The sequence below is a fragment of the Phaethon aethereus genome, assembly GCF_964289735.1.
Source record: "Phaethon aethereus genome assembly, chromosome: 5".
Taxonomy (NCBI): Eukaryota; Metazoa; Chordata; class Aves; order Phaethontiformes; family Phaethontidae; genus Phaethon; species Phaethon aethereus.
In genome coordinates, this window is record NC_138579.1 from 17,471,603 (window position 1) to 17,615,781 (window position 144,179).

Genomic DNA, 144,179 nt, shown 5'->3' on the forward strand with positions numbered 1-144,179 from the left:
TCCCAAGCAAAAACATCAGGTCATTTTATCAGAGAGTAGCTTTTTGCACGCATGAGATCTGCTTTTCTTTGTCTTCCTAAAGCCTAAGATTTCTCGGGTTTTTGAACCACTTCCATTCCACCTGCCGCCTGCCACAAAGGTGCAGTTGTGCTGCCACGCAAAACGGAGATGGCTGCAGAAAAGCATCCAGACTGCCTCAACAAAAGGCCCTAAACGTGAGGGAAACGTTAAAAAAAAAAAAAAAAAAAGCAGGAGATGTAGCTCAGCCAATGCAAACATGTAAGAAACTGTGCAAAAGGGCTCAGAAGAGAAACCAGATTGCTGTTGAAATAGCTGGTTAACATTTTGTCTGGAAGCACAGCTTCAATAAAATAGGTAAGGAAACCAGCTAAGGACCCCCAATGGCAAACATATTTATTGAGAATCCAATAAAAGTTTCAGAACAAATAGCCTGAAGGACCTGTAGACACAGTCTCTGCTGTAATAAAAATGCAATACAAGGCATCAGGGAAATGGTGAGGGAAAAGGGCTGCTCCATGAGAAAACCAAACAAGAATCCCAGAGCACGAGGCCTGGAGACACAGGCTGGGATGTAATAAAATAGCTGCCATTGGGGAAAAAGAAAGAAAAACAAAACATCTCACAAAGGCACAAAGAAGCCCCAGATACCACAGCTAGTCTAGAAAATCAGCACAAGTTGCCGTAAAAACACATGGGAAAATAGGAAAAGAATAATGGCTGCAAAGTGATCGACTCCTGCAGGTACCTAAAGGCAGTGTGTAGGCGAAAGTCCACAGGAAGCCATGTCAGCTGCAGTAAACTCTGAGGGTGCCTAGGAGACAAACCTGTAAAAGGTGACAAAACAGCAGCCTCGGAGGGGTTGTTCCATTATTGAATATAAATCTCTGGATTGGAGAGAGATTTATATTAAATGCAAACCCCCACATCGCATGGCGCTGCAATTTTTGTTTTATTTATCTTGGTCAGCAAAACCTTTCAGTAGGTACAAAAAGATGCTGGAGAACTTCCATTACAAGTGCACAGGAAAAGTTGGCTTCAGGGACATCTGTTGGCTCAGAGGATTCAGTCTGTACCTGCTTATTATGAATTTTCACGTGCCATAAAAGCGGCCAGCAAAATGGGCAATTATCGCCAAAGTCATTGTCAAGTACTGTTAATGAAAATGACATAAAATAAGGGTGTGTAGGAATAAGCAAGATTTTTTTCATTAAGGCAAATGAGTAAATTGAGAAAGAAGGTGATTTTCATTTCCTGGCTTCAGTCGCATGCTGCAGGTCATGGCCATGACAGAGCGGTCGCCTGTCGCAGGGCAAGGACCCGCGCTCTGGGGCTGCGCGGCTCCCTGGACCCCCGCCCCGCTAACAGAAAGCACGTCTGGGCCGGACGGGGCTGGGCTGGCACCGCAGCAGCACATCCTCCCGGCTGGTGACGACGTCGCGCGCCTTGCTGCGGAGAGACGTTCCCAGGTGGGTGGGTCTGCCACGGAGGTTTCTCGGCGTTGCCCCTGGTTTTGCCACCAGCGAGCGAGGGCAGCGTGTGGCAGTTCTGCCCGGGTTTGGGCGAGGATGCCCTCAGGACACCCCAAGGTGCAGGCGTCACCTGATTTTCTCCAGATAAATGCCAGCCTTGGCACACATTCCTGCTACGAATAACACAGCTCTGCAGTTGGGATCTTTGAGTCTCTTAAAAAATTCATTCACCCCATGTCCTGGGGTGAATGAATGAACTACACAAAGCTTTGGCTTTTTTTTTTTTAAAGATCTATACTTCTCCTGGAACAACTGCAGAATTAATTTGCTGAGAAATGTGTTAGAATTTGGCAGTTACAAAGTATTTTTTTGTTTACAGGAACTAGGAAACCTAACACTGACAGTGCTAAGTTAGACCCATGAATCCACTTGTCAAGTTTTACTTTATATTGCTGGCAGAGAAGTACGTTCTTCTTCAGCAACTCTTCTTCCACCTGTTTGCTAGCTCTGTTCCTTGCATCAGTCCCTCTAAATCGCCTACACTCCCGAAACTGTCCTTCCTGAACTGGGTTGCAGCGGTCCCAGCGTTTGCTGGGAGCATGGTTTAATGGTAGAGGGTGGCATTTTTAAGACTTAAGAATGACTCTGCAGCCAAGCAGGTAGCAGGCTATTCCTCATAGCCTAGATCTCTCCAGCTCCCATTGATACCTTGGGGTGGATTTTGCCCTCCTCGGGTTATTCGCAATGTCACTCCCTGACAAGGAGACTTCAAGTCATAGCTACTTCTTCCAGTTGTCAGGCCACCTGATGTGGATTAATCCATCGCTACCCAAGTAATTTCCATCTGCTGCTATGCCACGAAGTGCTCCGAGGACACGGCGGTGTCTGCAGTTTGCAAAGCCACACGTGCAGGAGTGTTCTCATCACACACAGGTCTGGAAGGAAGAAAACCCAAAAAGACCAGTTACAGCAAAAAGGTTAAACTGTTATGTCTGTGGTCCAAAAGAGTGGTGAGCTGAGCTCATTCCACCAAGTCTCTTGCTAATCTGGTGCTCTCATGGGTGTGAAATATTATCAGCTGTTAGAGTTATTAACCAGTGTTAACCAGGTAGTGCGTGCACTGAGCTATGTTTAAGGTTAACTGTGCCATTAAGGGCTTACAAACTCAATTAAAGATTTTAGTGCTCAACAGTTAATGGTTAATTTCTGCAGATGTCCTGCTTCCAATTACTATTCATATATAATGTAAGCAGCATGGCATCACACTTCAACTCAGACAGACGGATTTTTCTTTTTAATACATTTTATACCAGCAGAAGGTTTCACTTAATTGCATAATGCCCAATACTTAGTATTCCTGGAGTATCTTTGAAATCCCTCTTAAATCCCGAGCGTTTTCACCTTTCTTTTTCTATTATTATCACCGCTCCCCGCCTCACTTGTGCTCATCTGACCCACCAAGGGTATGGAGGTGTTCCTCGCGTTGTGCCGCGACCCTGCTGCCCAACAGGGAGGAAGGCATGCCGAGAATCGGGGCCTTCCTGGTCCCCGCAGCCACAGGCGGAGGCTCGGAGATTTTCTTTTTTCTCTCTCATTGGAAATGACATGGGAAGCTCCCAGCCCCCAAAGTGTATTGAGGAGCTCAAATGCAGATTTAAAAGCTTACATTTGAGCCCAGTGAATTTGGAAACTTTTAAGCAACAAAATCCCTCTTGTAAGACTAACTCTGATAAGGGAGAGTTTGACTAAACCTGCAGATGGAGTTAACTGGAAAGTTCTCAGTCCTGGAGTTACACCCAGGAGGAAGGAAATCTGCTACTGTCAATAAAGAGAAAGAGTGAATAAATCAGCTCTCCACTAATGAGACAAATAAATTCATAACTGGAAGCTGCATTCTCACCAACTCACCCATTAGGAAAAATCAATTCCTTTCTATACATGCAATTGTGCTATTCCTCCTGAGAAATACCCTCAGTTCAGCGAAGAACATGAACACATACCTAACTCTGCACTATGCTTATCATTAAATTTAATTTAAGAATATAATTAAATTGAAATTAAATATTAAATGCCTTGGGAATTACTCATGAGCTTGAAATTCAGTCATTTAAATGTAATGTTGAACTGGGGCCTCTGGGAGAAAAGGACCCAGGGAGATGCACATGGTGCTAGGCTTGCAAAACCCTCTGAGATGGTTCCATAAGCACTTTCAGCCACCTGATGATTGCTCTGTTATTAAAAAGGCATGTCCCACCTCTTCCCCTGCCATGCTTCCCCAGTACAGCAATGGTCCAGGTTGTTTGGCCAACTGAATCAGCAAATAGATCTGGACAAAAAACAATCCTACAAACACCCCAACCATTTTCAGATGGGTGGATTCTCTGATTGATCTAACTGCGTGGCCACGCAACTGCAGGTGCTGGCTCATGAGACAGAGGAGTGAGGGAGCAGGGATGATCCCACCTCTTGTGGTGGTTGCAGAGTCTTCAGCTGGTCAAGCTGATAAGGAAATCTCATGTGCTCTTGAGGGCCTGTTACAAAGTTCATGTCATTTGGAAAGCCTTCGCAGTCACTTCTTATCTGTTCCATAGCGTGTGACATCATGGCTCTTTGAGTCATTCTTTCAGGTAGAGGAACTTTGTGGAGCACATCTAAGGAGATAGTGTTCTTTGAGATGCACAGAGGTGCAGCACCAGTGCCTCCTATGGCAATATAGGCTATAGTTAGTCTCTGCAGAAAGGATGTGACCCACCCAATGGTAGAGATCTATTTTTTTCTAAAAGAAACATCAAGAGGAGTCATTAACCCCAGTGGTGTAAGTTCATGTGATGGCATATCTAAAATTTATCATGGATGGAGATAACAGATGGTTGGGGCCCAGAATTTGTCTAGGAGTCTCCAGAGTTTTGGGGTGAGATCCATTCTGCTCAGGTGTACAGAGGTTTTATGGTGCAGGTAGAGCTGCTCTCGGCAGAAGTCTCCACTGGGGTGGTTGTTCAGAAGCTGTGGGGGAAACTCCAGCAAGATGTAAGGCCCATCCTAACCCTCAGCACTTCTTGCTCCAAATGCTAGGAGCACTTTTTAACTTTGTTGTCTCCCACAGAAATACAGATGATTGGGCACTTCTAAATGGTCCTCACTGAGTCCCCATACAGGAGAGAGTAGCCCACAAAACCCTGTCAACAGAGAGCAGGTGAGAGGAGGAATGAACAGACAGACAGCCACCATGTCCTTCATGGCATCACTGGATGAGGTTCACACGGGCCGTGCGAGTTACGAGCAGTGTAGAAGAGATCTGAAAACGTAGGCTTTACCTATCAAAAGACAATGTGTGGCTGACTTTTTCCTCCATTTAAGCTGGTGAAAATGAAGGAACAGACAATCCTGCTTAAGGACCTGTTTCCACTTAGTGCTGAGCACCTCACCGAAGACATCTATTTTTATTAGGCTTTTATTTTACTATCGCGGTGGCACCTCTAACCAAGACCAGGCCACCAGAGTAGAGAATAACCCCAGCTCCCTACAAAGAGACGAAATCAACTGACAAGTTGAAAGGGTTTCTCAGCTCTCATAGGATTTTTCTTTGCTTTTTGTTTCCTCGGTGGAAATTCAGAAAAGCACTCAAGTGGATGGCAAAGTGTCTCAAAAATACCTTGTATAATTTGGCAACCACCACGTTCCACATCTAATTTCATTACAGCACATTGAATGTTTTGGGGTTTTTTTACAATGGTTTTTGCACCTTTAACAACATGTTGATTATTGTATTTTGAAATAACTCACTTCTTTAAGAATAACTTAAGTGAAAATTTCATTTAGAATTGCAACACCTGGAGAAAATCAACATCATGTGACTCGTAGGCACTTCTAAACAGGAAATACTCCATTTATTTTTTTAGCTGTGTTTGTGTAATAAAGTCTAGCATCCAAGTGTGAGCAACACATTTTCTTGTTTTATTAAACAGCATGAAAGGATTTATTACTTCTCCACTGAATGCACTTCTGGCACCAAATGGAGCTGGACAATAATTGTCAGGCACTGAGTTTAACATTATAAGAAAACACCTTTGGTGGAGTTCAGAGTTTATTGTGTAATGAAAAATACACCTAGATGGTGAGGCTTCCTTTGAGAATTTGCTTGGTGAGTGTAATCTCAGGTACTGCTGCTTAATAAATTGGATTCTTTGAAATAGAAATTAAAGTACTGAAATAATATCTAAGAAGGTTGTTTTTCTTTTCTTCCTCCAGCTATGTGAAGTTCCTTGAGAAGGAAAATAAAAATGGAGGGAACTGAGAACATTTATTTTACCACTCAACAGGTTAGGGCTGTGAGATGCTCTCAAAGAGCAGCGTGCCGGGCTCGGGACTTTTCTCCCCCTCTCCTCTGATCTGTCTCACCGGCACTGGCTGCTCCGGTTCCTGTAGTCCCATTCCAGGCCGGAGGAGCCGGGTGTGAAGGACTTTCCTCTCTCTCTCTGTTTTATTCCTTGCATTGCAATGGAAAGGTGCACGAGGCAGGGCAGGAGCCTTGAAGATGGGCTTGGCTGGAGAGAAGTGGCTGAGCGCTTTGCAGGTGTGCGGTGTTCTTGCACTCTCAGGAGTTCCCCAGAAACGGAGAGTGATGAGAAAAGGGAGAGATGTGGTTAAAAGTGAAGTCCTGCGCTCCAGAGAACGAGCCGAGGGGACCAACCTGCCGCACTCTGCCAGCCACCGGCACCTCGTGCGGGCGACCGCGCCCGTGCAAAGCGGCTGGAAAATGTGGGCGGCAGAGCTGTACGGCCTCCTGACGCTGTCACAAATGACTGCTCAAGGTCAAAATGAGAAAAAGACCCTGTCTGCCTCTATGGTCCTGGACTGACAAATTCTTCCCAAGGTCTCAGTGGAGCATTGCAACACTCAACATACGATTCGTTTTCCACTGAGACAGGCAGCGCATGTGTTAGAGGTTTCGGGTTAACTACAGGAATGGGAAAATGCTTTACACAATCCCCAAATTAGGGGTTCTGACTAATGAAAAAGCTCTCCCATTACCCGCCTTCCTCGGAGCGGGACAGCAGGCTCCGGGCGCCGCGGCACGTCCTGCCCGGCTGCCCCCGGGGGGAAGGCAGGAAGGTGGGGAGGGGAGCATGGGTGGGCCCCGGCCGCCTAATGCCGGGAAACACTGAAAAGCTTCTTTATGAGGGTTGCCACAGTCTTTGTCTTTAACACACACCCCCACACACCCCCAGAGGCACACCCCCAGGCACACCCCCAGGCACACACACGCGCACCCCCTTTAGCCACCTGTAAATGAGCAGGTTGCGTTGTAACCAGGAAACACCACCGCCTGCCGCATCGCGTACCCCTGCGGTGCGGCCTGAACAACCCCGCCGCCGAGCCCCCGCCCGCCCCGCACGGCTGCGCAGGCCGCCCGCCGCCGCGGCCGAGATGCTCGCGGGCGCCAGGAGAGGGCAGCGGTGCCCAGGGCTGGGCCGCTGCCCGCGGCCGCGCGCTGCCCGCCGGCGCGGGGGGGCGGGCCGCTCCCTCTGCCGAGCTGCGCACCCACCCCCACAGCTCCCCAAACCAGGGAGGGTGCGCGCACGCCGGCGGTTTTCGGCATCAACCACAGGGACTACAAATCTGCTCCCTGGCTGAGGTTCCCTCCCTCCTCGGGCGGTCAGAGAGTGCGTCGTCCGTCATCGGACGTATAGAAATTCATCCTGCAACCGCCCGGCTGTGGAACAGGCAATTTCTTAGGGAGCTGCAAGGTTATAAGGCCAGAAGGGACCTTTAGAGTGAGGCAGTCCGAGGTCTTGTCTGAAATGGGCCTTGCATCACAATCCCTGCAAAGAGCGCAGATCCCTGCGGAGACCTCTCCTGCGTGCTTGTAACGCGGAGCATGGTGGATGTGTGGTGGGAAAGAGGGGTCACAGAATCACAGAATCATTAAGGTTGGAAAAGGCCTCTAAGATCATCAAGTCCAACCACCAACCCAACACCCCCATGCCCACTAAACCATGTCCCAAAATGCCAGGTCCACACATTTTTTGAACACTTCCAGTGATGGTGACTCCACCACCTCCCTGGGCAGCCTGTTCCAATGCTTGACCACTCTCTCTGTAAAGACATTTTTCCTAATATCCGATCTAAACCTCCCCTGGTGCAACTTGAAGCCATTTCCTCTCATCTTATCGCTAGTTACTTGGGAGAAGAGGCCAACACCCACCTCACCACAACCCCCTTCCAGGTAGTTGCAGAGAGCGATAAGGTCTCCCCTCAGTCTCCTCTTCTCCAGACTGAACAACCCCAGTTCCCTCAGCCGCTCCTCATAAGACTTGTGCTCCAGACCCCTCACCAGCTTCGTTGCCCTTCTCTGGACACACTCCAGCACTTCAACGTCCTTCTTGTAGTGAGGGGCCCAAAACTGAACACAGGATTCAAGCTGCAGCCTCACCAGTGCTGAGTACAGGGGCACCATCACTTCCCTACTCCTGCTGGCCAGGTCCTCCTCTGCTGGCCTCTCCTCTGGTCCCCATAGGGCTCCCACTGGCTTGGCCTGGGCCTTCCTACCCTGGGGATGCATGTGCATGCATAGAGCAGGGAAAGGAGCACGAGAGGAAGGAAGAAAAAGTGGCCCTTAGCCAGCACGGAGACCACCCTCCCAGAAAAGCTACCGGGCTGATTGCCAAAGGGTTACGGGGTGGACACGACAAAGACATGTACAGATCAGGACCATTGCCTGAAAAGTGAAGGTGGTGAAATCAAATCAGTCATTCCTCTTCACACAGGCAAGCAGCAAAAAAGCTGCTCCTTGGACAAACTCAAAAGTTCTCCATTGCCCAATTTAAGCTGTTATGAGATCTGTGCATAGGTAACACTAATACCCAGAATTGCATCAGCTAGCATTGACCCCCCAAAAAATCAGAAGCAGCATTAAACATAACGTGTCAGCTTTTATACCAATCTCTGTTTAAGGAACCAGGAAGGCTTCCAGCACAGGGGACAGACTAACTCACGCCTGCTTAGCAAGAGGTTCTTGCGTCTTTTGATTCTCGCAGTGCCAGTCATGGTTCCAGGGAGGACACCGGACAAGACGCCTGTCCTGCCTGACCCCGTCTGAGCGACCCTGTGCTCCTGTTTTCCATAGTGAAGAAGAGCTGCAATGTATGTTTTCTTTAAATAGTGTTTATTGGCTACTTTCAGTTGCTTCTTGTGAACTTAAGTGATCTTTTTCATTTGGGTGTACTGCGGAGTTCACTGCAATGCATGAGAACCACACCTTGTGAAGCAAACTGGAAACAAAAGAAAAACCTGTCTATGAGTCTATGCTTCCTGTGCTCACTGAAGGAAATACACAAAATCAGAGCCAGTAATTATAGTTAAAAGTAAGAGAAATCTCCAAAATTGCTTATGCTTTTACACACTAATGTCTTGATCCAGAAAACAGTTACGCGTATAATTAATGTTACAGCAATGATAATCCCATCACGGCACATTTGCTGTAGGTATTTACATTTTTATAGAAGCAGAAACTATGATAACATCTTTCAGTTCTACCTCAGTCAAGTTGCAGGTTACTACATCCTTATGAACATGTGGATAAAAGATATTTTGAGGAAAATTATAATAATTAATAGATATTATAGGATCGAGACCTGATTATAAATAACAAGGTCATTCCTAAAATGGAGATACTTTCCCACCAGTTTTAAATTTTGTCTGGCAAAAATAGGTCAGGCCACTCTAAGTGGTGTTTGCACTATGGTTCCAGGCAGTTCTGAAATCAGTTTGGAGGAACTGATTTAAAACTGATATGAGATGTATTGTGTAAATTACAACCTCAGGGAACATGAGGGAACTCGGGTCATATTTATGTGATTCTGCTCTGAGCATGAAACTTTGGTTTCAAAAAACAGAATAATACCTGAACCTAAGAAATCAAAGGGGAGAGAGGTGGTCCAGATACGGCCTGAAAATGGCCTTTCTCTTGTATTATAGGTATGTATGGGAAATAAATGGCAAACTTTCAATGCAGTTCTTAGGAACAATTCTCATTACCGTCATAATCCTGACTCCTCACAGATCATAGATGTCTCCTTGCAATCAGACCCTGGGGTCACTGATCCAGGGCATCAAGCCTTCATTTGGCTAGGAAACGACTCCTCCTGAGTATTGCAGTTGCACACACAAAGGTACACACTGTATGAAGGCCTGTTCCTATGGAAAAATGCATCTGGGATTCGAGCCATTGCTTATATTTATACTTGGTCTGTTTTTTCATAAGAGGTCTATCCTGTGTGATAACGATGATAATACTTGGGTGACTAGACAGGCCCATGCCTGGAGACTGTTTCCACAGACAGGAAAACCTAGCCTGATAACTCATCTTGGTGAAACTCAAGTCTGGTAGGAGTAAAAATAATTACAAGTATTTTTTAAAATGTGTCTAGTTCCAAGTTTCTACACAAAAATCTAGACCTGACAGCCTTATCTCATGTTAACAGATGGGACATTGTTCCTGTCTGACGATTCAGCAAGGCAGCTAAGCATGTGCTTAGACATGAATGACAGCCGGGATGGAGAGAGGGAGGGAGGAAAACATGATCAAAGGTAGCAGTTCTTCCTAAGTGGGCCTGGACCCTGGAGGTACCTTGGGAACATTAGAAATCAGGTACTAACAACAGGGTTAGCCAGAAAAGATTACCACTCAAGAGGAAAGGGAATCAGGAAAACCCACATGGCGTCGGCAAAACGTATGACAATCTAAAACCAAGCCAATAAATACGTAGCCAGCCTCCAGGTCAAGTCCTCTCCAGCATCATCCCCATAAAACTCACGCACATGGTAATAAATCCATCACCGCAGTGTCTGGGATCTGTGCAAGAAGAGGTTAATTCCCTCTCAGCCTTTATGGCACAAAGTAAAAGCTTTTGTTATTTTTGTTTTGGTTTTGGTTTTGGGTTTTTTGGTTTTTTTTTTAATTGTGTGGAGAAAGAGGCAGGCTTTAAATATTTTTGTAGGCTGCTTGGCAACAAATTGCATGTGATCTTTATAAAAACAATGAGTTCTCATAGAATTTAAATTGTGTTTGAACTGGGTGCTGATGGGGTCCCCGATCAGTGCTCAATGGCTGGTTTGTGGGAAGAAACAGAGAGTGTTGTATTGTGCATTGTCTGCTGCTCCTCCAGCTCTCTGAGAAAAACGGAGCTGTCAGAAGTTAAGGGCCAGGGCGGGAATAAAGCTGTGGCTTTTACAGGACATAAAATGCATTAGGTGAGACTTGAGACGGGTTGTGGTTGTGCACTTAAGGCCACTGCTGTGGGTGTAATCCGCACACACGACACGGTGCTCCCCAGTATAACTGATAGCTGCAGGCCTGTCTCCCTTGGTCTCAGGAAATTAGCTGCCTACCCAATACTTTTCCTTCAGAAATGATGTTTACTTGTCTGCGGTAAAAAGGAGCTATTAAACAGATTGTAATCCTTTCCCTATCAGCTGAGAACTGATTTAAAACTGATCTATCAGCCATGCAGGAAAGGCAGAGCATACCTGCGCTTGCAGCTACTTAAAGATCATGAGATTTCTCAAAACAATAAGCACTACTTGCTTTTTTCTTTTTCTTCTTTGTTTTTGTTTTTATTTTTCCCCCTCCATTTTGGCCCTTTCACCTTTAGGCTACAACTGAAGCATGTTTTCTTATGTTTCTTCCACTACTGATGAAGCCAAAAACGTACTTCATCCCTGCCACAAATTCTCTTCCTGGTAGGAAAATGGACTTTTAAGCAAATATCATTTGCAACAGCAGTGAGAAGAAAACAGTGAGGATTTCTGGTACTGGGTTTGCAACCCCTCCCATAACCTGGGGAGGTTACACCACTTACCTGGACTGATGGCCTTAGGTTATGATCTTTTGAACCATTCCGTGAGGGTAGAGGGGTTAAGCACATGCAGTACCAACTGGGTTGCTCTAAAGAGAATATAAAAGAGAGTTGAACATGGGTATATCTGATACGCTACCTTAAAATGTGCATGAACAAAAACTCTGATTGCTGTTGCTTCACTTTTACCAGTTAACATACAGCCCCTGCTTTCTGTTTACACGGGTAATAATGAAACCACACGGCCTTCCTTAAACTTCCTCCACGTGAAGACATGGGAGTGTAGCAGCTCCCAAGAGCTGGGAGAAGTAGAGCATGGTAAGCAAACAGCATCCAGTCCCGTAAATAAGATAAGATAATATGAAATCTGAGAAGTTAAGCAACTTAACATATATATGATCATGTATGCCCTAAGCCAGAGCCAAAGCCAAACTGATGTCCAGATTTTCCAAATTCAGGTGCTCTGAATTCAGTAAATGATTATGATAACTTCCTGTAGGTGTGTAGCTATTTGCATTTTAACTCTCAGAACATACCTAAATGGGGAAAGGAGCTCTCAAAAAGGGTCACCCAGTAGCAGGGCCTCCACTGACTGTCTGAGGCTTTTCTGCAGATATCACGTGAATGTTATGAGTCTTCGTGAAGTTGCATGAGAGGAGCATAAGGCAGTGACTCCTTGTGCACAGATGTGTACGACTGGTAGAGATGCTGCTGAACGAACTCAGACATGTTCACATGTTCACGTTCCGCCAACAACACTCTTCTCTTTACTCCCATATTCATTAATTTCATATATATGTATATGTATATGTACAGACATAGATAATTTTATACAGACCCATGGCAGAGAGGACATACAGGCTACATACATACATAGGTGTGAACTCTGCTATAACAAATATCTAGCAACATGTGTTTTCAAACGTGGCAATGGTTTTGTCTATAAATGCAGGAAAACCTTGCAAAAAATGGACTGTGTCTTTCTGGGGCTGTCTTGCTGAATTGATAGCAGAGGATTAAATTATGACTATCAAACCATTCACCTTTGTCAATGGATCTAATCGCAACCTGTTTCATAGTGACAAAACAAATGCCATCTGATGGCAGCTTTGTAGCTTTGTGAATGAGTCAATTATTTCCCACTGGCTGAGCACTAACTGCAAACTGTTATCACTTCGCAGTTGCTGCTACTACTTTTGCTTTACTCAATGGCTTTGTTTTCCAAGGTAGAAATCTGCAAGGAATGGACTTAAAACTCTTTGACCTAGTCTGTGTAAGAGCTGAAAAAATGAAAAGAACAACAATACCCTTTTAAGATAAACCTCAGAAAACTAAAGGCAAAGGACCGTTAGACAGATCCTCTGATCTGGCTTTTATATTACAGGCCATTACATGTCGCACAATTAACCCACTTTTGAATAAACTGTACTGTGTTTGAGTATGGCACATCTTCTAGAAAGGCATGCTCTCTCTCTGAAGACACTAGGAGTTGGCAGATCTTCATTCCTCTGGATGACTGACTCACTATTAAAATCTTCTCATTTGGATTCGTCCTGGCTTCAGCTTCTGGCCATTGGTTTTTTTCTTTCTTGTCCCCAATGCATTAAAAAACCCCTTGATGCCCAGTGTTTTCTTCTCAAGAAGAAAATTAACTCTGTGTCTGAAGACCCCTTAACACTTTTGCCTTTCCATGAAACACTTCAATGGTATTTCAGCAATCATCATAAGAAAGATCTCCTGGACAGATACATATCTTTTTAATCAATATTGCAAACAAAATGCAATAAGATGTGTAATGGCAGGTAAAAATCACTGAATACAAAAGGCAGAACTCTCCAGCATGATGGCATGTGGTCACGCTTTTACCTGATCCTGGATTCTCAAAGAGGTCCCATAGAAAGCTTGTTTGAATTAAATGGGATGTCATTGACTTGTACAAAAACACATGAGATCTATAAAAAAAAAAAATCCTTGATTGTTCAAGCTCTGGGCAATCGGGCAGCCTTACCACATCTTACCAAACCTAGGAGTTTTGGCATTTTTACATTGGCAGTTATAAAGTCTTGGAAACAGTTATTGCTGTTGGGAGTTTTAGTCAAACCCATCACCCACTACTGTGTTGGTTTTGGCAGGTAGGAGATTGCACCATATGTCTTTTTTTTTTTTACCAATTCTTCTAAGGGGAGAATTACAGAGTGTTTTCCACCCCCAAATTTTCTTTTCAAATTATACCAGTTGCATTTTGTACTATGATATCACCTGCCAATTCCTGAGCCTTTCTCAGAAGCTGCCTTAAGAATATTTGCCAAGTGGGGATGCCTCATACTCTTGTCTTCCTCTCTAACTGCTGTTCATTTTTGCAAATAAGTAATTAAACCATGGAAAACAATGCACAAATACATACAAATCCATCGGTTTCTTAGCTCCTCAACACTCATCTCTGCGATCCAGGTGTGACTGGGCGATGCAGGGGGAGGTTGGACATGCGTACAGGCAACTTTAATGAACCATTGGCAAGTTATCACTTCAGCCTGTGTTTCTCTGCTCATGCACACACAAATACCTACAAACTGAGCTCTGGAAGTTTCTTTTGGTGCCCCACACCCTGCAAATATTACTGTTTGTTTTCTCTACAGTTTTTTGTTTAAAGGATGTGTTTGAAGGCCAGAGCTTGATTGTCATCTACTCTCGTGCCCCTTCACCAAATGCACTGATAGGCAGCAGGCAGCCACCTCTCACTAGAAACACTTTCTTGGGCTGCTGCTCTCCAACCCAACACCGAGGGCCCTGCTGACCCCAGCAGAGCAGGGACATCAAAATTTGCAAAGGCTCCACTGTGTGCTGTCTAACATGAGTTCTAAAGTGATTAGTCTTTAATGTCTTATTGGTTTGAGGTTGATAAACCCTGATAGGTGCTTGTAGTTGACTGTGGTCAGGTCAAGTATCACCAACTGCGACTTCTAAACTGCCATCTACAGCAACCACAAGGTCATCTCTGACATTGGTTGCACTCCTCAAGGTCACACTTTGAAACATGGTAAAGAGAAACTTTTGAAATCATCAACCTCTTTCTGCTAAAGGGTCACTGCCAGGTTTTAATTCTCCCTATTTTCAGAGGCTTCTGGCAGAACTGTGACATTAAATATTCAGTGAAATACAAGTAAGGTTTGAAAATGCCTGTTCTGAAAGAGCTTGGAACCATTAGTGCATCTCATACTGCAAAAGTCTCTGCCTGGCAGGTTATGCATCAGAATCATCCACTTTTTACCTCAAAAAATGATCAGCTTATTTACCATCTACCGGGAACTGCCCCTGCATTTGAAACATTTCTATATTTCTGTTACATGCAAAGCTAATGTTATTCAGGAAGACCAGGGAAGAAATCTCTTCCCACATCTCTTCACAGTCAAACTGACTTGACATTGGATGTAAAATTGAAACCACTTCTTCAAACAGAAATAAACAAACAGGAGAAAGGTTGTATTACTTCTGAAGGGAGCTGCATCGACAAGCGGTTTAGCTGAATGTTGCATTTGTAGAGTATTTGACATCTCCAGCACTTTGAAAGAGGTCGGCAGTTCAAAAGGAGCCTTCTTGCTTGCTTGCTTGCTTCTAAGAAACTAATTCATTTTGTTATTATGATGAAGTACACAGCATAGATCACACATAATTCATTCTTCCACAAACATTTTATTGCAAAAATATGCAGGTTGTTTTCTATAATATAAAATATTATTTCAAGGCTTGTAGGTTTTGTTTCAGGCAGGTTAAGCCAGGAAATTACAGAAAATTGCAATATACAAGAGATTTGAGACCTGCAGAGGGAAAGCTGCCTATAAAAGCCAGCAATGTTATCATTATTTTTATAGCACTGCAACTGCAGTGCTTAAACACTGTAATAACTACCTGCTGCCCTGCGTCCAGTCCTTTCATTTTTACCCTTTCATGGGGTAAAGAATAGACCATGCAATCTCCATTTTCTCCTTGAAGCATTCCCTTCTGTTTGGTATCAAAGACAGTTGATTTGCAGTTATGTCCAGAAATAGTCTTTCCCAGTGAATATTATTGCAGAGGCCTTGACTAGTATCTGTTGTGTATACAGTGAAAGTACTCCAAGTTTCTCTAATCAGGGTAATTCAGGCAGAAGAAGGTAACCTGGCTAGCTATGGTCACCTAAAGCTGAACATTGTGGAGCAGAGTGAGCTGGCCTGCCCTGAGCAGGAGCTGTGGCTGGGTTGCTTCTTCCTGCACAACTGCACCAGCTTATGTAGCTCTACAGGATCTTACCATCAGGCATCATCATCTATGGAAGTACCCACCATACCAAATCATGGTTCTGTTGTCCTTCTCTCCTTCCATGAAGTAAGCCCTTACATGGCATAGGCTCCTCCAGTTCTTCAGTCATTATTTAAGCTGCTGCTTGCACCAGGCTGGCATCTCTTCCCTTTGCACTGAGATCAGATAGGATGGAACAGTGAAACTCATGGAAGCAGGTTGTGGAAGAGTTTGAAACTCCTAGGAGACACTCAGATGCTCTCAGGATGAAAGCCTTACTTCATGGGTCTTTTTGCTTGCCTTTAGTGTGCTATACAACATCTATAACTGGAAAAATGGTCCCCTTACTACTACACATTGCAACCTTTATTCAGCATCTACTGGGGCAACAAACCTTCATAGTGTGCTGGAGTGTACAGAAGGGAATCAGAAGGTCCTGAATTTGGTTGGCCACACACAACTGAGAGCAAGTCATGCTCAAAGGGGAAGAACTACACAATACTGTCATATGCATGAGACCAACTGCATCCTGCATCCATCAGACATAGAGGAAAAATAGAGAGGGGAAAAATAATGAACAATTTTCCAAAAACTAGATTCTCTGAATCAAGGAATGGGTTTGCCCTAGTAAAGGAGGAGATTTTGAATGAAAGGCCCATGGCAACAGAAACAAATCAGCTCCACAAGTACATAATATTCAAATGAGTTTTACATAACTACCCTCCTTTTCTTCCAACTTTCAGACTGCATGAAAGAATGGCAGAAAACCAAACTGAATGTAAGAAAACCAGCCTACAGGCTAGGGAAGGATCTTTCCTCCTGCCTCTGTCATATAAAGTGTGCATGTTCTCAATAAAATATACCTTAAAATAAACCACGCTCACCAAAGCAAATGAAAAAACAGCAGAGGAAGGACTGGGAGTGACCCACACAACCCTGCTCCTACCTCACCAGCTGCCCCGGTGCCCTTACCTGCACAGCTCTCACACATGGAAGCTGTCCCTGATGCGACACCATCACCCTGGAAGACCCAACCGTGAAAAAAACATACCGTGGGGGATTCAGGCTGGAGCAGTTGGTGAAGAACTGCAGCCCGTGGGAAGGACTCACGCTGGAGAAGTCCATGGAGGCCTGTCTCCCGTGGGAGGGACCCCAGGCTGGAGCAGGGCAGAGTGTGAGGAGTCCTGCCCTGAGGGAGAAGGAGCGGCAGAGACAGCGTGTGATGAACTGACCACAACCCCCATTCCCCGTCCCCTTGCGCTGCTGGGGGAGAGGAGGGAGAGAAAATTGGGAGTAAAGGTGATCCTGGGAAGAAGAGAGGGGTGAGGGGAAGGCATTTTAAGATTTGCTTTTAGTTCTCATTACTCTATGCTGATTTTGATTGGTAATAAATTAAATTAATTTCCCCAAGTTGAGTCTGTTTTGCCCATGATGGTAATTGGTGACTGATCTCTCCCTGTCCTTATCTCGACCCACGAGCTTCTTGTTATACTTTCTCTCCCCTGCCCAGCTGAGGAGGGGAGTGACAGGGTGGCCTTGGTGGGCACCTGGCATCCAGCCAGGGTCAACCCACCACAAACACATAGAGAACTTCAATCAAGTCCCATAGTCAACTTACTGCCATTATGTGGCAACAGTTGTCATGAATCAGTGTGGCTCTTAAGTATGGCCTAAGTGGTGGACTTCTGGGAGTCAGTGAAGGAGGAGACACAACAGTGGAAGAAGGGAGTTGGGTCAACATCCAGAGTTTGTACATAAGCTCAGCACTACATTGAGGCAGGGTCAACAGTCACCACACCTCTTCCTCTGTTAACATCTGAAGGGGACCAAGATGAGGACTGGCTTAGTAGGACACAGCGCTTCTGTTTCTAAGTTGGTATTTGTTTTACTGATTGCATCATTTTATCAATTAATTCTTTGCTTGTTATCGAACATGTTAGTGTACTATCCCTTGCCTTTAAAGAAAAAGTCATAAAACAATTATATTTTATAGCTTATTTATTTTTTGCACATGATCTCACTTCCTCCAGTTGCTTAATTCTTTTATTACAATATCTCTCATACCTTTTGCACCTTTTCCTGAGTGTCTCCTGTTTACTTGATTGAATTAGACTGTCTTTTTTCTCCTGACTTTTCCAGTATTTTGCTTTGAAAGTCTTATTTTACATGGTACCCCTCCCATTGTTTACATGTGTGTGGGCAGAGGAGCCAGACTAAGGGGTGGCTGCTGTTGGACAGGGTAATAGAAATTAAATCTTTGCTTAGCTATTCATCTGGCACAGCTAATGAGCCTCTTCTCATGGTTGGCACTCCTTAGTGTTTCAGATATGGGCTAAACAAGGAAAACGAAGTGCTGATGAGACCTGTGGTGGCATGATTATGGCCTTCAAATGGAGGCACCATTCAGCTCAGGTTGTACTGTGTCTGTAAAATATGAGTTAAATAAGAATCTGGATTACTTTCCTGTGTTACAGACTTCAACTTTTGTCCCTTTTCCTCATTCAGCTATCGGGTAGGAAAGCCTCCATTTTCAGTCCTCTTCCAGGAACACTTCACAAAAACTAAAGAGATGAAAAATCGAGTGAGAGCCTCACCTTCTCTGTAGCCCCTTCTTAAGGGGCCAGAAGAGTGTGCAAAGACTTGAGGGCTACGCTAGCAGTGTAGGGGCAGGACCCAAATGCCCACCGCCTTTCCAGAAACACTATTTGTCATGGGCAGAGGAGAACCTTGCAGGCCTGTGGCATGCAACAAGGACATTTTGGGAGCGTGGGCAGGAGGAGATCTAGCAAGGATCAATGTGGAGTTATTTTTGTAGCTCTTTCACCAGTGCAGCCAGGGACGGCTAAGGCGTGTCTGCATAAGAAGTTACGTTTCTGTGAGATTTGGGGTGAATATACACAATGGGACGTACCTATTGCAAGACAGACAACATCTTTTTCTGGTTACCGTTAGTCTGGAACTGGTTTAAACAAAGACAGAAAATAACCCATTCCTTGGGTTATTGCTCATATGGGGAACTCTGTTTATAAAGCCAAAGCAATTTAGCTACAATGGCATAAATATCTTCCTTAATTCCATAAATAGCTTCCTTTGTGTCAGACACCTTCCCTTGCTGTTTTAGCAGGATCCACAAGGCACCCTCCATCTGGACAGGCACAAAGCCTAGCTGTAGCATTTGAGGGGTTTGTTGCTACCATCAGACAACCTTCAAGTATAAATTTTCTTCTCAAACTGAGAATTCAACTCATTAAATCAGTCATAGGTAAGATATGCAAAGGATGGTAAACTAAAAGGTTTTTAACTTCTTTATTCTGCATACACTAAAAAGAAAAAAGATGCAGGTAATGTAGAACAGTGGTAAGTTCCCCATGAACTTCCTATTAGACTCCCTGCCTTCTCATATGTGACCAAAATCTTTTTTTAATAAACATGTTATTATAGTTCAGAGTCTCTGCCAAGCGTTTACAGTGTTGCCCTGAGTAACAAGTCTGAGCCAAGGGACTTAATTAAATGTAACCTGCTTTTTCAGTTATAGAATTGTCCTTAAACATCAAAAGGCAAGTGAACTTTAATAATAAGATCTGAAATCACTTTTTGTTCAAGAGAAGTTCTTTACTCCTCACTGTGTATAATCAGTTACTTCTTAGAAGGCATATAGTATTTTCACAGATAATTTTCCACAAGCATTTACAGATTTTATGACAAGTAACATAAAATCTGAGTTTGGAGCTCAGGCTTTATGTGAGAATCTCAGATTTCAGACTTTTTTCTCGAGCTGATTCATGATCTCAGACCACACGGTTGCTGGGAAGAACATAAAAACTTAAAGAAAAATATTTATAAAGGATGCCCCTTTTGATCTCACAATATTTTAGTGTCCTTACAACTTCAGAAGGTTAACTTTTCATTTTGGAGCGCTTAGTTCTGCATACATTGCAATTTTTTTTACAATCACCTCAGAGGAGGTTCTACCCATGAGGGCTTCTGCTAACTGCGAAGTCAGTTTGGGGAAGGTGCTGAAGAGCTCCCTGAAAGTCTGGGACGGACAAACACAGGCGACAGGGCTGCTGCCTCCCTGGACAGAGCTGCACACCTGCTAAGTGAAACCCGACCAGAGTTTTCACTCACAGTAGCTCACGGCCCAGCGTGTTAGTGTAAGAGGAAGTCGATGCAGCTTAGGTTGATGTGCCGGGCTAGAACCAGAGTGGCCAAACTTGCCAGATAGCCCTGGACCCCAGGCCAAGGTCGAGGTCCCGCCTGACTCACCGGCAGGAGCAGGGCAGGCTGCAATGTTGATGCTCTTGCCTCCCATCGGTGCAGGAAGAGCGGGCAGTCCCAGCCTGTGCTGCCTGCTGGACCACACCAGCCAGTGCCATTTTGCTGGGCTGCTCTCCTTCAGAAGATGGGGGTGCACAGAGCAGATGCTTTCCCACGTGGAAGTTTTCATTTCCCTGTGCACAGGATGTTAATCATTTACAACATCTTAAACCCTACATGACCCTGAGACCCAGACTGTGCAGGTCAAATGCAGCTACCCAGCAGGCCTGGAGATGTGAGAGGCACCGTGGCTGCACCCTCAGCCACCCTGATAGTGGAGCTGGGCAGGGAGCAGGGTGAAGGCAGTAATTAGCCCTGGAAAAATGTACAGAGAGCAATGAATCACAGCTGTAACAGCACACGTCAGGTGGGGCTGGCAGCGAGGAGTTACTGGATTGCTTCCTCCGACCTTTGCTCCTGCTGCACCTCGGTGTGCACCTTCTGCTGCTGAAGGTTGTGGACTGTTCCGTTTCTCCTCCTTCATTTACCTGCGTCTCATACCAACCCCCTTTCCCCAGCTGGCTTGAGGACCGTAGCAAGCGGTCACTGGGTGGTCTCACAGGCGGGCTAGTGCAGGCTAGGACAGGCTATCTAGAGAGCTCACGAAACCCCAGCTCCTGGGGGGTCCCCACAGGTGATGATACAAAGCCTCAGCTGTCCCTATCTGTTGTTGGCAGTAGTCCTGCTTCGAGCAGCAGTGAGGACTAGGGACCTCCGGCCATCCCTCTGGACAGTATTTCACCAATGTTATGAAGTCATTCACCTGCTTTTCCCACAGCCACACCGTCTCAGTTTCCAGCTCCAGCACTAAATGCAGTACTGATGCACTCAGCCCCCTTAGATACCTCCTGGGAAAAACAGGTCCTCCCAGCGCAAAATGAAGTCAAAGCCTGACATTGCAATTTGTGCAAATCTGTCTGATTTCAGCTGCATTTTCCTTTTCACAAGCTGTTTCTTCTGCTCCTCAAATTCAGGCTTGTAAACTCTTCAGCATGGCATTCATCTGTAGTGTTTATATTTGTGCAAAACTTTTAAGCCTTGACACATGAACAGCAATAACGCTGAAGATCGCCCCAGACTCTTGGAGACTGGCTTGTGGGGTAGTTGACTGGTGCATGCTATAGCGGTGATGAACAGTTCACCTGTCAGATGCTTTATGGATGACTTTTCCTTCTCACCATCTCCATCCCATTTTGAGTCGTAATAGAGAAATCTCCGGAGTGGGCTGTGGGAAGAGCGCCGCATTCCTGAGCTGGGTGAAACAACTGGTTGTGTGGAGTGAGCATTTACTTGGGATCACATAAACACTTCCAACTTGAAAAGAGCCACAATCTCTAGATCCCAGTTTGTTTATACTTAACTTTGTAGATCTGGGCTTGTGTGTTTTGTTAGTCTAACTAATGAGGCTATACTAGTCTGACTGGATCGTGTCAAAATTTGCTGTTTACATTATACAGTCTTCATGGTTTAAAAACATGCACAGAAGTACAAATAATGGTATATTGTAATGAAATGCCTTGGACGTAAAGGAAATGCTCATGCTGTTCACCAAGTTTGTAGAGCACAGATCTTAGTGATACTGAAGAGCCTTGCTAACAATTACTGCCCGATTTTGATGAAAAATGGTGTAAAAGAAGATACTCCATGTGGAAATTCACCACCAGGGAATTTGACAAGCAAGAGCAACATAAATAAGTATGCAAACGGCATATTAGCACTTTTAATTTATAGTGGCGCTTATTTCATCTCCACGAGGAAAACCCCTCTGCCATTCATACTTTCTTCTTCCATTGCTGCTGTGGGTGCGTGACACTTGCCCTGCGGGCGGGCAGTTCTCCCGCCCCCGGGCACAGCAACGGGAAAGCGGGCAGGAGCTGGCAGCAGGGGGGGCTGCAAAGAATACCCCCCACGCCGCATGAAAAACGTATTTATTCAGGGTACCAACAGGCCGCTCCCGCACGGGCCGAGGCGAAGGCCGCCGGCGCAGCCGCTCCCGCCGAGGGCAGCTCGCCGGCGGGCCGGGGGCCGCGGGGGGCTCCGCAGCGCCGGGGCCGGACCCGCCTGCGCCCGCGGGGGCGGTCGGGCCGGGGGCCGCGCTGCCGCCCACGCTGCTCCCCGGGGAGGCGGTGCGGGAGCCCCGCCGCCGCTGGGGCGGGGCGAAAGGGGGCGGCAGGCGGGCAGCTGCCCGCGGCGGCGGCGGCAGCAGCGACGGCGGGGGGGGGAAGAAGTACGACCGGACCCGCAACCCGCTCCGCCCCGCTGCGCGCCGGCGCTCCGCCGCCCCCGGCCGGGCGGCGGGAGGCGGGCGGGAGGGGAGGGCCGCGGGGCGCGGCGTGGAGAGGGGCCGCCCCCCCGCCCCGCTCCGCGCCCGCCGTCGGTGCCGGTGCAGGCGGCGGTGGCGGTGCCGCCGGCTCCCGCCGCCCCCCTCCACGCCGCCGCCTCGACCGCGGAGCGGGCGGCCCCGCGGCCCCATGGCCGGGCAGGAGTGGGACTGGTTCCAGCGCGAGGAGCTGATCGGGCACATCAGCGACATCCGCGTGCAGAACCTCCAAGGTAAACCGCCGCCCCCGGGACACCCGTCCTCCGCCGCCGCGCCGCCCCGCTCCCCCTCCGCACCTTCCCCCGGTGCCGAGCGGGGGGCCGGCGGGGCCAGAGTTTCCTCCGCGAGCGGCGCCGGGCCGACGGAGAGCCCCTCGCGGGGACCGGGGCTCCGCGGGCGCGGTGGGGGCGGCACAGCCGGTGTCCCCGCCCGGGGGACGCTGCCGCCCACAGCCCCCTCCCGAGGGCCGGCATGGGGCTCCGGCGCGCCTCGCTCCCCACGGCGGGACCTCCCCGGCTGGGCGGCGCCGGGGCCGGCCGCGGGTAACGGGAGCTTTGCTTGCTGCTCCCCGCGGAGCCTGGCACCGGCGCCCCACAAGCTGCGGGGCAGAGCCCGCCCTGCCACTCCGCCTTGCCGGGATGGAGGTGCTCGGCCGCGGTCGGGATACGGCTCTCGGCCCGTATCGGCGCGATCTGAAGGGAAGCTGGTGGCTCTGCGAGTACTCGGTTCACCTTCTCGCCAGCTTCTGTTGAATAAGCACGGGCAGAGGTTTTGGATAAGTCATCCGCGATGCTCTCCTGTTGTGCCACAGGCACTGCTGGCGGAAAGGGTGCCAGTACCGCGGGTTGAGTGTAGTTCGCTATCGGTGGAGTAGTTCCTCCAAAGTTACGTTTGCTCCTCACCAGCTAACTCCTCGTCGTTGGCAAGGGCAGCAAGAGTCGATGAAAGAAGAGAAAGCAGCAGTGCTTCATGGGAGAACAATTCGTTTAATGTAACATACCAGTCTTAATCAACAGCTCGCATCATCCTGCAATGTATCTTCACGTTCCATAAAAATAATAGACTTGAATTATAGGTCATTATCTCTTCTGTTTATGCATAATGACGTTCAGGCACAGTCTACTGGCAGAGGCAGTGCAGTTGCTGGAAATTAGTTTTGGTTTGGCTTGATTGTAGAAGATGTATAATTTATCAGAAAAGAGACCCAAATTAGCCATTCTTTCAGCCCTGATGTTCTATTAATGCAGTTAACTGCTGATGGGGTCACTCCACAACATTTTGACCTGCATCATCATAACCTCTGAAATTCAGTTTTTGAGTACAGCCAGGGCTGTTGATTCCAGGTTGAACTCCCTTGGGTTTTGACAGTCTCTCATTACAGTATAATTCTACATTTCTGACTCCCGACTGTCTCTTTTGATTCTGTGTGTCAGCATGGATGGCCCGCATCTGAAATCTTGTTGCTCAAAACTGTAGAGATTAAACCAGGTTTAATAGTTAATTCATGGGCATTTTTTGAGAAGGAATAGAAAAAAAATCTGTTCTTAAACAGAGCAACACGTTTTTGACTTTGCCTGTCAGACATTTGTGTAAGAAGGAGTTAAACTCATTTCCCTTTCTGGAACTTAAAATGCATTTATACAGATGCATACAGCCTTCTCTAAAATTCCTATAGTCCTGTAGGAGAATGTCATACTACAGGGCAAATTCCTTTGAATAACAAACCTCCTATTCCCTTCTTACCATACAAGAGGAAATTTGAGAGATACATTGTCACCTTCCTTGCACTACTAAATAGGGTTTTAAGAAGTTTTATGCCCCATGTGGGCTATTGTAGGGGAGAAGAGGCATTTCTTCTGTGTGCTGCTCCAAAGCAAGTGATAATATTCATCCCTTACAGTAGCTATGATTTGTAACACATAGTTCTCAGATTATCTTCTAGAGATGAAAAACATTTTACAGATGGTGAGTCTGATACTCGGGAGAGTGTGATTTTTGTCACTGAGGAGCTCAGTGGCAAAGCATGGTGCTTCTTTCTCTTCAGTATCATTTCTTGTAAAATGGCAGCATATGCTCTATGTTCGTATGTAGTAATTCAGCTTGCTCCTGCTTTATAATTCAAAATTCTCTCAAAACAATACGATCTGAATCACCGCTAGTATCATTGTCTGTCAGATGCAGAATCAGTAGCACTTTTGGTGGGCTAGAAAGTCATGAGTCTAGGATGAAAACTAGCTGAGGATGGTGCACAGCATCAGCAGAGCTCCTGCAGGGCCCTGCTGCTCAGGGCCACATGAAGGGTGGCGGGTGGTGAGGGTCCCCATCTGCTGCTGCATCTCCTGCTCCTGCAGTGCTCTCTTGCAAGACCAGCCGTGTTTAGTGTAGGTGCTATGAAGTTGATGATTTGCCTTATTCCAGAATGCTTCCTTTCACTGGGAAATACTATATATGTGAGGGTGCTTCCCTGTCTCTGGGGACCCCATGATACGGATTTAAACCCGAGTGGTATCTGCGATGCACAGGGAGTATGTTTTAAGGAGAGGATGGGAGGCAGCAGCTAAATATTTGCAGATTTGAACAACACATGAAAACACTGGCATATCTGTGTGCAGAGACGGAGACTGACCACCACCTTCTTCTGATGCATGGAGCCAGTCAAATGCGAGCTCTTTCAGGTCTGGAAGGCAGATAGAGGCATTACTGTCATGCTGTGTCCCAGCCATCCTGCCCAGCAGCCGAGGGAAGAGCCCAAGGAGGTGAGCCCCGGTGGTAATGACCGTGAGAAATGGTACCACGAGCACCTGAGCTATATCAAAGTTTCTGCAGGCATCATACAGCCATCTGCTGTAGCAGTTTTCCGTACCCTTTCTACCTCCTTTTCTAAAAGCTAAAATTATTCATTTGACTTGAAAAGTTCTTCGTTATGTCTTAGCTAAGCTATAGAGCACCGCTGATGTAAAATACTATTTGGAGACTATATGCTGTTTCAGTCTGTTGCATCTTCCATCTCTAGTTTGGTAGTTCCACATCCAGGAAGGAGCCGGGATGCCGGTTACGGGGAAGTGTCTGCTCTCATGGGGGTGCTTTTTCAGTGGTACGATCCCACCGAATTTAGGAGTTGTTCTAGGTACGTGTGCTGGGTGGAGATGTAGCCTCAGGGACTACGTATTCTGTCATGTGAATGATGGGTGAAATTATGGCATGCGTGGGGTTTTCAGCTTTTTCACAGGCAGACTAAAACTGACAGCCGGGGGGGAAATTTGCTGAACTAACTGGACATAGAGGAGGAAAAAAAGATGATTTTAAAAATGGAACTACAGCTGGATATTTAGACATAGGCATATGATGATGGGCTTATTTTCCCTTTCCACCACGATCTGAGATTTTCCATTTTATTTTTTTAAATGAAGGAAGTGGTAGTTCGAATCTGTCACAGGTAAGTGATGCTAAAAGCCAGGCGCATTGCTTCCATTCTCAACAGAGGTAATTCCAGGCAACAGAAGCAAAAGCGACAATCTGATGGAGAAGAGGAGAGGGAAATATAAAGAGGGAATACGTGCCAGGTGTGGTGATGCACAAACCAAGTTCCTGACTCCAGGTCTCTGTGGTTTCTAAATGCACTTAAACTGATATTCTTGTGCTCTTTGTTCTGTTTGTATATTCTTCTTAGTGAATTTCTCCACATACTGAAAGAGAAAAATGGAATGCCTGCGCAGAATGTAGGAGCGCATCATCAAGCAGTAGAATGCTCAATAATTAATTTCCTGCCAGGAGGTGATTTTTTTTTTTTCCTCTTTCTTTCTTTCATTACACCACCAGCGGGAACATTTTGTTACAACACAAGAATATTTTAAAATCGTCCCTACTGGAAGCTTGATTTAGGATCATAAAAATATACTCCCTTATGTGGTGAATTGCACTCACTAGAAAGAGGCAACATCCTCAGCAGGAATTATTCTCTTTTAGATGATGTTTTGGTCCTGTGCTTTGCAATAGTCTGAATGTATATTTAGTAGTATGTATCTTTCCTTACATTCTTTGGGGTGACACATGTGGAGATGAATACTCGTGCGATCAGATGTTTTGTCCGTCTCTGGAAAACAAGTGCTGTTACCACTATTTAAAAATAATCATGGTTTCAACGTTCATTTCGTGTGTTTATAATAGAGTACATGGGCTGGGGTGGCAGAACTCTACCATTCTTCTATCAGAGGACTAGACAAGGAGACCAAAGTCCCGCTACTCGTCATTTCGCTCCTCACTCAGGGTTTCATCCAAAACCCACAGAAATCCATAGATGTTTATTCCTTGATTTCAGTAGACTTAAATACTCTCCTGAGTCTCAGGCTTGCTCTGCTGAGAGTTGTGTTTGGGGGGCTACACAGGAATATACTGTAGCATTGCCAGAAATAATGCCCCCCCCCCCAAAGTGGTGACAAGGTGAAAGAAAGAAGCTGAGCAATACCAGCCCCATTGGTTCCCCATCCTTGCCTGAGTTTGTACCTTTTGGTGAGTCACTTAGTCATAAACTCACAGCGCTTTCTGATTTTGCTTGTCTTCCTTGTTTGGATCCTTACGATCTAGATTTTATAAGCTTTGGACAGTAGTAGCTATAGTTGTCACTGATATGAACCTCAGCTTCCTTTGAGATAACAGGTCCCAAAGCCTGTGTCTTAAGAGGTAATACAGGTGCTTAACTCATAAGAGTTATCTCTCTCTTTCTGTAAGAGTATTTACATATCTTTACTAAATACATCTCTGATGGACAACCAAAGGCAGGTGCTCACAGTCAGTCAGGAACTCTTGAAAATGTTTGTCTCTGTATTTTTGTTTATCCATTTATGTATGAAGCATAATTCTTGTGACTGTTGCACTTAACTACAGAGAGTAATTTTTTTTTTTTTTAATTATAAGATACAGCAGCATTTAGCCTGTTTGCTGTAGCTTGACATGCCTTTCAAACACAGGGAAATTTTACAAATAGGAGATCTTTTTTAATGTATCCATTCATTCTGACAAAAGTAAGGTGCTGTTCATTGCTTTAACTCTTCTGTAACTTGTCGCCAGATTCAGCAGGATTTTATTCTGCCTGTAGATACGTTCCTTTCAGTGGAGCTCTTTGTAGATTAAGGTATTTGGAAAGATTAAATTGCCTGGAGAACCTTAGACAAAGCCCTGTAGAACCACAAGGTGATCCTATTCTATATCAAAGTGAAGCTAAATAGGCCTGAGAGTTATAAATGCAAACCCCCAAAATAAAGATTCAGATCCAGGTATAGAAACCAAAGATAATGCTGGAAACTTAAGTCTTCTGGTGGGGATGGCCTCCATAAGGGCACTGTCGTACCGGACAGTATTTGTCAGCAATGGAAGGAAGAGTTACCTGCTCCAGATGTAGGAAACCCTGGTGGTGAAATGAAGGAGCAGTGAGAGGTAAGACAAAGTACAGATTGCATGTTTCAGCATGCAGTTTTAACAAGGCCAATGCCTAATTTCTCTAACAAATTAGATGTCTGGGCTCTCTGTCCCATTGCATGGATGAAATTACACCGAATTAAAATCATGCCCAGTAGCTCTGCAGTCAAATGAACTCTTACACCTGCATGTTAATACTTCATCGTAAGAGCGGCTGTGTTTGGCATCCGAGCATGGACCTGACTCGAGGCATGGGGCTGATCCGCTGCCACTTGCCAGCGTCACCTTCTCTGTCTTTCCTTGGCAAGCTGTTGTTCAAGCACTGACCAGCCTCAGCGTTAGGAGAGCTGGTGACATCTCAGACCGTATCACTTGCCTGAAGTTGAATAGCATTCGTTCAAAAATTGCAGTCTTCAAAACACTGTGCTAAAAATAGTGCCAATGTAAGACTATAACGTACTTCTCATAGTTTCTCCTGCTTGTTTTTTTGTTTTGTCCACTCAGCTGGGACAGAAATTCAAACAATTTTCTTTCTCTTAAAGACAATTTCAAGGTTATGTTGCTTGCATCCTGAAGTATGTGTAGCATTTGCTTTGAAAATATGACAAAGGGATGGCTTGGTTTCCTTCTTCTGTTTTAAAGACAGCTTTCTATTGGACTAGAAGAAGCAACCTTGGGCATTTTGGCTTGTCAGTGTCCATTTAAATGTTATTTGTTTATGTCCTATGCTGTTTAAACTTACTGTTGTTGCAGAATGATAATGTTAAGGGCATCTGTCTAAAGGGGAAGAGCCAAATGTTATCTGTCTTGTCATGTAGAAGTCAAAAAGATTCTCAAAATTATGTATTCAGGAGAAGAAATTATTAGATAAGCAGTCACATCTGTGTCAATGCTGGGGTGGTGAAGGGCATCACAGCACCTTTTAAGAAATAAGTGTCATTTTCTACCTCTCTTTACCTGCTATTCTATTTTTGTCTCTACCCAACCAGTTAAATACAAGGGACTGTAGGTGGAGGACTGCAGGATGGATTTTTACTTCATTATAATTGCTGCATATTTCTGTGCAAACAGCTGAGCTATGTTTTAACTGTAGTTTGAGGCCTCATAGCTATAAACAGAAGTTTAAATCAGCATCCTTCTAAGGAGGCTCATAACAGCAACAGCCTGGACGTCTACAGAGTGAATGCCTGTGGACATGTAACCAGCAAGCAGAGAGAATTTCTTTATAAAACTAGAAATCCTACTGAATCTGAAAAGATGTTATCAAAACCACTTAAAGATAACTCTAATCTCTATGCCCATTACTTAATTCGATGGCATGATTCAAGATATATTTGTTGAAATACTGTAATACTTTGAGTATTAGTTATTTTCCATTAATTCAGACATATTAAAACATAATTTATGCTGTAGTATCTTGAAAGTTACTCCTGATATGTATCAGTATAATTCAGACCTGGTGTATCTATGAATAATGGGTTACCTTGTTTTTTATGCTTTTTATGTTAGCATCTTTTACTGTTGGTAGTCAGAAATAAGACCTTTCTAGACCGGTGGCGTTGGTTTGCTTCATTATGGCTATTTTAATGTTTTTCTCTTTTGGTAGCATGATTCTAATTGTTTATAAAATAAATGCTCACTAAATATGTACCATGGGATTAATTTCAAATACAAACATTTATATTCCAGTTCTTGTTGTCTTTAATGCATTTATCACTTGGGATCTTCATCCTATCCTAATTAAGACTGGGGGTGAGTGCATTTTGTAGTGTCCCAAGCTGGTCAAAGAAGTCCCTGCTCTTGCGCAGTGTCCATTACCAGGAGACATGTCTGTTTAGCAGCATGTTTAGATTTACACACCGGCCAGACCCCAGCCCTGCAATGCAGATCCTGCAGGCTGTGGTGCTGCCTTGCTCACCCCGGTGATGCTCCATACATCCGAGTCCATCCCGAGCCCTGCTGAAGTAAGGGATGCTCTACCCCATACCCCCCAAATGGCGCAGCTAGGTCAGATTGCGGCACCAGTGCCTTCATGTGCACAGGGATTTTAAGCAGAAGGCCAAATCTTGTCTGAAGGCAGTAAATCATATTCTACTTGTCTGCACTGGTGAGTTTGTGGCTTTTTGGGCAACTGGACTTCTCAGTTTCCTGTTTCATGTTTGTGTTGGGTTGGAGACCCTTGTAGTTACCTGGTTGTGAAATGAGTCTCGAGTGTCTAATTAACCGCCATCCCAGTGAGCGCCGTGGTGCTCCTGTTCTCATGCTGGGACCCCCAGGGTGGGTGCTCCAGACTTGCATGAAAGCTCACATTTAGGTCTTGCACCTGGGTTTGTCCCTCAGAGGGACTAAAGCTCTCCCAAGTGGCTGTTCCTCACTGTGGCTCAGCAGTTGCAGTCTCCAGGTTAACAAAGAGCCTTAAAAGAAAGTATTTTGTATGTTGCACCAGGAAGAAAGTATTTACAGGGGAGAAAATGTACTTCAAATAAACTGCCTACATGAATTTTCTCCCTCCTCACCCAGCTTACCATCACTGTCAATGGTAACATGGCAGGTCCTACTGTTTTGGACCTCTCCCTTGGGAGAATTCGCTTGTTAGCACTCCTGAAATCTGTGAAAGGTCTCTGATGTGCACTAATCTTGCTATTGCCTTCTAACTCTCAAGTGCTTATGGTAAGCTACGTTTTTATTCTTCCAGCCTGTTTTTCCTATGTTTTCTTCAAGAAACCTAAATAAAAGTGCAATAAACCCCTCGATGATCAGGCGGCCATGTGTTACTCATCTGTTGTGAGAGCCGTATCACAGCCTGAACTGAACTGTCCGTTTTACGGGACCGCAGCTGAAGCTCTGAATTGCAGCCAAAGCGCAGGGACTGGTTACGTGCACGGGCTGCCGTTCCATTGTGCATTAATGGTCAGATAGAAGTACTTTGCCATTTTGTTTTAGTCTTTGCAAAGAACCCCCTAACGTATATCAATAGGCGTTTTGCGTATGCAATCAATGTAGTCCACAACTAAGGGCTGATTGTGCTGCTCTTGGCTCAGTGAAAAAAGGGAAGGGCAAGAGAGTCCTGGAACTGTGACAAATGAAAGCAATGCCAACGAAGATAACTTTGTTAAAAACTGGTGCTTCATATGACTGCATCTGGACATGTGATTAAAGCTTTCTGGTTCTTACTGATGTTCATGATAAACATGAACTGCAGTTATAATTTAATAAAGATAAAGTATTTATAAATAACATAGTATGAAATGTCCACTTCAGACTTACGGTCTGCGATATACCTAAGGAAAGAAACATAAATCTGTCTGGGCTGTTTGCCCAGGGAGAGTAACAAGGCAAACAGAAGTAGGCAAATGGGGAAAAACGTGGTCCTCAGAAGCCCAATGACAGCGCAAGAGGGACTGCGGCCAGCACCTTCATGTGATACTTAAAATAGGTGAATCATAAAAATCCTGCCAAAATGAGAAGATGAGCTTTCAGAGACAAAATTCCTGTTGACTACCCCTTTTTGACAAGGTACTCCATAGGCCTATTGCTGGTACAAATCCCGAGCGATTGCAGCAGATACTGCTCAGAGTAGCTGGGAAGCATTCAGTCCCTGCCCTTGTTCTCAGGTTCCACGCTGGGGAGGGGACTGATGTTTAATGCCACTAAACAACATTTAGTTCCTGTTACTCTCAGGGTTTTTTCCTCTCTCTCTTTTTTTTTTTTTTTCTCTTTTAAAGATCTCCATGGATACAGGACAAGGAGTGATTTGAAGTTATAGGGACTCTTGAGTGAATTTTTCCATTTCTGCCCATTATAAAGAAAAAAGTTTTTAAGGGACCTAATGCCGGTTAAAAAGAACTTTTGCTCAGCCTTCTTCCAGAAGTTAATACAATTATTGACCTTGGCCGAAAGAATATGAAGAGTATGAATTTTTGCTGGCTAAGCTGCATTTCTGCTTTTGAATGTAGATGGTCTTTTTGATGTATTCAATGTTGGCCTTTCAAAACTTTAAAACATTGTGTGTTTATCAGAAGGATCAAAGATATGAGATTTAATTGTCTTCAAAAACTGTGTGTATCCAGAGGAAGCACTGTGTTTTGGTTGCTAATACTGCTAAGGGACGCTATAAAATCCTTCGTCTGTAATGCTGCAGTTGACAGTATCCCTCATCATGAGTTTATTTTAGTTTGAGAACTTGGAGGTCACACCAGTGTGACTACTCTGAAGTGAGGAAGCAGTTGTGACCCTGGTGATGGTAGCCCGTGTCTGCAGAAGGGCAGTGCACGCTTCCCGTCCAGTCTCGGGCATCACTGAGAGGGGCCATCCTCAGGAGCTGAGAGATCCAGATGTAGCTGCTGAGGTCCGGAATGCTGATACCCATCTGTCTCTCAAGACTATTTTGAAACTAATTAACACAGCCAGTTATATTAAGTTTTTGTTTCAGCTGGTCAGGTCTTGGGTACCTTTCAAATCCTTGACATCATTTAATTTGGGGGGGACACATTTAAGCTTTTTTTTTATGATCTATCCCACAGCTGCCTCTAGAGCAATTTTTTTTCATGCATATTGAGTCTTTCACTTTTATGCTGAGACTGATGATGAAAACCAGTTGCAGAGGTGGTCTGGATGCCTACAGCGAGCTCAGATGAGACCCCTATGTTGCGTCACTCAAACCAGTAGACAGCTTTGTCATTCAGGTGCTTAATTATGAACCAAACGTTCACTTGACCTCTTGTATTCTCATTTCACTAATGAATGAAAACTTACTAAGAGTGACTGACTGCAGAGCTGCTGCAGTTCAGGCTCTATGAGCCAAAGTTTCTGCTCATTTCATTTATCACACTAATGATCAGTTTTGGAGCCTAAACACAGGCTGCCTCTCAGGAGCTACATGGAAAACACAGCTTAATGTGCTAACACGATGTCCACGTGACAAAAAGATTGGCGTGGGCTGCCCACTTCATTTTGGCTTGCCAGTCCTGCTACACGTGTACATTCTTGCACGCTGCATCCTTGTAGGAGGATGGAGCTGCTCTGGATGTGGAAGTAGCATTTAATAACTGTGGTTTTACAGAGTGGGTTCAAGCTTGAGTTCTGGTACTCAGATAATACTGATGTGCATAGGCTTTCTTTCACACAGCTTTGTTTTTGTCTTGACTAAAACTGAAATGTGTTCTTGATGCATTGTAGCAGGGATTTATTTATATTTCTTTAGTATTTGAGTGTCTCATGGTTTTGGTGTGTTTCTCTAGATGACACCCCTGTGTTAGGGTTGGGAATCAAAGGCACATGAAAGTCAGAGGACTTATTTTAAAGTTACCCAGACAGCCTAATGACATACTTTTGTGTCTGTGAACATGCAAAGTTTTGGTAGAGCAGGCCTTGAACCTTGGTCTTCTCTTTCCAGGGTGACCATTGTAACTACCTGACCAAATTCTCTCTTCACACCTTCTTTTTCTCTCCACCACCTGACAGCAAAAGCTAACAATGTCATCTAACAATTCACATGAACTGTAATACATATATGCTACCTTGTCTATCGTAAACTTTTACAACTTGATAATTCACATGAAGCTACCAACCCGTCTTTTGTCCCAGCATGTGGTGTTCCCATGTTTGGCAGCAGGCAGTTTCCTTCTGGGTTTGCTCATGCTTGTTGGTGTTCTCTCCAGCACACCCCAGTTAGTGTGAAGGCTAACTGAGTGCAATCAGATTTCATTTTGACTTGATTTAGGCGTTTTTTTTAATGCAAGAAGAACAAAATGTTTGTGGAATGGAATCAACCTGCTTTCTTCTACTTCTCCCTGTTTGTGAAGACTTATTTTTTGAAGTCTCATGTTGATCATCTTTATGAGTTACTATTTTATCATCTTAAGGTAAACCTTTTTTTTCTCAATCTGCTTTGGAATTATCTCAGTCAAGATCCAAATCAGCTGTGCTCCCTCTGCCTCTTCTTACTATGCTTTCAGTTCACTGATTTTGTTCCAGGAGTTTTGTTTGCTTTGGTCTGAGTATGTGTTGCTAGAAAGGAGATAAAGTGCAGCTGGGGAAGGAAGAAAACTTGCTACTAGAAGCTGGAACAGGGTAATTCATAGTGAACAACTCCAGGAACTGTAATTTGTTTTCTTTGAGGAATGTATGCTAATAAAAGCTTTCCATTTGCATGCATAAATGAATCAGATTAAATGTTATCCCAGGCTGAACTTGCTGTCAAATCATACTCTTCAGTTCTCAGAATCATCCAAATGTTATTTGAACAGGGAGCAGTGCTATATCCACTGTCATGAAACCCTGTCTCCCTTGTGCAGGGGTCTGAAAGAGCTTGGTGGGGTAGAGAGGAAGACCAAGGGAGAGCTTACTCAGGACACAGATGAGACACATTAACCTTGCATGAATGTAGAGAGAGAGCTACCTAAAGATGTCTGTCTGCCCTGGATGATTGTAAGGATATGTTCTGCAAGAGAAGGAAGTCAGAGGGTTAACAAAAACAAAATTAGAAATAAAAGAGCAATCGGATTCTGTTTTTTCCTTTCTGCAAAGGTCACAGAGGAATGAGGCAATTAATTGCCTCACCTTGAGATGTGGTTTATAATGGAAGCTCTGCAATACCTGAGAGTGTAAGCTGCCTTGACTTCAAGCCAGTTGCAGCCGGTGTCTTGTGGAGTTACAGCTTGATAAATAAGCCATTCAGACCTGCTCCTGGAAGACTCCTTTTCTTCTTTGTTTTCTTTTCCCAGTTTCTGAGGCTCTTCGGTATTTGGCGATCGCTGTCTAGGCTTGGCTTCACGGCACGAGCAGAGGAAAGCATTGTTATTTAGTCTCATGGTTTGTAGAGATGAGTTATTAATACGTAAAGGAATGAATAGATGACAGGTGTTTTGCTGAGCCCTTTCCCCCCACTTTCTCAGTCTTTCCTCCTGCTGGAGCATGGGAAGTACTGAGACCTGGTAACTCCTGAAATAGCCTCGAGTCTTCCCTGGGCAGAGCCTTCCCACTGCACACGGGCACTGACTTGCCATCAGCATGTGCGTAGGTGTTGATCCATTGCTTAAGGCTTCTTTGGGAACCCCAAAGAACAATAATATCCTGTTGACTAGGATTTTACTATTTATATCCATCAGCTGAGCAGCCGCCTCCTCTGCCTGCTCCCTAGTTACCAGTCTGTGAATCTCTCTTTGGACCACGTTGTCTGTTGCATGGTTGATGATAAGATTTTTAATTTCCAGACAAATGTGTTCGAGGCACTTAGAAAGGCAAATGCATTGATGAAGACAGGCGTCAGCTTTTCTTGCTTTGTTAACCTGTTAGCTTTTTGGACATTGTGCAAAGAGACAGGCAGGAAGCTAACCTAAAAATAAGGGGTTAAAATAAGGTCCTATTAGAAAACAGTACAAACCTATAGCAATGCAAAGAGGAAAACAATTAGATCCCTTAATCCCTTATAGGCATGTTTGTGGAGAAGTGCTGACATACACCTGTCAGATTAAAGAATCTTGCCACCCACATACTCTCCCAGCAATTTATTCCTCTGTTTTTCTTTCTCCCCCCCTAGCCCCCCCCCCTTTTTTTTTTCTGCAGCAGATTTTCAATCTACTTGAGTAGAAAAGGTGTCATCTTCTTCCAGAAGAACCCTTCCTTGGCTTTCAAACATAGGGAAAAACATGTCAAATTTAGCCTGGTATTTTCTAGGTGGCTTTTTTAAAGGTGAGCCTTTTAAGAGAGGCTGTACTTCGAAGAGAAAAAATACAGTCAAACCTGTGGGAGTCTGCTAGGGTGAAGTGAAAAGAACGCAATTATTTCACTGCAAGCTTTTTATGAAGATTTTTGAGGCCCTTATCAGAAATGCAAGTGTGTTAATAATGGGACTTAGTTATAAAGTCCAATTGCTCTGGCTCCGATATGGATAAACCCCATGGCAGGGGGAGGGGGTTAAACCTGATCTGAATCAGAAGCAGCCACCGCTCCTAGTCTGAGCCTCTGAACATGGCTCATGTCGCTAACTGGTTCTGCTTCAGTGCCATCCTACACGCAGGTCTGTGGACATGACTTCCAGAGACCTGGTCTTTTTCTGAAGACCTTGCGGGTGCGCCCACCAAGCACTGCGTAGCTCTTGGCTTCCCCGTTCCACCTTCCCTGCACTTTGGGAATGTGATGGTCCTGTACAGTTCCCCTCTCCTGTGCTGTCACTCCCCAGCTCTGCCTTTTGAGGTTTTCCAGTGCATACTTATCCTCCTTGTTAAAGCACTGCAAGCAAAATACAGTGTATTTTCTGAAACCCTTTTTTAATTATAGTGAAAGCTTTGTGCATATAGAAAGTTCGGAGTATTTTTGTTACCATCTGGATACCTAAGCTTGGACAACAAATCACTTCTGACATAATGACGACAGTGTATAATGCCGTGTTCTTCTAACCCGTGTCTCATTATTGTGGAAGCACATGGATTTTCCTGCAAAATGTTGATTCACCATCTGTGCTAGTATTCTTTGTATGAAGTGAAAGACTGCCCTTTGTGTTGCGATTGCAGTGGACCCATTCTGTTTTTAATGACTTCTCTCTCTTGAACCAAATGGGTAGGTCACAGAACAAACTAAAATGACACCAAACAGTACTTACTGCTAATGCTTATTTACCTTCCTTCCAATGTGGGAGCTATCAAAATTTATTAAAGGTGGAAGTCAGAAGATTAAGTGGCAATTTTCTGTTGTTCTCACTTTCTCTTTCCCATGCTTTGGCTTTAATTTGCATATTTGGGCTGTAAACCCCAGGTGTTGGGGAGACTGTCAGTTCCTTGTAGATACCAAAACCTAAATCGGAGTGTGTAAAGGACAGTAACATTGCTGGAGTTAAAATGGTATAGGTAGATTTAAAATGGTATGGGTGAGAGTTGCCCATTGAATGGGTTGCAGCTTGGTTGGAGTCATGTTGCTCCTCAGTTATAAAGTAGCTTAGAGGTTATTTACCTTCAGAGCTCGGCATTGGCATTTTGGAGTCTGGTCTAAGTCTGGGGATCCTCAGCTTCGTTGTACTTCTCCACTGACTTTTGAACTGCTCTTTAAATTCTTCTGCCTTCATTATGAGGCCTGTTATATTTACAAATTAATAGTTAAGATTTTTATACAGAAGGTGTTGCAAAGCAGTTCTTCTCTTCACCATAATGTGATGTGAAATATCACAAAAAAAGATGTTTTATTTGCTCTGAAACTTTATTCCACTATGATATAACTGGTAGCTTCATTCATACTACTGAGTTTCACAGGCCAGTACTGATGGTTTCCAGATGAAACCAATCAAACCCAGGAATCTTCAACCATGTTATTTTTTCTTCATCACTCTCAAGTCCTTCTGCTTTTTAATGTTCTTGACCCTGAGAAATAAACGGAACATCTTTAAGTAAGTAAATAAGTATATTATCAGTAAAAATTTAATCTGCTTCAGTAAATTAATGAACATAGTATTACTTGGCACAGTACAATTAAGGGACAGATTCTGCAACCTTGTGGAGATAAGCTGTTTTATGGAAGATATTGATCTGCTTTTTATTAATGAGTTTTTAAGATAATTTTGATACATCAGTAAATAATACCAAGGGGGAAGGAGACGGCTTAAAAAGAGATTCTTTGTGATGCATTGTGACAAGGGATGCAGAGCATCAGTTGTGGGGTTAGACTTCTCTAAGGATGCTTGCAGGGGAAGATGGTTACAACAGGACAGCAAGAGGAAAACTGCTCCGGAGGGGCTGGAGCTGGAGAAGCTGGTGGAGCAGGAAGGCCACTGATGCCTGTGTTTCAGAGGCAAGTCCTTCTCCCTTCAGATGCAGTGAATGACTATCTGGATTCAGTAACAAATTGGAAACAGCAATAGCAAAGCCTTTCTTAGCTCCTTGAGGCTAACTTCTGGTGGGGTCTAACAAAGTAGAAGCAGCAGTGGCTGGCAGCGGTCAGCAGGGTATTATCAGAGAATTGGCTGGAATAGCATTTTCTGAAACGACAGAATGTGAATAGGAGAGAAAAAAAGAGAAAATTATGAGGATTTCTCTTGGATGAGAAAATCCAAGGGTGTTCACTGGGGACATGGTGGAGGACATGCTTGTGGCATAGGAAGCTCAAAGATATTTTGATGCTTTGTTCATGACTTAGATCCACCAAATTATCCACATGCGCAAATGTATGTAACAATAAACTGTTACGTTCGCCTTCATCCTCCCTTCTTGTCGTATTAATATCCTCGCCTGTAATGGGGCTCTGATCTTGCACCCACTGAATTTTTTGCTGTTGAGCTCAGTGGGGCTAAATCTGGCTACTGCAGTGGTGGAGCCGCTCGTTTCTGCTGGTCTCATGTGCACAGAGTTGCAGGCCACGGTTTTAGCACACAGTGAGGGTCCTCCAAAGGCTACAGTACGGCTGCAGGCAGTTTATATAAATGTATCTGCTTGCAGTCCAAAAGCCTGAATAGACAGAAACACGTACCAGAACTAGATCCAGATACTCAGCTCAGCCTGGTATCGCGTGCACTTGTCCTTGGTTGGCATGTTGTCAGGTGGGCCAGCAGCACATCTGTGCAACAGGGGTGGTGTGGAAGCCCTGAGGTGGATGTTACAACAGCTTTATGCATGTATTTGCATAGGTGTAGGAGACGTTATTATGGCTTCTGGCCTACTTCTCAGCAAAGCAATTAGCAAGTCCGAAAGGTCTTGCCTCAAGGCTCTCACAAGCCATGAATTATGCATTTAATTCTGTGTCCGGCCTTCCATTTCTGTAACACACTCTTTCAGAAGATCGCATAATGTCTTATTTTCCCCTCACATAAAAATTTGACAGCGCAGTGCCCAGAGCAGGGGAATAGGAAAGCCTTTTTGTCATCTCTTCGCAACGTACAGCTTCTTTTTCTTTTTGTTCAGGTGGTGTTTATGAAAGAAAATGCTTGTTGCCAGACAATAATATCTTAAGGCTATTCCTGATGAGAGTCCTGAGAGCAATAGCAATCTGCTGGGCATTCAGCAGCAACAGCTGCTGCCTGCCTGATACTATTAAAATACAGATTTAGCATTTATTTACAGTACCATGGGGCAATGAACTTGGCCACTGCCACTTTCATATGGTGTAGCTAAGGAATAACATAGTGCGTCTACATGAGTACACTCAAAAGTTAATGCAGATTAACTAAACCACTCTGGATGCTGGTGTGATGGTTCCTCTCCAGAACAGTGGCTCTACTTTAGCTGTTTGTTTAAACCGAATTAAGGATGCTTTTTTCCAGAGGTGGACTACCTCTGCTAGTATTTTCCTTGAGACAGGTTCCCAGATGTTGGTGGTTCAGGCCCATCGCTGCCCGTTTGATGTCGGCCCAAGCCCCGGCAGTGGAGGCGGAGGCAGAGCAAGCGGTGAGGGTGGCAGAGGAGAGGACCCTGACCGCCGAGTTCGGAGCGTCGGGCCAAGCCCGTGCTTTGTACCAGGATCAATACACAGGCAGCTGGGCTCAGTCACAGCCGCCGGCGCTGCAGGCTGTGCCGGGAGAGGCAGGCAGAGGAGCGGTTTAGCTGGAAAGGCTGAACGCAGAGCCCTGTCCTGCCGGAGCGGTGGGGCTGAGGCTGATTTGTGTGTAATTCTGGCTTTTGCTTTTGTCGTCACCTCGAGGCAGTGAAGAGGAGTTGTGTGGCTACTCTGAATAAAAATAGACTAGGAGAGAAATTCATGAGTATTTCCCCACATTTCTGTCTCAACAAGAAGCTCACTGGGGATGCCTGAGCTCTTCTTAGTAACAAGGATGCTGAAAAAGGGCCACATGTCTGTGTGTGGGTATGTTTACTGTGCAGTTGACAAGGCAGGGTTATAAACCTTCATGTGCTTGGTTCCTGGAAGCAGTTTATTAGTCCTCTCCAGACTTTGGGATGCTCCAGGGAAAATTCTACTTCCCTAAACTCTCCTGGGTATCCTTACGCTGCCCCATGGCTATACATTACCTGTTCATCTGCTGATCCATGGGATACAATTATTCTTCCAGCATCACAGAAAATCCTAATTCAGTGCCATGACAGTGACTGTGGGATGAAAAATGGCTTTCAGCCGCTTGAGGAGCTTGCTGCTGCTGCCGCCTCTCAGGAGTCCCTGAGGAACCCTGCACACGGGCGAGGGAGCCAGCTGGTCTCTCAGATCAGTTATTTGGGATACAGGCTCACCCACACTAGCGATGGTACCAGTGTCAGCTGGGAGGTAGTTTGGTCCCAAGGCCCATCGTTTTGCTGCTGGGGACTCTCCGCAGGTGCTGGGGCTGCAGCGTGTGGGGGTGAAGGAACTCACAGATCCAATGCCCAACCTGGCAAGATGATGCAAGCTTTGTTTCCAGTACCAGTGTTCCTGTGCTTTCTTTGCCCTTCTGCACTGAAAATCTTGTTTGGTTACAAAAGTCAATTATAAAGTGAGGCTGGAAGTCTCTGACTTCCAGCAAATGTAAAATTTAATTCTTAGGATGAGAAATACTTGGGTAGTCAAGTTGCTGCCATGATATAAGCAAGGCCACGTTTGTAGGGAGAGGTAATGTCTTTTATTAGGCTGGCTGATAAGTTGCTTTGTTGTTTTTCCAACTCGTGTTTGTTGGCCTAAAAAAAGGTACTACCTCACCTCAGACTTCTTTTTTTGTGGTGTACTTATTGGATAATAGAAATCAGTAAAGTTAGCCTAGTGCAAATGGTCATGTTTCCAGACTGCAAACTATAAACCAAACAAATTCAAGGTTAATTTGTATAAATCAAGTTTATTTACTGCCCTGCACATGTTGCTTTTCTCTGATTTGTGACTACAGAGGAGAAAATGTATGTTCTTTCATTTATTTATGTCATTCAAGTAATCTCTTGAAAATACACCATTGCTTCAGTAACATGACTACAAATAAGTAAGATCACAGCAGTGACTGAGAATGACAACCAAAAAGCACAGCCAGGGCCTAGCCTGTCTGCAACTGCAAAGTGTGAAATTTTCGCCTTAATAGGTAGCAAATGGATGGATTAAACTAAAACTGTAAGCAGGAGAACATTGTTTAGATATGCTGCCATAACCTGAGTTTTCTGGGGTCTGCCTGGTCCCTGAAGAAAGTCATCCAGCAGTGTTTCATGGTAAAAAGCAACGCATAAGATGCATGTGCTGGGTTTGCATGGCCAGGTTTTGCTAGCAGGGGGGCTGCAGGGGTGGCTTCTGTGAGAAGCTGCCAGAAGCTTCCCCTGTGTCCGACAGAGCCAGTGCCAGCCGGCTCCAAGATGGACCCACCACTGGCCAAGGCCGAGCCCATCAGCGACGGTGGTAGCACCTCTGGGGGAACAGAGTGAAGAAAAAGGGGAAAAAACAGCAGCAGCAACTGCAGCCGGAGAGAGGAGTGAGAACATGTGAGAGAACAGCCCTGCAGACCCCCCAGCTCAGAGCAGCAGGAGGGGCAGGATGGCTCCAGGCCCCGGAGCAGAGGTTCCCCGGCAGCCCCTGGGGAAGCCCACGGTGAGGCCGGCTGTGCCCCTGCGGCCATGGAGCTCCACGGGGGAGCAGATCTCCACCCGCACCCGGGGAGGGCCCCACGCCGGAGCAGGGGGATGCCGAAGGAGGCCGTGACCCCATGGGCAGCCTGCGCTGGAGCCGGCTCCTGGCAGGGCCTGTGGCTCCGTGGGGAGAGAGAGGAGCCCCGGCTGGAGCAGGGTTGCTGGCAGGACTTGTGACCCCGTGGGGGGACCCAGGCTGGAGCAGTTCCTGAAGAACTGCAGCCCATGGGAAGGACTCACGTTGGAGAAGTTCATGGAGGCCTGTCTCCTGTGCGAGGGACCCCAGGCTGGAGCAGGGGCAGAGTGTGAGGAGTCCTGCCCTGAGGGGGAAGGAGCGGCAGAGACAGCGTGTGATGAACTGACCACAACCCCATTCCCCGTCCCCTTGCGCTGCTGGGGGGGAGGAGGGAAAGAAATCGGGAGTGACGTTCAGCCCGAGAAGGAGGGAGCGGTAGTTTTAAGATTTGCTTTTAGTTCTCATTACCCTACTCTGATTTTGAGTGTTAATAAATTAAATTAATTTCCCCAAGTTGAGTCTGTTTTGCCCATGATGGTAATTGGTGACTGATCTCTCTCTGTCCTTATCTCGACCCACGAGCTTCTTGTTTTACTTTCTCTTCCCTGCCCAGCTGAGGAGGGGAGTGACAGAGCGGCTTTGGTGGCACCTGGCGTCCAGCCAGGGTCAACCCACCAGAATGCGCCTCTCATGTTTGGAGGCTTGCTCGTAATTCCAGCATGTATAATTGTCGTGGTTTAGCCCCAGCCGGCAACTAAGCACCACGCAGCCGCTCGCTCACTCTCCCTCCCACAGCGGGACGGGGGAGAGAATTAGGAAAAACCTCGTGGGTTGAGATAAACACGGTTTAATAGGACAGAAAGAAAGAAGGGAACAATAATGATAATACCAACAAAGGAATGTATAAGAACAAGTGAGGCCCAATACAGAAATTGCTCACCACCCCGTGATCGACAGCCCGTCCCCGAGCAGCGATTTCCGCCCCCCCGGCCAACTCCAGTTTATGTACTGGGCATGACGTCGTATGGTAGGGAATATCTCTTTGGCCAGTCTGGGTCAGCTGTGCTGGCTGTGTCCCCTCCCAGTTCCCCGTGCACCCCCAGCCTGCTCGCTGGCAGGCCAGCACAAGAAGCTGGACTGTCCTTGACGGCTCAGCAACAACCCAAAACATCAGCACATTATCAACAGTTTCTCATCCCAAATCCAAAACACAGTCTCACACTGGCTTCTGTGAGGAAAACCAGCTCTATCCTGGCTGAAACCAGGACAGTATCCACCCCTTATTCCATACCATTTATGTCATGCCCAGGTCCTATACTTTTCAGTACATTCCAATTATTCATTATTACTCTTCCTGTCCTTTAATATATACACACAGATATCACTCTCTTAGTCCATGGGCCATCACTTAAAATGTCTATGGAGTTCAGTCAGTCCATGACTCTGGGCTTCATCCATCATAGCAGTCTCTCAGGGCAGGGGAGATGGTATGTGATGTTGGATTGTCATCTGGCACGGTCCATGTCCATGATCTGCAGGTCGAAGATGTCGATCTCGAGGGATTTGTTGGGCGCAAGCTGCTGAAGCCAGTTCTGGTTTCATCACTGCTGCACGTTGCTTGGTTTCAGTGAAGCTCATTCTTCATCAGTCTGGGTGATTCTTACTATAATACCATTGATATGGTAGATAGCAGCCATAGTAGTAATGTCATTCTGAACAATTAACATAATACAATTCAAATCATTGACTGTTTTCACCCAAAATCAAGTCTCCTTGAGGTACACATCGGACTTCCCCATCCTTCCGCATTACCCACCAAGTGCACCCAGGTCCCTGGGCAAAGGCAATCCCACGAATGGGTTTGCCTTTTCCTAATGCAGGAGTAACCCAGACTGTCTTCCCCAGCATGTTTCTCACATGCACCACAGGGACTTTATCCCCTTCTACAGTACGTAGAAGTTTTGATTGGGCAGGGCCGGCTCTATTCGTAGATCCCCTAGTGTTGACTAACCAGGTGGCTTTGGCTAAATGTTTATCCCAATTTTTGAATGTCCCATCACCCATTGCTCTCAGTGTAGTCTTTAACAGTCCGTTGTATCGTTCAATTTTTCCGGAAGCTGGTGCATGATAGGGGATATGATACACCCACTCAATGCCGTGCTCTTTGGCCCAGGTGTCTATGAGGTTGTTTCGGAAATGAGTCCCATTGTCTGACTCAATTCTTTCGGGGGTGCCATGTCGCCATAAGACTTGCTTTTCAAGGCCCAGGATAGTGTTCCGGGCGGTGGCATGGGCCACAGGGTATGTTTCCAGCCATCCGGTGGTTGCTTCCACCATGGTAAGCACATAGCGCTTGCCTTGGCGAGTTTGTGGAAGTGTGATATAGTCAATCTGCCAGGCCTCCCCATATTTATATTTCAACCATCGTCCTTCATACCAGAGAGGCTTTAACCGCTTGGCTTGTTTGATCGCAGCACACGTTTCACATTCATGGATAACCTGTGCAATAGCATCCATGGTCAGGTCCACCCCTCGATCCCGAGCCCATCTATATGTTGCATCTCTTCCCTGATGGCCTGAGGTGTCATGGGCCCACCGAGCTATAAATAATTCACCCTTATGTTGCCAGTCCAGATCCACCTGAGCCACTTCAATCTTAGCAGCCTGATCCACCTGATGGTTGTTTTGATGTTCTTCGGTGGCCCGACTCTTGGGTACGTGAGCATCTACGTGACGTACTTTTATGACGAGATTCTCTAGTCGGGCAGCAATATCTTGCCACAATTCAGCAGCCCAGATGGGCTTGCCTCTGCGTTGCCAGTTGCTCTGCTTCCATTGCTGCAGCCACCCCCATAGAGCATTTGCCACCATCCATGAGTCAGTATAAAGATAGAGTACTGGCCATTTTTCTCGTTCAGCAATATCTAAAGCCAGCTGGATGGCTTTCACCTCCGCAAACTGACTTGATTCACCTTGTCCTTCAGCCACTTCTGCAACTCGTCGTATAGGGCTCCATACAGCAGCTTTCCACCTTCGATGTTTGCCTACAATACGACAGGACCCATCAGTAAACAGGGCATATTGCCTTTCGTTCTCTGGCAGTTCATTATATGGTGGAGCCTCTTCAGCACGCGCCACCTCCTCTTCCGGTGATATTCCAAAATCTTTGCCTTCTGGCCAGTCCATGATCACTTCCAAGATTCCCGGGCGATTAAGATTTCCTATTCGAGCCCGCTGTGTAATAAGCGCGACCCACTTACTCCACGTAGCATCAGTCGCATGATGCGTAGAGGGGACCCTCCCTTTGAACATCCAGCCCAGCACCGGCAGTCGGGGTGCCAGGAGGAGCTGTGCTTCAGTACCAAGCACTTCTGAGGCAGCTCGAACTCCTTCATATGCCGCCAATATCTCCTTTTCAGTTGGAGTATAGCGGGACTCAGATCCCCTATATCCTCGACTCCAAAACCCTAGAGGTCGACCTCGAGTCTCTCCTGGTGCCTTCTGCCAGAGACTCCAGGTAGGGCCATTCTCCCCGGCTGCCGTGTAGAGCACATTTTTAACATCTTGTCCTGCCCGTACTGGCCCGAGGGCTACGGCATGAACTATCTCCTGTTTGATTTGTTCGAAGGCTTGTCGTTGCTCAGGGCCCCATTTAAAATCGTTCTTCTTCCGGGTCACTTGATAAAGAGGGCTTACAATCAGACTGTAATTTGGAATATGCATTCTCCAGAAACCCACAACACCCAGAAACGCTTGTGTTTCTTTTTTGCTAGTTGGTGGAGACATAGCTGTTATTTTGTTGATCACATCCGTTGGGATCTGTCGACGTCCATCTTGCCATTTTATTCCTAAAAACTGGATCTCTTGTGCAGGTCCCTTGACTTTACTTTGCTTTATAGCAAAACCAGCTTTCAGAAGGACTTGAATTATTTTCTTCCCTTTCTCGAAAACTTCTTCTGCTGTGTTGCCCCATACGATGATGTCATCAATGTATTGCAGATGCTCTGGAGCTTCACCCTGTTCCAGTGCAGTTTGTATCAGCCCATGGCAAATGGTAGGGCTGTGTTTCCACCCCTGGGGAAGTCGATTCCAGGTGTATTGGACACCTCTCCAAGTGAAAGCAAACTGTGGCCTGCACTCTGCCGCCAAAGGGATCGAGAAAAACGCGTTAGCAATATCAATGGTGGCGTACCACTTGGCTGCCTTTGACTCCAGTTCATATTGAAGTTCTAGCATGTCCGGCACAGCAGCGCTCAGTGGCGGCGTGACTTCATTCAGGCCACGATAGTCTACTGTCAGTCTCCACTCTCCATTAGACTTTCGCACTGGCCATATGGGGCTGTTGAAGGGTGAGTGAGTCTTGCTGATCACTCCTTGGCTCTCCAGCCGACGAATCAGCTCATGGATGGGGATCAGGGAGTCTCTGTTGGTGCGATATTGCCGCCGGTGCACTGTTGTGGTAGCGATCGGCACCTGTTGTTCTTTGACCCTGAGCAACCCCACCACAGAAGGGTCCTCTGAGAGACCAGGCAAGGTGGACAGCTGTTTAATTTCTTCCGTCTCCAAGGCAGCTATACCAAAAGCCCACCGGTACCCTTTTGGGTCCTTGAAATACCCTCTGCTGAGGTAGTCTATGCCCAGGATGCACGGAGCCTCTGGGCCAGTCACAATGGGGTGCTTCTGCCACTCATTCCCAGTTAGGCTCACTTCAGCCTCCAGTACAGTCAGCTGTTGGGATCCCCCTGTCACTCCAGAAATACAGATGGGTTCTGCCCCTATATGGCTTGATGGCATCAGGGTACATTGTGCACCGGTGTCCACTAAAGCCTTATATTCCTGTGGGTCTGACGTGCCAGGCCATCTAATCCACACAGTCCAATAAACTCGGTTGTCCCTCTCCTCCGCCTGGCTGGAGGCAGGGCCCCTCTAATCCTGCTCATAGTACTCGTTACCCACTTCTTGTAAATAGGAATCAGAAGTCCCTTCAAGAGGATCAGAGGTGAGATCAGCTCTTCTATTCTTTCTGGGAAGCTGCCCACTGGAAAGTGGAGCGACGATTTTCCTCGAGGAACCTGAACCCCCTTTTGTAATTGTTTTTCCTTGCAGCTCGCGTACTCGTGCCTCTAGGGTCGAGGTAGGTTTTCCATCCCACCTCCTCATGTCCTCTCCGTAGTCACGCAATTGAAACCACAGGGTGGCTCGGGGTGTGTATCCTCTATATCTTCTCTCTTGAACAGAAGAGCGCTTACTCCTAATGGCTGAGACACTGGTCCGTGTGGGTGGAGGGTAGGGCATATCCTCTTTGAATTGCCGGAACTCTCGGGACAGTTTCTCTATAGCAGAGACGCAGGCCCGTAGGGAGGAAGAGAGACTTTCTTCGTATTGCCGGAGTTGGCCAGCCAATTCATCCACCGTTGGTCTCTCTCCGTCCTTCCAGGCCATTACTGCTAATGAGTTGGCATATGATGATGGTGCACTCCGTACAAACTTCCGCCACATAGGTTGCGTGCAATTGACTTCATCTGGATCTTTGGATGATTGTCCATTGTCCAAGTCACCATAAATCACTTCCAGCACCGCTAGCTCCCTCAGGTACTGGATACCTTTCTCCATGGTGGTCCACTTGCCTGGGTGACATAGAACATCTTCCTTGAAGGGATACCTTTCCTTCACACCCGACAGGAGTCGTCTCCAGAGGCTGAGGACTTGTGCACCTTTTCCAATTGCTTTGTCAATGCCCCCTTCCCTAGAAAGGGATCCCAGCTGCTTGGCTTCCCTACCCTCTAATTCCAGGCTACTGGCCCCATTATCCCAGCATCGGAGCAGCCAGGTGACAATGTGCTCACCTGGACGACGGCTGAAATCCTTTCGCATATCTCGCAATTCACTCAGGGATAGAGATCGGGTAGTTACCGTCTCTTTTATAAGTTCTTCCTCTTCCTCCTCTTCAAGCGATGACTCGCTCTCTTCCCTCTTCCGTGCTTGTGATGGCCCTGCTTCAGAGCACTCTGCCTCCTCACTCTCTTCCTCTGGCTCCTTCTTAGCAGGATCTTCCTCCTCCCTTACTAAACGAGCTGACTTCCGCTTCCAAGATTTCTTCTTTTGTACAGGGGCAACTGATACCGGGATGGGCTGGTTCTCTGGTTCAGCTGCAACAGTCTGAGTAGCTACAGTGCCCGCCGTGGGGGCTGGAGTAGTGGCAGTGCCCGCCGTGGGGGTTGGAGTAGTGACAGTGCCTGCTACAGACGTTGGAGTAGTCACAGTGCCTGCCACATTGCCATCAGACCCAGAGAGCCTCTCTCCCCTTTGCACAGTGTTAAATAGGGTTCGGTAGGCATGGGCCAGGCCCCAGCACATGGCAATGATTTGTGTCTCCTTGGAGCTGCCAGGCTGACAGCATACTTCTTCCAGATATTCTGCTAGTTTATCAGGATTCTGCACTTGTTCGGGAGTGAAGCTCCAAAACACCGGAGGTGCCCACCGCCCCAGGCATTTGCCCATGCTGTTCCACACACCCTGCCATTCATAACTATCCAGCCTTGGGGCAGATCTCCGGGTGATATTCTTAAATTGCTTGCCAACCTTAGACAAAACTGAAACCATGTTCCCCAGAAGTAGCAATAGAGGTATTTTAACCAGCCAAGGGTGTTCAAAATACTGAAAAATTATTGTGATGAAGGAGGAAATGTTATGATAGAGGGTATCAAAGGTACCATTCTGCATTTCCTCCATAAAAAACCTTTCAGAGGCAGAAGTATAATTGCTAATCGTCTCCACAAGACTGTAGCCAAAATACAGTAACGGCTTTAGTACAGAGCTCAGATGATACCACATTAAGCTCAAGGTCACTGCTCTAAAAACAAAATTCACAGGCGAGACATTACTAATCATTGCAGAGTACAGCAGCCCGCAGAAACCAACACCGATCCTTAACATGTACAGCAAAGACGAGAGCATGATGCAAATCAAACTGATATTGTGACCTGCAACCGTTATTATCTCAAGCCTCGGGCCCCACGTTGGGCGCCAAAAAGGACTGTCGTGGTTTAGCCCCAGCCGGCAACTAAGCACCACGCAGCCGCTCGCTCACTCTCCCTCCCACAGCGGGACGGGGGAGAGAATTAGGAAAAACCTCGTGGGTTGAGATAAACACGGTTTAATAGGACAGAAAGAAAGAAGGGAACAATAATGATAATACCAACAAAGGAATGTATAAGAACAAGTGAGGCCCAATACAGAAATTGCTCACCACCCCGTGATCGACAGCCCGTCCCCGAGCAGCGATTTCCGCCCCCCCGGCCAACTCCAGTTTATGTACTGGGCATGACGTCGTATGGTAGGGAATATCTCTTTGGCCAGTCTGGGTCAGCTGTGCTGGCTGTGTCCCCTCCCAGTTCCCCGTGCACCCCCAGCCTGCTCGCTGGCAGGCCAGCACAAGAAGCTGGACTGTCCTTGACGGCTCAGCAACAACCCAAAACATCAGCACATTATCAACAGTTTCTCATCCCAAATCCAAAACACAGTCTCACACTGGCTTCTGTGAGGAAAACCAGCTCTATCCTGGCTGAAACCAGGACAATAATGTATCAAAACAAGAAGTTTCACTGCTTGAAATGCAAATATTAGAAATCATACATACGTTTTCCCCAGCTTATTTGACTGTGTAGGACGAGGCCTATTTGAAGTTCATCCTACCTTAGTTTGTTTATGCATGGAAAGCACTTGAGGGGTACTCCAGGGAGGGGGCATGACCGAAGGCTGGGAGATGCCTGAGAGCTTCCTAAGCCCTCGCCAGGCTGTTGACGTTCCAGGATCCCGTGAGCAGCCGCAGTGTGAGATTCAGCTTTTCTGTTCTTGCGATGGCTGGCAGAGCAAAGCGGCAATGCGCTTTGATTTACTAAAGCAAGATTCAATTTACTAACTAGAGAGCCACGTTTGGGAGAGCATTGGTGTAAACAGTAGCGAGGTTGCTTGGACTGCTTGCTGGGAAGCTGTTTTGGCAAATGTTTCCTTGATGAAAAAACAGTCTACTCATATCTGCAGTCACTGTTACTGCTGGCATTACAGCAGTAATTACTGGCATTACAGCAGCATTACCTGGAAGGTCCCTCATGTTGACTTGGCCCTCATTAGAGCTGTGTGTTTCTCATAGCTGTGACTCTTAATGACAAACACCTTGAGTCGTGGCACTTTGCAGTGGCTGGATGCAATTTTGAACCTAGCTGTCCTGTCTTGTAAGACCTCCGGGACTCTCTTTACAATTTTGGCTTAATGGGTGGCATTTCCCTCTCTTAAGCCCTAGCTGTCTGGACGTTGGATCCCCTAAGCTAATCATGTAGACTTCCTCTGGAGCCGCGATTTTTCCCTGTCTTTGGTGGCCGTTCGCAGTACGTGAGAATGTGAAATGCTACATGCCGGGCTGGGAAGGGACTCTCATTTTCTGTGAGGGAATTAGGCTCAATTTCTGCCTCTGCTGTAACTCCGCAGACACAGAAAAAGATTGGTGGCCAGCGATGTAAACACAGTGAACTACAATGTAAGGGATGGCAGGAGTTGGGGGGGGGCAGAGGTCGCCCCGATTTCCTTCTGACAGAGTGAGCAAATGCTAATCTGTCTCTGCCAAAGGCAAGTTGCCCCGCTCGCTCTCAGGGAGCCCTTGATCACGTCAGCCCATGTTTATGCACCACACACGGTATGAGACCAAATAAAAGAGCAGAGTGTTCTCAGCTGAGCCTCCTCTGCTCTACATAGATGCCACCTTGTTTAGGCAGCTTCTCTAGTCATTTTTATTTCATTTTACTGATGTAAATTCCTTTCCTTTTTCTCCCATGGTGTTTATAGAAGAGTGTGATCCATCTATTAATTGCACGTGGTACGTGGTTGCCGTGTCTGCCTTAGAAACCTCCAGGCTTGCACATCTGCACCGTCCTGGGTGAAGACCGTAACGTTACCAGCAGGAGTTGATTACACCCTGCCACTGCGTATTTGGAGTTCAGCCTTATCTGCTTACCCACATTCCTTGCTTTCTTTTCTCATGCAGACTGAATATCAAGTGCTTATGCACAGGTAAAACTGTGTTTGTTAGAACTGAGTCAGTCAGGTTAATGCTGAATTAATGGGACAACTGAGTGAAAAAAATACTGGCTATGGTTGGCATGTTCATCTGTGGAGCAAGGCAGGGTGCTCTGACTTACTTGGCAGAGATCCATTCATGCCCAAAGAGCATTTTCCTGTGGAAAAGAACAAACGACTCTACCAAATCTGAGTTTGCTAATCTAAAAAAAGTTGTGAGGTGATTTCAGTTTTTGGTCTTTTTTCCATGTTCTTACCTTGTTCCTTTGTTCCCTTCTTCCCCATCTCACCAGCCTGAAATCATCAGGTATCATTAAATAACTTCTAACTAATTTGGAACTCTGATGGTTGCAAACCTGTCCTTGCAGAACTCATTGCTTTCATAGCAAAGCACACAGGCATGAAATGGAAGGCAGCTCTGGTCTTTCCTCTCTGGAAAACACCAAAAATCTTTCCCAGGTCAAAGAGAGAATATTTGAGTGCAGAACTTGAATAAGACTCAAAATGTAAACTTGTTCTAGTGACGCTAACTGTTTTTAAACAACCATTGAAGTGGTATTGCCAAAAAAACCCAGTGGAATGCCCCCACACTATCCATCACGTAGCTGCTAACTCTTTTCAAGAGCCACTTGGCTATGATCTCCCTGTCACTTCTACGTTAGCATGGTGTGCCACCTTATACATGTCTAAACTATGTTGAGCTTGTCTGGAAAGAGACTGGAAGTGCTTCAGGGTAGTGGCTTTGTGTGTGTGTGTGTATATAGCTATGCAGTCTGGATCAAACTCTTTGATTTTAAGCTCTGCTAATAATTAACCCTCAGTGTGTAATAACTCTCCAGCATAATGATAACCACACTGTTGGCTCTTGTCCACAAGGTTATTAGGTATGTACTACATAGCATGTCCCTTCCACTCCATGTCTGGAGCTGATGTCTGTGAATGAATGTGAAGTCATCCTAATTAGGGACACTTTCCAGTATCTTTTTCTGAATTCTGTTACTTTATAGGCAGATCTTGGTCATCTGTCCTTTGACCTGTTACGTCAGGCTTGGGGAGCATTTGTCTTGCAGAGACTTCATTAAAGCTCTTGAGCACACATTGTGGGCTATGCTCTCATGTTTGCATTAGTGATGGTGCTTTTTCATGTTAAACTGGTTTGACCGTAAACTGTGTGAGATTAAGTCCACATCTGTTTTATCTAGATAATTTTTTCCTACTTCCATGTTATGTGAGGGTGGGTAAACAAAGCAGTAGTTGGGTCTCTCTGTTTCTAATCACTTTCTCTCTGGCTCCTTGAGGTATGGGAGATGCAAACAGGCAGCAAGCATGTTTATTGCTGCTGATCACCAATGCTTTGGCAGCTCATGTAGAAAACGCTACTAAGAGATGCAGAAATTAATACAGTTTTTGCTTAAAATATCATCTGCTTTAAATATCAGCTACTCTTTCTTGTCAGATGCTTATTTCCTTTGCTCTAGTGGCATTCCCTTAACTGATTGTCATCAGAGCCGAAGTCCTGGCACAGGCAGTGCGGCTGCGGAGCTGCACGATTGACTATCATTCTGGTGGCCGAAACTAGGAGAGGAGAAACCTGTTGTTGCAAACGAAAGGGAGCTCACGCAGCCCGGGAAGGGGAGCAGAAAACTCGTCTTCCCCCCATGCCTGCTGCCTGACCCAGCGCGGTGACCCCGCGTCTCGCTCCGCAGATGGGCCATCCTGGGTCTCCCAAGTAGCCGATTTACGGCCTCTCCTTAAGTGCCTGTGCGAAGGAAGGGGAAAACTGAGCTGTAGTTAATCTCATGTTTCTAAGCAACCAGGTAATTCTCTGCAGCCGATTGCTAAAGGGAAATTCCTGTTTTCCTGCACCCCTGCTCAGCTGTGGTGGAGGACACCTTCCTCTCTGCCTTGTCCAGCTCCAGGGGCCCGGGGCAGTGGAGTCCAAGGAAGCACAAAAAGGAGCTTTGTTACTGGTTTGTAGCAGGTAAGGGACATTCATTGCAAAATCAGTAGAATAGAGGGAGTGTGAAAAGTTTAAATATTTTACCCAGGGCTAAACAGTGACAAGTAGGGTCTTCCTCTGTTCCAAAAAGCATCAAAATGTCTGAATAATGTATTGCAAATCCTGTTTACAGTGAAACCTCTGCTGTGAAGTTTTGGTGATAAAAATGACTGTATTCTCTTTTGAGACTGTTTGAGCCCCTTGGAGTGACTATAAGGGATTAGCCTTTTATTAATAAAAGATTCCTGAACTTGAGACTGTCAACATAAGCATGAGGGGAAATAGAGATCAAATGAGATCTCTGAGCTTTTCCATCGTCTGAAGAATGTGGATGCCTGGTTGGGGCTCTAGAATAACAATTATTGGACTTTTTTTAAGGAAGTGAACAATACCACAAGCAGTTATACTGCAGGGACTTAAATCTGCTCAGCTCCACTACTGAAGGTGATGTGTGGTGAACCCAGAGGTGTGCTGGAATGGTGTGGGAAACTGGGCAATGAACCCGAGTCCCAGCTCCAGCCCCAGCAGGGAACCTCGGTGCCTGCTCAGTGAAGTGGGGCTGGAGAACTTGAGAAATGCTCCTATGGGTCCAGGGACATGTTTCTGTCTTGCTGAAGGCTGCCCATTTGACCAAATATAAATGCTGGTTAGACTGGGAAAAAAACCCTGAAGGAATACAATAGTAGTCAACAGGAGGGAATACGGTTAAGAGAAATGGGCATGCCTTGGGCATGTAGGACAGATGCATCACTGACTTGGGGTTTGGGCTTTTTGGCTTTCTTGGTGTTTGATAATCTGAAGCTCGACTGAGAACAGGTCCCTGTTGTCCTTTGTCCTGTGTATTGACAAATATGTGCTATCAGCAGATAAGATTCTGGGTCAGATGGACACTTAGGTCTGATCCAGCCTTATCACTGTCCAGAAAAATGCACACTAAACCATGCTGCATAAGGGTTTTATAGCTTGGTTAACCAGATGCTGGGAGCACATTTCTTTAGATGAAATCTACTAGCCTGATGCATTTAAGCCTGTAACAGGCATGTGCTTTTACAGGGTGGAGTATTGGAGTAGTTAAACTTTTGATGATACTTCTTTGAAGTGCTTTGTATTTTGAGTTGTAACCTGCGAGGAAGGTACTCATAAGATGGACATGCCTTTGGCTGACCAGGCATGGCACATCATCCCATGTACCTCCTCACTGACCCCAGGAGAGCCACAGAGCCATACTTCTGTAATGGCCAGGTAGCTTTTTCCCCACCCCGCATTGTCATGACACGCCACTGGTTTGCCTACTTGTAACACAACTGGAGGTTCAACTACACACCACCGACCGAATGGCTGCCCAGCCCATCGTGCAGCCGTGCACAGGCTCACCTCTCGTGGGGATACGTGGAGGAACGCAACCAGGCCTGCCTGAGGCTGGACGGTTTTTATTTCAAGGCAGGAAATGTTGTCATGGCAGATTATGTGAAATGGCCAGGAAGTCTTCCAGCAAACTCATTTTAATCTTGGGTCTGGATATGTTTATCTGTTTTCGTGTAGCCGTAGAAGAGCGTGCATCTCAGGGCAGTGTGGTTCACAGGCTTCCGCTCCAAGTTCAGTTGTGTAACTACTATCAGCGTGGCAGGTCCTGTGCCATTACATGAGGCTCTGTGTAGATAGCAAGGAGTAGTGTCTGGGGGGTATCTGGCAGCGTGTGCAGTGTAATAGGAAGCACAGTGAGTTTCCTCCTCTCTTGTGCCTTTGTTGAGGATCTGACCATGGGCAAAGGGAAAGATTAGTGGGTAGGAAGTGCCTGAGAAGACAGGGAGATTAAAGATGTTGTAATTTTGGTTTGGGAACATGGCAGAGATACTCTAGCTGACACCACCGGAGTTGCATTTGGGGTAGCTGTATTCTGTCAGGCGTGTCTCCTCTCAGCACCAACATGGGCTTTCATCTGTCCTTAAATTAGTGTTAATTAGAAGTCATTAATTTTTTTTAAATCAGCAAAATGCAGCTGAAAGCAATTACCCCTAATTGCTAATTTGTGTTCCTACACCCAAAATGGTAATCTCTTCATCTGAACACCCAGTTCTCACTGGAGTCGGTTGATGTGTTTTTGCTACCGTTTTTTATTTCAAGTTTGGATCACATAATAGTTATTCTTTCTAGTGGCTTCTCTGAAAGCTACAAAATCTCTTCCTACAAGTGCTGTGATCTTCCTGAAAGCGTGACCTTGTTGACTGTTGAAGGGAAGATGTTCTTTGGTTTTGGAAGTAAAGCTTAAATATCAGTTGCGGACATTGGGAATTACTCAATTTAATTCTTGCAAGTTGTGCTAAAATGCACCTGAATTTCTGTTGGATCTCAATTTAATCTGTGCAAAACATCATCCTTTTTCAGTAAGCTAAAGGCCGCACAGACTGGAGTTCTTGTGCTCATAAATTCATGGTACAGTTCAATGCTGACCTCTGCAATCCTAGGTCTCAGATTGTTTTGGACTTTAAAAATTTAATTCAGAGATATCATAGCTTCTCTTTCCATCTGTGAATTTTTATCCTTGCCAGTGTAGGAAAGATCCAAAGCTGCCAGATTGTGCCAGTGGGAAATGGCCTTTCTGATACTGCAGACACAGTCTGGTGAAACAGATTGTCAGGTGGGTTGAAAACTGATGGGGCCACCTTTGGCTGGACTCCAGGAGACCGAAGGGCTGACATCCAGCTGGCACCAAGTAGTGAGCAGAGCACTGGGGCCTCGATGCTGGGGTCCACGTTGCTCGACATTTTCATCAGCACGCTGGTGAAGACACAGAGTGTGCCTTCCCCAAATGTGTTGACGGCACTAAATTAGGGGGAACAACTGACATGGCAAAGGGAAGAACCTAAATCTGGAGGGATAAACCTAGAGACAATGCCAACATGAATCTCGTGGAGTTCGGTAGTAAAAAGCAGAACAGTCTGCACCTTGGCCAGAACAACCACTTGCGTTGGTAGAGGCTGGGAGGTGACTGGATGACTTGTAGCCCAGCTGATATGGATGTGGGTATTACCGTGGATGCCAAAAGATGCCAGTAGATATGAAAGTTACAAACAACCCAACAGTACACCCTGATTGTGAATAAGGCAGACCCTCTACAAGGCTACATTGAGACGGTCACGACCAGCAGATGGTGGGAGGTTTTAATGCCCCTCTACTTGGTTACTGGTTGGCCAGTAACTGGAGGCCACAGTTGGAGTGCTCGGTCCAGTTTTGCCCGCCCTACCCCCAGGTTGAGAGGCATGTGGAGAGGGACCAGTGGGGGACTACGAAGATGGTAAGATGACTAGAGAGCACATCCTGGGAAAAGACAGTGGGATACGGGCTTCCAGAGGTCCCTTCCATCCAGCATGCCTGTGACCGCATGAGGAGTGACCCAGTGTGCATTTGTGTAGTCTCTGTTTTCACACTGTTCTTCTTGAAGTCTGCCTCTTCACAATTCCAAAGGAGACCTGAAAAAATATTAATATGCTAAGGTGGGATATATGTTAATGGGTAATTACTAATCGTTAAAACAATGGCTTTTCTTTGTCGAAAATAGCCCAGCTTTTTAAAAGAACTGAAAGAGGAAATACAAGTGATTTTTATGCCGCCTAATCTTAGTGATGTTATAAAACCGCTTGCCCTGTTAGAAGAAATGCAGCGTTGCAAGTTCTCGGGAATTTCTTTCCAGAGGCCAAGACCTGCACCCGAGCCCAGCGTGCACTCTGCATGCTGCCCCTCGGGCTGCTGTTCCCGCAGCCGGCAAATGCCGACTGCAGTGTGATCGCTCCTCGGACAACGCTGGTCATGACCGACACTGAAACGCTTCATCCTACGGTAGCGAGGACGCATTTGTAAGTGTAGGCAGGTGGAGGATTCATCATCTGTCTTCAGGTGTTTTAGTTCAGTTTAGTAAGCTGAGTATTCGAAGGGTCTTTGTCTTCAAAAGCTGTTCTCTGATTTTTCTTGTTTTCACGTCTTTGCCTCAAATGATAGATCCACCTCTTAGCTTGAGGTATCTCTGTGGTACTTTTCCTCCCACTAATAGGGATAAGAGGACTTCTGGCTGTGCCACTGGCACAGAGCTGTTAAGGAGGAAGCTGCAGCTGCCGGCTCTACTACAGACCTTGCACGTGTCTGTGGGCAGTAGAGCCAGCCTCCGTCGCTGGGCTGTAACACCCAGGCTTCTAGAGCAGAGGAGCATTTGTTCCACCTCTCGTCCCGCCTGGTAGGTGTGGATCGTGCCGTGTGTGCCCAGCCGATGGCAGCGAGCCCCAGCAGAGCTGGTGGCACTGAGCCCCACTGGAGGGGCTGCCAGGGACGGCCGCTAGCAGCAAGCTGTGTGGCTTCAGTGAGAGCAGCAATTTTAGTAGGCTTCACCTATGGAAAGTGATTTTGCAGGCATGGTCTATATTTAGCCATCTTCTGTTTGTGCAGCATTAAGTCACTGGAACAAGATAAGTTTATTGTTGCATTTCCACTGATGGGGCATCTCGCAGCTAATGCAACTCAAATCCCACACCCTGAGCACAGCTACTGTTTACCCACGCGGCACGTTGCATCCTGGAGCAGCTTGTAAAATTAACCGAAAAAGAGGGAATCTTCCTCTGCCTGTAACGTGCCACCAGTGTGGGGGAAACGGGACAGTTGTGTGAGTCCTGTGCAAGGCAGGGACAGGCCTGGGCGATGAACCCTGCTGGGAGCCAGAGTGCCTCAGGACCAGGGCTTTGCACGTCAGACCTCTGCCAGCCTGCTCTGCAGACGTCTGAGTGACTGGTCTTCAAGTCTTCTAAGCTTGTTCTTACATATGAAAGTCTTGGTCTGTTAGAGGTTGTTCTGCTCCTAACTGAAGATTTAATTCTGGTACAGAATACCTAGTGGCTTTTAACTATTCATTCCTTCAGATATGAAATAACCAATATAGAGGATCCTTTTATGGTTAGCTGGATTTAAAAGGTAGCAGCCCCTTGTGAGTCTGATATTTAATGCATGAGCAGGAACTGAATTCTACTATCAGGCCTCCTGAGATGGTGCATCAGCTGCTGCCTTTGGGTAGCCTAATGCATACATACTTGGGGGGGCATTTTGTTTGTTTTGTCCTGACCTGAAATGTTATCGCTGGAGTGACTCTGTATGTGTAACACTCCCCTAACCACAGCTGTCTTGGAGCAGCATCAGTTCTGAGTTTCTAACTTGTTATCTGGTAAGGAAGGGAGCTACCTCTGTGGGACCTGTGCCGCTTTGTCTGCTGTGAGATGGAAGAGCGAACGGAGAAGGGAAGAGGAACAGATAACCATGCACCGAGATTACAGACACGATCAAAGACCGAATGGGTAGATAGGGGACAGGAATGATAAATGCAAAGAAGTCAATGAGGAAGGTGGTTCTTGATCCTTATGTCTTCAGCCACTTGTGCAAAACAAGTTCCTCCATTTACATCACTGGGAGTAGGATTGGGATGAGCGGCTAGCAAAATGTGTCATTTAACTGTTCTAAAATCAACAGTATCTATACTTAATTCTGTGGCTTGTCACAGGATAGGTAAAGGTAAGCGTTAGGGACAGAAGGGAGAGGGAAAATGAATTAACTCTTAAGATAAGGACTTCTCTTGTAGTGCAGGCATGCTGTCTCTGAGCAGCCCTGCAAATACGCAGGAGAGAATGGACAGCCACCCTGTTAACATACATTACACTTAATTTGGCTTGTATCACAGCTCTGTGTTTTTAAAGCATTTTTAAATGCTTTTAAGAATCTCAAGAATCTTAAGTTTTTGTCAGTTATTTTTCTGTAGACACGCAATCAAAATATTAATTCTCATCTTGAGACCTTACAAAGTGCTTATGAAAGGTGGTGACACTGGGATACGGAGACAAATTCATTTATTTGCTTCTCTCACGGTGGTAGCATATCTCATCAATCCTCTGCTCTAACTACTGGACTACAAATATTTCTGAAAATACAACCATTATACACAGCCATCGGATCACTGAATATTTGATTAGACATATCATAATTTTCCATCCTGTGTGAGGACTCAGGCTTTGTTTATGAAGTGTCTCTAGTCTGGACAGCAGCAAAAATCTGTGTGAAGTTATGTGTGACTCAGGAGACTAAATAAAATGGCTCAAGGGCTATTATGACATACTTTTACATAAAGTTTAAATAGAAATAAGCCAGTGCTGCTGCCAAGACAGGCAGAGCTGCAACACACCCTTTTCCCCCTTGGCTCACACAGGCACAAGTGTTTGTGTGACTGTGCAGTGAATTAGATCGAGTGACCAAGTTAAAATAAACCCTTTTGTCCACCAGGTTAATTTTAGCTGGCATCAAATCCTCCATCTGGTTTCCCATAGAATCACAGAAGGATTTAGACTGCTTTTCCGTATCTCCCGCTTTGTGCGGGCCATTTGAGCTTGTGAACTGCTGGAGAACTGTTAGCAAATCTTTGCACAAGGGCTATCTGCATGCCCTCATCGGGTATGTAAACTGTGAATCTGTGATAAAGGTAGGAGAAAACAGATTTGGCAGTACAAGTCAAGTTTAGTCATGTAGCATTAAAGGACGAAAAAGAACACAAGCCGTCATTCTGTTCGGTCTTTTTCTTCCTGATGAGATACAGATTGGTATGGCAGACTTGTAGCTGTGAAATGAGATACATATTCTGTGGCTGATGAAGCCTGTTGTAGGCAGTTTTTTCTCCATTTCTGCTTTTGATTGCTTCCCAGGATGAAGATTTGAGTCCATCTACATTACAGTTTCTAAGTGAGAGAGATAGTTTAATGTTTTAGTTACAACCGACCGCTGTTTCCAAGACCAGGTAATAATGAATGACATGTGATTGAGTTATAAACCTATTCAAGATGATAGTCATATAAAAGTAGTAGATAAAACTTCTTTGCTTTTAAAGGCTGTCTCTCACTACCTTCCGTGAGAGTATCCCTTCACTTGCAAATAAGCTCTGATCTAGGCTCTCCCCAGCCAGTATATTTACAGGTATAAGGGATTTAGTTTGCTTCCAGACCTTCACTGGCAAGGAATTGAGGGCAAAGTGGGACAGGCAGAATATGCTCTTCTTGGTCTGCATTTGGATAGCCTCAGTGGGTATAAAAGGAAGCCTGAGGCTGTCCTGGGTTGGGTCACTACTGGCTGTGCTAAGATACAAGATCAACCAAGAGCAGACTTGACATTAAATTTTTCCCTCCTGTTTGATGCCAGGACATGGTGCGCAGGCTAGTGGGTGACAGCCTCACTCAGGAAGGAAGCATTTCCGAATGCCCCAGCTCACTAAAACCAGGCATTATTTTAACATTACCTAGTGCGTAGCTGTTATTATTGAGTATATGTTGTTACTGTACAATAAAGGAACACGGAGGTGATCGAGATCGCACATGGGCTCACAGTTACTTCTCTCCGAAGTCCCCAGAACGTTCGATGAAGAGTCTGGCAGCTCTACACTTACATGTTGGCTGCAGGAGACCAGATAATAACTGATGTGGTCTAAAACTTGGTGGTACAAAGCTAACTTGCAACTTGTTTTAAATAATAAAGCTGCTAGGTTAAGTTCATATTAGTTCAGCATTTTGTATGATGTGGGTCTTTAAAAAAATCTGGTCCTACAAGCTTTAGGATGGATTTACTGTACTGTTGAAGTACGGTGTTGTTCTTTGCTGCTTATGCTATTAAGTTACTATGTTTATCTCTGACGATAATGAAAATGAACTCAAAATTAACTTCGCTTTGCAAAGCTTTTACAAGGCAAACTCTTGACTAGGGAAACCATCCTCAACCCAGCATCAAGAGTATCTTTTTGAATGATTTTCTGGAAAAACTATAAAACCTACATTTGGGACCCAAATTACTGTGGGAAATAGAGAAATTGAATGCGTATGGGGAAAAATCATACTGTCTCTAATTGCTTTTCTTGTCATGTGTCTTGGAACATCAAAAAATGTTTTTAAAAATGACAATTTTTATAAGGGCAGGGGTGCATTTTTCTGAAAGCATTAAGCAAATACTTCAGCTGTTTCAGAATGCAGCATAAAAACTAAGCTGGCAAAGGAATAAAAGATGATGGAAGTAATCCTATTAAAAAAAATGTCCAGAAAACACTGGCAGCTTAATAAATAAATATCCAGTGAGTCATTTCAACAGTTTGTTAAGCAACAGGTATATTGTTTGGGTTCCTAACACGTAGGTGACGTGAAGTCTCCAAATAATGCTTGGGGCTCCGGAGGTGCACCAGGATATCTGTGCTTTCCCGTGAACACCACCAGCCTCCCCGTGGCATCTTCTTATCTTTTCTCTTCTTTTCCTGCTTCTGTGCCAGGAGAGGAGTCTAAGGCATCCGTCTGCAAACGTGGCTGCAGGGCATATACCCTATTCACAGTTTAAAGATGTTTTGCAGCTAGCCAGATTAGATTTTGGGTTTTGTAATAGAAAAGTTCTTTCTGATAGGTAGAGAGAATATAGTACTTAAAAATTCAACAGATCTTTTCATTCCTTATGGTTCAATAAAACTCAGATTACTTTGCATTTAAAAAAAAATAGGCAATGCAGTATACTTTTAACTAAAACTTACAGAAACTTAATGTTTCAGTAAATTGCAGTTGGATTGGATAGTCCTTCTTTGGAGCTACAAAAGTATCTGAGATGCTGACATTGATACAAAGATAAAATCTAGAGACTGATATATACTTAATAATGTGCATAAATCCTTCCTTTTCTCTCTTCCTCGCTTTCACACAGAATCCTTTTGGCATGGAAAGTGTTATTTTCCATCCCTTTGCAATCGCATGGCTCTTTTTGATGCATCACACTTGCACACTTTCCACGAGCTCGAAGCTGCTGATTAATCTTATTAAGGAGCCATACCCAAATTATACAACAGGAGTCACTGGTCCTTTTGGCAATCTTAACAAATAGCGTACAGTCAGCAGAGGAATACTGTACTTACTGATGAGAGTGATGCTTTTTAAAGGAAGTGGCAGACATAGCTGTTTCCTAATTGTTGAAAACATTTAAACTGAAAGCGGTTTAAAACATAATGCTGCTTCTGTGGATGTTTCTGTAGAGGAGCCTTTCATGTCCCTGAATTATTTACAGTGCTGGTCTGCTGTGCTTGCTTTTCTATCTGCTTTTCATACGTATGCAGAAAAAAATGAAATATAAAAAGCTTGTGATTTGCCTCCACACTTTTTCCTTGCTCTTGAATAAAAGGAGATGATTTTTTGTCACAATGATGTAAAGGGACGGTCCTACTGGAGGTCATGTTATCAAACCTGGAGAAAGAGCCGGAGAAGTAGTATGTCTGTGAGGAACAAGAACCGCTAAAAGGCAAGGTGGAGTAATCTGCATTCAACTTCAAGGAAGAAACACAGGTTACAGAGAGGAGGAATTTGGAGAGCAGCAACAAGAGTCTTTGTGCACCTAGTGAGATGCAAGCTATCCTTGCAGTGCTTCCATGAGCTGGTCTTGGGAGTAGCCCTGGCCCTTCTTGAAACCAGCCTTTTCTGATCTTTTCTGAAATGTTGTATTTTCTGGTACTTGGTATGTGTAACAGAGCTGAAGTAAGTCGTCAATTTAGCAAATAAAGAGTAGCAAGGGAAGGCAAAGTAACAATAACTAGAAAGACTAAACATCCAGCAGAAGCTCCTGGAAAAAGGGGCTTCTTGGTACGCAAATGCTTGCATGCACGTGGAAGCAAGAACAGAGCCTGAGTGCAGAGCGGACGGTAGGAGAAAAAGACAAAACAAAACCAAAAACTCAAACTAAAAAGCTGTACTTTATTTTCTTGTCTAGTGGTAGAATGGTGGAGCAGATGACAAGCTGGTGAATCTGCAGTATTTCTTTCTGCTATTTGAAGTATATGGTCTATCAGTTTTTAATGGTATAGAATGTACTTTTTGGGGAGAGAGAAGTGTGCAGGTTGTTTTTTCTTTTCTGACTTGATTCAAGAAGCAGAAGAGGGATGGATGGTGAGATAATCTGTGGAACATGTGACTTTATATCCCAGGAAAAAATTAGAGGAACAGATTCAACCCTAGAGAAACGCCTGTAAATAGCAAAGGCAGCTGAACTCTTCAGGGAAAGGATAAAATAATACCAGCCACTGGTGTGGAAAAAGCTGCAATTAAAGGAGCTCGACGCGATGAACAAAGGCAGGAGAAGGAGCACCACCGCGTGTGTTTTAGGCAGTGGCGCACAAAGTCTGAAGTAAAACTCGTTGCGGGTCGGGGGGAGGCAGGAGGGGACCAGGCGAGTCCCGGGCTGGCGGCAGCCCCCGCGGGCAGCGCCGGTTGCCTGCAGGCGTGGGGAAGGCGGCTGCGGGCAGGCGTGCGGCTCCCGGCGCCCGCCCCGCTCTGCGCACGGGACCGCCTGTCGCGGCTTGGCCGCGCTGGCTGCACCCGTGGTTTAGCAAGTGGGGGTCCCTTCGACGGAAATGGGTGAGGAGTGAGTTTTCTCTGCAGTTTGGAGAAGAATTGGCGAGAGGGTACAAATCTGGGACGGTGATCTGGGACGCTGACAGTGGTGATGTAGAACACAAGGGCATGCATCTAGGAGCGGGCACCCAGAGGACGTGTGGGTACTTGAATTAGGCCTCATTGCGTCTGTAACCTCATAATGAGGAAAAAACTTCTGTTCTGTCTAAAATGACTGAGCAGAAGACAGAAGTTGTCCGTTTCCAAGGACTAATAGGCCTGATGATACTACTCACACCACCCACCACATTCAGGGCAGAGGGTTCCCCTGTTTTACACCAGGAATGAGTATACTGGTTTGCAGAGCTAGCTGGAGCACCTGGAGGCAACTTATGAACCTCTCGAGTACAGACAACTGCAAACATGAACTCGGTTTCATGGATGTTTTGGTACACTTTCAAGCAAGCACTAGAAGGGCATCTAAGGGAAAAGCGGAAAAGCATGAGCTGGTACTTCCAAACTGAAGGTGAAAATTCAGGCGTGCCATACTGGCACACTGGAACTCTCATTGATCCATATTGCAACCTGAGAAACTATAAGCCATTACAGAAATGTTTGCTCCAAAATATGTGCATTGCTGACAGTGTTCCTTGGTGTGGAACAGTTCTACCTTCTCACCTACATATCTGAAGTGCATATGGAGTCTCAAAGCCATAAGAAACTGCTGATGAGTGTGTCCAGACCGATGCGGATCGTTTGAGGTTTAAGGAGTACAGAGTGAGAAGTTCCTGCCCAGAAGCTGCAAGTGGTGGCAGGTACGCTGACGGGGACGTGTCCTTGGGAGTGCAGTGCGGGTGGCTTTGTGGAAAAAGTGCTTGGATGTGCATCGTACGTGTAGGTCATGAGATGGGTAGTTGCAGCGCTTGGGGACTGAACTGTTTCCTCAGAAAGAACACAGAGTCCTTTTTGACAGCCATGGGGTTCTTCTCTTTTTGCGCCAGGTACAATTCCTGAAAAAATACCCATTAAGAAGTACTACTGTTTGTTTTTTTTTTTCCCTCAGAAAAGAACAGAGGCAGCAATGAGATGCTTTGCATTAAAAGAGCATTCTCATATAGCACCACACTGGCAGAATTTACTGGAGTCAAATTTATAGCTTGGTATCTGACTGATAAGTTCTCTGCCCAGAGCTTATTCCAAAGTCCCAGGATGCTCTTATGAGCCAGCAGCAAGTACAGTGGACAGTAGGTGCCAGCACTCCTGGGAGCTGCGGATTTCTTTAAAAACACTCAGCTGATATTGTAATGTTTGCTTTTTAAAGTAAACAAATGCAATGATGACCTTGTCTGTCAAGGAGTTACATTCTTAGGGAAAACCTTTAATAGCAGCATTTTCCCAATCCCTAGCTGTTCAGCAAACCTACACTCCAGTGCAAGAATCGCTCCTGATGAAGGAAGAGGAAGAAGCGGGGTGTCCATACAGACTTGTCAGGCCAAGGTAAAGCAGGCAAAAGTGTCGTTTTCTGACTTCTGGGATGCAGTTAGGGGACAGGCCAAACTAAATAGATATGCAAGGGGATGGAGAAATAAATCTCTAGGTGTTGGCATCAGTGAAATAGTGCTCGCTATGTGGGTAAGAGAAAGTAACCGCTCTTTGCATTCTAGTCCACATCAAGCAGACTGTTTCCAGTCTAAAAATATTCTCTGCGGTGACCTGTCTGAGAAAAATTTTGTATCATTTTCCTGACTTTATTTCTGGCTTTTGATTTCTCAGAGAGATCTGGGGTCTGATGGATTAGACTTGTTTCTGGGAGTAATTGTAGCAGTCCTGTCTCGGTAAGGAAGGGCCCCGTATCTGGAATGTGGTTTCTTGGCAAGTGCTGGGTGGTGGCAACCTTCAGGGTGTGACAGGAGACTATTTATTTACTTTGGATCTTATGCTTACTGTAGGGGTTTTTCTCTGTGTGTCCAACTTCGGGTGCCAATACTTCTCTCCCACCCATGGGCTCAGTGATAGCTACGCCCTGTAAGACATACACTGCAGAAATTTTTCATGTCTGTTTTATTAAGATGGATGGTTTAACAAGGCCAGCTGTTTTATAAATAGGGTAATACATTTTAAATTAATAAAGTAATTTGTTAAAGCAGTTGGCTTTAACAAGGGGTGTTACTTGTTACTAGTAGAAGTGAGTGAAAAGCTCTTGGAGCAGGTAGCCAAAAGGGTTGTCTTATCTAGGTCCTTCCCTCTCTCTGCTTTTTTTTTTTCAATGTTTCTGTCCGTCTAAGAGTGAGACCATCCAAGATCATTCAAAGAAGACTGTAAATTGATGTCAAATATGGTAACAGTCATTTACTTCTCTGCGGTGGTGGAAGCCCTACTGTGAATTGGACAGTGGGCAATAGTAAAAAAAGAAAACCAGACCCGAACCTCTTACCTTCCCATGAGCCCATGGATTGCTAAGTGAGCATGAAACTACAAAAGTTTTGTACTTCTCAACTTCCCAGGTCCTTTTATCCAAAGTGATCTTTTGCTTCAGCCTAGCAATATCACCGAGTGCCTTCAGGCCAGGCTCTCTCTGGCTTATCCCACAGCTGAGACTTGTCTGCCATAATACCTGATAGAAGGATGCACTATAGGCCATATAGTCACACCAAAGGTCCATCTAGCCAAGTATCTGTATCTGACAGTGGCCAAAAGCAGGTACCTAGTATAAGAACAGGGCAAGCAGTCTTAACAATTTCTTCATCATCTAGTCTGCAACCATTTGCAAACCAGGGACTTCCAGAGCCAGAGGGAGTTCATTGTAGTTAATAAGCATGGGTGGATTTCCCTTCTGTGAATGTGCCTCCCCTTAAACCATCGCTAAATGTATTGAATCCACAGTGTCTGGCTGTGAGGACTTCCACAATGCAACTATGTTGTGTGTGAAGAGACAATTCCCTTAATTTTGTTTTTCAACCTGCATCCTGATGTTTTCATTTGATGTTCCGTAGTTCTTTTGCTGGGAGAGACAACAACAAATTAGTCTCTCTCAGTGCCACTCATGATGTTACAGACCTCACACAAAGAGAAAAATATATTCTGTCAAATCCTAAGTCTTCTTTTCTCCAGATGAAATAATCTTTCTCTTGCTGCCTCTCTTATATCAAAAGATAAAATAATTGTTTGTCACAAAAAAAATCCATCTTCCAGGTAGATAGTCACCAGAGATTAGCATGATGTCTTCCAGGACCTCTGTTCTGGTAAGGCATAAAGAAGACAGGGCAAAGGCTGGTATCACCCACCCACTTTTTTTCAGAGCCGGCTCTTCCTAGGCAGAGACACAAAACAGCACACTGCCAAACCCACTGCAACGTGGAGATCTTGTTAGGAAACATGCCAGGACCAGTGCTGCCTCGTCGTTGTAGGTGGATATTGGCAAGAAGTTCAGTGCAGGGTAACCAGAAGGGATGCTGGAAATATACAGCTTCTTTTTTTTGCACTCTCACAGTAAAGTATTCACCAGCATTTATGCCTTTTCCTGGAAGAAACTAAGACAAATGCTTACACTAGTGCCTGGGCAAGGAGAGAACCCATCTCCTGAAACCAAGCACCGTGATGACTACACAGATTTGCTCTACTGCTTCCCAGGAGCTCCTCAGAAATGTGTATTACATCTTAGCTTAGCTGGGGCAGCTTTGGATCCTTCTTTTATAAGTGATTGGTGCTCCAGTGTGGCAGGCGTGGTACAAAGTCCCTCTCCTGGCGTGCCAGCGGTGCCTGCTTAAGCACCAGCTGCCTCAGAGTTGAAGAGTCTTTAGCAGTAGCGCATCTCTCTTTCTATGCCAGAGATCAAAAATGCATTAGGGCTCCTCCTAGTGCATGAGGGCTTGTGTCCACTGACTTTTGGAAATAACTTGGACCACAGGTTGCTGTCGTTGCTCTCTCAGTTATTAAAAATAGATGGATCCTGAGAAATTGAGAGATTTGACTACAGCAGGAAAGTTTCAGGGGTATGAACTCAGCAGCACTGATTAGCCCATCTCTGTACTTGAGGAACAAACTGTTAGTACGAGATAGGAGTGGAGCAACTGTATTTAGAAACATGTTTCCAGGGAAACATTAGTTTCTCTGGAAGACAACCCTGAGACATGAAATTTTATGTGGCTCTTGGGACAAATGTAAGTTTGAAGACTTCCTCCCCCCCCTACTTTTTATAGCGAGTACATTCTGCTCCAGATTTATCGGTTTCAGACCTGTATGATAAAACCTATTTTAACCATGGAGTCCAGTATCTCAGTGGATTTCATAAAGAAAGGGGCCCACACAAGCTGCAGTTTAGAGACGTCGCTTGCATGGCAACTGAAATCAAATCAGCACTTTCTAAGCGTATCCTTGCGTACCATGCGAAGTGTGACGTCAAGAGCAAGGCTCAAGGTGTAACCTGGCTTTTTGTGTGACATTAGACAAGGCAATTAACTGTAACTCATTTGTAAAATCAGTATAGTGATAATTTCTTATCTTTGCTCCCCCCAAATTGCAAGGATCAATTTATTAAGCTTCTAGAAATCCAGAGAAAAAGCACCCGTTTATACTGGCTGAAAGGTTTTCCTTCGACTATCTCTTCCTCCTGAAACCAGACAGTTTCATCTCTTAACCCCTTGGCAGCTTCCTTTCCAGGCAGGTTCTCTAGAAGACTGTCAGCTCTCGCTGAGCAAAGTTTATGTTCTTTATACCAAGGAGGTTTCTGTTGAAATTGCAAATACTGTGAACTTGTATAAATATTTTTTGTCATTATTTTGTAAACTGTAATTTACTTATTCAGAAACTCAGAGTTTTTTCTTGCCTGTATGTGGTCTGTGATTTGCTATGTAATTGTACTTCTATGCTAGATTGTATGATTTTTTTATTTATTTTGTTTTTTAATGGAGAGAGTGGTCTGGAAGTATGTAAGTAGAAGGAATTATATAATTAACCTTTAAAATCCTGTGTTCAGTGGACACAGAATTAAATCAATCAGTTATTTTTCCAACAGAGAAATGATATCATTTTTTGGGGAGGAGTGGCTGGAGAGCTGCCCGGTGGAAAAGGACCCAGGGGTGCTGGTTGACAGCCGACTGATGATGAGCCGGCAGTGTGCCCAGGTGGCCAAGAAGGCCAACAGCATCCTGGCCTGTATCAGAAACAGTGTGGCCAGCAGGAGTAGGGAAGTGATGGTGCCCCTGTACTCGGCACTGGTGAGGCTGCACCTCGAATACTGTGTTCAGTTTTGGGCCCCTCACTAGAAGAAAGATGCTGAGGTGCTGGAGCGTGTCCAGAGAAGGGCAACGAAGCTGGTGAGGGGTCTGGAGCACAAGTCTTCTGAGGAGCAGCTGAGGGAACTGGGGTTGTTCAGTCTGGAGAAGAGGAGGCTGAGAGGAGACCTTATCGCTCTCTGCAACTACCTGGAAGGGGGTTGTAGTGAGGTGGGTGTTGGTCTCTTCTTCTAAGTAACTAGCGATAGGATGAGAGGAAATGGCCTCAAGTTGCGCCAGGGGAGGTTTAGATTGGATATTAGGAAATTGTCTTTCCTGAGAGAGTTGGAAGCATTGGAACAGGCTGCCCAGGGAGGTGGTGGAGTCACCATCTCTGGTAGTGTTCAAAAAACATGTAGACATGGCGCTTCGGGACATGGTTTAGGGGGCATGGTGTTGTTGGGTTGGTGGTTGGACTTGATGATCTTAAAGGTCTTTTCCAACCTTAATGATTCTGTGATATGAGCCAATACCGGCATTTGTAAAAGTCAGCATTTATCTCCATTTTTAGTTTTCTACTCAAGGTAGGAGAGGGCAGATAGTTTGTCATGTGAGTTTGAAAGGCCCATGGTCCTCGCTTCTCATCTGTTAACATCAGGGTCTTTGCTCATGTGTGTGAGGTTTAATGTGCACATCCGTAAAACAGCTATAAAATGACACCTTTTCAGTGTTGAAAGAAAAGAGTAACTATTATTGATGTCGTAATAAAATGGTCTGTGGATTAAATGTGTTTGTTTTACCAGACAAATGGAAGCTAGATCCTGATGCCTCTCTTTAGCTGTGGGTACTGTCAAGGAAGAGTCTCTATGAGGACATGGCTGTGCCCAGAGCACTGCAGGGTGTGAGGTGAATCGGGGATGAAGGCTCATCAGACCTTAGAGGTGTGCAGCATGTTGTGGTGTCATAGCATCAAATCCTGATTAAATTATGTGCTTAGGGATTTCTGACAAGCTTTTGCTACTTAATTGCCACCCACATGCTTCATCTGGCAAAGAATTGTAAGTAATTATACTTCTGTCTTTGGCCCATGCTTGCTTGCTTTGCTTTTATCACCTGCTGATCTCCAGCAAAGCAGGAGAAGCCCTCTTCGGATGGCCTGTCTCCAGTCAGATGGTTCCCACCTACTCTGCACACACCACAGAACATGAAATTCAAGAGTGTGCGTGTTACTGGTATTGCTATTGCTGACCGTTTGAAAACAAACAAAAAGCGAAATAACTGGTCTGGCAGCCAGAGGCAGCTGTAGTCAATAGTGTGAGCTGACTGGCAGTGAAGCAACATGGACTGAAGTTATTTTTCAATCAAGTTAGGCTTTACCATACTAATCCACTGAAACTGCAAAGGCTGTTTTCAGTAAACTCCTCACTTTATTAAGTGGGAGCCAATGCCAATTGAAATCCACTTAAGAAAGGAAAGTTAAACAATGTAATTCTGCAACTGTAGAAAAAAATTGAAGTGGAGAAGGTGTATTTTCAAAGCCATTCTTACATCTAAATTGCAGTCATTATTATTAATGGAGAAGTAAACTAAAAGATGATAATGAAAAGTTTCACTCCTCTTCCAAGTGAAGTTACACCAAACAAAATTCCCATCCTCACTTTTCCAGTGACTTGCTTATGAGCGCAGTGTTGGTGAGCCAGGGAAGAACGGTCTGCTGATGAGTTCGGTAGTAGCTTTTTCTCCTCAGTTACTTCCAGTATCATAGGCTTAGTAGGTAATAGGTGTTGCTGTCTTTACAACTTTACTGCACTGGGGTCGAAGTTTATACAGGTGCAAACAAAACTAGCGCAAGGGTGGCACGCTGTTCTGTCAAGTCCTGTTGGCGTTCCTTTCTTGGCTGTGCAAGTGATGTTATCGATCAGCAGTTGTGATATTGTTAGATAGATGCATCACAAAAATCATCTTACGAATTGCTGCTTTTCTAAACAGTAGGGCTTGACTGAGCAGTTGTCACTGAAGTAGCCGACTGCCTTTGCAGCCAGTGTTTATGGGTTTAATTTCAAGAGCCATACAAAGCATGAATGATTTCACTGTTAAAGATGAGAAGCACAGAGATCGTGGAAATTTGCCCAAGGTCTGAAAGGGATTCCTTCAGTCATTTAAGACTTTGCGCCTTCTTCTCTCCATCTTCCACATAATATTTCTAACAGAGGTTATACTCTGGTATCCATGACCTTCCTAGCGATACCTTGTAGCAGAGTCTAAATGCTGTTTGGCTTTGAGAGTCCTTTTATTTTTTTTTTTAATGATACCTCAGTTTCAAAGTAGCATCTTTTGCTTAAAGACTTACTGTTTCCCTGTTGCCATGCAAGAGGCTGCAATCAGGTAGTTGCATTCCTGATTATTTTTTTTTCTCTGAAGATTTCATTGTGTTTCTAATCCTGAGGGGAACTGACTGTATGATCATGTTTTAGTCATGATTGCTCAATTCTCTGGTCTGACTTTGCTTGTACCCTGTGTGCTGAGAGTGCTTTGATGAAGCTCATTGTCATGCACACTTCAGGCCTGCCAGAGTCCTTGGAATACTTAATAATGTCTTTCCATGACCCCAAAATGACAGACACTGGGGATATATGGCTCTTGAAACCCATGAGTCAGGTCTCATATTCCTGAAATGTTTGGTTTGCCTAAGGTAATTTCATACAACTGTTAAGAGTAGAAACTGTTCACAAGAGTTACGCTTCTCGCCTTAAAACCAGGCTCTCAAAAATAAGCAGTTGCTGAATAGTGTGAGCAAGGCACTGATTGCTGAGCAGGACCTGTACCATCTGCAAAAGCTTCTCAGTTTAAAGTCCCTAGGTCTAAGCATAGACATGGCCTTAGTGAAAAGAACCTCTCATCATCCTCTGTCACCTAAAATTCAATGTCCATGGTTGTACTATCTCAGCTGACCACAATGTTGCTGATAAGAAGGTGTTGCTGACGTCAGAGGCTGCGTGCAGGACAGCCTTCCCGGTGCTTTTGTTCCTTTTCCTATTTTACCGGATTGACCATCTGAGTTTCTGCAAGGAACTGGAGTGTGTAGTCCTGAGAGCAGCAGTGTCCTCACTGTCCTCTTCCGTTGCTCATCCATCCATCTCACATCCTACAGATGAAGAAAAATGAGGCCAAATAGTGATTCTTCTGTTGGAGAGCATGCACATTCCAGCTCTGTAAGTACCTGCAGGTCTGAAGAAGGTGGACGTATCACCTGTTAACCATATCCAGCACATACCAGCGGTCCTGTGTGGTGAAATTAGCAGGTGTGCCTGTCAGAGCGAGAAAAAGAGGCAGAACAGAAGCTGACTGATTAGAGCTCTTCTGACTCCTACAGCAGTAGGAATGCTGTCAGTCCTCATGCTCTGCATTATTCCCATTGCACAACGTTCATGGTTTGATGTGGCATATGGATAAAAAATAGGAGGAACAGACATTAACCAGAATCCTGTCGTTCAGGCTTGAGGTGAGAGATGCAAGGCAGCGCAAGAGCAACGTGGAGCGGGGAGAGTGAGCTATTCAGATAGTGTTTAGGCATATAAGCACTCTCAGGCCAAGGGTTGATGTACACAGTAGGCCAACTCTGCTGCCAAAACGCTGTTTGACACCCTCCCTTGTGCTGGCCGAAGCGTTTGCAAAGCCTTTTAGTGGCAGTGCAGATCTGTTGTGAGTTAATGGGTACATGAAACTACGCTTGTGCATGGTGCAAGCTTGAAGTCCCACCATGCAGGCTGAAGTGACTGAACAGTTCCTACTCTTCATCTCTCTAACAGTCTTGGGGAGTGGCCAAAAGTGCCAGGAAGATGGGAAAAATAATTTTAATTGGCATTAAAAGAAAAATAAAAGTAGAGAACTGACTCAAAGGTCTGTAGAAACCAGACGCTCTGACAAAAGCTCCCTCTCTTGCCAAGTGCCTTTATTCCCCTTGTGCTATGGACTATGACATATATTTGAAGGTCCGCCTTTCTCTGGAATGTCTGATTACTGTTCTTCTGAGTACAAGCTAATAGCAAATAAAATGGATTACATCCTGTTTTGACGTATATCTTTTAAATCCATCTCAGGCGGGATCGTTATGCATGTTGAGCACAGTTCAAAGCAACAAAATACGTGTTCTTTCCATGAGCTTTTTTTTTTTAAAAAAACCTGTCTCTTGGAAAGGTGTGATGCCATATGAGCGCCATTGAGTGTATTAAAGGAAGGGCTTGTTGCTTGCATGATAATTAGTCCCTGAAGTTCTTGGTGCTCCCGTTTTCTCATTTGTAACAGAAGACAGTGCTATGTCTTATCCCCAAGGATGTGAAAGTCTGATAAGGAGGATCACAGAGCTCATTGGGTGAAGGTGCGGTGCAAAGACAGAGTATAGCTATGTAGTAACAGTTTTTTGTTTGAAAGAAGATAGTCTTGCTATGAATAATACTGTACATCAGGAATGCCTCTTTGCTAAATTTTGTTTCTGGAAATGTCCATAAATAACACAAATATTTGCTTGGCACTTAAGTCCAAATTCTTTTATGTTTGCTTTTTTTCTGGCTGGATGTTCCCTGTGGGCCATGAAGGAGAAAGAATGAGTGTTCATGGTTTCTGCCATGTTCTCAGTTGAATTTTTGAGAAGAGTCGCAAATAATAAAGAAGAAAGGTGATTGTTGTCCTGGAGGTTACAGATGAACTATTTAATGACAGAGTCAGGAGGTACGACAGTGTCTACAGCTCATTGTGCTCTGTTCTTTTGATGGCATTGATTTAATGCCATAAAATGTCACTATTTTAGTGTTGGCTCCTCAGAACAAGAGAACCTGTATACACATTTCTTTCCTTGGGTTTTCATGCTGGCAGATTTGCTGAAACCTGCCGTCAGGCATACAGCTAAAAATGTGGAGCTTCGGTCAGTCACCTGTGGGCTGCATTGCCATATCCTGGGAGACTCTTAGAAAGAACTGAGATCCGGAGTGTTACAGCAGGCCTCAATCCAAGCCCAGTCCAAGATTTTGTCTGATACCTTCTAGTTTTGATTAATTGGTAAGCTGTGCCCATGCTGTTTCTGAATGATCTTGACACGTTATAGCCTGGTTTCAAAGCTTGCTGGAGCAAAAGAAAGACTGCTAGTGACTTCAGAAAAAGAATTTCTGTGCTAACTTCCAGCACTTGAATAGCATCACCCAGAAAAATGCCCAGGACTTCTAACTCATGGTTCCCTGTGCTAGCTAAAGCAGTGCTCACCAGCATGTAGAGGGGCCCAAGCTTTCTGCTGTGCTGCCCATGAAGCCTGTGTTAGGGTTCGAGGGGGGCAGAGTTAGGGTCAAAGCCTCGTGGGGGAGGCTACGTGATTGACTTAGCTGAACACCCAGCAGTTTGCCATCCTTGATCTGCCCATAACATCTGTGGCAGATACCCTTTCTTCAGAAAAGCAGGTGTAACTCCCTTCAAGCATACCTCCAAGATGGTGATTTAAGGCAAATGCTCCCTTCTAGACTCTTGCATTTTATAATGCATCTTAAAAAGGACCTCTACTGTAGTTCAGCTTTTTAATCTAACCTTGGCAGATTACACTCTGCCTTCATCCATTTTTCAATGACAGTTGTCTTGCTCTCTTTAAATGGCAGTAGCTCCCAACTCTTATGTTGTTTTTGGTTCTGTTTTCCTCTCCATCCCTCCAAGAACGGTCTCGTACCCTCTACTTCAGATCACGTGTCTGGCCCATAATGGACAAAACATCTGCTCATTCCTCCAAAGCCACGGGATTTTGTGCTAGTTAATATTAATCTTCGTAAATCTCTTCAATCTTTTGCTCTTAGATGTGCATGTATTTCTGCATGTTTTTAATATTCATCTGACTACCATGCTCCTCACTCTTTCTTCAGTGCTGCTTAGTGTCTTTGGTAAGAGACTTTAAAGGGATAAAAAAGGGGAAGAAAGGCAGAACATAGCGTGATTCTGTGTATTTTTCACTAGGGAGACCCATCTGAGGCCCCTTGCTTTCTTGAGCATACCAGTAGGTTTTGGTGGTCCATGCAGTGGGTTACTCTTTCTGGCTTTTAATACTGTTTTTGCAGTACTGCACATGTATAATTAAGTTTTACTTCTGAACCTCTTCTAGTGCTGTGTTGTCCTGTTTAGAAGGCTTCATAGGCATTTCTTGGTTTGGATTATATGCTGGCTTGGTAATGTCTCCAGGTTGTTTGGGGACAATAAGGGAAGCAGAAAAGATAAATCCAGAAGCCACAGGCACCCCAACAGGCAATTCTTTGTGATTCCATGGCTTCTGCAAGGTACTTCTGTGTCACACCACCTTTGTGGTTGCCTTTCCTTACCTGCTTTTAGAAAATGAAACTACTGTCTTCTAAGTACAAGTTTCCCACAGGTAAAGGCAAATTCCAAAGAAGATTATACGTCTCTGGCAATTGTTTCAGCCCTTCTGTACCATCCTGTAGATCTTTGAAGGTCCTGGTTACTAATTGTGAGAGTTCAAATTTTGTGTTAAAGACTGACTCCTGTAAAGATGCTCAGGAAGCTGCCCAAGACTTCTGTTGGAAGTGGATGTGTTGCCAGTCTCCTGCACCTGCATTTTCTTTCTTCTGCTCACAAATTCAGTTACAACTTTTCAAATGCATAAAAGTACAGTTAACCACCAACTTATTAACATTAACTGACAAATATCGGAAGCAGTGGGAATCTGGGCACACGCTAGTTCTCATCTGACTCTGAATGTCAAGAAATAACCCTGACCCATAATGTGGGTTTTGTTGGGCTTCTGTGCTCATCTCAAATTACTCAAGCTTCAGCACTGTTGTCAGAACTGATGTAAAGCAGAATATCTCATTGCATTTCAGCTTTTGCTCTCTCAAAAATTAACCAGCCAAAAGGATTATCTCCCTCTCTGGAAGGAAGAAACGTAAACAATAAGGAATGTTTCACAGTCTAGGCTTTCTAGTTTGCCACAAGAAATAAGGGTAAACACAGGGCTGTGGACATGAACCGAACTAGACGTTGTGACTAGCCCTTACTTGGTTGAGGTAGGATGGCTTCTGGAAGCTGTTGTTGTTTGCTCCTTAGATGCTCCAGGATAAGCACTGAGATCTTCAGTTAGGAGTGATATGTAGGTATTGGTGCAGATATTGGCGCAGGTACAGGGCATTCTTCTCCGTGTCAGTGGGAAGGAAAGGGCTGTGCTAGTGCTGGTAAAACCATGTTGGTGTGAAGTTGATTCAAGAGCCATTCCTCTAGCTAACAAAAAGGTAGGGCTAACTGGTACCTGCCTGAATGCAGTGACTACAGTTTTGTTACTTTCAGAAGGGCGCTCCTGCTTTTATTTCAGAGCAAGTGAAGAGAATCAGCCCTGATATACTCAAGTGAGTAGAAAAGGTGCAAGAAGAGGTTGAAATGGAAGTTAAGCATTGCCCTTTGAAGCAGAGTTCAGTGCTCCGGTTGGACATTTGCCCACTGCAGAGCTGGGGACCTAAATACCCCCAGGAAACATCATCAGTCTCAGGAGGTAAACCCTGCGGAGAAACCAGTACTATTGCAGTAAACAGCATCGGAACACAGTGAACCCTGGGCTAGGAGCAACTGTTGAACTGGGATGTAAATGTGCATTACTCCTAATGGCCACTGCTGGTAATAGCAAATCCAGTTTATTTTCATGTACAGAAGGAGGTATTATGCTCCTTGTACACCATGTAATATACCACAAGAGATGGTGTGCACAGTCTGAAAACCCCTTGCTGGATCAACACTTAAATCACTTGCTAAATCCATTCCAAAGCCATTGAATTTAACCTAATTACGACTTTGCTAGGTCCAGTAACATTCCCAGTAAACGCTGATGTTTGTTTCATTCAAAGTGTTCAGAACAGAATTGTATTTGTCTTTTTGAAAATTTTCAAGTTTTGTTTCATAAGAAAATTCCTGGTATGTAAATGAGAAATATAGTTAATCTATTCAATAACATTTTCCATGTGTATAAAAAGTCATGAGAACAAAGATGTTTACTTTGTGATTGAAGGGTACAGGGAGCGGAATCTTTACATCTGCCACTACCAAATTACTTTTCAAGGGGGAAAAATAAATCCCTCTTACTGGAAGCTATTTTGATCAGCTCTAGTAGTAATATTTTATGTAGGATTTCTCTTTCAGAGCCCAGTAGAATTTACAAGTAAATTCATCTTTCTAATGCTTTGGTAAGAGGAACATCTGTCTCAGACATTACGAGGATTGAAGACTAAGAGTTTTTTAGAAATCTCATATTCATCCTGCAATATTTGTCTAGTGTATGTAATCCTAATATACCAATTGCAGCAGTAAGTATTTTGCTATAACCAGCCATTGAACTCCAAAAGAAACCTGTTTAGCTGCAGCTAATGAAAACGTAATGCCTGTGATCCTGCGATGTTTGTATTCTGCAGCACCAACCCAGAGTTTTAAAGAATTTTGAACCAGTAAGACTCAGACTCTGCGAGTTTGATGGAATGAAAAAGCCTCAAGCTTTCAACACCTGCCATAGAAATTTAATAAGGACCCTAATAAATGGGTCCGTTTCAACAAACAATTAACTTAACAACCTCATCTGGAAGGCTTAGAGGACCTGTTTCATAGGAGGTAACTTGAGAGCAGTCTCATGTTATATAGTGTAGTTAATGTTTCCTTTAGAAAACCAGAGTTTTTAAGATTTAATATTTCATGTGCTCCAAATTACATCAAATTGGCATTTGGTACACAACAAAGCCTTCAACCCCTGTATAGATCAAAAAGAAAATTTATATTAAGCTTCTAAGCTGTTTGGGGGTTTCTTAAGCACACGGAAAATATACAATTCCCAGGAATTGAGAAGCTTATAAAATGAATTTTGTGGGCAATATGGATAAAATTATTCCTTATACTTTGATTATGCCATTAAAATTCACACTCCTACAAATATGGAGGTTTTCTTCTAAGTACTGAGCATTCACTGAGAAGTATAGCTGGACTGCACCATAAAGACTTGAGAGGAATATGTTTTCCTACATCTTGTCTTATGTTGTGAGGTAGTTTTTCAGCCTCTTGTAAAAATATATAATAGAGATTAAACCTCTGAGGGTTCCATAGTTCAATGTGTTTAATGTAACTCTGCTGGGATCAAGCAAAAGTAGAAAATTTAATTGCACTTCTCCCTGCCCTACTTTACACATTTTATCTTAAATTCTCCATTTATTTTGCTGTCAGTTGCAACTCCCACCCAGTTTCCCTTTCTCACCCCCCTTTTTTTTGTTACAGCTCACCTCTAATCACCCTTCCCAGGCTGGATGTGTTGCTTGCAAGTGCCCTGTCTTTTGTCTTTGCATCTGAACTTTGTCCCACGTGTTGTGTGTGAACAGTAAAAAGTCTCCTGGACAAGCATCTGTGCTTCCGTACAGCTGTCCATATCCTGGACCTAACATCAACATCCTGTATCTAATGTCTGACCGCTTATTGTAACTAATGGCACGGCCTTTACTTGCCCATATGGCATGTGAAATTACTCATATGGCATATGAAATTACTTGCATCTGTATAGTCAAAAAAAGGTAGAACAGCATGCTAGGATTCATCTGTCCCAGCTGCGCTGTATACAGAAGCTTATTGAGGCAGATCTTAATCAGATGCCACTGTGGTTTTGCTGCTTTGACACCAAAATTCAACCGGTCTACTCGGTGCCATCAGTCTGCATCTATACAAAAACACAACCACCCAATAAAAACAAAAGCCTAAGAAGTTCTCTTTAGCGAATGGTATTGCTGGCAGCCTTGTCATGATCTACTCTGCTCTGGTGAGACCCCACCTGCAGTCCTGCGTCCAGCTCTGCAGCCCTCAGCACAGGAAAGACATGGACCTGTTGGAGACGGTCCAGAGGAGGCCACAAAAATGAGCAGAGGGGTGGAACACCTTCCCTGTGAGGACAGGCTGAGAGTTGGAGTTGTTCAGCCTGCAGAAGAGAAGGCTCCAGGGAGACCTTACTGCAGCCTTCCAGTACTTCAAAGGGGCTTCTAAGAAAGATGGGGATGGACTTTTTAGCAGGACCTGTAGCGATAGGACAAGGGTAATGGTTTTAAACTAAAAGAGGGCAGATTTAGACTAGATATAAAGAAGAATTTTTTTACGATGAAGGTGGTGAAACACTGGCAGAGGTTGCTCAGAGAGGTGGTAGATGCCCCATCCCTGGAAACATTCCAGGTCAGGCTGGACGGGGCTCAGAGCAACCTGCTCTAGTTGGGAATGTCCCTGCTCACTGCAGAGGGTTGGACCAGGTGACCTTTAAAGGTCCCTTCCAAGCCAAAGTATTCTATGATTCTGTGATCTGTAAAAGCAACATGGGCTTTCATGTCTGGAAACGCTCTTCAGTGTTTGAGACATAGTAGCACAAACTTAGAACATTATGGGCAGCAAATGAGCAATATTAGGTAAGACCCTTTTCTAAAATGTCAGTCTGGCTTCCTTCATGAACATTAAGTTTGCAGAGAAAACAGTATTCAAACCTGATAGTATGATGACTCGTAATCAGAAATCCCTAGCCTGAGTCACAGTGTAGGAACACCATGAAGCTCAGTTTCAAATCCAGTTCTTCTTTTATGTAGTGGCCTGGAGTTTGGGTCAAAAGTAAATGTTCAATATGTGTTTGTTAGAGACTGATTGATTGCTTGGCTTGTATGAGCTGGGTTTTTGGGGTGAGGATGGCTGAAGGAGAGGGTGTATCTCTCCTCTCCGATCTCAGGAGTGCATTTCCTGAGACTTAGCATGTCTAAACCACATGTCTCATTTTCGAGTTAGGCTGTAGTATTTAAATGTCACAGAATCACAGAATCATTAAGGTTGGAAAAGACCTTTAAGATCACCGAATCCAACCATCAACCCAACACCACCAAGCCCACTAAACCATATCCTGAACTGAAGCGCCACGTCTACATGTTTTTTGAACACTTCCAGTGATGGTGACTCCACCACCTCCCTGGGCAGCCTGTTCCAATGCTTGACCACTCTCTCAGGAAAGACATTTTTCCTAAAATCCAGTCTAAACCTCCCCTGGTGCAACTTGAGGCCATTTCCTCTCATCCTATTGCTAGTTACTTAGAAGAAGAGACTAACACCCACCTCACCACAACCCCCTTTCAGGTAGTTGTAGAGAGCGATAAGGTCTCCCCTCAGCCTCCTCTTCTCCAGACTGAACAACCCCAGTTCCCTCAGCCGCTACCCATAAGACTTGTGCTCCAGACCCCTCACCAGCTTCGTTGCCCTTCTCTGGACACGCTCCAGCACCTCAGCATCCTTCTTGTAGTGAGGGGCCCAAAACTGAACACAGGATTCGAGATGCGGCCTCACCAGTGCCAGGTACAGGGCCACAGTATTTCTGATACAGGCCAGGACGCTGTTGGCCTTCTTGGCCACCTGGGCACGCTGCCGGCTCCTGTTCAGCCGGCTGTCAACCAGCACCCCCAGGTCCCTTTTCACCGGGCAGCTCTCCAGCCACTCCTCCCCAAGGCTGTAGCGTTGCATGGGGTTGTTGTGACTGAATTGCAGGACCTGGCCCTTGGCCTTATTAAACCTCATACAGTTGACTTCAGACCATCGATCCAGCCTGTCCAGATCCCTCTGCAGAGCCCTCCTACCCTCCAGCAGATCAACACTCCCACCCCATTTGGTGTCATCTGCAAAATATCATACATTTGCCAATATATTTTTATTGTTTAATAAGAAGTGCTATTTTCTCCCGATCTAAGATGCCTGGATACCTCCAGAGCCATGCAGGTTATGAGCTGGTTCTGTGGTGACCATTGGTTACTGATAAAGTGGATATGAGATGATTCTCCTGGCAAGTTGCTGCCTCTGAGGGCAAGGGCAGGCAAAGCATCCTCTTTCATGGTTAGGTGGCCAACAACGTTGTTTCTGTCTTGAAAACTTGCTTAATGGTAATAATAGGTATATCATCTATCTATAGAGGTTATAACCTGCGGTAGAAACAAGGAAGCTGTGCGTGTTATAAAACTCGTAGTTAACAAGATGTCTTGAAGGTAAGTTGCAAGTGGATCTAAAAGCCAGCTTGGCTTGTTGTGAAGGTTTCAGCATCATCTACTGATGATATCCTGGATGAAATGCTAATAGCTTTGGAAACAAATTTAAGTGACCTTCTGCTTTGCGAGTCATATCCATATATGCAAATCAAGCAGTTTTCTGAAGCTGCGTAATTACACACTGCCAAGTGTTCCACTCAAATCAGTTTCCATGTTTCATAGTTCCTTCATGTGCCCAGCCCCGTGGTGGTGTGCCTCAGAGGATTATTCATAACTGGTTTTACAACAACAGAATAAATAGTAATTAAAAGCAAATCAATATTTGCTATCTCCAATTTGCTGTTGAACGTAGAGGCTCTTAGGGGATTGGCTTCTTGTAGGTATTGCAACAGTAGTGACCTTTGAGGAGATTTGAAGGAGGAAGAAATGGCATTAGCAGTAAATGTCTGAGGAATGCCTAGGCTGGTAGGGAAGGAAATAGTGCCACAAAGGGGACCAGCCAAACTCTCTTGTCCATAACAGCTTAACCTTGAATTTGCCCAAGTGGTTTTTGAACTAGCTTAGTTTTACTCTGTGACAAATTAGTTGTCTTTGCTGTAAGATTTGACAAACCAAAATATATATCTTTCTGAGTATTTGTTTGCAAACTAACTAGGGTGCAGATACTCTGGCTGAGCCAAATTCTGCCAAATTCCGCTGTCCTCTAGGACACAGTTGTGGGGCAGAGAATTGTGTGGGTTGTACAATAGGCTACCAGTACTCCTTTTCCTTCTCTAGGGGTTTCTTCCCCTCTAAATTATTGCACCTAATACCTGTCAGTGACTTACCTGTGTACTTTTAATATAAAGTCTGTGCCTCCACAACATCTTAGACCGTACTGTGAAGGCATGTTGCAATTGAGCTTATTTGAAGAGCATGGAAGACCGAGCTTCTGTGTGGTGGTCAAAATTTGTCTTTATAATTTTTCTCTTATGTCAAGGTCGGAGCTGAGCTGAACCAAAATGGCAATTCCTAACTTTTTACTACCTTCCAGCATTACATCCTTGAATCCAGCCCTCACAGCAGGCATCTTTCTTTTTCAGCATAGGATTTGTGTGCAGGCTAGCCATATGGAGTGTGTAATTATTATTTTATAATGGTGTTATTGCTCTCCAGCTGCCCAGTAAACGCAGTGCAGTTTCAGTAAACTGTATAGGTAAGCATAGGAACTGTAGACTTGAATGATTTTCTTCACTTTTATACAATAGTAGGTGTGAAGGAGAAAAAAAGATTCCATTTAATTTATAGAAACTGTATAAAGTTTATAGAGTCTCTACAATCGTCTCAAATGAAAAGGTTGTGCAGAAGAGGGGCTGTAGCGAAACTGGGAGGTCCACAAAGCTGGAGAGGAATAACAGTTAAAGGCACACATCAGTAAATACCTGTGCTGAACTTTTCCCATTAACTCTCCCATCGAGCATGTGGATTGCATTAGGAGTTTGTCTGCCTTAGGGATTTTATTAATACATTTCCTCCCCTTTCCTCTTCCCCATCCAATTGCTATACTTTAGGCTATTACAGAATCAAATAGTGTCCATTCTGGGGTGATCATTCTTACTGGTAAGAGGCTGTTTGCTGTAGAAACATTCACTGATTAGTGTCAGAAACCTGTGTATATATGCAAGTGCTTTCCTGAATGTGCCTTTTTTTTGTGTGTGTGTGTGAGCTTCCTGAAGCAGTAATACCAGCTTGGCTCGCCCATCTTTCAGGCATATGTGCAACTCTGATTTGCATCAATGGCAAAATTTCTGCAGCAAAATTAGGAGCCAATGTGTGCTCAGTTTTATGGATGATCTGTAAATAAACACAGCGCTCTCTTGCATCCTTATTTACCCTGAAAATGTCTGGTGAAAAATAGGATCTGACGCCAAGAAACCAAACCTCTGATGAAATCGGAAAACATTAATTTTGCTTCTGTGTACCCTTCTGCGTTTCCTCGTTGATTTTGGTCGACATTGGAAGTCTGTATAGCCAGCCCGTTCGATAAGGTCCCCCGAGCTCCGTGAAACCTGGCGCTGCCCATCCGAGCATTCCTGAGCGTTTCAGACAAGCTCAAGAAAGAGGCGGCCCCGTGTCCTGCCGCGAGCGCCTGTGCCCGTTCTGCCTTCCCCTTTGCACCAACACATGTATTTAAACAAGAAGAAGTGCATCTGGGAACAGATCTGGCTTAACATTAACCTCCACCCACCCTCAAAAGTTAATTTTAACAAATTGATTGATTGTGGAAGTTACACCCTAGGTGACACATAGCACTTCTGCTGCTCAGACGTGGAGGTGGGAGTGCATGGAAAGGCAGTTCTGGGGTCGAGGTGCCGAAGGAAGGGAAGCCCAAGAAAGATGTGACACGTCTCTTAGTTTATTGTACTTTGAGATTTGTAGGTGGTAAATGCTGTGGGTTTTTTACAGATATTCTGGAACCCTAATATAATTTACAGTTTCATTTGTAGAGAGCTGTTTCAAATCTGTGCACGTTCTTCTGCGATATTTTAAAAGAAAGGCCAACAGCAATAATTAGCTTGGCATTTCCATGTTTTCTAAAGCACTTAAGGGGTAATGACTTTTTTTACCCAATCTCCCATAAAATCAGGTTTTACAGGAATAAGAGGACTTAAAAGGCCTGACTGGCCATCAGTGACAGATGTAATTCATGCTGAAAGCTCTATTCCAATACATCAAAATAAGGAAAACAATTATACATATGATTAGAGGCTGCTGACCCTTCAGTTAAAATGATCAAAAAGAACAATATTAAAATTTGATTTACGGAAGCTACTACTTAGCCTATAATTAGTCTGACCAATAAAAACAAACCAGACTTTTACAGAATATGATTTCCCAGTAGATAGGTTAGCTATTTTTGTAGGGCTGAAGAAAAACAAAATGGTTTTAAAATATATTTGATATGCTCTATGAGTAAATTGAAATACAGCATATAACTAGTTTTAATGTTTTTTGTTCATAAATTGCCAGATTTCCTTAATTCAAGTGAAATTTGAGAATCACTTGAGAATAATTGTCTGTAAAATGAAATGCTACTTTGTCAGTCTACTTCATTTATATTAAATATATGGTTTACTTTTTTATATTAGAAGGTAAATGAAAGTTGGTCAGTAATATGATTCCCCTTACACTTTTGCTGTACTTCACTATGAAAATGGATTCAGGAAATGGCAGATGTGATTAAAAACTCTTCAACTGGCCCAAGAGCTATTTGTACAGCACCTAGCATACAGCACTTCTGGCAAGGAACAAGCACTCCTTGTCTTATTGCAATATAAATAAAATCCTTCAATCTAGGGACTTTGGAATTTTAAATGCAGTAGTTAGGAGATTGGGAAGATGAGGTTTGATGAGGCTTTTCCATTCATACGAATGAAGACAAAATTGTTGTGTTGGTTAATGTGGTCCTGTTTCCCTGTGCATGCAAGTAAGTACATTGGAATCCACGCCAGCCCAATTTGCATGAGGGTGTCAGAATAATAATCCTATAAATTGACATAGAAGGGTCAACTGCCTGTTCAGAGGCTATCGTCACTGGAGAGCTGGGCACAACACATAAATGTTCACCTCTCAAAAGCTACGTTGAAAGCTGCAAAACTAAGAGAGACTTCTTCCTATGTACTCTAGAATGCATCTACAAGTGGTCATGTCTGGGTGAAGAAATTGAATAAAACACCATAGCTCAACCTTGTATCTCCCGATTTGGAATATATTTGTTTTATTCACAGGCCTCTTATGAATTCTGACTTTTTTGTGCATCAGTCTTTGAAATTTCCGACCAGCTTTCCCTCTTCTGGAAACTTAAGTGCTGTTTTTTGTTTCTGGTATTTCTAGTGGAACGAGAAAATGTACAGAAGAGGACCTTTACCAGATGGATAAACCTACACTTGGGAAAGGTAAGACTGACAGTCTTGATATTGAGATACAAGGACATAACTATAGACAGATTGCAGTTAATTCCTTTTAAAATAGTTAAAATTTGGAAACAAAGTTGACTTCTGTGCACATGGCGACATTTGGAGGAGAATGAGTAGAAGCTGAAAGCATGCTTAGTGGTAAATGAAAATGACTTTTCAAGCACAACAAATGCTTGGCTGGCTTTAATTCATCTAAGGTGCGTTTAAGTCTTCAATGACTGTTATCATGAGGCTAGAGTTTTCCCACAGAACGTACCCACACAAAATCAAATGTGGCTGAGGCTGTTCTGAGGTGACGGTGACTGTGTTCTTCCCTGGACTGAAAGTTTGAACATCTGAGGCATCACGGCCAAAGACAGATAGATGTTCTTCAGAACCTGGCTTTGTCCCAGATGTGCAGATGGGAAACATTAATACCTTGTCAGTCGTGTTGGGGACGGGGGGGGTGGAACACGGGGACAACTGTATGATGGGATCTTTACATACGCACTTACATTAGAGAACTAATTTTTGAACATCACTTCATATTTTTAAGATGTAATTGTTTCTTAATCATACCATAATATGGCTATTAAACCTAATTTACTGTTCCTATTGATAGTAGATAAGTACTTACTCTTCTGGTAGTGTGCCATCCAGAGGACAATTTCCCTGCTGTTGAGGGTGAACAGAGGAAAAAAAATTGTTAACATTACTGAGACAGCAGCAATGCTTAGTGCAGGATCAAGGAATGAGATCAGCTTCTTGATCTAGACGAAGTCCTAACTTTGACTGGAGTTTGAGCTAGCTTCACGGTGCTTTTAGTATCTGTGGCTAAATTTCATGAAGCACAGACTGGGACTAAGTTTGGGCTACAAGCTGGCTCTCAGTTCAGCTCCTGTAGTTCTTGGAAGCAATTGCAGTTTAGACATAGTAAAGTAAAGCCTTTTTAGAAGAAAGGCATCACATATATGGTTGCTTAAGCCCACTACTCTGCAGTGAATGTTGCTGAAGGAATAAAGGGATCCTCTTAAATCTCTCTGGAAAATCGGAATAAGGCTAGCTGGAAATGTTTTGACTAGCAATTGCTCCCAAAGGTCTCTCAGAACGAAGACAGTGTTACATGAGTCCTCCGTGAATCAGGCTCTAGGGCTTTAAACTAACTGCAGTTTTGGAAGTTGTCAAAAAGGGTTGTCAAATATGTGACTGTGGAGAAGGTCTTTGATTTACAGAAGGAATTAGATCATGAAAAAGGCTGTAGGGTGCTGTTAATTCTGCTGTGCCAAGCATACGAAGTCTGAGAAACTTTGTGGGCAGGTGAACTGTTTTCTCTGGAGTCCATACAAATTTTTTTCCTCTCTGATTCAACAAAAAAAAATCCTTTTATGAAGAGAGGGCAAAAGTCTGCTGCTATATTAATGTTTTTCCTGGAAGTGGCATAATAAACATACGCATGCAAATAATGAGAGCTTTGCTAAAGCTCTCTGTAATTACAGGTGATTCCCTGAGGACATCCACTGAGGAAGGTGGCTTCTGCCTTTATCCTCAAAGAGGCACTTTTTCAAGGGTCGCTTCTTTCTTTTAAGGGCAGCAGTGAAGCTGCCTTCTTGTAGTTCTTCAGGAAGCTTATGCTGTGGTGTGTCCCCTTTTGGAGCACACCATCCCATTTGGGTCATCTTTTGAGAGGAACCAGCTCTGCTGTTCATGGGATAATTGGGAGTGGTTTGCATCTTCCGAGTGCTGGTTGTTCTTGTCTTAAGTACTGAAAGAATAAAAAAGGTTTGGGTTTGAGGCTTTCAGATAGGTTATTTAATTTTGAAATGAATGATACTTTGCTTGCTTTCAGTATGGAGCATTGTTTAGTACTCTTGGCCAGATTAGAGACCAGTAATGAAAATGTATGGCCCCAGTTTCCAGAAGCAGTACTTAATTGAACAGTAGTGCATTGCCTAACCAAAGATAAAAAGATTTGGCTCTTTAGGGACATGTGAGTGAGTGAGTGACACCTGAACAGAGCGTAATTGCTGCAGCTGAGACTACCCTTAAGGGCTGGGCTGACTTGGCTATGTGCCTCACAGTGCACACATCATCAGACACCTCGGTGAAGTGAGGAGATGGTTCCGTTTGGAGAAGTTTGCTGAGCAGAGAGAGACACAATACAAGAAGTTGCTATAAGTACTTCGAAAACACTGGGAAACAGAATGGCACCACCAGAAACCCTGGAGAGGAGACAGGACATTGGGCTGGCTGGATCTCAGGCTTATTTTGGGCACAAAGTGGGATTCACTCCTGGACTTGTCTTAACCTGAAGGATCAGCACCCAACCCTTGGGTGGTTGCTTCCTAGGCAGAGTATTTAGGGTGAGATTCTGTTATGAGAAATCTGGAATAAGTCCTTGCTTGATCTCAATTACATGAGTACTATGTCTCAGTTTTAGCTCAGCATTCCTAGGACAGAATTGCCACTGATGTGAAGGAAAGTCGGCCCTTTCTTCTTGCAGGCTAAGATTTATATCTAGAATCTCCATCTTTTATAATTCTCCTTCTTAGTCTCTGAAATCATGGTGACTCACCAAGCAGTACTGCTTTAAAAGCTACCTGGTTTCTTTTCTTCACAGTGCAAGCCTCCTCTGAAAGTGAAAGACTTGTTTATTGACATACAAGATGGCAAAATCTTGATGGCGCTACTGGAAGTTCTGTCAGGACAAAAGCTGGTATGTATACAAGAGGGAGAAACCTCCATATGTATGGAGCTCTGTATGTTACAAGCAACAATGTATGGACATCCAACGAATAAGGGAGAATTTGGTCCCGTGTCATAGGTATAGTAATAAGCATTTCAGCAACTTCATTCTGATCTCCTTATATTACAGGTTGGTGTCCTGAGCTGTAACTTAGGTTTCAAGGAAGTGTATAACAATGAGGTGTAAATGGTGTGTGATCAGTGTAAATGTATGTTCCTACCCCTCAGGTTTTTTAAGGCTTTAATATATCAATGCTTATATATTCCATTTTGAGATCTCCCAAGTCACATTACCAAGAAGAGCTATATTTGCTGTATTATTTTTTTAATCCATAAATTCTGTTTCTGTTTTCTCCAGGATCATTATGACACTTAATAGGTCTGCTGGTGCTTGGTGTAGTTGTGAGTTTAGTTCTGCTATCCTGGCTCAGATTTTATTAGTCTTACTGATGTGGTCTAAAGAAGAAGGGTAGAGCTTCACTTATCAGAATCTTTTCCTCTCCTCCTTTCTTTGTAAGAGCTGCATGAAGTTCCACAATACTAGAAATGGAAACACCCAGTGCAACTATAAATGACCAGTTACAGTGATTTTAATGTTTTCTTTGTGCATCAATCTTGTCAGTAAATACTCTCTTCTGTATGAGTATCACACTTGGATAAGAGGAGAGACCATCTCACTGCTGCAGATGCACTTCTTGCAGTCACCTGGTGATGCTCTATAATGACTGAACCACCTAAGTAGAGCAGCACGAATGTCCACTGTGGTCACACATTGGGAACCACCTATTTTGTAATATTCTTGATGTTCTGGGGAGCGGTAGCAGAAGCGGCAGCGTCCCTGTGAGCATTCACACAGATTGCATTGAGAGCCAGGCTGGAAAGGAGCTGAAGGGGGAATCACATCGCTAGGCTATGCCCCGGGAGGTCACGGAGAAGGGCAGAGCAGGCGGTGAGGTCATCTGGCCAAACGTGTCATGCTGGCCGTTAGGTGTTCCTGCACACATGTGGTAAAAACTGCGCCAAAGGGGAGCTGCAGGGAGACAGGCGCGCAGCAGGTCTGTTTCACTTCTGCCGGGCTGAGGGCTTCTACCTCCCACCTGCCTGTGCTTGCTATGAAAACTGCTCGCACATCCTAATTAGGATCATTTTATTTAATCCAAGGAAAAAAAAATCTATTATTATGAGTTTTCAGGTAAATTTGATCCTGTGACTGAATGTGGTTGGGGAGTGATTATACAAATAATCAACGTGGCAGGTCCAAGAGAGCGATAACATCTGGAGAGCAGGAAAGCTGGTTGCTAACCCTGTTTTGCTACAGCAAGGGCAGATCGTTCAGCTGAAGCACTTTACTGATCAGAAAAGATGGCAATAATTTTCTATAGGTACATTTCCTTAGCTTTATTTTGCCTCTGTGTTTGCAGGCTTTTTAAGCTTTGTAAGTAGTGAATAATTCCACCATTTCTAAAACCAGCGCGGCTCTTATTTTTTCTAGATGCACGAATACAAATCTTCAACCCATCGCATTTTCCGTTTGAACAACATAGCCAAAGCACTTAAGTTCTTGGAGGACAGTAATGTGAGTATTTTCAAAGGCTGGTCTTAATATCTTCTCTTGATGTATATTGTAATTGTTGTAGTTGTAACTAGTCTGATGTGCTGCATGTACATAACGGGAATGTACCGCTTAAAGGCACTGTGACTTACCTTAGCAGCAAGGCTGAAAAGTCACATGAAAATGCATAACAAGAACACCTACAGAGACTAAAACAAGGATTATTTGTTCATTTTATGATGTAAAAGTTCAACAGGATTAAAGGATCAGGAACTCAATATTAAAAGAAAATAAAAAGAAATGTGAGTAATCTTTATGAACTGGGTCTTAGTGGCATTACTACAGTTACACTGAAGGTAGATGACTTTCCTTCCTTTCATGAGAAATACTTTCAGTATTACAAATCATATATTTATCTGGTAAACTGCTGCATCAGCTGATCATGAGTCAAAGGCAAGAGAAAATTAAATTTGGGAACATGAGATAAATGCTTAATTCCAGAAATCAAAACCTTGTAAGGGTATAACTTCCCTCATGGTCAGTATGGCACTACTGCAACATCACTTCCTACAGTTGTAAGTGACCAGGCAAGATCAGACCCTGTAGCTTGAAATGATCAGAGAGATGGAACACCTCTCCTCTGCAGACAGGCTGAGAGAGTTGGGGTTGTTCAGCCTGGAGCAGAGAAGGCTCCGGGGAGACCTTATTGCAGCCTTCCAGTACTTCAAGGGGGCTTCTAAGAAACATGGGGGCAGACTTTTTAGCAGGGCTTGTAGCGATAGGACAAGGGGTAATGGTTTTAAACTAAAAGAGGGCAGATTTAGACTAGATATAAAGAAGAATTTTTTTTACAATGAGCATGGTGAAACACCGGCAGAGGTTGCCCAGGGAGGTGGTAGATGCCCCATCCCTGGAAGCATTCCAGGTCAGGCTGGACAGGGCTCTGAGCAACCTGCATTGCATAGTTGAAGATGTCCCTGCTCATTGCAGGGGGGTTGGACTAGATGGCCTTTAAAGGTCCCTTCCAACTCAAAGTATTCTATGATTCTATGAATAAGGTCTCCCTGGAGCCCTCTCCAGGCTGAACAACCCCAACTCTCTCAGCCTGTCCTCACAGGAGAGGTGTTCCATCTCTCTGATCATTTTGGTGGCCTCCTCTGAACCCACTCCAACAGGTCCTTGTCTTTCCTGTGCTGAGGGCTCCAGAGCTGGAGGCAGCACTGCAGGTGGGGTCTCACCAGAGTGGAGTGAAGGGGCAGAATCACCTCCCTTGACCTGCTGGCCATGCTTTCTTCGATGCAGCCCAGGATACAGTTGGCCTTCTGGGTTGCAAGTGCACATTGCTGGCTCATGTCCATCTTTTCATCCACTAGTACCCCTAAGTCCTTCTCGGCAGGACTGCTCTCAATCCCTTCATCCCCCAGCCTGAACTGATACCGGGGGTTGCCCCAACCCAGGTGCAGGACCCTGCACTTGGCCTTGTGGAACCTGAGGAGGTTCACACAGGCCCATTCCTCGAGCTTGTCCAGGACCTTCTGGATGGCATCCTGTCCCTCAGGCATGTCAACCGCACCACTCAGCTTAATGCCATCTGCAAACTTGCTGAGGGTGCACTTGATCCCACTGTCCAGTTGTCCAGTAACTTCCCGGTGTTCCAGTCTCCTTTTGGAAAATCCACTAGTGGGGACTGCTCTGGCCCTAAATATGTGTGTGTACATGTCCTGCTATAGACCTGCTAAGAAATATTTTACAACTTCTGAGATTTCTTAACAGTTTTCCAGTTGATTCTTTCTACTGAAATCCAGATAAGGCCCACTGGCAGATGAGATTTTTTTTTTCTCTGTTGATATCAACACATTGCAAAGCTGCAGCTGAAGCCTGTCTGGTTGCCAGGACCTTGCTAGGGAACATCCTAGAACCTCAATGAGCAACACCAGGCAGGAGAAGCCTTGGACACAGGTGGCCTTTTAATTAGTGGTGCTAAAATGCCTGCTTTTCTATGGATTTCTTGTTTCCTTAAGAGTAAGCAGCCAGTATCTTATAGCAGGTATCTCTACTGGGCTGGGTGACAAACATAAACAGCAGTAAGAGGACAGAGCTGACACTAAGAGCAGTCGAATGATAAATGCCCCTTGCTCCCTATTTTGGAGAAACTGCTATTCAAATGTTCTAGCTCTTAAAGGTTTTCCCATGCCAAATACCTTGGAGCTAGCAAGAAATCTGAGCCTTGAAATATGACAGCTAGAGGTGTCTGCTTGCTAAGATTGAAAACTGTTGTGTGAACCACTAGATAAAAAGGTATTTTGCTTTCCGTTTCTCAGCTTAACCAAACCGGTTAGTGAAGGGTGGTGACAAAAGTGTTGGCAAAATGCCTTGGCCACCAAGAGCTTCGGGGTTAGATATTAAACCACAGTGGGTGGAACCCATCAGCATACGCTTCTGTGGAACTGGGGCAGCAGGGTAAAGCACTGCTAAGCAATTCATTGTGTACAGGATTTCTCAGCGATAAATGCGCTGTATGCTGGGCTTTAACTCAGTCTGGGTGCCATGTGCAGTACGGAGAGCTTCCTTGCTTCCGCCCTCCTGCATGACCTTTGCCAAAACCAAGTCGGTGTTGTCTAAGAGAATAATATCCTGGTGTTATCAGATGGAAGAAACCACACTGTGGGAAACTCTAGAGTTTGCTTGGCTTAGGCAACCCTATCCTTTGCTAACTGATTTAATGAGAACTCTATGGCAAGCTGTGTAAGGTGAGATAAGCAGGGAGAAAGGAGATGCACAGCGAAACAGAAGTAAGCAGATCTTACCAGGCTTTTAATTTTTGTACAAGAATTGACTGTCTACTTTTTAAGAATAGGATCCACTGGAGGGGGCACCACCTTGTTCCATTTTTGTATGTGGTCCTGAGGATGCAGAACTGGGCTCACTTTCATTCTGCAGACTATGCTGGGGGCTTGAGATAGGAGTTCCATTAGCAGGGTGGTTGTGATCAGGGCAAATGATCATTAACACAAGGTTTCAGTCTTGGTTTTTGGCTGGTCAGTCTGTGGCAGAAGTGTTCTGGACATATCCAGTAGACTCAGTTCAAGCCAGTGCATTTTTTGCATTTGCCTTGCTGCTTTGACTTCAGCTCTGAATTTATGATCTCTTCTACAGGTAAAGCTTGTTAGCATCGATGCAGCAGAAATAGCAGATGGAAATTCCTCTCTGGTACTTGGACTAATATGGAATATAATCTTGTTTTTTCAGGTAATAAAAGTTGAATACTTTAATCATAAGTGAGCAATCTTCATGGTATCAATCTATTCCAGCTGAATACTGATTTTTAAATTGATTCTTAATCCTAAAGAACATAATTAAGCATGCTAAACCTGAGCTTTTCCCGCTTAATATACACTAATTTTATACCTGCAGCTGCTTTCGTTTTATTTCATTGGACCTATTTTGGTGTAAATAGGAGTCAATTTAAGCCCTCGTTTGACTTGGACCAGAATTAGAGCTTCAGATTACTACTTCCCCTTCTCTCCTGTGCCTTCTCAGGGTTCTGCTCCAGATTCCCTGGATCTGAACCAACACCTCGGGTTTGGTTCCAGGTCACAGTTTATTTTCAATAACCTTTTCTGGATTTTGTCCAGTGTGGTAGGAAATACCATGCAGAATCACCGATCTCCAGAGACTTACTCAACATGGCAAAAATTTGCAACTGATGTAGAGGGCCAAATGAAAGATCTTCAAGGGCCTGGAACTGATAAAACTGATTTGAGCCTGAAAATTGATTTAGCCCCAGGCTTAGTTTAAAACTGCTCCCTAATCTACATGTATTTTGAAAATGTCCTTCTAGACAATACCAAATTCTAAGGAACAGAGATGGAGGGAGGATTTCTGTAACTCCATGAGGCTCTTTCATTCTCTTGGGCTCATTTCTAAACTGGGTACAGGTTTAAAAAATAATCTCTCTTGAGGCTGCACTGGCGTTTCTCTCCCTGGCTGAGACCCTGCGGTGTGTTGACCCTGGTTCAATGTCAGGTGCCCACCAAAGCTGCTCTGTCACTCCCCTCCTCAGCTGGACAGGGGAGAGAAAGTATAACGAAAGGCTCATGGGTCGAGATAAGGACAGGGAGAGATCAGTCAGCAATTACCATCATGGGCAAAGCAGACTTGACTTGGGGAAATTAATTTATTACCAATAAAAATCAGAGCAGAGCAATGAGAACTAAAATAAAATCTTCAAAACACCTTCATCCCACCCCGCCCTTCTTCCCAGGCTCAACTCCACTCCCCATTTTCTCTACCTCCTCCTCCCCCCGAGCGGTGCAGGGGGACGGGGAATGGGGGTTGTGGTCAGTTCATCACACGCGGTCTCTGCCGCTCCTTCCTCCTCAGGGCAGGACTCCTCATACTCTGCCCCTGCTCCAGCCTGGGGTCCCTCCCACAGGAGACAGACCTCCATGAACTTCCCATGAAGCCACAGCCTCCTTCAGGCATCCCCCTGCTCCGGTGTGGGGCCCTCCCCGGGTGTGGGTGGAGATCTGCTCCCCCGTGGAGCTCCATGGCCGCAGGGGCACAGCCAGCCCCACCATGGGCTTCCCTTGGGGCTGCCGGGGAACCTCTGCCCCGGCGCCTGGAGCCGTCCTGTCCCTCCTGCTGCTCTGACCCGGGGGTCTGCAGGGCTGCTGCTCTCACATATTCTCTCTCTGGCTGCAGCTGCTGTGCTGGGTTTTTTCCCCTTCTTCACTCTGTTCCCCCAGAGGTGCTACCACCGTCGCTGATGGGCTCGGCCTTGGCCAGTGGTGGGTCCGTCTTGGAGCTGGCTGGCACTGGCTCTGTCGGACACAGGGGAAGCTTCTAGCAGCAACTCACAGAAGCCACCCCTGCAGCCCCCCGCTACCAAGACCTGGCCATGCAAACCCAGTACAGCTCCGCAAGTGGTGCAGAGCACTAGTTTGGCCAGATGGACCCAAAGGCAGAGACGGTGCAACTAGAATGTGTCACCCCGGCAGCAGAGGGCATGGGGGACCTAGAAGCAGCAGAGACGATAATTGGAACTAAGTATCAATGCTGACCAGGACAGGAGTGCTGCTGCAGGTCACCGTGCATTTCTTGACTAAAAATATTTCACTCGAGTGAATCCTGTGAAGAGAAAGAACAATTTCAGCTAAACTAACTTTTCTTTCACGGACATGTTTCTTTGCCTTTTCTTTAATATGAATTTGCTCAGTTCAGCCGTAGCTGATACCTTGCCCTTTCTGTTTCCTGGGGTTGCCATCTGGGCTGCTGCTGGCTGGCACGCAGGAGCAATACAAGCCGAGAGTTCTCATGAACAGGTCTATAACTACCTCTTAAAATTCAGTTGTGGCACTGTTACCTTTAAAGTTTGCATGAAAACGAGCACCGAGTTCTCCATGCAGCGTGCTACACCAGAGCACTGCGTGTTTCATCCTTTATTACAGATTAAGGAGCTGACAGGTAACCTCAACAGGAACTCCTCCTCCTCCAGCCTGTCCTCCGGGCCCAGCGGTCCAGAGTCAGACACGTCCCACCCCAGCACTCCGGGCGTGGAGAGAGCCATGTCTGTTACCGTGAAGGATCAGCGGAAAGCCATCAGAGCCCTTTTAATCTGGGTTCAGAGGAAGACCAGAAAGTAAGCTAACAAACTTTCATGGAAAAATGTGTTTCTGCCACCTGCCCTTTTGAAGCTGAATCTCTTTTCTCTCTCCTGCCCAGTGTGTGTGACTTCTGCTCTCACAGTTTGCAGGCACAAGGTCTCCGCAGGGGGGTATATCGCTGCGGCCATGTGTCTACAGTGGCAGTCTGACCTTGAAGCCATGTGCACTGCTGGCTCCATGATTTGAGTGTTAAACGTTAACTTGCACTAATCTGCTTGGCGCCGTTTAAAACAGGATCATTCCCTCCTTGGCTTTTGTGCAGTCTATCTGATATCTTTTGCTAATTAAGGGGTAGGCATAAACAAGGGGTGAACTGAAAAAAGTAAATGTATGGAAAGACTTTAGGAACAGCCTCTTAAATTAAGCAGCAGCCCTGAGGGAACTTCGCTGTGCTGCAGAGTACATTGAAGGACAGAGCCATATTAGAGTCCCTCTTTCCTCAGAATTAAAGAGGGGAAGGGAGTGAATCTCAGGTCACTTCTTATGAACTTGTAACATTTGGGTGCTCAACATATCTCTCTCCTCTTTAATAAAAAAGCAGTTCTTTCGCCAAAGCATTGTGTCTAGTAATGCTTTAGCCTGAGTTAGGTTAAAAAACTTTAGTGTGAGATGTCTAGTGCATCTGTAAATGCTGGGAGAGCATTTTACATATATTGTTATCTGAAGAGATAACCGAGAGTTTTAAAGAGGGCATGGGTCAAATTACTTGTACAAGTTGGATAGTTGCATATTTGGCATTTTTGTCTTTTGATGGATTTATATGTCCAAATCTGCCTGTGAAGACAAATTTTCTGTGTCTAGTGTTGAAGATACAAATTTACATCTTAAATACTGTGGGCCACATCGTCCCTTGGTTATCTCCAGGGAATCTCAGAGTGCTTGTTGTGCAGATAAACTTGTCCCATTGAGATCCGTAGTTCACTGCTGCCAGTGCAGACCATAGAGGAAACACAGTTTTAGTCCCAAAATAATGCTGATAATGTCACTAACAGGGAGGTGGTACAAGGAAAGTGAGAACCAGAGAAATAAAGGCCAGAGACTTTTCAGTCCTGTCAAAGAGTACAAACTGAAAACATCTAATAGGAGAAAATTGTTCTTGCAACTGCACTATTAAAAACATAATAGCATCATTCTAATCCTGTTATCCAATGACCTGCGCAGAATTTTCTATTCTGGGGCTGTATTTCATCGTGAGTTCGATGGTTGTTTTTTCCTCCAAAACTTCGGGCATCTAACACAGTTGCGGTTTATGCATATACTGACACCATTTGCATTTGGCAAAGCACAGTTTTCTGCTATAGAAGGCCAAGTACACAGGAATGTGAATCATTTATGCTTATGTTTTTAAATACTTAAGTGTTGGCAGTCTTCCCAAGCTATGGCATTAGAATGCTGGAGAGCAACAGAAACAGGAATCACAGAGAGATTTGGGTTTGTGAATGTTAAATGTGGTTGCTGAGTTCTTGAGGGCTTTGTTTTTACTAACTGCTTCCTACAAGCAGGTTGACGTCAGCTGTTAGCCACATCGATCCAGTTTGTGAATCCTTGTGTTTTATGGATGTATTTTGTGTGTTTTGAAATCCAAAAAGATCTAAAATCTGACTAGTGCGACTCAGCAACCTTACTTTTAACTTTCAGGAGTCTTTGGAAATGATGATGCCTTTACTCTGGTAACACAACCACCCATGTAAACTGTATGTAATTCTGTTTAGGTATGGTGTTGCAGTTCAGGACTTTGCCAGCAGTTGGAGGAGTGGCCTTGCTTTCTTAGCTATCATAAAAGCAATAGACTGTACTTTGGTAGACATGAAGCAAGCACTGGAGAAATCGGCTCGAGAAAACTTGGAGGATGCTTTCAGCATAGCACAAAATAAGCTGGGTGTTCCTCGGCTCCTAGAACCAGAAGGTAAAACACCTATGTCAACTTTGTTGGGTAACATTCAAATTATAATGAATTCATGAATATTGCATTGTGATACCTACCAAAAACCTCCCAGTGATTAGGCTGTTGATGTGATCAGTATGTTTGGCTGATTGATAAGAAAAATAAAAAAAAAAGACACTGGCTTGTAGTTGTATGCTTCCAGTCATATTTGTAAGCTGCTTGGGGGCAGAGATTTTGCCATAGTTTTAGCTGCGTACACTGGTCCTGGTTAATGTTTAGATGCTATGTGACGTCTGCATTACTAGTGGGCGTTAATCACCACGCTGTTGTGCTGAGAGGTGTCTCGATGCGTTAGCACCACTTTGTAATGGCTACAGTCTGCAGAGACTAAATGTCACTCCAGGATGAAGTATGAGAGTCTGCCATACCAGGAGAATGGGTAGATACCTATTCAAATGTATTTGCACCTCCCAGTTTTTCCTTTACAACGCATATGTACACATATATATATATTTATATATGTAAACACAAGCATATATGTGTGTATATTCTTAAAGGTCTTTTCCAACCTAAATGATTCTATGATTCTGTATAAATATATGTATATAAATGGAGCTTCTTCTTGCAGTGTTTTTAACTGAACTCTGCCAGACAGGTGCTAGGCCTTGATTTTATGATTGAAAGCACAGATTGGTTATTTGTGCTTTTATGGGTCACCTGTTAGAAGACTTGGCCATCCTGCTAAAAATAAACCTCCGTGCTGTCACTCAACAAGATCACTGTCTAGTGACAATAACATAAATGACAGTATGAAGGTGGATGAAAAGGGACCCTGATCAGGGTTCAGTATGTGTTTGGAAATAGGAAAAAATTAATGTGAATAAGATGTTGCGAGCTCTTTCGAGTACCATCAACAGCAAAAAGTATTTCTTTTATCTGTCAGAAAAAGAAAAGCGTTTGTAGCTGTTATTTCTCTCATCATAGAGGCAGGATAAATGTCTGACGATCTGTTCCTCTGCAAGAGCGTTTTAAAGCCATGTGTGCTCAAGCTCCTTGTGTCTGTCTCCATAGATATCATGGTGGAGTCACCCGATGAACAGTCAATTGTGACGTACGTGGCGCAATTTCTGGAACACTTCCCGGAGCTGGAAGGGGTATGTGTTACTCCTATGTCATATGATTTTTTAAAATTTGCTTTGGTGTACTTAATATTTAAGTCAGATACTGCTGTATTTATTTTCTGTGTTTCTTTCTAAGCAATTTAAAATAAACCACAAACTTATTTTTTCACATTTTTGTTAAATCCCGTCAAATGGGCTTTCTTTGGCGATTGCTAAAATGCTTTAGGTAGAATTGTGCTTTTAAACATTTACATCCAATTATAATTCCCAGAGGTTAGAACTGGTTACACAGGGCTCTGCTACTTTGCTATATTAGTCTTAAATAAGGCTGAAATTTATCCCTTCATCTATGATGATTCATTGGACTTTGAATTTCGTTTTGACTTCTATTTTCTCAAGGTTGAGGGCCACAATCAATATGAATGTAGCAGGTATCAAACACAAGATACCAGAGGCTGAATCTTGTCAATGCAGCAGTCAAAAGCACTCACTGTAAGCATGAGATAAACTGCTGCAGCTTAAAGGACCAGGACTTTAATGCAGATTTTATCAAAAATCAAGAATTGAGGAGCAAGCAGGGACTGACAGTGTCAGGGATTGACAAAGGTCTTTTGGAGAAACAGAGGATAAATTTATAGAGGAATTAAAGGATAGGAGACAGAAAACTTGAGGAAAAATGGCAAGTCCCAGGAACTGGGGGAACAGATCTGCATAAGGTAAAATACTTTTCTGGAGGCTGCTTGTACTTCCAGACGAACCTAGTTCAACATAGTCTTTTTGGTTTGAAAGGGTCGCCAAAGGACTCACTGTCCCTCAAGTATCTGGGTAAGGTTTTGTGCTAAAGTACATGCACATAAATGATGGTTTCTACACAAAAGACATTTCCTCTCATTTCTTGACTGAAGGTTCCAGTTGGTATGTATTTTGTAGCTTATAAAATTGGTGGGCATTACTAAAGTCACTGGAATTAAAGTTATTATAATAATCTAATAATTATTATTAGATTAGATGAGCAATAATGTTTGTTAAGCATTAAGACTTACAGACATTTCAATGAACAAAGAAAAAGCCTAGAGTTTGTGTTTTTTTAATACAGTCTGTTGGAATTGAATAATCATAGAATCATAGAATCACAGAATCATAGAATAGTTTGGATTGGAAGGGACCTTTAAAGATCATCTAGTCCAGCCCCCCTGCAATGACCAGGGACATCTTCAACTAGATCAGGTTGCCCAGAGCCCTGACCAGCCTGACCTGGAATGTTTCCAGAGATGGGGCATCTACCACCTCTCTGGGCAACCTGGGCCAGTGTTTCACCACCCTCATTGTAAAAAAATTCTTCTTTAGTCTAAATCTGCCCTCTTTTAGTTTAAAACTATTACCCTTGTCCTATCGCTACAGGCCCTGCTAAAAAGTCTGTCCCCATCTTTCTTAGAAGCCCCCTTGAAGTACTGGAAGGCTGCAATAAGGTCTCCCCGGAGCCTTCTCTTCTCCAGGCTGAACAACCCCAACTCTCTCAGCCTGTCTGCAGAGGAGAGGTGTTCCATCCCTCTGATCATTTTTGAGGCCTCCTCTGGACCCTCTCCAACAGGTCCATGTCTTTCCTGTGCTGAGGGCTCCAGAGCTGGAGGCAGCACTGCAGGTGGGGTCTCACCAGAGTGGAGTGAAGGGGCAGAATCTCCTCCCTTGACCTGTTGGCCACGCTGCTTTTGATGCAGCCCAGGATATGGTTGGCTGTCAGGCCTACAAGCGCGTATTTCTGGCTCACGTTCAGCTTTTTATCCACCAGTACCCCCAAGTCCTTCTCAGCAGGGCTGCTCTTCATCCCTTCATCCCCCAGCCTGTGTTGATACTGGCTTGCCCCAACCCAGGTGCAAGATCCTGCCCTTGGCCTTGTTGAACCTCAGGAGGTTCACATGGGCCCATTCCTTGAGCTTGTCCAGGTCCCTCTGGATGGCATCCTGTCCCTCAGGCATGTCAACCGCACCACTCAGCTTGGTGTCATCCGCAAACTTGCTGAGGGTGCACTCATCTAGTATATTAATATATTTCACAGTGGGTTTAGTGGACTTGTTAGATTTATTTTATTCCCAGGTTTGGGATTGTGTCAAAAAGCCAAGTCAGTTGTCTGCACAGGTACAGCACTGAGAGATGAATACATTAACAGCTGAGGAGTAGGCTTGTCTGCATTCTAATCTTCCTGTACAAGCGGCTTCTTGACATTGAGCTTTGTTCAAGTAACTTGACTTGCCAGATTGGTTTCCCTGCTTTCAAAATAAGTGAGTCATTAATTGGCCATTCACAAGGTAATGGGGTGATGGGCTAGGTAGTTATACTTTCTGTAGTGTTTGGGAAAAGTAAACTGGTGTCTGAGGAATGATTGGTCTTTTAATGGTGTATCATCACTTACAGGAAGACTTTACAGATCCTGACAAGGAGCTTCCAATTGAGTCCACGTACGTCCACATCAAAGATACACCTTCAGAAAAGGAAGGCAAAATCTTGATTTTAAGTGAAAGTGAAGAAAACATGTATACTGTTAATCACGAAAGGAGTCATCCTGCTCCTCCAAAGGTTCATATTCATGACACCCTTGAGAGAATCCCATCAGAAAATGTTCCTGAAAACTGTAATGGGAAATTGAATCAAATGTTAGGTGACTCACAGGAAACATCTGAAGCGGAGCCTCAGAGGCCTACCTCACTGAAAATTACAGGATCTGTCAGTTTTGAATCCAATTCCTCTTGGGAGGTTCTAAGCGATAAATTCATGCCAGGTGAAGGGGGCATATCTGATGGTCCACTGAAACAGAATGATGACCTTTCTCCAGCTGTTCTGACAGATCAGAAAAATTCTGTTGACTCTTTTGAAGACTACTCTGAAGAATTAACTAAAGAAACCTCTACTGAATATGACAACGAAACTAAAAGCCTTTCAGCCAATACTTCTTCTTTGAGTCCATTATCCTGGACTTCAGGTATACTTACAGATGAATCTGTAAATAAAGTAGAAGAGAGCAAACACCAGACTTCAATTCTTCTACCAGAAGATACCTCAAAACAAGAAGATACGCATAAATATGTTCTTCATCTTCTAAATGAGGAAATACTGAAAATTCCACAAAACGAACATACAAAGCAATCACCTCTCTTTGAGACAACAGAAACTAACCATTGTTCACTGAATGGTTCTAATCTCAAAAGCCAAGAACTATCTACCCAGCATGAAACATCTGATGACTCCCTCTCAGATGTACCTAAAAATCCAGAGGACCTGGACGGCTGTGATGAAGTTGAGTCTTCAGCTGAAGTGCTACCCAGTTCTTCAAAAGTATCTGTAATACCCCATGATCTCTTTTATTATCCACATTATAATGTTCCCATATCAGCAGTTTTGAACGCTTACCTTGAGCCTTGTATTGAAGGTTATGATACTGGAAATGACAATGCTGCTTCTGAAACAGTAACAGATGTTTTACATGAGAAAGGCTTACCGGAACAGAACTACACGGAAGATGCTGCAGAGACAGACTTAGGTAATAAGCTAGGTGTCCCTCCATCAGAAATAGATACTGAGAACGGTGAGGAGGAAGCAGCAGATATTAACAGTCACATGAATTTCTCTGATGAAAAAGAAGTGCCATTACTAGTAGGAGAGGAGTTAGAAATTGAAGAAGATGGCACAAAGGCCAACAACCATCAAGATTCCACTATTCCACAACATCCTGAGGTACTTTATTTTTTATTACCAGCATTTCTTTGTGTTTATATGGGTGATTAGCATCTGACCTCAATAGTTTTCATTTGCTTTCATTTTGCAATGTTTTGGAGAAATATGTAAAATGTACTTGTTTTCCTGTCCCGTAACACTGTTTGCCACAGCCCCCTGCTGGAATTAATGGAATTGCAGATCTCTGAGAAGATCTGACATTAAAAGAGAGAATAAGCCCTGCAAAAATGTGAATTTTAATTATGTTTTAAAGTCCTGTATAATCCTTAGGCATAAATGATTATCACAGAGGGTATTTCTAATAATTTGTAATGAGAGGTACAGGAAGTAGTATTGCTGATATAGAAAGGATAGAGGCAAAGGTAATTTTTGTCTGAATCCAAGTAAGTTTGCCTACAAAAACTTAAATCAATTTGAGTAGGATAAGTTATATGGGTGAAATGAAGACTTGTCTACACTGGAGGAGGAGAAAGAGGGGATATTTTTGGTAATTATTCGGTGTGTTGGATTTAGGCAATTTGCTACTCTATTTCTTCTTGCAGACACTGATTTTGAATTCTTAGATGTTTTCCAGCACAGTAATTTTAGACAGTGTTTCTGAGGAATGATTGTCCATTTAATGTTACTCTACATGTTGCTTAGACAAGTTGCTTGGACATGTTTTGGTCCTGACATTTACTAGAGCAGTGAAGTCTATTTGCTTTTAGCTTCAAAGACTAATTTGGGATATATTAATAAAAGTCTTAGTGGATTACTTCAAAGAGCCTTGTCATGTCATGACTTCTTATATCAAAAGAACTGACAACTAATTGTATGTATGTTGAACTGATGATACTTTATAGCTCAGTGTATCCAAAATTATTTTCAGTAAATTAATTACTTTTTATTCTCTTCAGTGAGACTTTCAATCTCACACTACATGCAATTTAGTGTCTGCATAGGCTACACTACTAAGACATTTAGAAGGGTGGGGAATCGGTCTTACCGTCTAATGCAAAATGTTTCTTAATTTTAACAGGCCATAGTAGAACATCTAGAGGATTTATCAATAGCCATAAAGAGACCAGAAAAAAGTAGTAATAGGGAGGAAGAAGGGAAAAATACAATTGAAACAGAAGACGTGCAGATCTCAGGAGCTGCCACTACTACTCTGTCACAAGATAAACTGGAAGAAATTGCTGACTGTCAGGAATTTACCAGGTATTTCACATTAACTTTGTCTTAAATACACCCAACTGGTATGAATGCCTGATCTTTTGAAGTGTGCCCTGTCCACTGGATGTTTCTTGCATACTTCTTTTAGAAGAAGTGTATTGGGACTCATTGGCTTCTTCCTGTGTTTCTCTTAAACCTATCGAGTGATTCAGTGCCAATGGGACTTGATTTGACGTTGCTTTACAAACTTTGCTACACAAAACCCAACTGGAATCCCAGTGCTTTTGAACATGGCAGTGTTATAACTGTTTTTCCAACAGAAAGAGTGTTTTGTAACATAGATGAAATAATCTATGTGTGTTGTGGCACTATGTGGAAGTGCGACACTGCTTCATTCCAATAGATATTTGTTGGACTTTTTTCCTATTTTGTCTATAACAAGTGAACAAGATTGTGGTAGGTTAACCTTGGCTGGCCACCAGGTGCCCACCAAAACACCCTCTCTCTTGCCACCCTCAGGAGGATGGGGGCAGAAAATAAGATGAAAAACTCATGGCTCAAGGTAAAGGCAGTTTAATGAAAAAAAGCAAAGCCCACATGTGGAAGCAAAGCAAAAGGAGACACACACACACAAAAACCAAATTTATTCTCTACTTTCCAGCAGCAGGCAACGTCCAGCCACTTCCTGGGAAGAAGGGCCTCAGTAGGCATAGAGGTTGCTTCAGAAGACAAATGCCTTAATAATGAGAGTGCGTGTGTGTTTGTGTCCCTCTGAAAGCTTCCTCCTTTCTTAGTTTTTATTGCTGAGCACAACATCATATGGGGTGGAATATCCCTTTGGTCAGTTTGGGTCAGCTGTCCCAGTTTTGTCCCTTCCCAACCACTTGCCCAGCCCCAGCCTGCTGGCCTTTGGGGTGGGGCGGGTTGGAGAGACAGCCTTGGTGCTGTTTGAGCCTTGGTGCTCAGCAATAGCCAAAACACTGGTGTGTTGTCAGCACCGGTTCTAGCTATAAAGCACAGCACTGTAGGGGCTGTTACAGGGAAAGTTAACTGCACCCCAGCCAGACCCAGTACAGAGACACTCAGCTAATTTTACTCCACTCACTTCTGTTCCCTCTTACGTTCCAATTTGGTTCTTAGGTAATGTATGTGAGTGTGACACGAACTGTAATTTGTTGAGGCTTATTACTATACCAGTCTAGAGTTTAAGAGTTTACTTAAAAAACTCATTGTCTCCTTCAAGCTTTCTGTTCCCTGCAAGGTCTCTCAATTTTCTATTTATATAGAAAGCCATAAAACCTGGGGTATACTCTCACTTAAATGTCAATGATATCAAAGGTGCAAAAACCCTGTCAGATACCATTTTTTCAGAAAAGATTGCAATTTGAGCATATGGATTTTTTATCATGGGTCAAATTTTCACAAAGCTATTTTTTATAATGTTACTGATAAATTAAAGTCCATAATCTAACTCATGCAACAATGCATATTTGTGGTTTTGCGTAGCTTGAAACTAGCATGTGCAATTGCAGTGGCTCTCTTTGAAGTCAAAACAAAACTTAGCGGTATGAATTTAAAAAACTTTGCATTCACATATATTTCAGAACCAGTAACAGTGATTCCAACATTTATCTCCGAAAAAGATCTCCTAATACTTCTGAGGAGGTAAGTATGTGGAAATTTATCTATCACTGTTTCTCTATTTCTCTTAAACTCCAAAAGTTCACATACTTAAAAAGGCTCTACTCCATTTATAAAGCTCTGATAATAGAAAAGCCCTGTAACTTCTAATAATTTTAGTGCCAAAACCAAACATAGCTAAAAAGCTTACTGAACTCTCCTAAATGTATGGAACTGAACCGTATTGAACCTTGAACAAACCCACAAAGGAGCACCTAATACTACAATTAAATCTATTGTAACTCTGAGACTTACTTTGTCATAACTGCATAGCTGCAACATTTTGCTTCTTTGGAGCTGCCTTTATTTGCTGCTTGTCGTGGTTTAGCTCCAGACAGCAACTAGGGGCTAAAGAACAGTCCCTAGAATTCCCAAGAATCAGGAGAAAACTCATGGGTTGAGATAAAAACAGTTTAATAGGACAGCCAAAGAAGAGGAAACAACAACGATAACAATATTACTGATAAAGGAATATACAAGAACAAGTGTTGCACAATGCAGCAATTGCTCACCACCCGATGACCGATAGCCCATCCCCGAGCGGCAATTCCCGCCTCCCGGCCAACTCCAGTTCATATGCTGAGCACGATGTTATCTGGTATGGAATATCCCTTTGGCCAGCCTGGGTCAGCTGTCCTGGCTGTACCCCCTCCCAGCTTCTTGTGCACCTCCTCACTGGCAGAGCATGGGAAGCTGAACAGTCCTTGCCTTATAGTGTAGTATAAGCACTACAACTACTTAGCAACAACCAAACATCGGTGTGTTATCAGCATTATTCTCATACTAAATCCAAAACACAGCACTGTACCAGCTGTCAGGAAGAAAAAACAACTCTAGCCCAGCCAAAACCAGGACACTTTCCAGTTTCTTTTAGTTTGTGCATTCTCTGTATGTATGTTGGTGTCCTGGACACAGCCCTGCAAAAATGCTGGGCGTCTCTTGAAGTGCACTTTTTATGAAAGATTGGGCTCTTTCCCTCTCCTCCATAGCAATGGTGTATTACATTATCTCAATAGCAGCAGCTAACCCTAAAAGAATTTTAGTTGTAACATGAAACTGCATCCTTAATGCCAAATGTAATTCATATTGGTTTCTTGAGAGCACACTATACAACTGAGCTCTGGATTTTTATTTTTTAAGTCAGAAGAAAGGGAAAGCATCAGCAATCTGGGCACACTGAGCAAGGATAGGAATATGGCTCTTTTCAGCACAAAATAAAATTCTGACCATTTTGTATTTTTAAAGAAATGCTGCCACCAGTGTTCAGTGAAACAGAGGTTTCACACAGATGTTTTAATTTTGCAATGCTGTCAGAGCTACTAGAAAGATATATGAAAAAAGGGAGCTTTTTCGTTCATTCATTCAACTGAAGGAAAGCAGTTGAAAGTAAAAAAATCTTACTATTCCACAACTTTTTCTCTTTTCTGTGTATGTACCAGTCTGCAGTGGTGGATGTGCTGTCAGGGAATAAATTTATAAGCACACTTCCATTTTATTTGAGCAAACATTAGACATACTTTGCATAAAATAACACACAGAATTACCATCTTTGTGAGATGCTGAATTTTATTTTTATTATATCATCTATTCCTGCTTTGTTTAAGGAAATCTATGGTGTAAACGAGCAGAAGATGACAGATATGGGTGAAAATCCATTAATCATCAGGTGAGTCGTCCTTATTCAGACAAAGACTTTTGCAAGGAATCCGTAACTCCTAGGTACTTCTAACAAAGTTACAAAGGGAAATTAAAAATAGCTATAATGGTAGAGACTGACTGGATGTCTTGTGTAACGGCTTGGAGTCCGTATTTCACATAGGTGTTAGATACAAAACTTCTTTATTGCTCGATCTCCCCCTTGACTAAAATGTTTTTCTTGACTTGAGAGGAAGGATTCAGCTGTCTAAGCAAGATAGTGAGCACTTTACCCATATGGTGGATATTTCAGACCAAGAAAAGAGTGGGAGGACTTCAAATATGAAGCCCTCTGGCAGTGATGACTCTTTCCAGGTTTGGAAGACTGTCAAGACAATGTTTAGTGTGGTCAGTGCTAGGGAAAGATGATACCTCAGTGGACTTCTGGCCTCTGTTAGAGCATCCATGAGTTTTTATAATTTGTATGTGTGTTTAGTTTAGACTTCTGGTGATGGATCCTGAACGCAGAGTGTGTATCCCTTTGGTATTAGGTCTACATATCTGTAAGAAACAAGGATTGCTTTACGTTTTCCCCCTCAGTTGATACTGAATAGTACCTTCCAGAACTTCTAGTTAAAATGATGGTTGCATTTAAATTCAGAAAACACACAAAATATTATCGGGATCCAGTGTCCTGGTCTCACGCCTCTGTTAAGATGTCGTGGTTTAACCCCAGCCAGCAACCAAGCCCCACGCAGCTGCTCGCTAACTCCCCCCTGGTGGGATGGGGGAGAGAATCGGAAGGGTAAGAGTGAGAAAACTCATGGGTTGAGATAAAGACAATTTAATAGATAAAGCAAAAGCTGCGCACGCAAGCAGAGCAAAACAAGGAATTAATTCACGACTTCCTATGGGCAGGCAGGTGCTCAGCCATCTCCAGGGAAGCAGGGCTCCATCACGCGTAACGGTTACTTGGGAAGACAAACACCATAACTCCAAACGTCCCTCTAGCTTTATATGCTGAGCATGACGTTGTATGGTATGGAATATCCCTTTGGCCAGCCTGGGACAGCTGTCCTGGCTGTGTCCCCTCGCAGCTTCCCAGGCACCTCCAGCCTGCTCGCTGGCAGGGCAGCATGAGAAACAGGACTGTCCTTGACGGCTCAGCAACAACTAAAAACATCAGCACGTTATCAACATTATTTTAATCCCAGATCCAAAACACAGCCTCATACTAGCTTCTCTCAAGAAAATTAACTCCATCCCAGCTGAAACCAGGACATTGAAAAAATACATGAATAGCTGTCACAGTTATGCCTGTTTGCAGATGGCTGATATGGAACAAGTTTTATGTAATACTCAGGTATATATCCAGTATAATATCTGAGCAAGTAGGATGCCCTAAGCCAGAAAAAGGACTCATTAAAACAGGCCAAAACCCAGTTTTCTCCAAAAGTAGATTTAAAAAAAGTCTACCAGAGAGTGATTCATATAGTAGTATAAAATTATAAAATGAGTGCACTATCTCCTGCCTTTTCTTGTCTTTGTGAGAGCTCAGTGGTGCTGGCAGAGTCCATCGGCCTTTGCCCTTATGAACCGCAGCTGGAATTTTGGAAAAGTGGAATTTTGCAGTTGTCCTACAAAACCCCAACTGCTAGTTGGTTTCTGGAAGTCTTGGACTTTTTCTGTTTAATGGTCTGGTGTCCGACATGAGAAGCTCTGAAAGTAGATGATTTGGGGAAAGTATATCAAGTTAGATACAGTGTACAAGTAAAATTGTGGAAGTGTGGTATGTGTTGCCCAGAGCTATGTGTACTGTTCTGAATATAAAAGGACATCTTTTGGACTGATGGAAATCACTATCATTAAAGGATTGTACTGTAATGGCATTTATTTAAACTACCTGAGAATTTGTCCAGAGTTTTCAGAGGATTAATTGCTATGTACATTGCCTCCTAAGGGAACACACTGCTAAAGCACATTATGCACCTCCTACTCTAGCCTGGACTCCTACTGACTAGATTGAAATGGTTCATTATACTGCTACCTTTTAGTCCACCCTCTCATCTTTACTGTAAATACTAACAGTGAGGGTTTTTTCTTCTTTTTCCTGCCTCTTATCAAATTCTCTCCTGTTTTCAGGAAGAAAAAGGACTTGGAAGCAAGTGAGACTCCAGCACCAACTCATGAGATTATGACTGTTGAGCAGCCAGAGCTATTCTACTTCATCATTTTCTTCTGGGTGCTGGTCTACTGCCTTTTACTCCTTCCACAGCTTCTTAGCAACAAAGTTTGATCTCTGTGAGGTGTGAAAAAGTAAAGGATGATGGCTGGATTGCTTTGGGTAGCTACGTATGAGTATGTTCCTTCAGGTGAAGCACAAACAGAAATGTAGGACCTGGTATTTGCATTTATTATCAGGTTGTCCTCAATTCCTCTACTGTTGTGCTATGACAGTGTCTAAGCACATTTTATATTACGATAATTGTGTAAATATATATAGAAATTACCTGATTTAGTAGATGCGATTTTGTACATTTGTGCCTTGCTTTATAAGATGCTAAATAAGCCCAGATATTTATCAGTAGAAACATGAACAATTCAGAGCTCTAGTCTTCAAAAATTATTCTCCTGGCTTCATTTACTTATGTAGGGCCTGACAGCTGTGGAAGAGGGGTGGTGTTGACTTGCTCATGAATCTGGCCCATCTGTAAGGGCAAGGCTAGAAATGCTTTTTCACATTTTCCATGGAATTCTTTGAGAGAGCTGGAGGCACAGCAGAGCTGCAGGTGGTAGAACATGCTGACCCCAGGAACTGATTACAATTCCAGTGGCAATCTAGTGGAGCAACAAAATCAGGTTGAAGGTTTATTTGGGTAGGGTAGTTTGGTTTTTTAGGATTTAAACTCGTTTTTATCGTGCACCTTTTGTTATGTTTAATTCACAGGAATAAATTGGGTGTGGAGAAATGTGAAGAACATACATGTTAGCTGCTTCTTAGGAGGGATCATACAGGAAATCTTAGCCCAGAAAATTCTGTAGAGAATACCTGAAGAAGTACACTTTTTGTATGTTACGGATGGTGGGAATCTTTGAAAAGATGTTCACGAAGCTCAATAATTTTATCTGGAACAGCTACCATGGTTTTTGGGTTTTGTTTGTTTTTTTAAAGTACCTCACTGCTGCTGAGGCTGCTTCTGCTGCTTCTTCTCTGCTGCTTTTACTTATCAGATCATGTGAAGATTTCTCTTTTTTGAAGACACAAAAAATAAGAGGTAACCTAATTTGCCGAGTCTACTGTTAAGGCACAAGTGCATGGTAAAAGGACTAGAAATATCCTTTGAGTGCCCAAATCAATAGAGAAAGAAATGACAGATGTAAAACTAAATACAGAGAAATGTTGACAGCCAGTATTGTCTTTCTAGCGCTACTGAAGAGAATCCTGTGGCTTGTCCATAGACACAGTTGAGCCACTTCTGCATCTTGGAATTTTTGTCCACATAAGTGATTACTTTAGGATATTTGATTTAGGCTTTTTCACAGAGAAGGTATACCCGTGCATTACAGGACAACAGAGAAGTCTTCAAATTCAATTTAACAGCAGTAACTTTTCTCTGTGTGACTTTTATTGAGGTCACTATTTTTCATCGGCACATTTTTAGTTTCATAGTATGCTTTATGAGACTACGACACGTTGCTGCTTCCACCTAAAACTTTCTAAGGTGGACTGCAATGTGCCTTATAAAAAGAGGGGTTTCATAACTTACATGAGTACAAGTTAACAACACGTGGCTGTAAGTTTTACGTATTTTGTTTTAGCATAAGGTGTGTCTCTGCCCTGGCTTAGTTTTTATCTGAACTAATAGTACCTGGGCTCAGGACACATCAGAATATATAGCAATTTATTTGCAGATATGTAAAACCTGTTTGTATTTACATTATCTGCTGGGGTAATCCTAACCCTCCATCACACTTCATTATTCTTGACAAGCTTTTTGTTTCCCTGGGATTTTTCTTACGAGCTGCAGTTAGAATTCAACAGCAGCAGTGCAAGGCAGGAGATCTTAAACGTTGAAGATAAAATTCTGAACCTCCTTCAGTCAACAGAAAGCTGAAATCTTTCCTATTCTGTCCTGTCACCATTGACTAGCACTGAATTCACCCCATGAACCTAAAAATAAGATCTTTTGTGCCTGATGAGGAACAGATCCAAACTTCCCAACTTAATTCAGTGTAAATGATGTAAGTAAAAAACAATCATCCTTCATCTTGCTGATGAAAATGTTCAACATTTTGAGTCATCCAATTTTGTGATGCGTGAACCTGTTTGCTTGTTGATAGACAGTGATACTTTCTTCCAGAAGAAAACCTATATTAGAATTTTTGCAGATGCTTTCTTGAAGTAGGCTAAAATATATTATTGAAGGGCTAGTGCTTTTTCTCTGACAGAATAAAATTTAATGCAAGAAACTTTATATCCTTATCCTGAAAACCAGTGAATACCAGGCTGGGCTATAGCAGCTATTCAAAAGTGGAAAGTAGCAATGTACATTAGTTTGGAGCAAAAGTGTTGACAGCTCTTCGTTATGTGCCAACCTTCATAGGCTCCTTGGGTTTATGACAACTTTTTCTGAGCCTTTGTATCTTATTCTCTGGTTCTTTCATCTTTCTTAGTCTTCAGCAGAGATTACCTGGAGTTGGATTACAGTCTCTTCATATAACTTTACAGCTATCAAAGTTCAATTAAGTAAAGTAGGCTCCCTTCTGTCTTTTCTCCTTCCTCCTAAGAAAATTAATCAGAATGAGGAGGTCTTTGGATGTCTCATGTAAACAACTGACACTCATAAAGAATGGAAAAGTGAATGGGAATGCACTGATGCCGGCAACTTCATTATACAGTATTTTCTTCCAAGAGGGAGAAAACCCACGGTTTTCTTTCTTGCCTCCCACTGATGAACAGTGACTGAAACAGTGAAATGAGCAGTTTAAGTGTCAAAACAGCAACCAGCAATTGTCTTGATCATCTCACCCGATGTTTAAACTGATGTATGCTTTCCAGCCTATCCCATTAATAGATGGAGATTGTTTCTTCTATGCAAAATAGATGAAAAAATTACTAAATTAGTCCACAATATTAAGCTGCCATATTTGGGTTTGGTTGTGTTTTTGCTGTAACAGAAGCAGTCTACCTTACTTAGCCATTCCATGGGTAAGAAGATCCAGGGTAAAGAGTTAAGAGTGATTATACTGGTATGGTCAACTGTGCATGAAAAGAGACTGAACTCTTCAGAAGTTACTTGGCAAAAAATGACATCTGCATAAGCAGCAGCTTCCCCCACTTACATTGACTTGTAAGCCTGCATCTCTTCTTCCACAGCACAAGATCCAATCCCTCAATGCAAGTGTCCTATTCTGAAAACACTGCTTCTTGTTAGACTTTGTGTCCTATTCTGAGCTTACAGTCTAAAAGCCTGACTGTGAAGCATTCACTATGGCAAAGCCTGTTTTAACTTGTTGGCTAGAGGACCGGAGGTACCATAGGTTTTAAAGGCTGGCAGGCAATCTGTCATCTATCCATTTTCCAACAGATATGTGCACTGTCTGAATAAGAAAGTTTTTCCTCAGTTTTAGCCTGGGCTTTTGAAAAATGCTAAGCTTGAACTGACTGCATTTGGGATTTTGATTTAGCAGCAGAATTCAGATACACAAGGGTACTGATCTGTTAAGACCATTTCTAAAACCTGTTGTTGTTGAGCAAATGTGTGGGTAGCAGAATATTGGGAAGTGTAAGTGTCAGGAAGTGCTTGAGGATCACAGGATAAAGGACCTTTGGTGTTCACAGAACATTAAGGACTGAGAGACAGCTACAGTAGGATAGTTCAATATTATTTCAGTCATGTAACTTAACTGCAAAGGGTTTCATTGTGATTTTATAGAAAGTGCAAGGGAAGATACGATATTAAAGACAGAACCCCACTAAACATTTATGGAGCAGATGTCTTAACAGTTGAAGAAATGAGTTGAACAGTCATATAATTTACAGACTGAACTGAATATAGCCTTTGCCAAATTGTAAGAAATTATCAGTGCAAAGATAGGGCAAGCACAGATTACAGTAAAAAATGACAATCATTTTTCAATGCTATGAATATTTTTGATGGATTGAGCTCCAAAATGTATTTTTATTGAGTTTCTAGATAGTAATGAATGTGTCTACAGAATTTTATGCAAAGCTTAAGAGTTCAGCTGTTTTAAAATGATTTTTTTATATAGCAGTGATTATTTTATCTATATATTTAATAGAACTGTAAAACCATTTTAAGAGTACCTGTAAAATTCTATGTATGTGTTATGACTATTTATTAATTATGACTCATGAGAATGAACATTAAGCTATGCATTGCGTGTGTCATCCATTTGAAAACTGGAAACTGCAAACAGGAGAACAGTTTTTAATTAACAGTAGACTTTGCAAACATGGTAAATGATTGAATACAATTGTGTGATTCTTAAAGCTGCATAGCAATATGTCATTTTGTGATGTTAAACTTTCAGCTAAAGTTGCAAAATACACTGAGTGGTTAAGCTACTTTTTTCCATTAAAACTTCCTGAGGCTGAAATTTCTACATGTCGATATTTTGTGTCTAAACACACTGAAGTCCTCTTCATCTTCTGGACACTGTCAATTTACTCCAGCTCAGTATGACTATAACTTCTTTATCCAAGTTGAGTTTACAGGGGTACCATGTGGGGTTTTTTAGGGTTTTCTGCACGAATCCCCGCAGAATCAGAGCTTTAGAAGATTAATTTGGCCAGTGTATGTGGTATCATATTCAGCCATCTAACAAGATAGTAGTTATAACAGTGCATCATCACTTATGCTAGCTTGAAGTACTTGGAGTCCCTTCTTGCCAAGCGCAAACTTGAATGCATCCAGTGATGCGTTCAGTTCCTCTGCTTCTGTGGAAGTCAATGCAACACATCTGTGTGCTAAGCACACACTACAGGATCTGGCCCTGAGGGGACTTAAATCAACATTAATCACACAGGCCAGGAAGCAGCTGAAGCCTATGCATTGTCCTTAGCGCTGGATCCCCTCAAATCCAACATACACAAAAAATGCCACTGACTTCAGTTAACTCCTTTGTACACAAAACATTTGTTTGCCAAAATTCTGCACAAATCAGTCCTCTCTTTCTTTTAGGAAGTTAACATCCACTTTCATTTTTGATTAAGCAGCAGCAGGGCACGAATCGCTGGAAGACGAGAGTGAGGTTACAGTCTGGAATGTGGCCATGGAAGTTCCTAAACCGCTACAGCTGAAAGCTCTTACCTTGACAATAGGTTGCCTACTCTTCCGTTGAGCTAATAAGTAGTGGATCTGAATGCAGGTAAAAAAACCCTAAGTTTTTTTTATTTCCACATTGTGCAGCTTTTTGTCAGGTAAACAATGTCAAATTCTTCCTCTTGGCATGCCACTGATAACACTAACTTACAGCTGCCTGACTTATGATTGTTCACATTCCAAGTTTGTATCTAAACCGGACTTGCAGTATGTCTTGTTTCCACTCACACCGCCCCAAGATCATGAAGCTATTCATGCAGGAGAATGGGAGGTATATGCACATTAAATGATATGGAAAAGTCATATTCTGCATGGGATAACTTGCTTACTTTGTCCATCGATTGACACAACTCTAGAGCTCAAAGAAGGTGAAAAATTAACCCTTTTATTCTCAAGTGCCATGACCACTTCAGGGTTCTCTTAACTGTAATTGTGGAACATCAAAGTATTTCATTCCTCCTCTAACTGTGAGATGTGGACAACTTCCTTCCACCTCAGTGGCACTTTTGATGATTCCTTTCCAGGCAGCTGCCACTGCTGATATTGGAAAACAAGAACTGTGTTATTTTCTCACCATGAGGGGAATGTCTAAGTTTATGTCTCTGGAACATAAAATTGGTCCCTGGGTGAATAATATACTTCTTTCTCCATGAAAAGGTTAGAAGGGGCAATAGAAATAATTCTACCTTGGTGAGAAATACTAAAAGTTACCATTACAAGGAAGGCTAGATCCTGGCCTTCACTGCTGTGTTCAGGTCAGGTAATATTTTATTCCCCAAGTAGTTTCATTACTTTCACTAGGCCTTCCTGGAGTGTCTTTGATTCATGGAATAGATTTGCGCTGTGTCCAAGGACCAATTCATACAGGGGGGTCCTGATCCACGGCCACTATTAGACTGTAACAGAAAATCACCACTGTTTAGTTAGAAATAACTGCTCTGATTTAAATCAAGTAACTTTCAAATTATATGTTGCTCATTTTTTGAGAGAAATAATGCAGTCATTTTTAATGCCAAATAACTTACATCATAAGTCAAATAAGTCTATTTTTATTGTAATAAAAAATTCAACTTCTGCTTTTGTCTTGAACAGAACATATTTTAGTAGATATACCACTTTGTGCTATTGTATTCTGCTGTATGAAAAGCTGAATAAACTGTTTTACCCTTCTTGTTGAAGTTCTCTGGTTTAAAACGTAACCTGTAAAGGGTTAGTTTGCTAAAGAGTTAATGAGGGACTTTTATCCTGAAGACATCATTTGTAAGTAAGGAATGTAATATTTAAAATACATGTTTCTCTTTGGCAAGAGGTGAGGAATGATGGTTATTTAAATGAGAACAAATGCTGGGAGGATTTGAATGGTATCAAAAGATATACTGAAGGAGATGCATTTTTCTGTACTTTCAAATACATTTCCTCTGAATGCTTTCAATCAGTGGTATGTATTGAATGTTTGCACTTGTTGCTCAAAGCTAATTTTTGTGAGAAAGAAATATATACTTCTGTATAGCTGGTACACTACAAAAGAAAATGTTTTTAGAAACTGTTACGCTGTAATAAGAATAGTATTTACTAGTGAATAGTTCCAATTTATTTTATAAAATCTCCAATTTTGAAATAAATGGACAGGCTTCCTGTATATAATCTGTTACTCTGTGGGTTTGTCCTTTTCTTCCCAAGAAAATATCTTCAAACATCTCAGTTCAGAAGAGATCACCATTTTGTTCTTATTTATTCATTATTATTATTTATATTATCTTTGGTGTATATTATGTATACAATTATATATTTCATGCTCAGAAATTATACTCATTTTTTAGCAGAGAAGATCTCAGTAAACATAGCAAACTCATAAAGTGTAATTGTTTCCCCACCTACCCAAAAAGTGACTTTTGATTTTGGAGGAAGGATCTAAACTTTTATTCCAGTCAACAAAGTGAGTGAATTTTAAATTTTTATAAAGGTGAAGATTTATTAATTTATTAATGCATAGAAATTGGCATTATAAAGGCAAACCATGGGAAAGCTTACAAAAACAGTTGTGCTTAATTATTTACTGTTCTGACAATTCAGTTTATCTGGACTGCTTCTACATAAATGTTTTAGACTTGTGGATTAGTAAATTGCTAGGTGCAGTACTGATTCATATTTACTATGTTCTTCCCCCAACACCTTAATTCCCTTTGCAGTATATGAGAAAAGGAATATAAAGTACAACAGAAATGCAATCAATACAGTTCAGAATCAGCCCCATGATCTGTCTCCTGAAAAATATGTCTAAACTGAGCACAGAGAAAGAAAATCGTATATGGAGAATGGAGGAGGAGTGCATCTTCTCTAATTAAAGTTTGGTAGGTATCACGCTTTAGGAATTGTACATATTCCTCTGTTCCTCCTCCAAAATCAAACAAACTCACATGCTTTCAATGTGTTTCTCACCACCCCTGGAGTAGCTGGTACCTGCCTACTGGACCATCCTTCCCTGCACCTAATCCTTGTAGGTAGTAAGAGAATATTCATAATTCTTTTGAGAATTTGGGATATTTGGGTCCAGTCCTGTTTGCAGTGCTGACTTACAGAATTGTAGAATCATGGAATGGTTTGGGTTGGAAGGGACCTCCAGAGGTCATCTAGTCCAACCCCACCTGCAATGAGCATCTTCAGCTAGATCAGGTTGCTCAGAGCATCTGCCACCTCTTCATTACCATAACTTTAAAATCTCTAGATACAATGTGAGACCAGTAACTTTCATTGGTGTCATGAAATATACTTAAGTGGAGAATAAAAGGTTTGTGATTTCTTTTTTTTTTAGTTGAGTTAATTTCTTGTTACTGACACTGTGGTTAGGAATTTGCAAGTGGACTGGGGGGTGTGAAGCTCAAATATGCAAGATGGGTCAGCATCTACATGGGAGTAGAGTAAGCTTTTACAAGAGTAAAGGATCCAAACTTTAGTTCAAATTCAGACATGGTAAGATAGGAATTGTTGGACTTGATTTCTTTTAACTGGAAATAAAGTAATGGGATAAAAGTAATTCTGATAGGAACTGTAAAAATAATCTCCCTTATCTTTGCTGTGTGAACACAATTTTCCTAGCTTAAAGAAGATGCAAATGCAGCATAGGAAACATACCCATTCTAGATCATGGCAGTAATGAAGACCAGCACAGAGTTCATTTCAGATAAGGAACCATATGCAAGTATGCATACCGCATATGTACACTTTCGTTGCGTAGGAGGCCAGACCTCCTAAGGATAACTTGTGGACATCATGCATATATTCTGGTTGGTAGTGTACGTTGAAACCTTTGTTCTCTCTTCAGTGCTTATTTTGCTTGATAGGTAAACAGCAGCCAGCAGGGGCAGGAGGGCCTTCAATAGCTGGGCAGCTACAACTAAACCTCAGACTTGAGCTGTGGTTTCTATTAAGACACCAATATGCAGCAATAGTCTTTTCTTGAGTTGCCATTTCTATTGATGTTACAAGGAATATTTTCAGGAGAGTTATTTGCAGTAATTTATGAAATTCCTTCTAGTGACTAACCTCATTCCTTGGTTAGACAGTACCACTGGCAGCTCTCTGTCCTTGCCAAACTGTACACTTTACCTTGGAGTATCATGTAACATATGATCAAAGCAAAATGTATAGCTCCATCTGCTGTAAATACTTTGAATTGATTATTTTTGTATTACTCTCTTATGGCTGATCTGTGCACTGGGGAACTGATTTACCACTTTGCTGATACGTATTTTCTGCATGTTAGCAAGAATGAGCACAAATACAGCTGCTAAGTACATTTATACATTGCGAAGTGATATTTCTTGGTTCTCAGGCAGAAAAAGGAGCACAAAAAAGTGTATGTCAAGGACATTAGGACCTTTTGCTAATTATTGTATGATAGATCTTTTGTACTGTGTCACTGCAGCTGCTTGTGAAATACAGAAATTACATAACTTGCTTAAAGTAACCTTAAGTCAGTGATGGGTGAGAAGAGATTCCCAGTTATGCTTTTGCTAAGTGATGGCTTTCCACAACCAGGAACAGCAACATTTTTTTAGGCAGTTGTCATCAATGCATAGTCCCTGCATAGGAAGAGTGAATGAGTTGATATCCCATTTTTTTATACTGATTTAAAAAGGTAAACCAGTAGTTTAAAGAGGTCAAAAAAACCCACTAAAGCAGTTAAAAATATCGACGTTTCTCTTGCACTACGGAAAACATCCTTATTTAGAGTTCCGAAGTCTGGGTCACTGAAGTGTGAAAGCACACCAAAAAGTTTTCTAAATAGCATCTTAGGGGGGAACAAAAAGTTTGGGCAACCTCACACCTTTTTAAAATCTCAAGTTTTAAAGCTGAACTAGCTAAAACTCCAGCTCCAGTTTTAAGAATGGAATCTGTTCAAAATAGGTTCTTTCTTTTTTTCCTTCTTTCTTTCAACTTCCTCCTCCATAATCATACCTACAGCTTTTTCTCGTAATACATTGCAGGTGTTATTACTAGCACTGTGGTTTAAAACTGCTCTTTTCTGCAGTGATTCACAACTACGAACTGAAAAACCTGATAGCCAGACTAGGGGCCATTTGAGAGGGAAGCGTCAAGCTAAATTTTCTCAAGTGGGGTGCAGAACAGACACATCCTTTCCTGGTCAGAAACTTGAATGCAACACGCTGGCCCGTATTTTCTCGGTAACTGACAGCTTGTTTCAAAGTGCATTGCTGAAATAATGTGTGACACAATGACAAAATAGCATCATGGCTGGTATCAACATGAGGGAACAACAGAGGTCACCATTGTCTCATGGGAAGCAATTTCCTCAGAGTCCATTTTAGAACCTGATGAGCATTTAAAGGCAAAAAGCACAAAGCCTGGTTTCCGCTGGCGTGATTACACAGTTCTATAGCATGAACAAAGACAATCACTTGTGACACAGTGATTTTTTTTTAAATTACAATCTTCTTTTCTAACCCAAACACGGTTTTTTCTTACTTTTAAACCAGCAGGAAAAAAAACCAGAAACACCCCCCCCATCCCCTGCTGATATGATTTTTTAAAAAGGGGAAGGGAGATAAATGTGTCTGTTTTCTTGTTGTCTTACAACAGTTATCCCATAGAGTAAAACATCGGTATTTCCCGTACTAAAGATATAGTGAAAGCTGTAATTTGGTACATTATTACTTATTCTGTTCTGGATTTTAATTAGTTGGGCTACTCTATTCTTTTTATCCAACGGCCTGTTTGCTTTAGTTTTATGGTTGGTTGTGTGGTTTTTACCAAACACTGAAGGACACACAGTTTGAAATATGTGGAATTCTTTAGAGTTGTGTATCACACTGATGACTTCAACATGCTTTTCTTTAAAAATCTTTGTAAGAAGTTTGTGAAATCAACATAAAAGTAAATTTTTTATTTGGGCTTAAACTCTGAAGGTTAGCTGTCATTATACAAGCATATGACATAAAATAGCCATTTCTTACAAAGGAGAAAGGATAATGGTGATAGAATTATAAGGAATAGCGCAAATTTTATCCTAACTGTGCTTTTAAATCAAAAACGCCTGTCAGCAGGCTGGCTCAAGGAGGAAGTAGCTGTGGAGAAGGACACCCTTTTTTAATATGAAAATAACTTCCAGAATCCTCCTGGCATTCCTGTGTTTTGTTTTCTGTGTTTTAAGTATTTTGCTTGCCTTCTCTTTGAACCTACTTGAATTGGATAAAATTCATTATTTAATCACGGCCTGCAGAGGATTAAGGAGGGTTTCTTTCTGCTCTATTTTATGTTAGAAGTAATCAAGAATGCCGATTTCCTTCAGTACCTCAGCTAAAATTGGAAAAATAGACCCATATGTTCTGACAGCTCCCACTGGATAAGACTGAACAGCTGCTCCTCTTCCTAGCTTTTGTCATGGGATATAATTATTCTTCCATCCATAAAAAACAGAAGGATGCCCCTTCAATGCTATAAAAATACCTAATACTGTAATACTTAACAACATGGCCATTACAGAAGATATGCTATAAAGACCAACAGAGGTTTGAGCCAAGAAAACACTTAATTTGATAACACCCTAGACCTCTATATTGCTTCTAATCTGAAATAATTTTACTAAGGTTGGTTTAAATGAACCTTAGAGCACTGCAGTTAGCTTTATCTTCTCATACTGATTTTGTAGGCATAGTTATATTAAGGAAGATGGTAAGTTCCCAAGATGGCAGATGGAATGAGGAAGGCTGGACCTCCACTGACAGATCTTCCATTGCATACACACTGCCTTCAGCACAACTTACAAGGGGGGTGGCTGGCCAGAAGTGGCTTTGCATTGCATTTATGGTCATTGTCTTCTTATTAGGCAACAAGGACGCCAGTCCTTGTGCATGTATATGTGATCTTAGGAGACTCCTAACTTAGTCACCTTGCCTAACACAAGTGTAACTGGTGCTGTACCTGCACACCTGACACATCTGGCAGGGTTTTGCAACAGTGCAGACAGCATCTGCAAAATACAGCACACAACCAAATCCATACATCGTGGAAAGGAGGTGCCAGGAGGAGCAGAATCGGGCCAGCAATGTATATTTATGTTATTTAAAAGATTTCCTTCCACAAGAGTAACCATGTTGCCCACAAGTGGCTGCATCTTTACATTTTTGGTGTAGTGATTTGTACGAGCAGTCAGTCCATAGAGCTGACCACTCATTAGCACTATAGGTAGGCCTGTTCTTCTGAGCTTTAAGTGTGTGTATTTACCATCAAGATGGTAAATTATGGTAAAATACAGTATTCTTTTTCCTGCATGAAAAGTAAGAACTACTGAAAAGTAATAAAGCTTTTGGACATGTGTGTGAGTGAAGGACAGGGAGGAAGAGTTCAGCTTCAAAACTGAATTGTGCATTTAACAGTTAAAATGACACCAAAACAAACTGTGGTTCCTAATGGTAAAGATATTTACCACTTATGTCCATCTTTCGGCACAGTTTTTTTCTTCCATGCTGAGAAAAAAAAAACAACAACCCAAAACCAACCCACAACCAAATCCCTTCTTGTTAGCCAGCAATTTCACTTCTCCATAATGTAAATGAAACCGTGAGAAGAAGGGCATCAAGGTAAAAAGGATGAACTATTAACTCCATGGAGGGTAACAGAATAATCTCAATAGCTGAACATTGACACTGACAAACATTCACTCACATTGCAAAAGATCAGCACAGTGTGTTGAAGAACAGGTACGGTGATTTGGACCTGATGTATCTTTTTCACGGTCACTTCCAGACACAGCTCTTCAGCAGTTTTGTGTTCCACAACTATTGTAATTGATTACTAGATATTCAGCAGGATGATTCCTCTCTGGTTCCATCTGGGGATATGACCAGACACGAGTACAACACGACTACTGCCTCCAGCGCTCTGACAATCCATCAGGATTTACACTAGGCCAAGGGACTTTCAAACTCCCAGTTTGAATTTACAGAAGTTATCCTTCTCATTACTTGCCCCAAGCATCTCTCTGGTCCAGGCTATGTCTATGGATCTAAGTCATGCAGTAATCAAGCCTGGAAGTGTCATTATGAGCTGCTCACTCATAATGAGGAGGGCTCACTCCCACCAGTCGCAAAGAGAATGGTGTGGCAAGCAATGCCATGGGAGGTGAGAACTAGGGAATTAAAATTAACTGAAATTGGAATTAAATAACTGTAAGGTAGCTCCAAACATGCTAGTTCTTGTAAACTGATTGACTGCAGTCCTACGTCCTATCTTACTCACCAGTTCTTTGCACTTACAACTGGACCTTTCTCCTACATCAGATGCTGTATGGCAGTTCTGTTGTGTTACAGCCCAGTTTAGGTAGGTAATTTGTTCAAAGCTTCTTCATTGTGTTACAAGTTTCCTTGCAGTTTTCCAAGGCCACAGATTGCACATTTTTATGTCATCATGGAAATAAAAGCTGGAAAATGGCAGCATGTAAGGCACGGAAAATAGCGTGTGCCTGAGTTTCAGCGCAATGTATTCCTTTTCTGTTTGTCATCTGTGACTGACGGGTTTTGATGGTGGAAAAAGCTACCCTACATCAGCTGCTTAATCCAAGAAATTTCAGGACACTTTAAAAAAAAGTAGTAGTAGCTAGTAACATCACTCGAGAAATTTTAGTGTTGACAAGAAACTGGAGTGAGACCAGTGGTCCAGCTAATCAAAAATCTGCCTTAAGCAATGGCAAAAGGAGAAACTGCTTAGTGAGTACACATAAAGCCAACCACGTCCAGTGGTCCTTTCTTCTTCCACCTCCCGGGCCTCGCACCAGCAAGGACTGAGGGCGCCGGCTCCCTAGTGGATAAGCAGCACTTTGCCTTTGGCAGCAAGGACACTCCTGATGGAAATGTCCGCCTATGCGTACAGAGAGGTGGGATTTTGCTACACAGCATGTGAGAGCACAGCACTGCTCTGCCCAGACATTACCAAAAGGATCGCTTTTCTCCCTGGGCCTGTCTGGAGCCGTACGATAGCACAACCCCATTCCTCCAGCTCCGTCTCACCATGACGGCTCCTTCTGTCCTGGAGGCGGCCCCAGCACCTCCACATGCCCGCCAGCGCTCGCCCGCCTATCCCCAAGATGGCGGGTGCCGCCCTCGCCACAGCGCTGCCACCCGCCGCCTCCCGCGCGCGCGAGACCCGCCCACGCGCGTGCGCGGGGGGGAGGGCCGGGAGCCTCGCAGTCCTCCGGCGGGGGGAGGGGAGCGCGCATACACGTGAGCCCCTGGACCACCCGGCGGCTCGCCGGCAGTTGCTGTATCCTGCTATCGCATTGGCTGCGTTGTGAACCTTTCACCTTTTACCCGGCTTTCACCGCCAATCGCCTGGATCCTTTTATAGCGTGGGGATGGGGAGCGTGTGAGCTGCGCAGAGTGGAATTCTCGGAGCGGGCTTGCGTTGCGGGCGCTGGGCGGCTCCCGTTGGTATGGGTAGGAGGTGCTCCGTTTGCGTAGGGCCGGCAGCGTAGGGGGAAGGGAGGGGGAGGAGGCTGTCCCGGGCCCAGGTGAATGGAGGAACCTGACAGTTGGGGGGAGTGAGACGGCGACGGCGGGGAAATGGCGGCGGCAGCACAATGAGACGCGGCCTGTAGTGGGGGGAAGCGCCAGGTTGGGTCCCGTCTGAGCAGGTAGGAGATGGCGGCCCGGGCGCGCCTGCTCCTCGTCCCAGGAGCTGCATGGCGGCCGAGCACGGGTGTCGGAGCCCGCAGCCCGCGCCGGCCTGAGCTCCCGCAGCCCCGACGCCACCGCTGAGCGGGGTGGGATGGCGGCAGTAGCTCCCTCCCCGCTCTCCCGCCGATGGGGCCCGGTTAGGTCTGCCCCGCCTCCGTCCCAGCGACCGTCCCTGTTCCCGCGGGGCCCCGCCGGTCCTGGGGCCGCCAGCACCGACCTCCGGGCCCTGAGATCGGCCTCGGCAACTTCCCGCGGGCTGGGGCGCCGGCAGGGCCCGGGCCCCGCGTGTGGGGCGCCGGCAGGGCTCGCACGGCCGGGGCCGCGCTCCGGCCCCTCTCGGCTTTGTCTCCTCTGCCTCCGCGCCCCGGGCAGTCGCGCTGGAGGCCTGCGGGTGGGCGCTCGGAGGGCCTGCGCCCTGCCTCCCGGGGCTGGGGGTCCCGGAGCTCTTCTGCCGTGTTGTGACGGGCTTGGGGAAAGCGGTGTAGGGTGGTAGAAGAGTTTCCACTCTGGAGTGCTAATGTTACAGGCGGTGGAAGAAACTCTCAGCTCTTCGCTTTGCTTCCTTTCCGTCCTCTTTCAGTTTAAATGAAGGCAGCCCATGCAGTAAAAAACGGTAGTGGCAGCGTGGTTAAGGCAGACCTTCTGCTGTGTGATCTTAAGTTGGAAAACAAAAGGTTAAAAAGACAAATATTTTTGTACTGGAGTTTGTTGCTGTGTTAGGTAATCTAAAAAAAACCCCGCATGAGTAGAAGATGGATCGTGATACTGACATCTGAAAAGAAAGGGTATTTTTTGTGTATTATCATTAACCAGAAATTATTGTTTCAAAAAAGTGAGTCTCTTAGTGGTTCAGTAAACTTCAAGTGCTGAAAGTCAGGAGGGTGTTTGGCACTTCAGATGATCAGTTATGAGTATTTTTGATGTTAAGATTTTTGAACTTCAAGTTACGTGGTGAGCTCAAGTGGTGAAACTGTGTAGGCTGGGAGGTGATTACCACTTTTAGAGGAATGAGGCAAAATGGAAAATAAAAACAATTAACTTTGCAGACACTCAGCTTACACTATGGTGTATTAAGTTTTATGTTTTTACTTTTTATAAGCCATTTTGGATGCTTTCTTGAAGTGCACAGTGCAGGTGTATGTTTAGGAGGTTGTGTGGTGGTGTTTAACAAGCTGATACAGACACAAACTGCAATTGGTTTCCATTATGCCATAATTATTGTCCTAAACCCTTCTCCTAAGACAGTCTTGCCCATTGTCCATGTCTACAAGATAAGCTGTAGTCTGTTTAAAAGCCTTGGAGATGCTACTAGAAATTTTCAGCTAGAAGGTGCTTTTACATGTATAATAACTAGATTGCTCATTATTTATTAATCTGGAAGATTAAAAAATATATATGTATTTATTTAGAAGTGCTGAACTTTGAATTAGCTACTGCTGTTCATGAAAGCATCTTGATGATACAGTTTTGTGAAAGAGCCAGCTCAACAGTCAAAAGGTGAATAATGCTAGAATTAACCATTGATTGAGATGAAAACGGTATCAATATGCCAGTGTACAAATGCTTTCTGGGGTCCTGTATTTAATACTAAATGCAGTTTGGGTATTTTTCCTTTATCTCTCTTCTACCTCAAAAAAGGTTGTATTGGACTGAGACAAAAGTAGATTGAAAACTGATTAGAGCTTTTCACCCAGAGAATGAGGTACCAGTGAAGGGATAAGAGACCTTATGAAACTTATTCATGAAGAAGGTAGATAGGCAGCTGTTATATTGTTGTTGTTGTTGTTTCCGCCCTTTTTGAAAGATGTCTGTATTCTACAGATTCAAAACAAATGAGGTGTTCCTTGACACCATGTGTAACTAAAATACCTTGTTGCAGAAGCATATTGTGAATGCCAAAAGTTTACAAGGAATTTGAAATAATTAATTTGTGGGGAAAATCATCAGAGATTATCAAACACAGGACAGGATATCTTCTCAGACTCATCAAAACATCAAGGTGATTGGGCAGTGGAAGGTTTTCCTGCTTGCCCTGCTATTATATCTCTTCATACATGTGCTCCATTTGTTACTGGTAGAGGGAAGTCAACAAGCAAGAAAGCTCTTTTGGCTGACATAATACTATGCTAACGTTCTTATAGAAGTTACTTTATTTGAGAAATAACCTTGATCTTCTGTAGTCTACAAGAAGAAGAAAGCAGAACCTGCAGTTCAGGAAAACTTGTCCTGGGTTTTGTGTACTCTGTAGATGTTTCTCATTTCCAGTTTCAAAAATTTGTAAAAAATTTGTACTTTTCCTGTTTTTTCAGAAAGGTTACTGGATTTCACAAAGTTGCTTTAGCATGGCTGATTACAGTCTGAGTATCACTACTTCACCTATGTTCACTTTCCATATGTGCATTGATCAGTAACTCAATGCAAAGTACCGGCAAAAACAAATACAAAAACATATGCATCCCGCTTAGAAGAGCAAGGAGCCATTTAGTAAAATGGATATGGTAAACTTGGAGTTGAAATAGTCTGATTTCTCTTTGGATAAGCTGTAGAATATAAGTGAGAGCAAGAGTTCAGGAAGATTTTGAAAAGGATTATATGCTTTAGGGGTGACAAGCATTATAGTAAGTGCTAAGACTAGAGACAGGAGTTTTATTTCAGAGCATAATCTAGCCTATCAGGCAGCAGGTAGAACATAAAAACATTCTTTGAGATAGGTTGTTCCATTATTCTGTAATTCTCTGTGAGGAAATCCCGTTGTTTTCTCTCGTTAGGTGGTACAAACTAGGGAATATACTGAGTTTGATGGATTGTTGGCAGAACAGCAAAATGATTCTTATGCTCCGCTTCCCTCCTGTCCTAATGCCTAGCTGTGTAACTACTGACCATCTGTATCCCATCACCTTCATATGTTCAAGAGTAGTTTCTTCAGACTGATAGCATAGGAGTTTGATTTTTATCTTCTTTTTATTTTTTGCCCAGGAAGTGGGTCCCTTCAAAGAAAGTAAAAGTATAATCATAGTATTGTATAGAAGAGGATCCTCTTATATAATTGTGTGCAATACGCTTTTTAGAACACTCTACCCTGAAGGCGAAGAATGATTGGAGTGGAGGAGAAAGCATGAGTTTTCTTTACACCATCCAGACATCTTTCATCATCCTTTAGCCTTTCATGACTTCCATATGTATCGTGATAAAGCAGAAGAGAAGAAACCTGATATATACTAAAGACTGAAAGTTCATTTTTTAGATGAACTTACTGCAGTCTTTGGTTGGGATTTGAAGGTTCAGTGTTCAAACTGTGTTGATCATTTAGGGGGATGGATGGATGTAGGAATGTCATTAAAATAGCCATTCTAAAGGACTTAATCTACAGGACAAAGCAGTGCCTACTTTAATGTATGCCATGATAGCATATTAGGTGAACTCTTGGTTTTGGTAGTTCTTGCATGCCTTACTTAGTAATGTTATAATTCTTCAAGTTTGAAGGTTGAGCCGTATATCTCAAATTCCCTTGTTATTTTTGCTCTATATTGCAGACTGCATTAGTTAAATACATTTTCTGTGATGCTTGTCACGTTCAAATTCCTGCAGCTTTTGGAGTCGTGAGCAGAGAACTGAAACTAGTATCAAGGAATTTACTTGCATTGTTGCACAGCTGGAGATGTTGAAATGTCCTTCTCTGGTGGGAAAAGAAGGAAGAGTGATATTCTCCAACTTCCTGAATAATAATAAATAATCCTGAATCCAAGAGACTTTAGTGCCTCTTGTTGTGGCTTTTACTTAAGTGCAACACATTCATGAATCTGCGATCCTTGTTTTGGTTGGCACAGATGTTACTTTTGGGTGCCTTTTTACCAAGGAAAAGAACCAAAAGTGTTCTGTCTTGATCCTTGCTAATACATGATAGTATTATAGAAAAACTTGTTTTTCTGTGCTTTTTTTCCCTCTTTATGTCTGTGGCTCAGTATTTTATATATATATGTAAGCTGGTGATGATCAGTTTCCACCCATGTTTTGCGTCTTCTATTACTCTTCATAAAGGATCAGTTCCTTTGGGTTCATCAAATAAGTGTGAATTTATATCTGAGATGCAGCATAGAGGCTGCTGACTTGAGGGATGGGTTGCTGGAAACAGAGCTTGTCAGGTTGGGACTATGTAGCTGGCATTGGGATTTTTTTTTTAATTTTTTGTTTAAATTGCTCATTGATATCCATGTCTTTTTTCATTTGTACACAAAAACCCCCCAGCCCCAAACCTCTTACTATTAATTATTAAAACCTGGTTTCCAGTGCCTGTCTCCTCTTCTGGAATCCAATTCCTGGTAAATTGTCAAGCCCATGCAGCAGCCTTTTCCCTCATCAGAGATGCTAATAAGTAGCTGGGTAGTAGAAAAAGCAGTCTCCTTAAACTTAGGAATTTATGATTTTTTTTCTTTTTAATCTTTAATTTTTGAAAACTGGTTTGGCATTTTAGACCTGCCCACCTACTGATAGCGTAAATTTCCTTTGCTTAGGAAGTGAGGCAAATACAGTTTGCTTTTTAAAGTTGAATTGTTTGACTCCATTGAGATGATTTGGCTATGCAAGCATGTCTGGGCTGGCTAACTTTGCAATTCATGTTTCTCTTTTGTTTGCAAAGTCTACTTTGTTTCTAATCTAGATCAAGTTTCTTACAGCTTACTTGCAACTGTAACTGGCTCTTTATGATGACTTTGGCTGTATATTTTCTTACTCAAGAAGAAATGAATAAGGCTTATCTACCTAATGGTGAAGTGGCTTTGTAGTTGATAGTAAAAAATTCTAGAGGTGATCTAGTGGTTAGGATGTGGTGTAGGATTTTGAAGACCTAACTTCTCTCACTGACTCCGAGTTTTGTCAAGTTAATTTAGGTATCTCTCTTTTCACCTCCTCCTTTTGAGTTTAACTTAAGAGTGCTTAAATTGAAGACAGTTCTTTTAGATGTTTATGTTCTGCCTCCTGTACATGAAGATATTTAGATATATTCAAGGTGACCTTAATTGTGGCTTTATGAATTCATAATGTTCATTGATTATATTTCATTATCTTTAATCGGAATATTAGTGCCTGCGATCAATCTCAAGTTAGTTCTTCACTTAAGCTTTTTATTTCTGAGCAGAGAAACCTGCCTTGCTACCCTCATGGCCAATGGCTAGTAGGTTTTCCTTTTTGGAAGAGGACATAAAATGAAAGAAAGTGCTTAGGGTACAACTAAAATCTTTGGCCTGTCATTTTTTTCACAGCCTTTTGCAGTCTTTCCACTGAAGTTAAATGCCTGTATTGTCAATTAACTATGTAAAGTTGCTAAGTAGTGATACCAGGTCTGTGAAAAATTTTGGGGGGGGGAGGAGTCTCCCCCGCCCCAAGTTACTGAAGATCACTTTTAGTTGCTTTTGTTGTCCAACGTAGTGATGTCTGAATGATCTCCAAGACCTTAGAAACCAAACGACCATTGGAGGTGGATAATGGGCATAAGGACATTACTTCTAAAAAAAAAAAAAAAATTAGTACCTCTGTTTCAACTGTATGTTCTGTGAGTCCCCAGGAAGATGTGTGTGTTCTTCATTTATTCCTCTTGCTACTTATGCTTTCCTAATTCTGTGAGGCAAAATAAGAGGCAAACTGACCCTAGGAAATAAATAGTTTCTACCAGTGTAGCTAATGGAGTCAGCGTGAATGGCAGAGACTGTAAGAGGAAAGTGCCAGAAGCATGTTACTAAGAGCCATGGTGTTATCTCCCTCTCACTAGTTCTACAGTTACTGTAAGCAAGGTCTGCATTTTCTGTTAGCTTATGCAAATTAAACCAAATCCCATGGACTGCCTTACAATTTTTTACTACTTGTAAAAAAAAAAAGGTGGTGGGGGCAGAAGTTTTTCCTTTTTTCATTGTTTCCAAAGAATACTGAACTCTGTCAGCATCAGCCTCTTGAGTTGATTTGACACTAAAGAAACATAGCAAGCTGTAACTGATAGGACAAGAAAAATCTGTCTGTTTGTATACTTTAAAAGATTATAGATAAACAATTAAGAAATGTATATGTAGGTATTCAAGGCCATAGGTTTATATGCTGGATAGATCAGTTGACTTGTCTAGTCTGTAATCAGAAAGACTATGATTTAGTGAAATCTTCCTCTGAAGAAGTGTGGTTATACCATGTACTGAGGAATTTATGTCCTGGGATTTGAGAGGAAGGAGTTTGAGCTGTGACAGGTGACAAAGCTCTTGGGGAGGAGGTGTAGGTTTTATGAAGGTAATGAGCAACGTAGGCCTGCATTTTTACCTTGAAGTAGTTCACTGGAAAAGGACTGGGAGAATGCCAAAAACATTTATGAGCTCTCTGGGTCTTTGAAAGACATACGATCAACTTCCAGGAGATGAGTAATTTTCCCTATGATAATCTTTGTATCATTAATGCTCTGCTACATAGAAGTTGAGAAGTGAAACCTGCCTTGATTAATACTGAATTGTCTGGAAAATGGTCTTCTCAAGACTGTGTTACCTAAACTGAATCGAAGGTGAGTTTTCAGTGACAAAATTCATGATTTGTTAAAACTGTCTACTGATAGCTTTATTATCTCAGTGGATGAGGGTCAACAAGGAATTACTAGATGGTTTTAGGGCATGTAGTGACTGGCATAATGATGAAGCAGGTGCTGATTTCTGGCAAGCTTTTTTAGTAGCATGCTAATAATGCTACTAATGTATACATTAGCTGCCAACTATTAACAGTTGTGAAAATCTTTTATTGGTTCATCCTGTTACTGCTCTCTGCTGCTAGGTGTTTCCTTTTGCTGCATGCAATTAGTTTTGGACTAGACAGCAAGAAGTTTTGTTTCTGGAATTTTTAGGTTTATTGTCACTAGTGTGACATAGTTCAACAACAGTTGGCAATAGAGAAGCTGGTGTTTCTGTTTTGAGTGACAGTCAAAAACCTGTTGAATCCAATTTGCTTGTTTTCTGTAATGTAGGCAGTCTAGTGGCTATCAGAATGGATGACAACTGTCTCCTCATGCCAGCTCTAATACACATCTGATCCCCATCAACTACTTAGTTCAGCTTGCTGAACCAGCAGAAAACTTACCTAGGTCAAGAAGAAAAATAAATTACTTGATTAGTGTGCTGAACTATTTTTCTTCCAGAGAGTCATGCAAGTGTCAAAGCTGTTTAGAGAAGGGAAGGAGCAGTGAGAGTGGGGTTGCTTCACCTTAGCACTAGGTTACTTTGGGATTGGATCTGCAGTCTTGTGAAATCTAAGCCCAAAATACTACTTTCCACTTGATTGTGTTCCTCACCGTGTGATTATTGATTTCCCTTCTCACCTATTCATTAAAATAATTTTCATCTTTTTCTCAACCTTCCACTTTCTCACTTAATAGCTGCTGTTATAAACAGGTGTATTATTACAGTAATATTGTGGGTTTTTTAATGTTAAAATAATCTGTGGTAAATCCAGGATATGAACTGAAGTGGGGGGAAAGAGCTTATGGTGTGTTATGAAAATGGAATAAAAATTCCATTAGATTTAATTACATTTCTTTAGTGAGTAATATTCCGAGGCTTTAACAGCTTTTTAACAAAGGTAATAACCATCAGAAAGTGCAGCAGTCAAGATGGAACACTTAGGGTCTAGCACTTACCTTGGGAAATTCAGTTACGAAGTTAAGTCTAGTTTGAAACTTCCAATTTTTATCTAGTGGTAATTTGTAGTCGTGACCCCATAATAAGGGGACTGTGCAAGGAACTGCTTAAAATTTTAGACATCTTCCCCAGTTTTCCTCAAATGTAGTGATTATTTATGCATTCCTAGATAGCAATATAATAAAATACAAATCAAAGCCTTATAATCTAAAAGAAAGAATGTTTTCTTCTGAAAGTGATGGGGTGGGGTGGTTTTTTTTGTAATTATGTGTTCAGTTTTCAGGCACACTTTGATTAGCTTTAAACGCTCTTGAAAGCAGAGTGGTTAGACTTCAGTGAGGGAAAGGCAAATCATTGTCCTGGTTTAAAGAAAAGAAAAAGAAAAACCCAAACAAAGAAAAAAAACCAAACCCCAAACCCCAACAGAAAACCCCCACCAAACAAAAAACCCCCAAGCGACTCCCAAGCCCCCCAAAACAAACAACACCACCCCCACCCCCCCCAAACCAAAACCAAGCAAGTCCCTAGTTTGTTTACCACCAACATGGTAGAGATTTGTAATCTTTAATTTGAAATCAAAGCTTTAGGACCCCATTCTATCCACAACAGAAGTCTTTAAATAACTATGTGGGAAGTTCAAAAGTAACAAGTTGGACTAGTTGAGAGAGGCGTCACCTTTGTAAACCGGGAAAACTTTTGGATTTTTCTTTTTTCCCCAACTTGAGCAAGGTTCTATTTCTCCCCCATCCCATAAATTTGCTTTCAGAGTAGAACCTGGGGGTGGGATTAGGCTATACAAATTTTCCAGACTGTGATTTTTTTTTTTTTTTCCAATCAGCTAAACTCAGTTTTATGGTGAAAATTGGCTGTAGTTTTTGTTAAAACACGTAATTTAATCGTGACAGTACAGTTAAGATATATTAAATCTCAGAGCAAGAATATCTAATATGTGCACTTCAGTGTTAGGAGTTCAGCACTTAAAGTGTGGGCTAAACTTTTGTATCCTGTTGGATTTATGGAATAAACAATATTTACAAGTTTCAATTTACAGGTATACTCCTAAGAATATTAGTTGACTGTATGTATAATTTTAATGAGAAATAGTAACCAATTCTTAAAGCAGGAGTATTTTGAATTGATGTTATGATACTGTATAGAGGGTTAACTAAAAATACAAAAGCAGAAAAGTTTAATACAAAATGTTCATATTCTTTAAAAGTTTGCATTCTAATCAGGGCATATATGATCATGGAGTTACTACTCAAGACAGTAAATACTTTTTTAGATGGCATTTCTGCCTAGAAAGAAAGTACCTGTGTGTCCCCAGCTAGCAGTATTTGTTGTTAAGCTTTGGTGCAAGCATTTTTGAAGTTGTATGGTAAAGTGGATTAAGGTGGCTAATTTGTCTAAGAAACAATTTTATTTTGTGCAATTTCTTTATTCGGTTATGGTCTGTGTCTAGGTGTGGTCACAGATTACCTGAAAACAGTTGTGCCAGCATAAGAGAGGGTTGGAGGCAGCATGTAGGTTGAAGAGTGAGTAAGAGTTATTCTCTTGTACCTATAGCAGTGCCATATTAAAAGCATTGTAAACTGTGATCTGGGAGCCTTCATTATACAGCATTTTGTCTCACTGCTGTGTGAAAACAAAAATGATAAAATACAAGGTGATTTACCTGTATTTTGTCTACAACACAGATATCCTATTTCTTCTGTGATTATTTTAGAAAAGTTTGACTGTACAACCAGGCACAGATTTTTATGAACATATTTGAGAGAGTCAAAATGAAATACCAATCTGGTGAAATTATGGTATGTTAAACCTCTGCATATGCTCTGTGTTTAATCCTAGTAGAAGAGGAATAAGGTCACTCTTCTCAGTGACAGCTTGCCTGTAAGGGCTTAACACACTTTTACTTTTTGAATGAACTTCGTTGGTTAGTCAGCTCAGTTTCTCTAAGCTCTTGTCTGTGCAGCCAGAGTCAAACTTTTAATACCTTTAAAATGTAATTTCAAAGCTGTTGTTATATTGCAAGTCTTAAAGGCCTAGACTGGGATTTTTTTGGCTTGGTTTGTGTTTTTTTTCACCACTTAGCTTTAGTATATATTTGAAAGATGCTGAAGTAGCTTGAATTGTAAATTACAAAAATGGCCATTTTTAAAATGAATTATATGTAGTTATGGAGAAAAAGTTTTTCAGTGTCGGAATTGTATCCTACCTTCAGTAAATATCTGTCTATTCAGTCTTTAAAAATAGTGAAAAGTAACTATGCATTTTTCCAAATAATAGTAGTTTGGATTTTTGTTTTGGAAGAAGGATATTGTAATTAATCTGTTAACTGAAGAGAAGTTACGGATTTCCTCATGTTCAGGGTTGAGAAAGCAGTGCTGAGGATGAAATGGGAAACCTTTCAAATCTCCATTGAAAGTTAGGCATGTAATCTGCTTAGATCATTCTGAAAGTCATACTAATCAATTACCTGCCTCTTTAGGCATCTTTGTGCATCTATTTATGCCTACTCAAATAAGTCAGCTCATTAACTGTAGCTGATAAAAGCAAATGATTAGTCAATGAAATTGAAAGCAGCTGTATTTAAATATTTATTTTGCATAATATAAACTTTTATTTATTATTATAACTTTAAGATATGTTTGCATTAATTGAGTTGTAAATTCTTGCCAAACACACTGTAATATGCATAATAGGCAAGGGGAACAATTGTTCTACGTAATGGAATATACCAATTAATAAGCTAAATTATGTAATTACTTAAATGTTAATAATGGCTGACACTGACTTCAGATGCCTGTATTTCATAGTGGCAAATCAAGGTAAACAATATCAATATGTAAACATTTGTTTCTAAAGAAATCGACAAAAACAAAATAAATTTCTAACTGATAGAAAGGTTAGATAAGAAACGTTATATATAAGGTTTCCCAATATAAATCAAGATAAAATTAAGGGGTGTTAATGCTTTAATCAGATTTTCTGTATTGGTTTGTTATGGTGGAGTAATTATTTAGTACCTTAAGACTTTCAGTAAGGTTGGTTTTGGTTTTGTTAAGCAGAAATATATCTATTTTTCCAAGATTTTGATTCAAACATTCATGTTTTTTCTGGTTTGCTTCAGAAACTTGCTCTTTTCCTTTTATTCCCTCATAAGTAGATGGAGTTCTTTGTCATTTAAATGCTGGCAGTGTTTCTTCTGATCCTACCTAAAAGGTTATGTATTCATTATAGCTGCTTTGTTCTCCATCCCCTTCTGTGCTGCTTCATGGATGCCTTCAGAGAGTCTGGATTTGACTGACCTCTGGAGAATTCAGTCAGACCGACCTGCTGGAATTGGTCATCTGCAGGCTACTGTGAGGATAAATGAGGGCAAGAAAGTACTCCTAATCCAGTACTCATTGCCAAGTGAAAGTACTGAAGTGTTTGCAGAGCTGCTGAACAAAAAGGTGTCAAGGAATGTTTCCACAATGTGCCTGCCCTAGAAAGAGTCCTAAGATGTCGAGCACTGGGTTTTGTCAAGTTGACCCAAATTGGAAGACTGATACGGTGATAACTGCAAAAGATCATCTGTGAATCTGTATTTTATTTTCCCAAATTCTAAATGGTGGAGATATGTTCTACTGCTTATCTGATTCTCTTGTCATCTCCCAGTCTTGTCAATCACCAGGATTTCTGCAGTGACTGTACCTGCTGGGCTGTCACCTTTTTTTTTTGTAGGTCCTAATGTATCCAGAGTAGAAGCTTAGGACGCCAGCAGAAAGGAGACAGTCCAGGCTCTGCTGATGCAGCTGTCAGGTAGACCTCACAGAATTTGCATTTTTTCTGAAGACTCAGAACTAATGAAATAGTAAAACACCTCAGAGTTTTTGCTGATGGTTGCTTGATGTTGGCTGCTTAATGTTGCTGCAATCAAGCAATCAGTGAAATGTCTGCTATTGTACTTCTGGTAATTAGATTATGTTAGGCGTAAGGATAGGTGGTTTGACAACTTCTGTGCAAACCACAATCGATGTGGTAAGAACAGGACAGAATTCTTTCTTTCGTTTTGTATTTTCTATTTTTTGATACTACTATTATTTGATAACCAGTGCTATAGAGCTGGTAATTCAGGTAAAACAAAGTCTACAGAGATATTTTCAGAAAAGAGGCTCTACTGAAACTAGTATACTTGTGTTTTGTCCTGAAAATACAGTTCACAACTGATTGAATTACAGGACTGTATTTTAGTGTTACAGAAGAGAGGAGCTCTCCTCAATTGATGGCTATGGACCAGGATCCTGTAGGTATGTGTCGTGGTTTAGCCCCAGCCGGTAACTAAGCACCATGCAGCCGCTTATTCACTCACCCATGGTGGGACGGGGGAGAGAATCAGAAGAGTAAAAGTGAGGAAATTCATGGTTTGAGATAAAGACAGTTTAATAGGTAAAGCAAAAGCTGCACATGCAAGCAAAGCAAAACAATAAATTAATTCGCTACTGCCCACGGGCAGGCAGGTGTTCAGCCATCTCCAGGGAAGCAAGGCTCGATGACATGTAATGGTTTCTTGGGAAGACAGATGCCACAACTCTGAACATCCCTCCACCCCTTCCTTCTTCTTTGTCCCAGCTTTAGACACTGAGCATGATGTCATATGGTATGAAATATCTCTTTGGCCAGCCTGGGTCAGCTGTCCTGGCTGTGTCCCCTCCCAGCTTCCCGTGCACCCCCAGCCTTCTTGCTAGCAGGCCAGCACGAGAAGCTGGACTGTCCTTGACTACTTAGCAACAACTCAAAACATCAGCACCTTATCAACATTTTCTCATCCCAAATCCAAAGCATAGCCCCACACTAGTTTCTGTGAAGAAAATTAACTCTATCCTGGCTGAAACCAGGACAGTATGTCTGTCTTTCCAATGCAATATTGTGCCAGTTATTCAGACATGGTCTAGAATTTGAAGGAGCCATAGGAATGCATTAATTCTGAGTTGTGCTCAGCAGAAAAGTTAATTGGCAGGGGCAGTGCTGTGTCAATGTAGTTATATTGCTTCCAGAACCCAAACTAGTGTCAGAAACTCTCAGCTGCACCATTTACAGAGATGTAACTCCTTTAAAACATTATTTCTCAGTCCTGAGTGGTTATGGATAACAATATAGAAAAAGTGGAACTGTTTAGCAATATTCCATTATCTTTCCTTCTAACCTGCCTCAATAATAGTGATGCAGTTTTCAGTAGACCACAACTGCTTTGATGTCTGGAACCATTCTTTCATTTTCATAGCTGGGAATGCTTTTGCTTATATGCAGAAATATCTTTCACTCCATTCTGAGAAATGAATGATAAAAGCTTATCCTCACCCTTGCCTTTTTTTTAATGGTGGATTAGCAAAACAGCTTATTTCAGTTTTTGAAGCTTTTTTATCTTTTAGTAAGGAGGAGCAGCTTGGATACTTTTTTTTTAGCCACATAGTATGAGTATCCATTACTATGTATGTAATGTGCAGAGTTAATGTGAAAAACTGGACTAATGCTGCACTGGACTGAAAAGATTCTTGACTAATGTAGACTTGGCATTAGATAAAGATACTTATTAATAAATATTTAGAGAAATTTCTCAAGGATACCAATGTCTCCAATTACTCTTTTTCATCTTGCATTCATTCTGCTGCTTTGCAAGATTGACAGATGGCTGAATCGGGAATGGGTCTGTTTTCTGATTTGTGTCTGTGCTGAAGGTGTTGCTAGTGCTTAGTTGGATCAGTATGGGAGCTAAGGGACCTTTTATGAATGTGTTACTTCACAACTAACATGGTAGGCTGTTTATCTGTTTGACCTTGTGCTGTCTTTTGGAGTTCATCAGAATGTAAAAAGCTTTCAAAGGAGAAAAAAAAAACTTTAAAATGTAAAGCTGCTCAGTCAATGTTCAGACACCTATGATCCCATGTATTGGGGAGATGAAGCTGTCCCAGTTGTATTTTGTGGCTTTTGAATACTTTTAATTTTTCAAAGTCAATCATGATTCACTATTTACTTTTAAACCTAAGGTTTCTGTTTAAGGCATCTGCTAAAAATAAAGGGTGTTTTTCTTCAATAAAAACTTTTAAGTTATACAGAACAGGATGAAGTCCTCAGATCTTTGCAGGCTGTTCCAGTTTTTCTTACCTATAGTTCAGGACTGAGAACACACAAAACAAGCATATCTCATCACATACTGTTATTTTTTGCCTCTTTACCTCAGATAAGGACTTCATCTCTACCATCACTACCTTTTCCCCAAGTAAATTCTTGCATATATGCAAATCAGTTTCAGTGTTATGTCAGTTGTTCTTGAAGGTCAACAGTGCTTCAGATAACCTATGATACAAAAATACTACATGAAGCTTCTAGCTTTATACTGTTAAAATGTAGTATTTATGGCTTCTCACCAGTTTTAAACCCCAGTTAGTATGCAAATCTATGTGCTTTATTGTTCAGTATTGAAATGTGAAGATTGATGCATTAAAAGAAATGAAAATTGTTAATTAATATGACCTGCTGAAGTCATCTATTAGTTTGCTTAACTCTAAAGAATACAGAGGAATGATCACATTCTATTCTAAATGCGTATATTTACATGGAGGGAAATAACAGTATCTCTATAAAGCTGTAGCTTTTTAACATGATGTTCATTGTATTCAAGTAGGTATGTATGACCTAAGTACCTGTTTCTGTGCTGAAGCCTAACACTTAAGTGGCATATAAAAGCCTCTGCCTTAAAGATTGCAGTTCTTTTTAGTTTGACTCAAATAGGAAGCATTAATTACTATTGATAAGTTAAAGGTTATTTTAATTTTTATAAATAGAAAATACTTGGACTCTATGTAAAGCACTTCATGGTACGCGCATTTTTTTTAGCATTGGTCCATTAACGCTGCAGAATGCACTGCACTTGTTTAATAATGAGATTATTATCACACAGATAATTAACGCTGGCCTGGTTGATTCTCAGCTCTTAAAACAAGAAATGGCTCAATATAAAAGCCTTTTCTGGCTGCTCTTTGCAGAAAGTTGGTTAGCCAGATATGTAGGTTAAGATACTAAGAATTTTGTTTTCTAATGACCTTTTCCATTTTGGAATTAATTCAGATCATTTTACAATCAGGCACATGTATTCTTTCCTTGCAATTGTAACATGGGAAATTCTGTTGGTCACATCTTGTATGAGAGCTATTGCAACACTGTATTCCACAGAACATTTTCATCTACACCTTTAGACATTCTTAGTTATTCTGAGAAAAAATTGGTGGGCATGTGGAAATGTCTTACCAATAATTCATTTTTTTCTTCAATAAAATGAAAAAAATCAGTGAATTATGGTTTGGGTTTTTTTTCCTCTGCTGTTACTTCTCTGGAGATTAGATTTTTCTGGCATTGCAGCAGCTTTGAATGTCTTCTGAATTTGGGAGCAAAAATAGTCTCTTTATACTACATATTTCTATGAATTTAATATTGACTTCATCCCAGCTTCACATAACAGAAAATTCCAGCAGTTTGCCCGCAAGCAATTTGCAGGGAAAGAACATGTGCAAACATGTAGTGTAACTGAGAAGACTTTCTTTTTTAGGAAGACAGATTAAAAACTACAAAGCCCAAAATGTAGTTGGAGTAACTAATGTGCTAACCACTACATAATACTTCTGTATTTTAAGGTTGCATTAGGATGAGTTAGTTTCATGCACTGTCATAATAAATACATTCTTTTTTTGGAAATAAGCCAACTGTTTGTACACTGATTCTTGGGTGTTACATAAATGGATATTATGACCAACTATAGGAGATTTGAACTCTCATTTTAGACTTTGTGGAAATTCTAGAAGGTGACTTAAACCCCAGATATCTGCAGGTCTTTTATCATCCCGTTAATGACTTCAGAGAAAGCCATTTGTAACGTAGGACTCTTAGTAATTTTAGATATTTGGTACAGAGGTAACAGAAAACTGTCAAACACATGTTTTGGGGAGCTTGACTTTTTACCGCATGGAGAGAAAGGATTTATGTTTATGCAAATAATGGGATTGAAATCCCCACATGGGGTTATATTCAGGGGGCAGGTCCTGCTTTTACTTATCATAAGCAAGAATAATTGGTGCTTTGGAACTGTACTTGTCTCACAGCTTGCCCCCAGATTGGGGAAGAGAGAAATCACTGATAATGTCTGCTTAATTGCCTTTCCATCGAAACACATAGGTGCCTGAAAGGCTTTAAATAAACTAAATAATCACAAGTAAATAATTTGGTAACCAAGTAAAGGACCAAAGGATAAATAAATTCAGAGGTATGGTCAGTTATCCCTTCTTGTGATATTGATACAATAATAGTATAGTTACCTATGTAAATTAGTTTTTATAAACTTAGCTGTGATTTTTCTGTGCATTAGTTTTCAAGCAGCAACTTAAAAAAATTGTATTAAACATTAAGTGGAATAATTTAATTGTAATTGCTGTTAAATCTATTAAATGTGTTTCAGAGTGTTCATATACCACAGATCTTCTTTATTTTATTTTATTTAGAGATATGTGTCCTGAGTGTAATTTTTTTTCCTGACTTCCACGGGGAAGGCTTAGTTCCTGGGATGCTGAGAGTGTTTTGTTTTGGAGTTAATCTGAGGCCGTAGGGAGTTTGTACCGTGGTTTCTGACTAACTTTGTACTGTAATAAAGCAAAGAAAAATATTTTAAATATCAGGCGATTGGAACAACACATGGAAGAGAAGGATCAGTCCTGTTTTATAATCGCCTCTTCCCTGCTCCCAGCATCTTCGATCAGCTGTAATTATAGAGAGACAGGATGCCAGCCCAGATGAACTTTTTCCTCCCAATCATAATGCTAGTTTTTACCTTGCCCGTTCTGATGCTGCAGAACTTTGATTCATGCTGGAATTCATTTGTATTTGCATGAAGATCATTCATGTCATCATAGCTCCATTGTGAGCTTAGGAGTCCTACTGCATAGATCTTTGTGCAAGATAAGAACTTCATTTTCAAGTTGTTAACATTTTGAATAATGGTTTAATTAAATATTACCAGCACTATTGGGATGGAGGGAATAATTGTTTAATTTCAAACTGTAGAAGGTGTTGAAGTGCAAGAATGCTGATAGTCTATGTTTCAGATTCAGCCTGTTGCTTGTAGTGTGGTTTACTACTTTTTTTTTTTTTAGGTCTTCTAAAATTTCAGTCCTTTTTCTGATAATCTTTTTTAATAGCAACAATTAGGTAACACATAAATATGATTATTTTCAAATAATAACAAAACCAGGAAATAAAAATAAAACTGGTTGATATATTCTTCTGTATACTCTTTGATATATTTAGATACTTTGTTTTTGTATTAGCAAATGTTTAAGTAGCAAACAGCAGAGATACTTGAAGGTCTTGGCTGACATTTGCAGAAGTAACTAGTGGTTGCTTGCAGATTGCTGGAGCACTGGAGATTGGCAGAAGTAACTGGTGCGTCACTTCTTGGATGCTTCTCTTTGATGTCTTTATAGGAACTGATATTTTTTTTTTCATGTTGCTGCTTTATTCTTTGAGTATTTGATGTGTTTCTGGTGTGTCTAGTTAGACACTCCAAATGGCTAGTTCTCTGAACTCTCACCTTCTACCTTTATATGAAATATGTGAATGTTGAGCTTTTAATAGAAGCTTTTTTTAAAATGGTGGCATTACTGTTCAATAGAAGACATTCTAGAAGTCTAATTTTTAGCAATGTCAATGTAATTACTTTTTCCTTTTTGTCCCTTTTGCTTTCTTTTAACAAGATCCGCGGTCACTGCAGAGTAAAATGAGATACATATATTATTTTTTTTTAATGTGGTTAAAAAAACCCTTGTCAGATTGGACTCCAGTGTTCCAGTTAATAAATGCCGGAGTGGTTGGTTATGTTATTTGCTGTGGTAGCCCCGAGCTGTGTCCATTGTTTGGCTGGGCTCATTGGCAAGCTGCAGATGCCTTTGGCCTGCAGACGGGAAGGGAAGGATTGACAGTCTACCGCAACAGGCTTTTGTCGAAGTGGGTGCACCAACACCATTTAGATGCTAATGTGATATAAGCTCGCTGTTTTGTACTAGAACTTGACTGCATCTCAGGAATGTGGCCTGTCTGGTTTTATGTTGGCTTCGGCATTAAAAGGGCCTACTGTAATTCATGTCTGCCAATCGATTAAAGCTGCAATCTTCTGGCTTATGGCTTTGATGTGCCAAAGGAAATTGTTGGGGTTGGTGGAGAATTACATACTTTTTTTGATTCTCCCAGATCTTACCTGCTGATCTGTATGCTTTTTGTTTTTTGCTTTTCTACGGTTAGGGAATAAAGTAGATTTGCTACATGAAGGCATATATGGCATTAGCTTTACTGATAGAGTTCAAATTTTTTTTTTATGTTCATGTTTTTTATGTGGTGGGCTAAATAAATGCTTTCTGTTTGTTTGCAAATATGAAGTGCAGCATATTTGTGTATTTTTACCAGAGCTGTGACAGTTTTCTCTTTTTAGGCTATTTTCTGGTTCAGTTGGAATATGTATTCTGGCTCATGTTTTAGAGGCAGTGAATAAATGAATAACCTAGGCATAACAGGGATATGTTGTAATAAACTTAAGGTGTAGTCACTGCATCTTAGCACCAATTTGCTGTATTTGCAGAAAAGAAGGATGTGTGTATGGTGCAAACACAAATTTAAAAAGTAGCCCTGGGAATAGAATTTTTGTAGGTCTATTTTGTACACACGGAGTATTCATCAGATTTTCTGTGCTGTATTCCCTATATATTCCTGTTGTAAGATAAAACAATAACTATTAAAATTTTGTTTTCTCAAAACAAATACGTTCTTTAGGACTCTTTTAAAAAAAATGTGTTGAATGGTAAGTTTCTCCAAGATTTCATTTGTATACTAGGTGAAACCTGTGGAGGAAGCACGGAGAGGAAAACTAAATCTAGCTGGACTCAGCTAGCAATTACTTCAGCATATAAAACAAAATATGCAAATATCTTCTGAGCACTCTGAGGCTGATCTTTCAGACACTGTCTGTATCCCTAGCCAAAAAAGGACATATGATAATTAGATTTTGAAGGACCATGTGCTGTTGCTACACAGAGCTAAATATTAAAATGCAAGAAAGCAGACTACCACATGGCACAATTGATTTTTATGGCAGTTCATGTTAAAATGCTCTCTTTATATTGCCTTTTAGGTTACCTAGGGTGAAACAAAATTACAGGCTTGGAGACTCTGGAAAACCTCAGCATCAGCATTTGAGGTAAAAATGAACATACTGAAGTAATCTTGGGAGTGTCCTTGTTAACTTTATGGAACTGATTGGAGTAGAAATTTTCATCAAGATCCATTTTGCATTTAAGTTTTCAGTATTGATTTAAAAAAATTTTACTTCAGAATCTCTCTTTCTAGGTCTGGGAAAACTCATACTTTAGGTGAATATATCATGTAAATTTTTTATTTTAGAGCTTTGAGAACACTGTAGATATGCTTAGATAAAGTATTTTTGGTTTAAGTTGTAGTTTTATAGAAAGGTTTATATATCTATGAAATTCTTTATTGTGTCTTTCCTAATTTTACTTGTATAGCCAAAGGTATTTTTATGCAAATCACTATCTTAATTGCACAGTATTTTTATTTTTATTAAAAAAACACGTGTTAATGTACTTAGAAACGCTTGTTGCTTTTTCATGAATTTACTCTATTAATTGCAGCTTCAAATTGAAATACTTTAAAGAAGTTTAAGTTAAGATTTTAATGTTTAACTCAAGTGAAATGAAAATACACATGCATGGAAAAGGCAGTACATTTGTACAGAACATAGTAGTAGTATGTTCTACATAATTTTACTGTATTTCTCACATGAACCAGTTATTAATATTAATTATAGTGACCTGTAAATAGGATTAGGGAAGTATGTTTTTTCTCGCACACGTAAACTACCAAAAATTAGCTTTTAAATCACTTTAAAAAAATACTATTTCTAATACTAAATGAAGTAATTCATGTTCAGGGTGCACTTAAGTAGTTCATTTTCTGTCAGCAAGTTACAGTGTAGGATTGACACATTGAAATGCTCATAAGGAAATGAATTGTCACAATTAATCCTGGTATTGTAGTTCCCTTTTCACACCATTTTTATAGTTCATGGGCTTTGTTGTTGTTGTTTTTAAGAGCCGAAGCTTGCAAATTATGTGATTAATCTACAAGCTGATATCATGATGTCAAAATGCAGTTCGGGAAGCATAAACACAGAGGCTGTGGAAATTAAAACGGTAAGAATATGCTTTGTAGTATGGGAGAAGCAGGATTTTATGTATCACTTCACTGTGTTCTCCTATTTTTATATTTAAAGCTTCTTCAGGACCTTAAAGTAATGTCTGTGTGTGATGTTACAGAAATTTATCGTGAATTTCTTTGGAAAAAATATTGAAAGTAGCTGCTTTATTTTATCCATAGATGGTTACATGCAGCAAAGGCATAGATAAAAAGATGCTTGTCATGAAACAGATGATCTGATAATTCTTACGAAGCTGAATATGATTAGAAATATATTCTTTTTTTTTTAAAAAGGGTGGAGGTATGTGTTTAAATATTTCTTGTTGATACTATTTTGAAATGTGGTTGTATTGGTGAAATACATTCAATTTAAAAAGAACAAAAGTCAGAAGAGGGGGGATACAAAGGGTTGGAATTAGAATTGAATTTATATGCTTTTCCAGATAGGAGAATCAAAGTAAATGGTGAGGAAAGTAAATGACAGGTAAATTGTTAAGGCCTTAGTTTCAATAGTATGCTTCAGTCGGAATTGTGAGTTCAGCAAAAACAGGCAAAGAGGCTATCCTATTACAGCTATGTAGAAGGAAAATGGACATGGAGGTTGATAACATAGGGGAGATGGATGTATCTAGTTTCACTGGTCCTCACCTTGTATGGCAGCTAAGATGCAATGCACTTCATGTTTTATCTTTTGTCTTCTGTGTTAAGGAGGTAAAAGAAAAGGAATCTGCATAGCACCAGTTCTGCACCACTGATGAAACAACTACACAGTTAGGACTTGCACAGGACTGTATACAGATCATTTTAAAAAATGAAATAGTTTGTTCCAGAAGCTGGTTGCATGGCTGTATTTGTTAAGGGCAAAACATCCCCTTTCTGAACTTTTGTTCTGAATGCCTCATGTACTGGTGTCACTATGGATATGCTAGAAAACTGATTTTTGTTTTCATGTTTTATTTCTGTATTGGTAAATGCCCCACAGGCCATGTATGTTACGCTGATATATGGTGGTATAATCCTTTTTCTTTAGAGACTGTTAGCAATACAGAGCAGCATAACTTTGTTGGTGTGAACTGTGTCTTTCTGGTTCTGTTGATTAGAGCTAGACTAATTGCAATAGAAAGCGTTTATTAGGCTTTTGCCTCAAATCCAGGTTTGGTCATACTGGTGACTGAACATTAGATGAAGGACTCAAGGGGTTGTGTGTTTTTCTGAGTCTGCTAAGTGTCATGTTGTACTTCATTTATCTCCTACATAGAGACATTTAGGAGGAGTCTGCCAGGAATTCTAGCTGTTAACTATACTGCATTGCTGGTAGAAATGCTTCAGAAGCAGCTCATTCAAATGTAGAGCCTCGGTGTAATCTTCATTTAATAAGGTCTAAAGCAGCCTTTGCTGCTTTGGGATGTCTTTGTGGGCTATTAGAGACCGGTGTTCTCCTTGTGCTGTTAGACTGGTTCTGTGTCAGAAAAATAGAACAAATAGAAATCTTCTAGGTAAAGATGAACATTCACAATGAGTATTGATGATTGTGCTAGGGAAACCAGGGAAGCTGGTTCTTACAGGAATTCTTACATTCGATCTTTGTAAGCATTTATGCATTCTGTTTTCCCTTGAAAGGGAACAGATCTGAAATATGGGGGTTTTTGGGTTTTTGTCCCTTAAAGAGTATTGTAAGACCAAATACAAACACTGCTGTTAGTTGATATATGTGGTGAAGGTCTTTGAAGGATAACAAATAAGGGGTGTCTTGTGCAGCTGGGTTGTATGTTAAAGATAGCATAATATAAAGGAAATTTCTGATTAATCTTACAGAATAATATTGTTTGACAGTATTTCCTTACTTTAGACCTTCTGGGCTGAATGATGTCACTTAGAAACTTTAAGTTTTGAGTTAGGAGCAGAAATCTCAATGGTTAATTTTCAAAATATCCTACCATGTACTAGATGAAGGCGGGGGGAACCTTTTCCGATGAAAATGAAACTTTTTTACGTGTTTCTGAGATGTTTGAGTTCTGGGCTTTTTTTTTTTGTACATTTTCTTGTACAAATAAAAATTCTGTGTGTTTTTTTTTTAAGTTCTCTAAGAAAACTGAAGTTACAGGAGTAATATTCACAAAATACGCTCTTGTAATGCTTTTGGACTATCGCAGAAAAAGTCAAATCCTTTTAAAAAGTATACTCTTAAAAGCAGTTTTAGAAACCAGATGATGTAGGAATCTTGTATGTTGACCTTTACTTGGGCAAAAACAATTCTTGCCACTGATTTCGTATAGTGAAAGTAGAAGTCACTTTACTGCAGACTTCTGCAGTAGTTCATACAGAACATCCTCAGTGAATATTTTGTAAATTAACATTTAGATTCATTTTCTACTCTGTATTTTGTATTTGTAGTATTTTACGTTTTTCTTTTTATTTGTTCCTCCATTACCCAAGTAAGAATTTTCTGTGTTAGATCTTTCAGCAAATTAATGTTTCATGTAGGATTCAGACATAAAACTTACTATAAAGAATGCAATATTCAGACTCTTTAGGTGTTCCTGTAAGAGAATATTCAAGCAGCAAGATTCTATTAGTATTTTTTGTATAGAATGTGGTTTATTTACTTTAGAGTAAGTAGATTTTTTTTCCCCACCCCTT

The 144,179-nt window shown here is 42.7% G+C and overlaps 1 protein-coding gene across 1 annotated transcript; it reads left to right on the forward strand.

Annotated features, from left to right (window-relative positions):
• Positions 1–22,410: 22,410 nt before the first annotated feature.
• CLMN (calmin) lies at positions 22,411–107,349 on the forward strand (the record flags this gene model as incomplete). The annotated part of the gene is made up of 13 exons (XM_082000993.1): positions 22,411–22,492; positions 83,827–83,888; positions 86,506–86,601; positions 88,123–88,206; positions 91,339–91,431; positions 93,633–93,823; positions 95,561–95,754; positions 96,805–96,887; positions 99,267–100,583; positions 101,602–101,783; positions 103,343–103,403; positions 105,023–105,084; positions 107,196–107,349. The coding sequence occupies 13 exons, from the start codon at positions 22,411–22,413 to the stop codon at positions 107,347–107,349; spliced, it is 2,661 nt and encodes an 886-aa protein (XP_081857119.1).
• Between the last annotated feature and the right edge of the window lie 36,830 nt (positions 107,350–144,179).